We start from the raw sequence: 144,179 nt of genomic DNA, 5'->3' as shown, positions 1-144,179 counted from the left end.
TTTTTAATTATCGCTTGACAAACTCGAGTCTCGATCTAAAAGACTATGAAATGGTATAATATGGTAGTGATGATGATGATGATGATGATGAAGAATGTAATTTGCATAGTAGCATATGCTTTCTGTTCTTAAAACAACGCCGAAACTCCCAAACTTGTATCTATAAAGAATCAGGAATTCTCTCAGCACCTTCCGAACCACGGTATACCAGGTATATCTCGGTGCAAAATCTTACTTGTTGGTAGCATATGCTTAGAATACTTCTCACGAAACCGAAGTCACCATATGTTTCCCTATAAGTTTTGAGGAGTTCCCTCGATTACTTATGGATCCTTCATCAGATCACCACTTTTCTGAATATAATACCAAATTGGGATGATACCCTATATACCAAAAGAAAAATTTTGAAAATCGGTTAACAAACGGCGGAGTAATCGTTGAATATAAGAAAACGAACATAACACCTCCCCCATTTTGAAAGTCGGTTAAAATTGTAGCCTATATGTTATTTATTTAATATTTTAATCAGCACATGAATTGAATAACAAAATTTTTTTCAAATTAATCGTAGCATCATCTGTCAGGACAAACTAAAATTGAAATAGAATAATATTGAATGCGATGATAGCGCCGTCCGCCGGATCTAATGTAAAACATTCCAAAATCAACAACTCCTTATAAATAAGAAATTAATTGAAAAAACATTTTCCAGTAGACCAAACTGTAAATCTAAACCATTCTCGAATCTCCACGAACACACACAAAAAATTTCATCAAAATTGGTCCAGTCGTTTAGGAGGAGTTCAGTCACATACACACGCACACAAGAAATATATATATTAAGATATACTAAATCCCTGACTCAAGTTTAATAGTTTTCAAATGATTTGCATAAATCTGAGACAGATACACTTATAAAGTAAATTTAAGTTCTTACAACTTATTTTAAACTTTCTTGTGTAAGCATATTGTGGATTGTGGTATTCTTAAAACAAAACAGGAATTTGACAGTGATTACTAGTATTAATATAAGAAAGGATATTTCTAAATTGATATAATATAAGTAAATGCTGCGCAAAAATAAAGGAAAATATGAAAAAGTACATGTTACAAGGTTAATTATTCATTAATACATCATCCTCTTTACTCTGAGGTTAGTTAAAATTGTAAGAATTATAGCCAAATAAAGTTTTATTCGTTAAATAATAGATCAAACATACCTAGCTGTAAATACCTTGAGACCAATACAAGTGTAGCAAAATTTAGCTACAGGAATTCTAAATATTCTCCTTTCGCAGCACATCACAATAGTTCAATATAACTCCAACATTGAGTGCAAATAAAATGTATGCTTACAATTTTGACTCTATGATGCACGTCGACGAATTCTTTTCACCATTTTTCGTTCCGCCTGAATGGTTAGCATTCGATTCCATCACGCAGTGCCCAGATTTCATTCGGTACTTTTATTACCCCAACATATGCTAGTCTCTTTTATAACTCAAGTTTAATATCTATATCAAAATGGTATATTTCATTGTTCTATAAATTTTTGTTACATAAGGCACGACCAGGACCGGGTAAGCACAATATGTCAAAATATAATACAGCACAAGTTTCTGATTTTGGACGCCAGTAGGCAGCAATTCATTTGTACAAGAAAATGTTCATAAACTAATAATACAGTAAGTGATATTAAGTTTCGGGTTGGCGACACCAGTTCAACACACCTTCGTTACGCACTGTTATATCCCGCATCTGTACCCTATCATGCTCACCCTAGCTTTCCGACTTTGCTGATCCCGCATTTCTCCTATCGTCCTACGCTTCAGTCCAGACCCCTTCCGCACATTCCATCTCCGACTCCTGACCGCGACAGTTGTCTCAATTCTAATTCTTTGTTTAATTCAAGTACTATTTCAGTTTAATTATAATAAATCTTTTTTAAAAAGGGAAAATAGTAATCCCGTATAACAGCACGTTCCTATATTGTTTACAAAGCTTATCTTCCCTATGATGACCAAATAACTAAATTTCATTACAAAACAAAATACGTCTATCAAACTTTTGAAGCCGTTCAAAACAATAAATACCTAATTGGTATAATTACATTTGCAGTTGATTTGACTCTTAATTGTAGCCTCTTAGGTCGTAGCTAAGTTTAATTTACTTGGGCGGAACATGCTCGAATCTCGTAAAGACTCGCCCTCCCGCTTGTAGACTACAAATTATCTCGAAAACCTATCTGGAGGAAATTGCCAAAGCGAAAGATTCACTTGATCTAATATATTGTGAATCGTGTTAGGGAACAATCATGTCGAATTGCGTCGAATAACGCATTGCTTAGGTTGTTGTTAGATAGGGCCTGTTTCACCACTTCCTGATAAGTTCCGGATAGGCTGTCCACCGCTAGCCTTGAATTTGACAGATAGAATATGAAGAATCTGTCCAAAAGTGTTGTGGATAGCCTATCCGGCACTTTATTAGGAAGTGGTGAAACAGGTCCTAAGAATTTTAGTAGCAAAAATCACACTAATTAAGTTACTATAGAAGATATTGTTTGTATTTAAAACCTTCACTGCATACCATATAATACTGACGTCAAATTATTTTAACGTCCCCATAATTTCTCACAACGGAATTAATATTGACATCACAAAAGTACCGAGCCATTACCGTGTCAATATAATTTTTCACTCAAGTTTCATTTTCGTGCATTAAGCCTCAAAGCAATTTTAGCAAAACATTTATAGCGTTCAATTTAACTTATCAAACTTCCGAACTGCCAAAAAGTATTAATTTTATCGACATTTTGTGTTCCACTCGAATTCAATTAAGGTGAAATTCTAAATTTGTAACACCTTAAGTCGATGTTTAACAATAGAACCGGGGGGCGATTCTCGTGACTTTCGAGAGAAGCGATATTCGTATCGCATGGTATCGCTTCTATCGCAGGATGTCTCACTCACACGGCACACCTGGGTGAGACGGCCTGTTGTCGAAATAGCATTCGAGTCAAGAGAATCAAGCCCCAGCCTCGAAGTAAGCACAACCCCTGAATAACTAGTATAATGACTAGCTTCGAATCTCGATAGATAGCAGACGGTCACAACTTTAATTAATTTCAAGTTGATGGTCTAGCTGCTAGCTTGACTTTTCAAGTTTGAAAGTACACAAGGTGATTTACCGCTTACAATCAAAGTACTGTTATTTTATTTATTTAGTTGATATTAAATTGAAACAATCTATATATATAAAAATCAATTGCTGTTCGTTAGTCTCGCTAAAACTCGAGAACGGCTGAACGGATTTATCTTATCTTGGTCTTGAATTATTCGTGGAGGTCTAGGGAAGGTTTAAAAGGTGAGAAAAATTCGAATAATTGCCGGGAAAATCCTCAAAACAGCATTTTTCTATTTCCCATACAAACGTTTTCTAAATAAAATGGAGAGTCAATTTGTAATTTATTACCGCTGCATAAAGTTCAAATTCGCGTGCGCGTTGGAGGACCTAATATCGCGTTCTGAAACTCAACAAAAGTGAAAGTGAATCGCGAACGCGACAAAATTGCATAGTCTCAAAATACATAGTACATAAATAAACACAATTTTAGCTAACTTCAGTTGTTACTCTGTCCGATTATTTTTTTATTTTAGCTAACTTAAGTTGTTACTCTGTCCGATTATTTTTTTAATAAGTCTATATAGAAATCGAAAGATAAATCTATATATATAAAAATCAATTGCTGTTCGTTAGTCTCGCTAAAACTCGAGAACGGCTGAACGGATTTATCTTATCTTGGCCAATTTTGATGAAATTTTTTGTGTGTGTTCGTGGAGATTCGAGAATGGTTTAGATTTACAGTTTGGTCTACTGGAAAATGTTTTTTCAATTAATTTCTTATATATAAGGAGTTGTTGATTTTGGAATGTTTTACATTAGATCCGGCGGACGGCGCTATCATCGCATTCAATATTATTCTATTTCAATTTTAGTTTGTCCTGACAGATGGTGCTACGATTAATTTGAAAAAAATTTTGTTATTCAATTCATGTGCTGATTAAAATATTAAATAAATAACACATAGGCTACAATTTTAACCGACTTTCAAAATGGGGGAGGTGTTATGTTCGTTTTCTTTTAATCAACGATTACTCCGCCGTTGGTTAACCGATTTTCAAAATTTTTCTTTTGGTATATAGGGTATCATCCCAATTTGGTATTATATTCAGAAAAGTGATGATCTGATGAAGGATCCATAAGTAATCGAGGGAACTCCTCAAAACTTATAGGGAAACATATGGTGACTTCGGTTTCGTGAGAAGTATTCTAAGCATATGCTACCAACAAGTAAGATTTTGCACCGAGATATACCTGGTATACTGTGGTTCGGAAGGTGCTGAGAGAATTCCTGATTCTTTATAGATACAAGTTTGGGAGTTTCGGCGTTGTTTTAAGAACAGAAAGCATATGCTACTATGCAAATTACATTCTTCATCATCATCATCATCATCATCACTACCATATCATAGTCTTTTAGATCGAGACTCGAGTTTGTCAAGCGATAATTAAAAAAAATCTATATCTACCTAATATTATAAACCTGAAGAGTATGTTTGCTTGAACGCGTCAATCTCAGAAACTACAGGTCCGATTTAAAAACTTATCTCAGTGTTAGATAGATCATTTATCGAGTAAGACTCATCATTTATCGAGAAGGTTATATTATATTATTACTCTAAGACTAATACGACAGAAGAAACTCAGGAAAATGTGGGAAAAACGGGGGAAATATTTTTTATGGGAAAATGTACCTACGGATTCTGTAAAATTTCTAATTTACGCGGGCGAAGCCGCGCGGGACATCTAGTATTATTATAATTCACTAGCTATCCCGACAAACGTTGTTTTGCCATCAAATGATTTTTCCTGTTTTCCTCTTGAAGTTTTATAGACCTCACGGAGCCCGAGACCTTTCCAACGAATGCGAAACCGTGAAAATCGGTTCGTGCGTTCTGGAGTTATAGCGTCAGGAAGGAAAACCCGACTTATTTTTTATATATTAGATAGCAGATTTTATCGTAACGTGATAAAAAATATTATGTATTAGTAATGAATATTAAACATTCATTTTAATTTATAATGACGATATTTAAACATTGACGAAATTTATATTTATCCTCATTTGCCGGTATTACAAACTTTTCTTTTCTTTTTTTAGGGTATCCAAAAGGGTAAAAACGGGACCCTATTACAGAGACTTCGATGTCTGTCCATCTGTCTGTCCGTCTGTCTTTCTGTCTCCAGGCTGTATCTCAAGAACCGCTATAGCTAGTCTTCTGAAATTTTCACAGATTGTGTATTTCTGGTGCCGCTATGACAACATATACTAAAAACAAATTGAAGTTAATATTTTAGGGGGGGACAACCAACGTGATTTTTTTGGCTTTTTGGGCTCGTAATCCACAATGGCAACATGTAACCACTTGATATTTTCACACAGTCCTTTATAATATATATTTTTTAATATTTAATAATAAAATTTAAATATAATAAATAATAAAGGGGGGCTCCCATACAAAAACACTATTTTTTTCCTCATTTCGCTTTTAAACTGTACGGAACCATTCGTGCGCGAGTCTGACTCGCATTTGGCCGATTTTTTTTGCAAGCAATGCCGTGACCTATATGGAGCATAGCCAATTTCGTTAATTGAATTATTAAAATAATAGGATGAACATTGAATAGCCTCATCTAGTTTTTTAGGTATCCGTTAATTATTGTTTTTCAGAAAGAGAGAAATTTTCAGGCAATTGAAATATGATACAAAATATTGGGTATTTGCATTTCTCTCTAGATAATTTAATTAAATTCTATACAGGATAGTAGGAAAATATTATTAGGCCATCAATGTCACTACATTTTTCTATTGTACCTAATGCCTACTTGCTTTTTTTAAAGGACTCGTATATTTTATAGACACACTTTAGATGGACAGACGGACAGACAGACGGACAGACGGACGGATAGACCGAAACTATAAGGGTTCCTTGTTGACAAACAAATTACCACGAAATAAGCTAACAAAATTTTTATGTTTCATTAATATTTCTTAATAATATTCTATAAACTTTATGAATAAACTTAAAATTATGAACTGCAATAATTTTGAAATGGGTACAGCGAAAATATTTAAGTTTGGAACAATAATAGAAGTTTAATTTAAGAAGTCATTTTACACCGCTGCACTGTGAGTGAACAAGTAATTGCATACCAAGTTTTATACTTCAGCAGTGCCTTGAAATTCAGCGACAAACCGCCCAAGTCCTTTGTCTTAGATTATTCATTATGTTATTGCAGTGATCTATGACAATACAGTATAATAGGCAACGTGAGACTTCCATAATCAATGCCATGCATTTATAAATTATAGCCATTCAAAAATATGCTGGGCCTATATCATGAGCTCTTAAATCCATTCTTTTTACGTCCTTATCTGACTGTATAAGGACGTAAAGTGAATGGATTTAAGAGCTCATAATAGGGCCCCTGTATGTACAATTAATTTTAAGCGATTCTTCTGGAGACCGTACATCCAATTACGATTCGCTAATCTTAAGTATTTTATAGATAAAAGTAAATGGTATAACATTTCCTATAAAATATTACCAAAATCCATAACATTAAAATATTATTCGAGATAAATTTCGTTTCCGACTTCCTTATTGGCATCATACTCAATTCACATACTCGTTAATATAATCAGCTTATATTTTTCGTATAAGTACACCAAAATGAAACGTTAAATGTTAAATTTAATTAACTTAACATACTCATTGAAGCTTGTAAATAATTTAGCTTTATTAAATTTAAAAGTGGGTTTATTTTGCTTCGGTGAAAATCAAATCGTCGCTTGTATTTTGGACTTAATTAATAATTAATAGCTATCTGGTATAACCGATTAATGTTAAGTACAATATTATGTAAAACATAAGAGTTTCCTCAAATATAAAACATATTTGAGGATACTCTTTAATATGTTTTACTCGTGCAGTGACTGACCAAGGAAATTTAGATTTGTTTTTGTGTACCTAAGATAATCACATTACATTTTACTAATATTATAAAAGCAAAATTATGTTTAAGTAATACTTATTGTGACTGACAGAGGATAAAAGCTAAACATTTGTGTTTCATCGTCTTCTCTGTACGAAGATTATTTTGCAATTTATATTCAATTTATTTTTTATAATAACGAATATAATTGAAAAAAAAATCATACTTTATTAATACAAGACCATTAAGTAAAGTGGCCAATAGATTAAACTTTACAGAAACTTAAACCTTATCCTATCTTTGAGATAGTGTTGTAAGTTTTCTGTAACTTTACATTAAATGTTATAAGATGTAAAATATTACTGATTGTAACACAATTATTAAATAATATTAAATTACAGCGCGTATACTATTTTATATAATTGTTTATTTTTATAAAATCGTATAGGGTAAGTTTTAATCCGTACTTCCATACTAATATTATAAATGCGAAAGTGTGTCTGTCTGTCTGTCTGTTACCTCTTCACGCTCAAACCGCTGAACCGATTTTGCTGAAATTTGGCATGGAGATACTTTGAGACCCGGGAAAGGACATAGGATACTTTTCATCCCGGAAAAAATTAAGGTTCCCGCGCGATAAACGAATTTTGACGCAACAAAGTTGCGGGCGTCATCTAGTAATATATAAAAACACTAGTGTCGCGATTTTTGTTGCCTAACTCATCCGAAACGGCTGGACCGATTATGTTGAAATTTTCCTGTGTATTCTGTGGGTCTAAGAATCGCTCAACTATTTTTCACTCTAGAAATGTTAGAGTTTATAGTATTCCAAAGGCTGAGTTGAATCGTGCTTATCGAGTTTTCGGAGAATTCTGAGAACCGTACATTTTTCCGGGACAAAAAGTATCCTATGTCCTTTACCGGGGCTCAAAGTATCTAAATATATTTCAACGAAATCGATAAAGTGGTTTGGGCGTGAAGAGATAACAGACAGATAAACAGACAGACATACAGATAAAACAAGACTATGGAATTTAATAATGATGTCGTTATGACTAATTTTGTATACAAAAGTGTGTAAGCTTAGAATCGAAAGTACGTGTAACATCCTATACACAGCTGATGTGGACTGAATAACCCGTTTCCAATAATCCCTTGATCCTTATTTACTGGCTTTTCGCGGTATCGACTTCCTTTTTGCTTCGAAACATTTGCCAATACCTTATATATTTCTCAGCGTTTTATATCAACACAACATATTTTACGGTGACACGTTTTGTGGTAGTATTTTTTCAATTTAATGATCAGTAGGTGCGGTTATTGGTTCTTGTGATCATAGTACAATACTACAAAATTATAGTGTCTAATATTTATGTCGAAGTCGACTGGTTAAAAGAGCCATTCAATCACACGGCTATACGTGATACGTCGTTTAGCCGACTCGTTGACTGCAACGCTCAACACTACAGCTAGATGACGCTTAGCCAACTGGTTAAATGGAAAATGAACTATAAGGTGACCATTAGTTTAGTGCTATTATAACACAAACGTAACGATAATACGCAGATTAATTGTATTCCAACTTATTTTGAACACAATTGCAATAAATACCTTGGGTAAGCATTTCATGATCCCATAATTTCTCCATGAATATTAGTTTAAATTTTGATTCACTCGTATGTACCCCCATAATTTCTATCCCTTTAATAATACGTGTTACGTATGTTTACGAAAAATATCCTTATACAGCCAAAAAACACCGGATAGTTGACGCCATAATATTGTAAATAAAACGCACCTAGCGCCGCGGTGGTGAGCGTTGAATCAGCTGTAGTGTTGAACGTTATGAGCGACTGAAATATTCAGTTAAAAAGTTAGACGTGTTATTAAATAGCGTTGTTCAGTCAAAGGGCTAGCTGTTTGATTTAACGGCTACTTAAACTAGTTGGCTGCGACATTTTTTGTAATCAAGGTAATTTTAGTATATAAAGATGCTATTGAAGTCTGAGCAGCGCCACTAATAAAATATACGTGGAGCCCAATCGAATCCGGCGAACTGAATACAGTCTGACCTGAACGCCTAGACAAGCGGCAAGCGATTATCGTAAAAGCCAACGCCACAAAATGTATGCGATTTGACATTAGTATTCGCTAGCGAAGCGATGACTTATGTCAAATCGCATACATTTTGTTAGCGTTTACTATAATCGCTTGCCACTAATTGTCTACTAGGGCTGCCCTACCTAGACAAGTGGATAGCGATTATCATAAACGCTAACAAAATGTATGCGATTTGACATATTTAAGTCATCGCTTCGCTAGCGAATACTAATGTCAAGTCGCATACATTTTGTAGCGTTGACACTCGCCTCTAGGCCCTGACCAGACATAATATTTGTGCATTCCCGAATCCCGTGTCTTCACGAGTTCGTTTGAATCCGGCCACCGATGAGTCCGAAGTTAACGATTGGCCTTTCCAATACAAATATTGTATTTCATAAATAAGATTGTCAACTTCAATAAAAGAATATTGAAAAGTACAGGATAATAAAGGAACACAATATATTGCGAAAAATTCTTGAATAACGATAGAAAACTTGCCCTCTAAAACTTGGAGGAGCCTGGAATGCGCTATGCTCGGATAACATTGAAAATAACTTGAACCGTTAAAAGACTGAAGTTCAAAACTTGAAAAATTCCCATTAAATGGCAGTTGGTCAAATACTTTAGAAATTAGGTATTCTATCAATCAAGTAGAAGATTTGAGGAATTTTCATAATGGGTTAGATTGGTCAAAAAATTTGGAAAGAAATCTGGTTCCATCTTGCCAATTAAAGTCATTTTTTTCTAGATTAGTAAGGCTAGAATCTAAGTTCTGAAGGGCAAAGGATTTTAATAGTGAATATTATATAAAATTTGCTATGGACTTACACAAACATAAATCACGTACCTAATAAAATGTCTTGAAATTTTGTTATTTGCCCGAACAGCTCAATATAAATAAAAGCAAGTCAAAAGTGCTCGAGTCGATGTGGAATGTCAACCAATACTTTAACGGTCCTGCGAATTTTCTAGAAGCGATAGAAAACTTTGAGATGTGAACTTCGAATCTTCGAGTGACAGTGACAATTAATAATTACAAATAGTTATAGTGCCTTTACTGTTTTATTGGGAAAGTAAACGAAAATGAATATTGCAATTACTTCAATGATTTCAGTTTAAGTATTTCTTGAATGTTATTAAATTATGTGAAGATTGTAGTGAGAAGGGAAATATCAAAATTGGAATTATGCACCTAAAGCACCAAAAAATGTAATTACATTTATTATAATAGATACCCTACAGCCGTGATCCGCAAAGTCTATGTCGCGGTGTACCGTGGGCAGCAGTTTGTGTGTCTCGGAAAAGGTCATCGTACTAAATCGCCAAGTCATTGTTAGTGCTAAGTGCCAAAAAAGGAACATCTCAGGACGATCGACGGAGGGGTGGGAGATTAGAGTAAACACACACTGATTAATTTGTGGTGTAACTATATTTGTACTTTTCTAAAAAAATATAGAATGATGATTAACATTAACCTCCTTATTATTAAAAACATTAATTACACAGCTTTTAAACTTTTACAAGATCTTCTTGTCTTCGTCTAACACAAAATGTCGCAAGACTTAATTAGCATATCGTGCTCAAAGATTCAGATACATACATACAGCCCAAGCTAACAAAAGCGTGTTAAAAGTACACCGTCATCATCGTAACCACGGAAACCTAACACAATAATCACGAATCAATTCTATTAATCTAATGTAAACAATTCATTTGTTTTAACACATGAGCGTGCATGTCCATGTCCTCAGGGGAAGCAACTTGCATGGCTACTCCAACAAGCTCAGTAATTGTATTTTTTCTTCCCCCTGTATTTGTGTTTCCCTTCTGCTACAATTTGTTGACATTGGCATTTATAACGTCCGTTCTCTCACGTGCTTCATGTAATTGGATAGTGTGACTTGTTGCTACTGGCTACACATCGTTGCCCGTAATGATAAAAACATAATCAAAATATTTATCTCTCATGTGATGCTCACAATGCTAGGAGAAAAAAATCTTGAATAGTTATTCCATAGGTTATTCGTTGTGTAAATATATTATTAGTAAGGAAGATATATTATTATCAATAAACATAATAATATAAGCTATTAGGTACTTTTAACACATTTTAAGGGTTCCGTAGTCAACAAGGAACCCTATAATAGTTTCGGTCTGTCCGTCCGTATTATTTTTTAAATAAGGGGGCAAACGAGCAAACGTCACTTGATGGAAAGCAACTACCGTCGCCCATGGACACTCGCAACATCAGCGGAAGACTGCCACTGTGATGAGGATGGTATATTTTTCGCGTGGGACGGTGGCGAAAAGTTGCAGGTGGTATGATTTCGAACAATTCCTCAGAGCACTCCCCGTGATACAACCGATAGAGGATGCAGAGTGAACCTACGTCTCGGCGTAATTCCAACGGGTCCAAGCTGTTTGAAACACTATGGCAGTCAACAATCGAGTGGCCCTTCGTTGGATACGATCGAGAGGGAGCAGTTGGCATTTTAATGCAGCAGGGCAGGCCCAGAGATGAGAATAATATTCCATATTATGAGGTCGAACTTGCGCCTTGTATAGTTATTGGTACGCACATGTATTAATAATGCGGACAAAATGGTACATAAAATCTTAAAAAAATATTTTCTTATGGTACCTTCCCTACACATCAAGCGGTGATGATTTTTTTTTCGCGTCCATCCCATCGTGTGAGGTATCGTTGGATGGGTTTTTTTTTTAAATATTATAGGTATTCATGATCATTTTCCGATTTAGGGATCCGTTTGTGAAATATTAAGTATTAAAGTGGAAAAAAATCGTTAGAGTCCAGTGTCCTATAATTCACAGGAGTAGGAAATATGCTGAATTTAATTAAATTATTATTTTAAGTCATTATTTTGTGCTATAGCCTAAATATAAATATACTATCCAACTGCTGGGCAAAGGCTTTTCATAAGACTTTTGAATGATCTAAGGATGAATGGATTTTAAAATATTTTAAGAGCTTGTTTAGAAAATTCACTCTTTTATAGACTACCGATAGTAATAAATAAAGAAATTTCAAACAAAAATGTAATGTGAATGTGGCGTGAGAGTATACATATTGTCTTAAGACTACGGTTGTTCACACGCAACTCTGTGGTCGCTGGTTGCCGATGAAACATACACGAAAGTCGAAAGAAAATCATTTTATTGAAACTTTGCAAATGAAAACGTAATTGACTGTTTCGACTGAATAAAAAAAATATTCACGTGTGAAAATAATATACAAAGATATTTTCACAAGTGAATGTAATTTTCATTCGGATGCCGCTACGAAACAACTGTCATACAAAATGTCATTATAATATCTTATATCTTTAAACGAGCAATTCTTGTATATATATATAATTGTAATCTCGGAATCGGCTCCAACGATTTTCATGAAATTTAGTATACAGGGGGTTTCGGGGGCGATAAATCGATCTAGCTAGAAATCATTTTTAGAAAATGTCATTTTATTCCTGTTTTATCGAATACCGAGCAAAGCTCGATCAAATAGCTAGTTATAATAATTGAAGACGTAAGTGGCTAAAGTGGCTTAGTAATATTTTAAAACTTATGTGTTTGGCATAAAGGCTTTATGCCAAACACATAAGGAGCGGGAAAATTATTTGATCAAAAAGCTAGCCAGATGATGAAATAGGTTAATTATAAGGAGAGTTCAAATTATAAGAGAAAAATTAGTAATTACACTTAATAACATATTAAGTATAAATAACATGTTAAGTATATAATGTGTAAGTATAAAATATAAAATGTTTGTCCACTTTATTCATCCAAAATATGCAAAATTATGCCATCCAGGCAGCCTGCATAACATTGACCGGAGGACGTGCAAAAAAAGGAAATGAAAAACAATTAATGTCTCAATAATGTACATGTGTATGTAAAATGTAAATTTTAACAAAATAGCGGAATTAATTCTAATTTTGGTCACGCTTCCTTTTGGATGGTAACACTGCTTTAATTTTTATATTTTCATCGAATATAAATCGAATAAAGGCTTCCTCGAGTATAATAAGGCAACAAAGTTCAATATAAAAGAATTACGACTAAATCTTATATACGTCCAAGACATAAAATCACCTACAAATAAAGATTCCATACGGGGCGTCCTATCTCGCTGCGTCAAAAACAATAAATTGACCGTAAAATATTTTAAAAAACCAAACAAATGCGAGTTGGACTCTCGCACGAGGGATTCCGTACAATTGACTCGGTAAACAATATTTCAAGCAACCTGGTGGCCTTTTTAATATCGTTCAAAAAAAGGAAAAACATTGTCGAATGAAATGGATCCCTATACTTTAACTAAGTATTTTGTAATTTTAAAAAAATATTGATATCGAGTAAATAAAGATTTAGTTGTATGAGAGCCCCTTTTGAATACGTATAATATTAATATCTTATGTTTCTCGTTTGTGTAGTTATAACCCAAAAAATACAAAATTCGTATAGAATACGAAGTCTTAATAATAGGGTCCCGTTTTACCCTTCGGGTACAGAACCCTAAAAAGGAAAGTTATGTAACTAACTGCGGTACGGAATGCAGCAATCTATAAAACATTCGTGTACTGCATTGGATTGTAAAATGGGAACATAAGTGCTCTCTTACATGCCGGTTACCGGTGCCGTACTTATATTAATTTTGTCTCTACATCTCTAAGTGAAGTCATTAAAGATACATTAACACTGTGTAGTTTTAAGTTCGTGCTGTAGTGTATAATATATTTTGTGTATAATTATATACTTTATCTTCCTAACGGTCTTTATATATATCTACATAAATTAATCTAAATTAATAATATAAAGACCTTTAGGTAGATAAATAATTGTCATACTCAAAGTAATAATAGGGTCCCGTACTATACCTTCTCAATGCAAGCTTAGCCATAATATACGTAGAGGAAGTTTTTTCGAGTATAACAATTATTTTTAAATCATATAATACATATTAGTCTACTAGAATCAAAAACCGCAATGTCCAATAAAATCATTATTGGACATTGCGGTTTTTGATTCTAGTAGACTCATATTACCTATGGGTTTACAACTTTACACTCCACACTAAAGGAATATCCTAAGTCACTCGCTTAATCACTCAAATTAATGTTTTATTTTGTGTTTCATCGTTGAGTAGTTGATCTACTCTGTATTACGATGCGATGAAAGTGTTAAGTGTTACAATACAGCAGAGAAAGTAACAAAACAGAAAAAATACAAAGGTATAGTATAATCGATGTTCACTTAAACGACAGATGCTACAAACGAGTACCATCAATCTGCCCCCTCTTCCGATCTGCCCCCCCAACGGCCAAATTGTTATTCACGTTCCATTACCTCAATTTTTTAGAGCCAAGGTGTCTGAAAACGAACCCTTTTGCTTATTGTGTCTCGGCGCTTAATAGGCATTGGGCTCGTACTAAATTAAATTTGCTCGAAAATAATTAATTATTTTTTTTCATTCCCTTTATGTATTGTTTACTCGCTTTTCAATTTAAAATTTCAAAAAAATATTGCACAGTGAAGTATATTGTAGGATTTCGTGTTGAAAAAACTGTACTAATATCCTTTGGAACTGTTCAAAATCCATACTCAAATAATTTTTATAAAGAAGTTTTTGACTTTTTTACTTTATAGCGGAAAATATCTGGATCCATTTTAAAAAGCCTTGTTACGTTATAATATTATTCTACATATGTTTAAAAATAAAATGAAAAAAAAGAATTTTCAATTACCCGTAATTTCAGTGACGTCAAAGCTTGTACTCGTTAGCCAGGAACACATACGAAGCCGCTGCTTCGTCCGCATGAAATTAATGGTAAAAATTAGTATAGATCGATACACATACCGTAAGTAATTTTTTTTAACGGCCAATTGGCCCACCACCACTGTAACTCCTGTGTCATCAAGATATGATCTCAGGGGTGCCCGAGGGACAAGCTAAGTTTGTCTTGGGGCCCGCAACGAAATTAATCAGAAGAAATGTAGGTGGAGTAGGAGATATCCAGATAAGTAGAATTTCCTATGCATACTTAGGATGAAAAAAAATAATCGATTGAAAACACGCACGAGTGTGGCGACTCGATTCGGCAATCGATTATACCCGGCACATGTCCGGGCAAACATCGATGGCCCGATCACGGACAAAGTTCGCTCACGTACACGTCTATAATTCAATAAGACGCGATCCAAACTCCAAGTGGAATCGTTCAGTCCACCATTTATGTAATTGTAAACAAATACATTACAGGTGTAAAATAGAGGTATACCTAGCCTTTATAAAGGCTGAAGGGTGACCTTCGTTTTATATCTGGATCATCAGTGACAGTTTTTTTGAAATCAGACCACCTTCGTCACAGCTGTCGTACACGAATGTTAGGAGTAATTTTGGTCTAAATATAAAGGCACCAAATAGGACTGTTTCTTTTTTATGGGCCCGACACATGATTTTTTTATAATATTAGTCTAACTATAAAGGCACAAAATAGGACTCTTTCTTTTTTTACTAACCGACTTCCAAAAAACGAGGAGGTTATTTATGTTCGGCTGTGTATATATTTTTTTTTGTATGTTCAACGAATACTCCGCCGTTTGTGAACCGATTTTCGAAATTTTTATTTTGTTGTATTAGGTTTCACTCCAATTTGGTTCCATATTCACAAAAGTGGTGACCTGATGATAGGAACCATGAGTAATCGAGGGAACTCTTCGAAATTTATATAGAAACATATTATAGTAATTTTGGTTTTATGAGAAGCATCCTAAGCATATGCTACCAAAACGCAAGATTTTGCACCGATGTATACTATGGTTTCGAAGATACTAAGAGAACTCCTGATTCCTTATAGATACAAGTTTGGGGGTTTAGACGCTGTTTTGAGAACTGAAAGCATATGCTAATATGCAAATTACATTCATCATCATCATCATCATTACCACGACAGGGTCACCAATGTCACCAAAATTTAACATAACAAATTCAACCTTAACTCCAGTGCGTAAGGCACACATTTGACATTACTTCTGAGAAGTAAGTTGCTTCGATAATACAAGTAACATCGCCTGTCTCACTTCCAAACAAACGGCGCGAAATCGCCGGAATATTCACCTACTATTTTGGAAAACAACCTAATTTTAACCTTTTGCATTGCGTTTAGCGCTCATAGTACAATAACTGTCTGCTGTCTCGCTTCAATCTGCCAGGGCTGTCAAGCGCGCGGCGCGGCGCAGCGGCGCGGCGCGGGGCCGGGCAGCTTGCTTTTGTTTCGCGGAAGCATGCGCTGCGTGTGCGACAAGTCGAGCGAGTGCCAGCCTATTGAGTCTAGTCCGGTGACCGGACGCTTGCGTTTATCATACCTAAACTCTGGAGTGAAACTTCTGTACCGTGTGGTACCTACTAATTATATTCTGTGGCAACATGCAAATTGCAAGTGCACTGTCACAATTACTAATCGCGGCCACGAGCGACCACGAGCGGCCACGGGCGGCCGTAGACTTCTCAAGCGTTACTATGTATTGCATTAATGAAGATAAAGTTACAAAATCATATGATAATGAAAGTGCTCGCCTCGCCGCTGCTATTCCGGTTTGGCACGGCCCAATTGTTAAGCACGTCTTAACTTCGATTTTTTTTTTAATGTAAGTATTGTTTAAAATTATCTGCAGCTGATATTATATTTTGTAAGTGTGACTGTTAACAAATTGTAATAAGATATGTAGAATAATATTATGCAGGTGTGTTATTCTACGCAATGGTTTACTAGGTAAGTAACTAAAAAGAGTGAAATTATTATTTTTAACAAAAAATTAAAACCAACTTCCAAGGTAAAAACAATAATAACATCCATATTATATGAACTAAAAAGTATTAAATAATTTTTCCTATCTAATAGTGCCTTTTTCCGAATTCAGCTAAAAATCAACTACATATTTCTGTACTCAATCTTAATTTTGAAGTCGGTGCCAGTTCCAAAAGTTTCAAATATACTGGCAGACTGAAGATTCAGCTATATCTGGTACCGACTTCAAAATGATGAAGATTGGATGGGGAAGATTATTTAATACTTTTTAGTTCATATAATATGGATGTTATTATTGTTATACCTTGGAAGTCGTTTTTAATTTTTCTTTAATGGGCCCAACACATGAATTTTCTAAATCGGTCCAGGGCGTTTCAGAATTCAGAGGACTTGGACACGCGAATTTGATGGCCGCAACAGTTGCACCGAAATTCGTTTATCGCAGACACTGTACACTTTCCACAATAACATTTTAATCTAAATCGGTTCAGCTAAGCGCCAAGAGGTGACAGACGGACAGCCAAAACACTTTCGCATTTATAATATTAGAAAGGGTAAGATTAAGATTAGCCTTAGACCATAGACCAGACCAAGAGCTGCAATAACTTGACACGCTTTTCGGCATAAAACAATGCCGTCGCAGTCTGATTAGCGAAACAAAGGTTCATTATACGTTTAGCTCATTAAGTAAATTAATGATTTCGAGGAAAGGGTTTTTGGCACGCGCTGATGAGCCTCATCATATTGATGGCAGTTCAGCCCCGCTTTGTTTTCGCACAAAGTGAAAATCGTATGACTTTAACCCCCTGACATAAAAACCTTCTGCTCTTTTTCGTTTCTGTCTTATTCATACTTATATAGTTAAAGCGAAAGTGTGTCTCGCGTAGTTTCTGCCGTAAAATGTACGATTTTTGAGTGATAAAATGAAAATGCCCAGTAGGTAAAACAAATACTATAGGTATAATATTTTCAACAACAAAACCTTACACAAAAAAGTATGGATGTTAACGCTTTTTATCCACATACTAGCTGTTGCTCGCGACTTCGTCAGTGTGGACTTTAGTTTATATAGTTGTTCCCGTACATCGATTGAATAGTTTACGCGCAAATCATAAAAGTATATTGTGCAGTAACCGTATTTTTTTCCGGGACAAAATGTAACCTATGTTCTTTACCGGGACTCAAAGTATCTCTATACCAAATTTCAGCGAAATCAGTCCAGCCGTTGACGCTTGATGTCGTGACCTAGGGAAATATGGATTCATTTTTATATAGATAGATGCAATAGCTTTGCAACTTTGATCTTAGAAGAATGTCAATAATAAATAAACTAGATCACGTTTTTTTAAAACAAAAAAGCTAATACTGTTTCAATGTTAAAACTCTACCCACATTGTTCTTTTGATTGAACAAACACCCTGTAGATTTAACGAGTGGGTACATAAACCACGCACGATACAAATTAAATTCCAAACAAAGTTGTTAAGTAAAGTTTAATAGAAGTAACCGTTGGGGCACATCAAAAGTTGCTACCTACTGATATTTTCACTGTATAATGTATATACAGACACTTCGCATATAAACAGTCACGAACGTGCGCAATTAAAACTTAATAATGCTTGATGTGTTTCTACGTTGCAAATGTAGCAAAAATAGAGCAACGTACGTTTTATTTATTTATATTACTTTTAAAATTGTTTTGTTCTGCTAACATATAGCATATTTTCTCCATATAATAGCCTTGTCTCGTTTTGGTTCGGACCCTCAGGGACAAACATTTTTAAAGTTTCCGTGAAAATTTACGACTTTAACAAGTCTATCATTATCTTATCTTATATATTTAAACGAGCAATTCTTGTATATATATATATGGAATCTCGGAATCGGCTCCAACGATTTTCATGAAATTTAGTTTATAGGGGGTATCGAGGGCGATAAATCGATCTAGCTAAGAATCATTTTTATAAAATGTCTTTTTATTCGTGTTTTATCGATAATCGATAAATTGAAAAATATGACTCTTTCTGACGTCTATTGGCAAATAATAATACTATTTTGTGAGCAACTAATTGCTTTAACGACACAACAACAGCTAAAGCTATTCCAGCAGATGGCGTTGTTAAATAGCACGAAGAAATTAGTGTTTGCTATACCGAGCAAAGCTCGGTCATCCAGGTACTATGTATAAAATACGAAAATTACACCTCGTCCTTTCGACTACACTCAGCCCGCAATGTAAACGTAGAGCGCTATTTACCGCAAAAGAAACAAGTGAATTCCAGTAAAAAAATAATAAATGTTTTCAGTGAAGCCTGCATTAAACCGTCGTCGCACCTGCAACGAAATGTTGAGTAAGTTAAAAACCGTGTTCCCGTCCCGTTCGTAACGGAGAAATGGGGAGGGAAATAAGGAAATACTTCCGCTTTGTGTTAGAATCCACGTGTTCCTGTGTGTAGGCTCGAGATTTTCCAGTTAGAGCCTGTCAACAGGCACTTAGAGCACTGGATTTTTATGAATGGCATTTAAATTATGTATGATCACAGAAAAGGGAGTAGGAACTAGTAATACCTAGTAGTAAGGCTGATATTTCTAATTTTAGGACCAACACTATACGTAGAGCGTATTTTCCTAGTAGTTATAATAAATAAATAATTATAATAAGTAAGTGAATTTAGGTAAATTCTTATAAGAATAAATGTCTTAAAATCTAAACCTAGTTATAATGTATAATCTAACGTTTTGACTAAAAAATAATTGTCTTATTAAAATAGATCAAGCGTCTTATATCTTTTACTCTACAATTTAATAAATAATATTGTCAGTCTGCTATCTATGAAATATAAAATAATTGATTGCTGAAACAACTATTATAACAAGGGTACCAATTAACTAGTTAGATCACAAATTTCACCTCCAACAATATATATTTTATTTCTCAAATTACGTTTCACTTGACTGCCATAATATGTTAAATAACGATATATTATATTATTCATAACAAAGAAAGGAAAGAGATGTTTTTTCTAAAAAATACTGAAGAATAAAATTTCTCTTTCCAAGAATTTTTCTATGAACATAGAATATTTGCCAACCATTACCTCTCATGTCAATTATCGACTACGCTATTGGCATTGTGTCTTGTTTCCTTGATAAAAAGACCAAACATTTTATGAAATGAAGCTTTGTCAAGATTTTCTAATTAATGTATTTTATGGGTGTACTATGTAGTATACACACCTTGAAATTATTATGCTAAATAGAAATAATTATATTCTATTCTTAATATGATTAGCAACCTTCATGGGATCAAGAATCCAGTTTTAGTTCTAATGGTTGACCTAGCTGCATTATGCATAAATATTAAATTCCACACAAATCATATTGATGCTTACAAAATGTAGGTACTTACATTAATAGGCAATTCCTCGACAATCATAATTTCTCTATGAATATAATATGACCAAACCGATTTTCTATGAATCGAAAAACGACAACTCCCAAAAGACACAAGGAACATTGTTTTACCATACGTCACGTCCCCACTCGTGTCGACATCGTAATGTGATGTATGAAATTTTTATTGAATGATCACCCCAACATATTGATTGTTTCAATATCGAATTTTCTATATCGGATTGAATCTAATCGTTTTCGTACACCGCCACACGTCGGCCCGCCATTCCGACGGCGTACCATAAAATTAGGTTATCTCGCGCTGCCTGAGTACGTTCTAAAATTCCGAAATCCCGATCCAATTCCGAGGATCATTCTTGAGAATTCGACGTACAATTGACATTTCGCAATTCGGTACACTTTTAAATGCCGCGATGAAGTAATAGGTCGTATGTTTTTATTGGCGTGCCACTAAAACTGTTCTACCCTCGTATTTTTTACGTTGGCGTGCTAAGATGTCGTAAAGCGAATGCATAATAGCAGCGTTTTATTCATAGTTTCCGCTCATGCTATTTATTTACATAAATCGGTCGGCTATTGATTTAAGGCGATCGCATTATTACGGGGATATCGTTTAGAATAAATAGCTCAACGTTATGTTAGCGTAAGTAGTGCTCTACGTATGCTAGAAGATATATTCGAAACCATAGTTGAACTCAGCCGGAGAAAATATGTGTGGTGATACAATATTTATTCTCGACATTTTGGATCTTTTGTTCATATAATTTTCCTTCCACGAGTACGTGCTGTGCATTGTTATAATATTATATCGTTAAAATTGTATGTTTTTCGATCGCACAGCTTAATTTTTTTTAAAGAAGGTTCTTACACTTACACTCACACATAGGTTACAGCGTGGTCGCTGTACTGTTATTGTAAACTAGCTTTTGCCCGCGGCTTCGCTCGCGTGGAATTCGAAAATCGTGTACGATACGAATATTCTTGCAAATCTCCTTTAGAAACATGATGTTTTTCCAAGACCAAAAGTAGCCTATGTTACTCTCTATCCTTTCAACTAAGTCGATGCCAAAAATCAAGTCAATTGGTTGCTTCGTTAGGCTGTGAAGAAAGGACAAACAAACAAACAAACAAATACTCTTTTGCATTTATAATATTAGTATCGATAGCTGTTTCCCGCGACTTTACCATAGTATAATAACGGAAATGGATAATTCTCTCCTTTTTATGGTCCCTTACTCAAATGGTAAAAAACGGAACCCGATTACAAAGATATAATATTAGCCTGTCCATCTGTCCATATCCAAGCAAAGCCTTCCCTCATATTAATCAAATGACACTCGAAATCTGTATGTTTCACATGTTTCACTAGTAATTAATAACTTAAAACTCAACACTAACGACGCAACATGTTTTTGCTTGGCAACATTACCGGGGGGGGGGGGGGGGGGGGGGGGGGCAGCCCCCCCCCCCCCCCCAAGAGTACCGACAAAGCCTCCCGGCCAAGTGGGGGGGGGGGGGGGCAAAGCCTCCTACATATTAATCAAACGACACGCAAAATCTGCATGTTTAGTTTTGGTTAGATTAATTTCACTTTTAATAAATAACTTACTTTGATTCTAAAGAAGGAGGAGTAAAACTCAACACCCCCAAGTAAGGGCAGGGGCAAAGCCTCCCGCATATTAATCAAACGACACGCAAAATCTGCATGTTTAGTTTTGGTTAGATTAATTTCACTTTTAATAAATAACTTACTTTGATTCTAAAGAAGGAGAAGTAAAACTCAACACTACCAGGAGGGGGGGGGGGTTTGAGAGGCGCAGCCCCCCCAAGTAAGGGCAGGGGCAAAGCCTCCCGCATATTAATCAAACGACACGCAAAATCTGCATGTTTAGTTTTGGTTAGATTAATTCCACTTTTAATAAATAACTTACTTTGATTCTAAAGAAGGAGAAGTAAAACTCAACACTAACGACGCAACACCGTTTTGCTTAGCAACATAACCAGGAGGTGGGGGGGGGGGGGGGGATTGGGGCGGCACAGATGCTAAGTTTGAATAAGGCATATATATCTACAAAAACCGGATTCAAATCGGATCAGTAGTTTTCGTGTTAAAGAAAAAAGTTTTATACAAAATCTTGCCCCCTCTTTTGTCCCCTTAGAGGGGTGGGGGAAAATTTTTATATACCAGATGTTAAAATGGGAAAATACAGTTAATAATATGAAATTAGTCCATTGAAGAAAAAAGTTTGATACAAAATTTGACCCCCTCTTTGGTCCCCTTAGAGGGGGGAAAATTTATACACCAGATGTTAAGTTGGAAGTAGATAAATATATCTGCCAAAACCGTATTCAAATCGGATCAGTAGTTTTCGTGTTAAAGAAAAAAGTTTGGTTTCACCAATGGTCGTTTATCCTCGTTTCGAGGGCACATCTTTAACCATCTCCCCTAGCATTGAGATACTTGGCGTCAACATATCGAGCGAAGTCCAGTTCCGATATCATCTTGAGGGTAAGGCCAAATTAGCCTCGAAGAAGCTTGGCGTTCTTAACAGAGCGAGACAGTACTTCAGTCCGGACCAACGCCTACAACTCTACAAGGCGCAGGTTCGGCCTCATACGAGTATGGAATATTGTTCTCATCTCTGGGCAGGGGCGCCAAAATAAAAACTGTTCCCTCTGGATCGTATCCAACGAAGGGCTGCTCGAATTGTTGACTGCCATAGTGTTTCAAACTGCTTGGACCCCCTGGAATTACGCCGAGATGTTGCTTCACTCTGCATCCTCTATCGGTTGTATCACGGGGAGTGCTCTGAGGAATTGTTCGGAGTCATACCAACTGCACTTTTCGCTATCGTCCCACGCGAAAAACATACCATCTTCATCACCTTGATGAGTGGCAGTCTTCCACAGTGCGTTTTTCGCGAGCGTATACCCTCTTAAAAGGCCGGCAACGCGCCTGCGGCTCTTCTGATGTTGCGAGTGTCCATGGGCGACAGTAGTTGCTTGCCATCAGGTGACCCGTTTGCTCGTTTGCCCCCTTATTTAATAAAAAAAAAACTTACCCCCTCTTTTGACCCCTTGGAGAGGTGGGGGGAAAAATTTTTGTACACCAGATGTTAAGTTGGGAGAAGACAAATATATCTGCGAAAACCGCATTCAAATCGGATCAGTAGTTTTCGTGTGATGCAGGAACAAACATACAGACAGACAGACAGACAGACAGACAGACAAAAAACCAACCACAGTTTTGGCTTCTATAGCGATGTAGTAACAGCCCCCGCTTATTATTTTTTGGATATCTTTAATGTACAGAATTGTCATTTCTACAGTTTTATTATATGTATAGATGAGAGTATAATAGAGAATTAACAAGATAGGAGATCGACCTTTGTTAATAAAGCGAATCAAAGTAATCAAAAGCAGAACCCTAAATCATTAATCATCCCAGCATGACGTGTTTTAAATGCTATCTCGTTGACCGATCTCGCCTGCATGGCTACATACTCTAGATAGTCTTATCGGAAATGAAAAAAACATCGACAAAATACGCGTTAGAGCTTTGCCTTTGCTTTGGGATGCCTGAAAATGGGAAATTTGGGATGCCTGCAGAGTGTAGACATAATAATTAAGCTAAGTGATGATAATTATATTATGACGGTGTTACACGTTTTTCATCATATTATTATGCCCGGTAGCCGATAGTATTATCCATTTCAGTTATTGTAACATCACTTGACTTGTCTGAATTCGTAGAGAAATAATATTAACCTTCAAGGATAATAAAAGGGAAGAAAACGACGAAATTGTAAGAACCATTTTATAAAAATAAAATATAGTACCTTCAGGATCGTGAACTTTGAAAAAAAGAGGGGAGGCCTTTGCCCAGCAGTGGGATACTGTAGTCTGATAAACTAGGCCTTTACATCCGTTATGGATGATTTATACAGTATGTTTCAGAGCGAATTAACCACTCCTCAAATACTGTAGTGCCTGGGACAAGATTTTAAATGTCCGTATGGTTGCCCAAGCGCATACGGCATTCTCGCATCATAGTCGGCCTAGTCCAGAGGAAAGAACTAGTCAATACGTCTGGGACCAACTATGTGCGAGTTTCCTCACGATGTTTTCCTTCACCGTACGAGGCTGATAATAATAATAATAAATAGTAACTTCAAACTTTATTTTTAACAAAAATAAAACTATTAATCTACATAATGATCACGAGATATTTCGGTCTCGTAATAGAAACCGAAGTCGGTTTGACCTCAGTATTTCACCTGTAGCTGAATAATTTTCAGTAATTACAAAAGTTTGTTAATGTAAAGCCCCGACAAAGGAATGCCAGAACAAATCTGAACTGTTTTATTTTGATTGATTCGAATTAAACAGCCATGTTCTGTTTATGGACTTGCTTGTTTCGTTTTGTTTGTTTATAAAACACTTTTACGAGCTTTTGCACAACACAAATGTACCATCAGAGAAAATGTTTCATAGATGAATATGGCCTATTTGGTCGAATTATATCGAGTCAATGTGTCTGGGTTTCATATAACGCGACCAAGTAACGTAGGTATGTCTCTTTCTCGGATAGTACTATCAGAGAAGTTGATTCCTATGCAAATCGGGGGCCTAAGTAGTTTGGTTGCGTTACGTCAAACCCAGCTGACAGTTCACAATTAACATTGAATTGACATATTCGACCAAATAACGTTGGTCTGTCAATTGCATAGGAATCAACTTCCTCGATGGTACAATAACAAAACACATTCGTCTTCCTCTACTCAAGCTGGTTTCAGACTGCTCTGTAATATAATAGCTTAATATAATATATAATGTAGCTCATAGCACAAGAATATCGCGCACCATTGATTGTTATGGACACGTTCACACTTTACTGTACTAAACTGGGTGTTACGGTTAACACCGTTATCCTTAAAACCATCAAATGAGTGCGTCAAAAATGAACAACTTCTTCTATGAGAACAATGCTGGGAACTCAAAAAAATGCCGTCTTCATATCCATACAAATTGTTCATTTTGATGGGCTCATTTGATGGTTTTAAAGATACCGGTATTAACCCTAACTACCAGCATGTTATTGGTTTGCTATACGCTATGTATGGTGCGCAATATTCTTGTGTTATGAGCTATATGTATACTATATGCTATTATAATATATAATAGCGTAGTCTGAAATCAGCTTCACTCAATACATATACTTTTTTAGTTGCATCTGATGTGATACTGTATTTATTTGTCGCATGAAGTTATCTGGTACTGTACATCATTTATATTATAATTTTTACGATCTTAGTGTATTCAAAGCATGTGTTATTATGTTTTGTATTTTTTTCGTTCACTAAGCACGTGACGTGGACAAGAAAGTTACACTATTCCAAATTTAAATTAGATTAGTTTTTTAGTATAATAGCCGATATAGCATGCGCTAAATAGCTATCTAGGTCTAAGATGTTTTACTTTGTTACTTGTTTTTATAAATAATGAATGCATGTTTTATACCTCTACATACTCGACCTTTGCACCTTTTTGGGCTGAAAGTGTAGTTCAGAAGTACAAAAATTTCTTCTCAAATTTCGTCATCGTACCATATCGAAATACTAGGTTTTAGAAACTTTATATTTTAGCAACTATAAACTTGCCAAAATATAATTACTCCATTTAATTTCAAGTTGTCATATATACCTTTCCTTTTATACTGTAACCACGGAACCTCAGAACACACCAATCTCCTTTATGAATTGACTGACGAGCCTATTCAAAGGTATTCAATAGGCCCAAAGTCACGGCGAGTAATCTTAGAGCCAATTATTATGTGTACAAAGGAATTACCGTCAAAGGCCTTACTTACCTAAAGTTTAATCAAATTCTTTAAGAGCTTTCAGATTAAACAAGGTTCTGGATGAAATTCGCTATGCGCTATCAGGGAAATTGATTCTACAGAATAAATGAATTTACGTAATTTTGTTGGGTTATAGACTCAGCCTACACGACCGACATAATAATAATCATGGTAATAAATGGTTGCTTGTGTGATTCAAAGAACATAAAGTTCCTATTATAAATTATAGTGTTTCTTTCAAAAGTTTAAGTAAAACAAACAAAGTAATAGATTGACAAAAACACAACAGATTATGCAAATATATAGCTATGTTTATGAACTGTGACCGTCGGCCGTCGCTTAGAACCGCGCTCTTCTAAGATGATTATAATATTATAATAATATAATATTATATTATTTATCTTTATAAAATTCAGAATGATTCTGTACTTAATAATAATTACCACATGCGTTTTTATGAAATTAAGGTGCAAACGAGGATGTACACTCGCAATATTATAAAAGTTGCAAGTGTCTTGTCACTTGTCAGGATAAAATTAGGGGACAAACGAGCAACAGGTCACCTGATGGAAAGTAACTATCGTCGCCGAGTTGCCGGCTTTTTATAGAGAAAAGTTATCTTTCCCTTTTTAGAGTTCCGTACCCAAAGGGTAAAAACGGGACCCTATTACTAAAACTTAATCAATGTCTGTCCGTCTGTCTGTCTGTGTGTCTCCAAGCTGTAACTCAAGGACCGCATAGCTAGATTTCTGAAATTTTCACAGATTGTGTATATCTGTTGCCGCTATAACAACAAATATTAAAACCAAAATAAAATTAATATTTAACGGGGGCTCCCATACAAGAAACGTAATTTTCTTGCTATTTTTTGCTCGATATCAATAACTGCAACACATAGGCACTCGTAATATTGACGAAATACTCAGTTATATTTGTACTTTAATAATCAATAATAAAATTTAAATAAATTAAATAATTAAGGGGGGCCCATACAAAAAAATTTTTAGCCTATTTTTGCTCGATTGAGGTACTGAACCATTTGTGCGCGAGTTTAACTCTCACTTGGCCGATTTTTTATGAAATTGGGGGACAAACAAGCAGACGGGTCACCTGACGGAAAGCAACTGCCGTCGTCCATGCGATCCATGGACACTGTCACATTAGAAGAGTTGCAAGTACATTTTCGCCCTTTTAATGAAGGATATATAGGGATTAGGGAATAAGGTATAGTTCAGTTGGGCTTCCGGTCTCCGCTTAATTCGCTAGAAGAAACACAGCGCAAGCGCTGTTTTACACCGGTTTTCTGTGAGAGCGGTGTTTGACGCCGGTTTTCTGTGAGTCTGTGGTCTCACATGGCTAACACGTATTTTTTTGGCACAAGGAGTATATTTTATACTCTATTTTTAATTTTGTATCCAGAACAAGAAACGGGGGTATCCTATACTAACATCCCCCCTCTATATCAAGGGGACGGGATAGGTTAGGTTGGGTTTGATAATTTCTTTGTTGTTACTGTACTAATAGTATGCTACATACCAAATTTCAGCTTTCTCAGACTTCAGGAAGTACCCTAACAATTTTGATGATCGGTAAGTCAGTGCCAGAAATGTGGATTTTTGGACACCTATTAAATCTAAAGTATAATAGTAACAATATTCAAACTTTGCGCATTTAATTATTATACGCATGCAATTATATCCGCAAAATTTCAACTATCTGGCACTATCCAAACCAAAGTTACGAGGGTGCAAAAATACGACGAAACGTTTCGAGAAAAGGTAGGTAGTGCCCTTGCGCGCTTCGCTTGGCTCATCTTGGCGGGGGCACTCCCGTGCACCCAGATTAGCTCGATGCACTCCTTCACCATATAAGCTATAACTGTGCAAAATTTCATTCACCTACGTTTCCGCATTTTTCGTCAAAAGGGATAAATTTTCGCTTGCGTTGACCGTTCTGCAACGATTTTAAATGGGATAAAATATGACATTAAAAAAATAACACCCGATTTTTGTTTGGTAAAATGGACTCTCCTAATGATATCTTAGCCCTAGAAAAAAAATTGGCAGGAAGGTTTAATTGCACCCTGTATTATATTATATGGCGCACTAATTGCCGGGTAGGCGCGCTTTGCCACACTCACTATACGTCTTTTAATTATAAATGTACTATCTACAAATAATAAAAACTATGTACTATAATATACTCGCATCACGTCATCCATGTCCAGTCCATTGTCACCGTTCAATTAGTCAAAATTAGCGCTGGTCTTTGTGATGTTGACTTTGAAGCTATAACAATAGACCGGGGGAGATCTGTAATTCAATACCCAAAACAATGCTTTGAAGACCTCGCATCATCCGGCCAAATGAAGTTTGCAGTTATTATTCTCTGGTGTGCATTTTGTTTGATGTTCGCTGCAGATGTATGAATCAAACGGGCCTCGCCAAAATTGTTTTGTTTTTAAATAAAAAAAAAATTCACCTGTTCAATCGGAATTTGGTAAAAGCGATTTCGAACGGATTGGAGTATTCAAAATTAAATTTTGAAATCGAATATTTTACCAAATAAAAAAAGGAATATGGTCCTTGCCGTAGTCGTCTTTGTAGCTAACTTATTGTAATTTCATCAAAATAAGCGTAAACATCTTCGAATAATGGTAGGTAATATTTTTTCCCGTAGTCGCCTCTATAATATTATCATGGCAATACTATTATCTTTGTAATACTGGCAATACCCAATTAAACATACATACTTACTCTTAAGGCCGGCAATTTGTGACTTCTATCGGCACATCGCTTTCCATCAGATAATAAGCTTATCTTTAACATTTTATTAAGAAAACATAAAAAATACGACCTGAACCGCGTAACTCGTTTTTAGCAAAGTAAATATAGAAAGTTTTCCACGTGCAAGTATACAAAGAAGCCTTTAAAAGTATACTGATTAGTCCGGCAGATATAGAGCTTGTCTCAGAGCCCCGGGTACATCTCGGAAACACGTGATCTTTCGACCTTCAACACATTTTCCCCATTTTTATTCGCAATAACACTGATGTTTCCATTCTATCCCTGAAGGACGAATTCTATATGGACAAAATGATAGTTCCCCGCGCGGGTAAACTGAGAGATATATTTTGATCGATCTTTTTGTCCGAGTTGAGTTTTGTCTATTATTTGTAAAAATATGAGAGTAAAACTGTATTATTGATACTGTTTGTTATAGTGAAATAGGGATGAAAAATCTTACCACCACAATATCAGTACTTTTGTAGCAACATCCTTTTATTCGTCTTAATTTTTCATTCCATCACACATTAAACCAGTAATTTATTTGGTAATAGATATTATCATTTTTAGAGTTCCGTAGCCATATGGCAAAAAACGGAACCCTTATAGACCCTTATATACCCTGCACCCACTATCACTATTTTTTTTCAGTACTTATATTTTCTCTATCTCTTAGTTTTTATTTCGACTGTCATACGCATTTCACCCTAGTCTACCAAACCCTGCATAATATGGTGAAATTGTAGCTGAAATCACGTGGTGTTGGCAAGTTTAATACCTGGACTAATCAGTCTTCAGCCGTGTCGTGAGCTAACCAACGAGCTGGGCGTATGACGTCATTTGCATTTTATTGCGAAACTCCCTGCCCACAACGCATTATTTTTGTACGACACCCATCCATACTACCTAATATAATATTATAAATGCGAAAGTATGTCTATCTATCTGTTACATATCTACTCTCAAACTGCTCCACCGATTTTGATCAATATTGCCATGGAGATACTTTGAGTCCCGGGAAAGGACATAGGATACATTTTATCCTGCGAATAAGTACAGTTCGGGCGTCATATAGTTTACTAGTCAACTTGGGGAAGACCGGCATACTTTATTTGAAGTTGACTTTGAGCTGCCCCTATTTCTTCTGTAATGACTCTAGAAAGTCGGTGTTCACAGTAGATGACAAAGTAATCTTTTATAAACCTAATTCAGAAGTTAGATGTCCCTACGTATTAATTGTGTGGCAAATATAGTTGATATTTCAAAGCAACATCTTGTAGACGGACTTTCCCAGTCTTTGGGACAAGTCCATCTAAAGGCGATTTTCGACATCGTAGGTACGCTAAATACACTAAAAACCAGATAGTGACATCTGTAAGTAGGAGGTATTGAAAAAGAAACTAGTCTGTTATAATTTTAAGGCCTCATTTAGTGTTTATTGAGTAAAAAAGATAATTGAGGCAAGTCTGGCATGTGTTTGGGTTCAGGGCTATCAAACATTATTTTGAAATGGGTAACCCATAATTTGAAATAAAACAATGTTCTAAAAGAACATATTTACTCAAAAGTTATGAGCCCAAAATCATAATTTTCGGTGGTGGAGGATAGGTTTCGAGGGCACTTGCGAACCGCCTGGTTGTTTAAATTTTGTTGCTTCAAACTTATTAAATCATTTTTGCAAATAAATTAACATCTAGTAGATTTGTCATCTCTTCATGACATGTATAAATCTGAAACGAATAATTATGCCATTATGAAAAAGTTAAGTTTACAAGTTTTTTTTTTTTTATGATACAGGGGGTAGACGAGGATACGGATCCCCTGATAGTAAGTGAACTACCGTCGCCCTTGTAACTCCCCTTGTGTAACAGACACAAGGGGAGTTACAAGTGTGCTGTCGACTTTTTAAAAAGGAGTACGCTCTCTTCCTAGAATAAAATTTGAGCAATGCTGTCTAGTAGGTTTGATAAGGTTGACAATATCTGATTAGAGGCAAGACCGGCATATGACGGCCTTTCCTTATGCAAGCTAGACGGACTTCCCCACTATTACACTTTTAGGTAAGAAATATTTTGCAGGTAATCAAAAAACTCCAAAAACTCCTTCGTTTTGCCACTTTTTTTTAAATTTTTTGGCAGAGACTTACACTCCAAATGCGAGTACAAAACGGAAAAAAAAATTCGGATCGTTTTTTTTGTAACAGGTAATTAATAGCGACATGTCTGTTTCTTAGGTCAAACTAACTCTGCAAATACTGTTTTACCCACTGAGCCATTTGAAGCTAGTCGTTTAAATATGGAAGTTATTGCCGCTAGATGGACTTACACCCCAGACCGTCTTCCCCAAGTTGACCTAATCAAAATGACTAGACTGAACACAAAATGAGTTTCTTTGGACATTTTATATAAAGTCTTGTTTCTCGATACACCATTTGGACCTACCATCGATTTTATATATGAGTGTTAAGTAACGCCATTTCCACGAGCCCGTGGTATTTGAGTCACTCCATCCACGCTAAAGCATGAGCAAGTCCCACGTTTTACAACACTCGTTTTTATAGTAAAGTTATTCAAATGCACGGCATCATAAATTGGAAATATCCTGGTACGGCGAGCGCAAACTTTGTACGTTGTTAATAAAACTATACCTACATATTTGATATGATTTACGTTGGAGAAAAATATATTATGAAATGATATAGTATGTTTTCAAAATATTAATTAAGTTAAAGTGCCTGACATACATGTTGGCCCATACTGGACAAATACAAGACTAAGACGACGTTTAGCAATCATGGTTTTCAATCGTGTAGGTACGCATTCAGTATTCATCTCATCATTTATTTTTAATTTTAGTTGTTTGATATGTGATTTGATAAGCATTAACAAAAACTAAATAACGACTACAAAGACAAATATTCGTCAGAAAAGAAACATTTAAATGTTGGCAATGAAAATTCCTAACTTCATTCAAATCCCGCATACCGAAACATTAACAAAGATGTAACATTAAACAAAACGAAAGTGTATAAAGGGTGCCATTCAAGAAAATGAGAAAAGGGAACGAAAGGTTATAGCCAAATTAAATATTTGCACGGACAACCACTTCCGAGATAAGTGCTTAGTGTTTGGATCAATTGTGTCTGTTTATTGCGTTTTTGTAAGCTTTTTTAATTAAGCTTTTGTTTTTGACCTACTTTCAAAGTTGTAAAGTCTTCTCTACTATGTTAGAGGAGATAAAACTGCGATTTAATTTAGTGATTTACTTTCAAGATGTTTGGCAAAATCTTTTATAAAATTCTCGTGTCACAGTGTTTGTGCGCGAACTCCTCCAAAACGGCTCAAACTATTTTAATTAAATTTTGTATGTACTCGTTAGGCCTGAGAATAGTTTTTGTCTAATTTTTAACCGACTTCCAAAAAGGAGGAGGTTATATGGTCGGCTGTGGATATATATTTTATTTTTATTTGTGTATGTTATTGATACTAGAAATAATTTATATTATGGCAAAACAACGTTTGCTGGGTCAGCTAGTGTCACTATGAAAATATACGATATTTTATTACGTTAATAATATGTCTTAAGAGTTTCAATACTATTTCGTTGTTTCAGAACATCTGGACTCGATTGAAGCTTTAATACTCGTTCATATTAGCTAGTTTTAAAAATCAGGGCACATGCCTCTAATAATATAAAAGTAGCCGTTCTGAATGTAAATCAATTTGATACTGTTGCGAATTTCCCCGCCACCTGCGTCACGGGTGCTCGATCAAAACTTGACAAAGTACGCCTCGCCCTCAGTATTATAATTACCCATTTGAATTACATAATTGATTGCGTTTTAGAACAAAATGTTTAATACTTCCAGTCAAAAACGGTGAAAAGAATGATGACTGTGACTCATCTAAATTAACCCATCAAGCCCCATAAGCTCACCGGTGAGCGAGACACAATATAATAACAATGGATTTCCAAGAATCCACGATCGAGGGATTTAATTGTTTTCTGACGTGTAACTAACGATTCATGAACCTGATTATGACTTTGAATCCTAAAGGATTGTTCTTATTGCGGAAAAGTATATGGTTACCGCGTTGTTGGACATTAATGTAACAAAGTTACCGGCAATGGTATAACCGCAACTAACCCGCAATTAATTTTCATTACAAAATAACCAGTCTAGCTTTCTGAATGTCCATTTATAAATATTGGGAATTGGCAGGAATTTTTAACGTACCACGAACTTTCATATTGCTCCTAGTCTGCTATTGGTTCAGCAATGTTGAAAGTGTATACGGTAGTTTCAAAAGTTTAAAAGAGGCCAAGCTCTGTCAGTTGAAGCTGCTCGCAATTTGATACATTTAAATATAGGCGAACAAAAATATCCATTGAATTGAGATTACCTATTCGTTTTTAACTAAGTTTTTTTTTAATGAAATAAAGGGTCAAACGAGCAAACGGGTCACCTGATGAAAAGTCGCCCATAGACACTCGCAGCATCAGAAGAGCTGCAAGTGCGTTGCCGGCCTTTTAAGAGGGAATAAGGTAATAGGGGACGGTAGGGAAGGAATAGGGTAGGGGATTGGGCCTCCGGTAAACTCACTCACTCGGCGAAACGGCGAAACACAGCGCAAGCGCTGTTTCACGCCGGTTTTCTGTGAGAACGTGGTATTTCTCCGGTAGAGCCGGCCCATTCGTGCCGAAGCATGGCTCTCCCACGTATAAGTATTATACTATTTTACTATAATTTTATTGATAACCTTGCATTTACTTTAGTATTCTGTATTAAATATATCGACAATAGGTAAAAATTGAACTTTAGTACACTTTATAAAAGTCAAAACTTATCATTAAAATTACTTTAACCCATCTCGAAAAATCTGTTTACTTTTTCGAGTTTTAGTCACACGAAGAACGTAGGAAATTGATTTTACGTTTTAGATAATACCAATTTTATATTCCCAACTGTATTGAAAGTATACAAGGTGTAACAAAAATATGTGATAATACTTTAGGGGTGTGTATGTGTTCCTTATATAGAGTTCACTGTGAAAGTAGCAGCGCTGAAAGACCAATTTTTTTTTTCACTTTTGTATGGGGAAACTCGTGACGTTCGGGCGCTTGCCCATACAAAAGTGAAAAAAAAATGGTCTTTCAGCGCTGCTACTTTTACAGTGAACTCTCTATAAGGAACACATACACACCCTAAAGTACACTTATTTTTGTTTCACCCTGTATAATATATAGTTGATATTTATAAATTGAGCTGATTTCAATTACAATATAGATAGTTCACAGTAGCATGCAAAGACTTTTACAAATAAAAAGATACTCTATGTTTATAGAGACGTTATACTTTTGCCCTTTTCCAATATGGTAGAAAATAAGCCGTCTGCATACACTTTGTCAAATTTCTTATTATTAAAATGGTACAATTATAGACAATAAATATAAAATTTTATACTAAACGAACTACCAATAGACACTTGCGCCTTTGAGTTACAGCTTAAAGAAAATACCTTTATAAGCTACGAAGTGTTTAATAATGCTTTACGCTTAAAAATGTGAACTTTTTAACTAAGTATCGAAACTTTTTAAGAGAGTTTCACACAAATTATATGGTATATTCTTAGTGGGAGCATTACAATAGCTTTCCTTGAGAGTAAAGTAAATAAACATAAAATTTGTAAGAAGCAAAATGGTTTAGTAACAAAACATGCCTGATGCCAATACAAAAACTATTGTATTATACAGTATATTTTATTACGCTACATACTCACCATATTATTTGAAAACTTCATACGTACCTAGATCGTAAATCCCATTGTTATAAGTTTCATATGAAAACTGAAAGCTGAACTCGTATGGAAGTAATTTTGAAAATATCAATGTTTTGGTGTAATACCGAGCATATTTTAAACGCAATATTCGTTTAAAAGGCTCCACGCGATAAAGAATGATGAACTGAGCTCCAACGTAAAATATTCCCCTTCACGTAAAAGTTATTTATAAAATTTGTTAAATTCTAACTTTAAAATTTAACGTGTTGAAACTGCAATTAGAATTTCGCTAACATGGAGGATGGCAGGATATTATACACTTTTAAATTACTTTTACTTCATTTATTAAAATTCCGGCTATTTAAAATGTGTCTTATTATATTGTGTTACTTATAATTATTAAAAACTTAAATGATACAATTAAATATTTTCTAGTTTCATCATAATTTTATTGACTTTTTTTTCGTAGTTTACTAATAAAATAAGACTTAAGACATCGAAAAGTAATTATAAGAATATATAATAAGATTGGGTAAGTCATATTTTTATTTCGAAATGCGAAATAAAAATATGACTTACCCATTTACCAAATCCTATAATACAAAATTTTGCCCAAATTGAAGTTAAAGAGTTCGGTTGCTTCACAAATGTAGCGGAGGGATTTGATTATAATGAATTCAAACCCGCAGGGTAAAAAAGTTTTGCCTAATTACTGGAAGTATTCTAGTGGCGCTTTATTGATGAAATAAATAAATATATTACTTCTTAATTTATCATAGTAAGTTTTGCCTGATTATTTTCATATATAATCGGGACGTAGCCGTGATGCTTTCTACCATTTTGTGAGTCTCACCATATTGCCTTGAAGTTCAACTATTATAGTCTACTAGCTGAAATTCTCGGAAACCACACTAGGCGTAACTATATTGCACTCAGCGTAACGTGACAGCCGACACGACACGGCTAACTTTGTAAGAAATGATAATATTATAAGGTTAACCGCACTACGCGTCAGCCCAGGTACTCGTATTGTAGTTGTAAAAAATCTTAGACCCATATCGAAATATGAGATCGCAAATTTTCCGAGCTTAGGTCAATTAACGTTCTGTTGTTGATTTTACATTTACATTAAAGCGTATGAAATTAATATATGAGCTTAATTGCATTACGCGTCAGTGGAGATACGGCACGGCACTCCAGTACTAAGCTGATCGCCATTTGCGAGTTCCAACAGCACAAGTTCAGACCCGTACGCGTCGTACGCGTCCAACGCATCGCATACGGCATAGTACACGAAATGCAGCGCGTACGGTGCGGACGAATGTGCGAGGTTTACCATCATTTCATTATAACGAATTCTAAAATGTAGATGCATGTGTAGATGCATTTCTAAATTTGTTTTTTTTAAGGGGCAAACGAGCAAACGGGTCACCTGATGGAAGGGTTAGGAAGGGAATAGAGAAGGGTATTGGGCCTCCGGTAAACTTACTCACTCGACGAAACACAGCGCAAGCGCTGTTTCACGCCGATTTTCTGTGAGCCCGTGGTATTTATCCGGTCGAGCCGGCCCATTCGTGCCGAAGCATGGCTCTACCACGTAAATTGTATTGAATTGACAGATTTGCGTGACGTCTCACGCAATTTAAATCTTTCAAATCCATACAAATAAAAAAATGCACCTACGCGTCGCGTTGCGGTCTGAATTGACCCTTATGGGACGTCGAGTTTCGCATCCGCGGCTGCACTGGAGTTACGCTTAGTGCGGTCTCACCTTTACGAAACTACGTCTGCACCAAACCTAATCGTGTTATGTTTTCAAATGCATTTTCAGCTAAAAGTCAACATAATGTTCGCCCTGATTTTTTCGTCTCTGCAGTCACATCTCCCGAACTGACACTGCGCTTTTCGTCCATTTTCAGTAACATTTTAGTTCGCGAGCTGACGCTTCATTATGAGACTCGTATTTGATTATTCCAGACCTCTTACCGGCCAGAGTAGTTCATTTGCACGTTTCTCCACTTTCGCATTATGAATACCTTTTGCATATTTTGTTAAAAATGAAATACGTACGTCACTAACATAGTTAATGTCACGATCATCGGAAAGTATTGGTATGGTCTAACAAAAGTAGGTGATCATTTACTTTAGAATGTGTATGCATCTCTTGTGTAGAGTACACAGTAAAAGTAGCGGTGCTGAAAAAAAATTGTAATTTATATTGGCAAGTGCCACAGCATCAAGCGTTTACCGCTCCAAAAAAAAAAGTTACTCTTTCAGCGCTGCAACTTTCACAGTGAACTCTACGAACTACAGGGGACTCATTCGCAACCTCAAGTATTATGACTTAGTTCTGTTACACGTTGTATAAGAAGCAGAATAATAGTACTGCATGGTTTTGCATTGTATTAGAGAATTTGTGAGAAATTAATCTCAGATGCCTGATTTAGACATATTGTATAACTCTGAATCGGAACTATTAAGTAGTGTGCTTATCGTTTTCCGCTCTATCTTTTGTTTTGTTCAAAAATTTAATTTTTACAAAGAAACCAGAAGAAAGCTTGTAAAATATATAATAATAATAAAAAGCTGAAAAATATAATGGAAACTTACAAAGGGGCAACAATTCAAACATTATGAACAATAGCTTAATGAATAAATGAAATAATTCTTGATGTATTATGAAGGGAATACAGTTATCTAGCGGAGGGTATACAGAGCACTTCAGAAACAGAGAGATTGCCCGGAGCTTATTTTACTGAGCTAAAAGGTTGCCCTGTGGCGGTGACTCGTTTTTTTTAATGAAAGATAACATATAAAATTAGCTGTCTTTGTACTCGCAATTTAAATAATTTTGTTTGAAAAAATAATTAACCGTTATCATATTAGTGAACTAAAAGTTATTAGTCGTGTTTAGAGAAAAGCCACATTATTAATTAGGTTGAGTTTCTGTTTATACTTTATATGACTCAAGACAGAATTACGTACAAGCGGTGTAACTTCTTATTATTGCAACGAATAAGAATCACAACAAAAACAACGCTAATTTTTAATTTTACTGAAGGGGCAAGGGCACAAAGTTTTAAAGAAATCTTTATATTTAATATATAAAACTCAAAGGTGACTGACTGACATGGTGACTATCAACGCACAGCCTAAACCACTGGATCGATCGGGCTGAAATTTGGCATACAAGTAGATGTTATGACGTAGCCATCCGCTAAGAAAGGATTTTGATAAATTCTACCCCCAAGGGGTTAAAATAGGGGATGAAAGTTTGTATATAATAATACTTCTTAACGCGAGAGAAACCGCGGGCAAAAGCTCGTATCAAACAAAATATTAAAGAGAGGGTGAGCTCACACTGTGACGTAAGTCGGTGATCCGATTAGATAATTATCACCCTTTCAAAACTGAACGTTATTTATTAGTACAACATGTTAAAAAAGGTCGAGTACCAATGGCCACAAGGTTTGTACAAAAAACCACTAGGTTTGTACAATAATAATTAATTATTATACAATATTTCTCGCGATTTCTCGCAGCATCCTACGGTCCGCTACGAGGTTCTACGGTCAGCTACGAGGTTCTACGGTCAGCTACGAGGTGCTACGGGGCGGCTACGTGGCAGCTACGGGCGACTACGATAAGCGCAAACCGCTACGCACGACTAAACATTATGCCTACGATTGATTACGCGGCTCCACGGTAACGGCGCCATGTTTTAGACAGCGGAAAATTGCGGAAAAACCTTATCACATTTTAGGGTCCAAGCTGTAAATACTAACGCTATATATTATTAAAGAGGTACCAGCAACCATATTATTAATTATTATAGGTGTTCAGTTCAATTAGTCATAATACACTTAAATACTCTTAACTAACAACTTCTTATACAGGTATGTGGTAAGTAAAGCATTTGTTTTAAACACCTTTGATAATATATACTAGCTATTTGACCGAGCTTTGCTTGGTATTCGGTAAAACACGAATAATATGAAATTTTTTTAAAAATGATTCCGAGCTAGATCGATTTATCGCCCCCGAAACCCCCTATATACTAAATTTCATGAAAATCGTTGGAGCCGATTCCGAGATTCCAATTATATATTTATATATATACAAAAATTGCTCGTTTAAAGATATAAATATATGTAAATATCTCTTGCAGCTATATTTCTTAATATGTTAGTCATTATGTATTAAAAATATATTACACAATGCCTTAGAGTACCTTTTATCTATTGTAAGCCCATATTCGGCTAAGCCCTTAAAGGGAATCGGAAAATGGGCATTTGATAAAGTCAGGAAGATTTTCGTTTTTTCCCAGAAGGTGCGAAACATTATATCGAAGCCTTTGTTAGGGCGAGGGCCTTGATAAGGTTTAATGCGGTTCAACCGAAGGGCACCAGATTGACCGAATGATTAGCGGTATTAGTCGTATAAAGAGCGTTCGCAGCCTCGTGGGTGGCCTTCGATTCGAACTCGAGAGGGCACAGGTTCGATTCTAGGAGTTGGTGGTGTACCAATGAAACATTTTCGCCCTCATGCACAGGGTTGGTCACAGACGTATGGAAAAGTGACGACCTTTCCATACGTCTGTGACCAACGCTGTACATGAAGGCTAAAATGTTTTATGAAAATGTTTCATATTTTAAGGACCAACTTGAAGGATGCTTCAAGTTGGCCCTTAAATTAATATTATTTTTAGGGCTATATCAGAGACATGTCTTAGACAGTTGTAATTTTTTTTTGCAAATTTTTAAAGAGTTACTTCTACAAACTCTTTCACAAGTCACAACGGGTGCACAGGCCTTAATTTGGTGGTAATATATTTATGGCCACCATGAGGACATTCGTTTTTTCTATTGCCGCCATTACATAAATCGTTTGATGTTAAATTGCGGTCCGAACGTGAGAAAAATGTTTTTATTGAATGTTCCTGAATCTATCATGTTGACCAACACAGAAAGGTTGGCAATTTATTTTTTTATTATGAAATAAGGGGGCAAACGAGCAAACGGGTCACCTGATGGAAAGCAACTTCCGTCGCCCATGGGCACTCGCAGCATCAGCTGCATGTGCATTACCGACCTTTTAAGAGGGAATAGGGTAATAGGGGAGAGTAGGGATGGGAAGGGAAGGGAATAGGGGAGGGTAGGGATGGGAAGGGAAGGGAATAGGGGAGGGTAGGGAAGGGTAGGGAAGGGAATAGGATAGGGGATTGGGCATTCGGTAAACTCACTCACTCGGCGAAACACAGCGCAAGCGCTGTTTCACGCCGGTTTTCTGTGAGAACGTGGTATTTCTCCGGTCGAGCCGGCCCATTTTTATAAAGTGTTTACCGTAGCTAAGGATTATGACTAACAGCATACATAAAAGCCAAGAAGAATGGGGCTACTGTTTGGGGCCATTCTGACATTTTAAATAATTATATAAGAATATTTTTAAATAATTTTGTCGTTCATGAAACTAGATTTTCTTAAAAGTTTTTCTTTTCAATGCCACGTTAAATGGCATCTCAAATTTTGACTTTACACTTCACGAGTACACCAAAGACAGAGAAAGTTAGTTATTTTTTATAACATCTACGATATAGCTTAAAGATACATTAATTATATTATTTATGAACGTGAGTCAAAGTTGGAAACAAGGATTTGCGTTGAACAGGTAAGTCTGGTGTCAAAGTTCGGTGACCGCTAACTCCCAGGAAACTGGAGGTTATAACTGTCCAACTTATTACTTACCCACGTTCCTCCAGACCGATATACAATATTACCATATTGCATTTCCTGCTGGTACTTCTGAATACTTGGTAAGATTAATACAAAGTACATAAGGCAAAATGGAACCACATATTATAAAAGTAGATAAAAATAATAAAGAAACAATTGTATTATACTTTGTCCAGCCTATGTTAAAATATTTTGTTATTATTTATAAGTAAATTAATCTTAAATATATACAGTAATGTTTTAATGAATCAATGTTAATGATATTTGCACACTATGTAGAATATGCATAAGTCCAAACAGAAAAATTGTAACACCTTTTTGTACCATATTCTGAGCAAATAAATGAATTATGAATTATAAAGACAAGTAAAAAGATTGGTAAATAAATATACGAAATGGCCTAGGTCTACTCTAGGATGGTTCACATGACATTGTCATCTCATGCTAACAATATTATAAAATATCATGATAATATAATAATGCTGAGTGCAACAAAGATAGGCATAAAAAAGTTGGTTCTAAATTCGACTAAAAATCCTCGTAGGCTTGTCGTTAATTTTACTTAAAGTTTTTACTTTTATTTCCCTCTCACTTTCTTAATAAGTAAGAAAAGAAAAACAACACTTAGGGCTTGTTTCACCGCTTCCTGATAAGGCTATCCACCACTTAATTTGACAGATGGAGTATGGAAAATCTGTCAAATAACCCTATCGGGCACCTTATCAGGAAGCGGTGAAACAGGCCATAAATATTTATCAATAGAAAAACGATTCAATAATCTCTATGGAACCAAAAGGCTAAACCCTCAAATTGAATCCCTCAGATCATACGTAACATGATATAAAAGGAAAAATAGAACAACTTAGTCTATTGTGAGAAATGATTTCCCAGTGCGTCCAAAACATCCCTCCTCTAACTCTTGAATGGTGAAAAATAAAGCGGAGTAGAGTTTTGTAGCATTATCGAAGTAGATGCAAACTAGGGAGGCTTTGAAAGGTTCTCCCGAGGGAACCGAGCAAGGGTATTCCATCTTGCGAGTTCTAGTTCGTCTAAGTAAGGAATCGTATGAAACTTATATGTTTAGAGTTTTTGGTACAACGGTTTTTTTCGGATGTCTCACGGAACGGTTTTATTTTGAACATTAAGCCTTTAAAACTGTGCAGCGTGCACGATTTGATTTTGAGATCAGAAATAAGTTGAATATAATATTTATTACAGTGTGTATCCCTTACTTAAATACGTATTGCTTAATATATTAATTGGAAAGAAGTTCCTTATCACGCGTTGCGAAAGGGGGCTAGACGGAAAAAGTTGTAACGACACTTTTTTATTAGTACTTGCATAGTACGGGCAGAGGGCGTTGATAGGATTGCTGGGCATCAATTAGATGGCGTATCTACCGGACGTTTAAATAAAATTTATTACAATGCCACAAAGGTATCGTTGTTAGTATTCCTGGGCGTCGACTTAAGAGGTGTCAAGGGACACCTTAACACCTCTCAAGTTTTTTTTAACCAACTTTCCAAAATTATAAAAAACTTGAATTCAGGCAAACGGGTGAATGTACTATAATTATTCACGTGAAAGAGCTGCACGTACCTGCGACGTAGTGTAGATAAATAAACCAATTAGTTAAGCACAAGAGTGACCTACATACAGACGTATGAAAACGCTAACTAACTTATTCACGACATTTAGAATAACCTGCAAGATAATATTTCGGATATCGCTAGAATTAAGAATTAACAGAAAATTCGCAATTAACTCATGTTTTTTAATGTTAAAATGTGGCTACCCATTAGAATAAAATTAAGATAATAACTAGCTAAAAGCCGAGCTTTGCGAAGACTTGCGTCGTCACATCTTGACTGATGATAACACATCTACACATAAATAAAAATTACTATGTTAAAAACAAATCAATAGGCGTGATAGTTTTTCCGTAAACTGTACCTACCACAAAATGTTCAGATTGTGGGGTATACCAGGGCTCGCTTCACTCGCCCTGATACTATTTTGAAGATTCATTAACACTAAATAATTTTCCTTGGAACATAGTATTATATTCATTATTCCATATAATTCCTTATGACAAATCATAATATTGAAGACGAAGAGAAAGACGTAGAGTATAGCGTGTTATTTGTGATTATCAACATAATATATGTAGCGTGAATCTTAATTATATTATAACAAGGAAATAGTACGTCTCTCATACAAATGCTACCCATATAAGTAGTATAATTTCATATTCCTTTTAATTACGGCTGTGTTTCACGAATTTGTCGAATTTAAGTTCAAACAACTTGAACTAATTCTCATTTGACGCGCAAAATGAATTAATTTGCTTTACTCACATATTTATATATTCCCTTTTCTCACACATTCTCCTCGTACATACAATTTTTTCATCAACATATCGCGACAGTAATAATGGTGGTTCCTAAAAAGAAATACACTGTTTCTTATAGAGGATTATTGACAAGTAAAATAAGATACTGTTTATTCTTCCAAAAAGTAATAATAAAACCGTAGAAATTGAACATTGACTGATTTGTATTTATCGACAATATATTATGTAAATTTTATTATTTCTACTTCTAATCAGCTTGTTAGGGTTCCGTTTAAGAATTCAGTTGTCAACCAACTTTTGTTGATTAGAGAACCCTATAACGGAACCCTAGCGAGCAGATTTTTGTATACTTATACATTAAAAGTCATAATATAATTTAAGAGTAATATTGTCCTACAAATAAAAGAGTCCATATTTTAGGACCATCAATTCAAAGTATGAAATCCTTTCTATCTCTGTTAGCTACCACTTTCGAGATTTTTCGCAAATAAAAATGTTGTTCATCTTATTAAAATGAAGCTACTCACAAAAAATTTGCTTGATAGTAATAAAAAAAATGTTCTAGGGCTCCCGTACTATAGTAGCTATGTTGTATAGCTCTGAGGTAGAATTTTAAAATAGTAGTTGTTCATAATAATATCTAGGATGCAGAGTTAAAAGCACTATTCAATTGTAATCTAGAGCATATCATTACGGGCCAAAGTCATAAAAGATGAAAAATATACTCGCAGAACAACAATAAAACAACAACGATGCTAAAAAACAAAAGTTATTGAAATGTCAAATCCATAAACAAACTTCAACAATCTTCAACAAACTTCAAAAATGATTTACAAAACTGACTAGAATTAATGAATTCGCAAAACATATTGTTTAATATTTTCGACTTAATTAAAATACATAATAAACGTTACGATTGCAAAGTTTTTATAATCTAACTTTTAGCATTTCAAACCGAAATGGGGTATTTAAGTTTGAAACTAAATCCTCAAAATGGCGAGGCCCTTGAGGTATAGTTTCGGTAATAATACCCATGTGGTCATCCCTTGTCAATCAAATGAAGGACATCTGCGGTTCATCAGGGATATTGATTACGGCCCTGGACATGAAAAATGACGGTTTAAATTATTATTAATTGCTGGTTTATCCCATATGAATTGAGATATTTCTACGGGCTGTTAACTACGTGAAAATCCACTATATCAGCTGTTCAATTACAGTTGTTTGTTGACACATGTTTTTGATGATAGCTGTGAGAATACTTACTATTCTTTTCATCATTATTCATAAAGTTGTTTCCTCAAATAGTTTAACATGTGTATGACAATAACTCTAGATAGGAACTATAGCTATAGCCTGAATGAAAATTAACATGATCGCTAAAACTATACAATTTATACAACTGCAAAGTCAGTATTGTGCAAACGTCTCAAGTGCTCTAACACACGAACGGCGCTTATTGACGGCACGCGTCGACGGTAGTCGACAGCAGTTGGCGGCACGTGAAAAGTGTAAAACAAAGTCACAAGTTTTTAATACTAGTACATCGAGCATAAAACTTCCTCTGAAATGACTAAAAATACGTCGTTTTAGGGAACGTGACTTTGTTTTACAGTTAGTGACGTTTGTACAATACTGACGTCACAGTTGTACCAAACTCAATCTCGTAGACAATTCCAATAACAGTCATCTTGTTTCCAGGCACGATGCGGCCATTAGCGCCACTAGTGATCCGGCTGCTGGCCGTGTCACTGGTGGCGCTGGTCCTGGCCGAGCCCGGTCCCGGCACCGCCGTGGTCACGCAGCTGCCCGAGAGGACCACCATCCCGATCCGCGTGACGCCGCAACGCAAGCAGCAACGGCAACGCAACCGACGCCGGACGACGACGACGACAACCGTTGATCCGTACGAAGACGAGGATGATCATACCACACCTGTCACCACCACCACCGTGGATCCGAGGAGCTTCGATCATAGTAAGTACTTTGCTGTTGTTTTTAATTTGACTTTGTCCACAAACGGAATTTCACGAGAAATCTCGCGTTTTGAACGCAATAGACATCGACTCGTGCATAGGGAATTCCTAAGACAATTACGGCGAAGCCAGATGTTGCCCAATTTGTATGTTTAATCCTATATCAACTACTCATAATAATAGGCTTCCTAGCCTTAGTGTTATCCTTAACATGACTATATTATTCTAATGGTGCGGTCAAGTTGGTCATAAAATATTCCAAATATCACGATATGAAACATCTCAGCTAAAGTTAGTAAATAGCCATCCACACAACTTTATAAAGTTGTACCTGCGAGTTGTAAAATATAAGGACTCCAGGTAATTCCACTTATAAGATGGCCATCTGAACGCCGAGAGTCGAGAAAAGTTAGTAAAGGTATACGTTGCAAATTAATATTTACATTCATAAACTTTACTAAGTTCAGTTCAAACGAAACACGATTGCTAGTGCAAACATCTCGTATTTGACCGCCGTAAGTCCACCTAAAGAGCGAAGCTTTAATAATATCTGTAGTTTATGTTACCAAAGCAAAAGTTTCGTTAATCTGGATAAGTTATACCGTGTCTATAGAACGACTAAGAATAATTTGGCGTGTGAGCGGTATCAAAAGAATCGACATACTGACAGATTTTAGTGATAAAATGGCGGATTTCCTTTGTCAATCTGTCACTTTGTCTATTCTTTCGAAGAAATAAACCGCTTGCATGCTAGACCTACTGATAAAATTAATTTTCTTCGGCCACGTAAGATGATACCTACTTGTATGACATTGACAGAAGGATTTCTGGAAAATCAACTGTCTTCTATTATTTATGTAGTAATTTTAATTTCATGATTTTATTTTCAATTTTCAAGATGGCGGTTTCAGATACAATTGTCAGCCATGCGCCAAAACATACTTGTAGGGTTCAAAGTAATTTCTATTCAGTGTCGGATATGGCTTCGTTATTTAATTTTAACTTTTAATTACTTGCTTTTGTTTCCGGGGCTCGAAAGGTTCTTGGTCGATTTTACTTTTATAAGTTTTCTTGTGTACAAAAACAACCTAAAAATCTGTTATTTTCTTAATAATCTACGTTTTTAATAGGTACTCTAAAGACGTTATAACCCAGTCGCGAAGGCAAACGTTAAGTATTCATCTGTAAAGTAACAAAGATTATAATGTGGAACGAGAATTTATGCATTGGATCATAGTTACTATCATATTGTAATTCTTAGCACACGTTTTATAAGGGATCTGGCGTGATTTAGTACGTACCAACGCCACTGGCATTGAAACACGCGATAAAGAATTTAGTACAAAGTGATATTAAAGATTTGTATTATATTACATGAATGGAGTTGTTATCTTTACAGTAAAGTAACTAAGCTTAAAAATTTTATAACAAAGAATAGTCCTGAGATGTTAGTTTAGATATTATTTGGCCGGTTTGTCTGTCTGTCAACTTTTATATATCTTCCCTCTGCGTGCTGTATTCTGTTTTGTTTTTGTCTGTCTTCACGCTGAAACCACTGTACGTATTTAGTATGGTATGGAGATATTTTTGTCCCGAAAAAAAAACATAACATTTCTCGGGACTAAAAAATAAATGACAAGAAAATGCAATATCTAGTTTAAAAATCACACTCAATTCTCAAGTATAATAATTGAAAGTTCAGTCAACATTATTAAAGAATCCTTTCGCTATAAAAACTTTTTATTAGCATAGTTTTTGCGGATGTAACAAGCAAGCACTTGGAAGCGTTCATCGTAGTCGGTACCTTGGCAACTGTGGCACGGAGCCAAATATTCAGCGTTAGCATGCTGTAAATAAAATTTTACTAACTTTTTCAGAACTTGTTTTAAACTGCTGATCAATACTAGTGTAACTGTAATTGCCAATTATTTCTACTAAAGTCTTGTAAAGATTTCATGACGGAATGGGGCAGAAAACGTGCAGATGGATCACGTGGTAGAGCATTATGTCGCCGCTCACGAATACTCGCAATTATTCAACACACGACTAACAAGTAGCAACTGCTATTTTTTGTCATTGACGTTTTAACCGACTTCAAAAAAGGAGGTTATCAATTCCACCTGTATGTATGTAATATTTCCAGAACTGCCCAGTTTTCATATGAGTATGTTGGTTGGTTGGTTGGTTGTTGGTTTATCAGCGTCTGAACAAATGTGCCAAATTTCGAAATTGTATGTATGTATGTTTTTGGGGTTCCGTAGCCAAATGGCACAAATGTCTGTCTGTCCGTCCGTATGTCACAGCCACTTTTCTCCGCAACTATGAGAGCTATGCTATTGAAACTTGGTAAGTAGATATAGTCTATTAACCGCATTAAGATTTTGATACAAAAATAGAAAAATTATTAAAATTTTAGGTACAACTGAAACAAAAAAAATATTATCTAACCTATGCGTGTGGGGTATCTATGGATAGGTCTTCAAAAATCATATTGAGGTTTCTAGTATCATTTTTTTTATCTTAATAGTTTGCGAGAGAGACTCTACCAAAGTGGTAAAATGTTTGTCCTCCCCCCCCCCCCCCCCTTCTAATTTCTAAAGTAGGGGCATGATAATTCTAAAAAAATATATGATGTAAATTACTATAAAAACTACCAACAAAAATTGGTTTGAACGAGATCTAGCTAGTAGTTTTTTTAAACGTCATAAATGGTAAAACCTTAACTTTCATTAAATCAACTGAAATATAAAAATAAAGCAAAAACCTTTTATTTCATATAAATAAACATTATTGCTGCTGCGGAACCCTTCATAGGCGAGTCCAACTCGCACTTGGCCGGTTTTTTTATGTTTGTGACCGCATATCTTCGGAAGTACAAGTCCGATATTTAAAGTGATTCTTTTTTTGTACCAGTATAGTTCAACAGGGTCTACTGCAAGTTTCTTCAAAATCGGTTCAGTAGTTTTCGAGATAGGGAATTTTAATTCTCAGTTACGTACAATTTTCAAGTCGGTTTTATCTTTTTAAAATACTCTTATTAACTCCCCTTTTATGAAGTCGAGCCGACTCATTGGTGCCGAAACATTTATCTCTCATTTGTTATTTATACAGAGAAACTAATGTTATTTGGTTATTATGCTACCGAATTTACGCTCTGCAAAGTCATTAATTAACTATCTCATACGATATAATATATAACTTAGAAAGTATTGTTTAATTATTATTGGTGATTAAATAAAAATTTGTCCGTTTTCGGTGGTATTTTCGTACCGACGACCTACAAACCTTTTAAAAAAGGGAGCATAGCGTAGCATTAATATACTAGCAGCTCCGTCCATGGGTCACTTTCTATTCGTAAGTACGTTAATTTTTAGTCTCAAAAATAATCTCTCGCAATCTTACGATCAAGATCACGTGTCCTGGTGCGAGTTTAACATTTTTACCAATACTAAAAGTACATAGCGCCGCCAAACAAGCTTTCACTTAAAAAAATAAGATAATTTTATGACTACAGAATTTAAAGGTCTCATGCATCTTTATAATATGACACTTAAATACAGTATATCGCATCGCGTTTTGTTTTTGTAACATAAAGGTCCATACACCCCCATTTTCCTTACCATTATCTTCAAAAGTGCGTTTGAATAAATTTTACGAAAAAAAATACAGCCGGAGATACAATCAAAAGTTTCCCTTTGAATCTAAAAAGTCCTCTCTGAAATTGATTCGATAGCTTTTGTTAGAAATTTTATTTAATCATTGTATTATAAGGGGTGTGGTTTTTCCAAGGGGTGTTGTTTAACATGTCAGTCACGTAGGCGGGTTGTTTCTAGGTGTTCATATAAATTACCGACAATTCCAGCCTGATGTTTTTGTTTATTTCCTTTATGTGTGTCACATATGCGCTTAACATGCAATGAAAAAGTAATTTTATGTTTGCCCATTGCATTTGTAATTGCGATAAACAAACAATTGTATAGACGTTAGACATTAGTTTGCAAATCGATAAAAGTAATAGCTTTTAATGACATAACTATTTAACTAATATTATAAAGAGGTTCTCGAAAGTTTTTTTTTTGCTTTTTTGAGTACGTTCCCAAATTACTGGATCGATTTTGATTAAATCCAGCGTATATTACAGAGACAGATACTACGGAGAACGAGAATATTTTGATTATTATACGAAAAATAAACAGTGGAATTCCACTTTAAAGTATTCGATAAAATAAGAAACCGTTCACACAATACTTGATTAAAATATTTGTTACATTGTCTAAAGATAAAAGCGAGAGGCAAAATGAGAAATCGCTTTTTACTACAGCCCATCTATCTAATAAACCTAATATTGGTTCGATACGCGCTCAAGAGGCGTATAATAACCCTCGCCCCACCAAGGGGGAGAATTAGACCTCAGCTCGTATTTATGAGCCACCACACGGAGAGCTCTAAAAGAGTTTTTAGTAGACACGTTCATTATTATGACATTTCTATACGAGTCTTAGATAAAAAATAATGGATCTGTTTTAGGATCCTATATCAATAGTATTCCTTTGTTTGTTTTTCTTAAAGGTATACCAGGAAATTGTAAATAAACTAACCTTAGTAAAATACACGTGTGTTGTCTATGAAGCCTACTCTGCCCCAGACTCAAGAGACGTCTTCCAAGAACTAAACCGGTTTAATTACATCTTCGGAAACGGCTAGAATTCTCATTTCTCGGTAATGAAACAAGAAACGTGTAGAAATTTTCATAAAATATCTGCTAGTACCTGTAAATATTGTTAAATCAAAATATTTTTAAACAAAATAGGAATAGGTGTGCGCGACTAAAAGACACAATTAGTAGCAGATTTCTACGATCGTATAATAAATAATATTATAGTTAATCAGGGTAAGTTCGGACATATGGTCAAGTCCGTATAATTCAACTTATCACTTAATAAGTTAGTGTTTTTTTTTGCCTGGCGCTACAGTGCATATACGCCATACTGCACTGCAACCGCAAACTGAGGTACCAGGAGAACAAAGTATTTAATTTAGCGTTAACTTAAATTTTCCGGTCTTACAATGTATCCGAACTTACCCTGATTAACCTTATTACATTAGAATATTCAATGACCATATTAGACACAATGTAAGTATACAATACTTTCTCAAAAGACGATTAGTAAGAGTATTGCTTGAATAAACTCTCTCAAATTGCAAACGACGGTACAGCAAACAATTTATAGGTTCACGCTAACCCATTCCTTGAGAGGGTGAGGGAACTATGTCCTTAACTACTGCCCCGCTGGACTCAATTGTCCTTAAATTACATTTTCTTGCGAATGCTGAGACATCAGCGTTATTAGAATGTTGGATGCATTTAAACAAGTATTATCAAATTTTTGGCTGTAAATATTTACATCTGAATTGTAAACTATTGAGAATATTAACTTTGACAATTGTTGTAAGTTTTGCTTAAATGTAAAGTTTGCAAAAAAAACAAAAGGTAAGTATACAGTTCAGTTCAGTACAGGTCAGGTATGCAGTTTAATAACGTAGATCCGCCATCTGTTTATACATCAATTCCACTTACGGTATGTTCTAAAAGAACAAGCTGTTAACTGTAAAAGATATATAAAGTATGTTATGTCTCAGGCATGCCTATACACAATACTATATCTACAACTCCTACAACGTAAGCTCAGGTTGGTAAGTGCCAAGTGCGTACTAAGTACGTCTTGCCAGTTCTGAGTAGTTTGCGTAGTCTCGTTACTGCACAAAAGTTCATACTTGTCTCAGGTATCTACAGATTCAACAGTAGCCTAAATTGTCGTCCTACTATTTTTAACTTTTCACTAAGGAAAAAGTATCCTAGATCCTTATCCAAGACACATCCTTATCTAAGATAAGGCATACCCAATTTCATCAAAACCAGCGGTTGAATTTTAAGCTTAAAGTATGAGACTGTTACTAGACCTAAAATTTTTAAGAAAGCATGTAGGGAAATTTCTATAAATTGTGAAACAGATATAAGTATAAAACGTTTTTCAAATAATGGATAGCTACAAATTAATCCCGCATCTATAAAATGTTAACAATCTATAAATGCAGGCAGTGAGCTTACAAAGTATTTTAGTATTTATTACAGGAGGAATGAAAAAATTGAAAACATGACTGGATGAACCGGGTAAGTAACATTTTACAAGATAAACGCAATTACTCATTTTATTCCTTAACATTTGATCAAACCTTGTAACTTACCTACTTTATCATGTGGCTAATGTATCTACATTCTAGATATACATGGAATCCACGTTTTATAATAATTTTCCCCGTGCTAAGGCCACCATTTATGCAAATAATAGGCCAAGTGCGAGTCGGACTCGCGCACGAAAGGTTCCGCACCGTTAATAGAGCAAAAATAGTCCAAAAATTGAGTTTTTTGTATGGAATCCCCCGTTAATTTCTGATATTATTTTAATATTATTATTATTTATTACAGTACATATGTATTTAAAGATTTTTTGAAAATTTAATGTGTATATCTGTTGCCATTATTGGTATCGAGCAAAACAGGCCAAAAAAATTACGTTTGTTGTACGGGAGCCCCCCTTATATATTAATTTTATTTTGATTTTAGTATTTCTTGTTACAGCGGCATGAGAAACACACAATCTATGAAAATTTCAGAAGTCTACCTATAGCGGTTCTTGAGATACAGCCTGGAGACAGACAGACGGATAGACAACGAAGTCTTAGTAATAGGGTCCCGTTTTTACCCTATATAGGTACGGAATCCTAAAAACGACAGTTTCCAAATGTTACTTACCCACCTTATCCACTCATCTCTTCAATTATGTCGTTCTAACTTGTTTTATAGCTACGTGCAAAACATTGACGTCGAGCAAAAATTAAATTTTCGAAAACGAATCGATACAAATGAAATTATTTCGTCAGCCACGCTAAAGCAAAAACCATCGACCCCGCCGTAACGCGATTACTGTTAACTATATACTATGCAGTATACTTTACTTTAAACACTACAATTTTGTGCTGTGCAGTTTCAGTCTCATTAATGAAATTTTCATTACACGGCCAGTCTGAGATCAGCTGAGTCCCACAGACAAGAGTTGAAAAAAATATGATAAAGTCATTTTTTTTTTCAAATATAGGTAGTAGTCCTAATGTCGTTGAAACTAAGGTCGAATTTTGACCATTGGGCGATCTCTAGTAAATATTAAACGTTACTATTTTGAATTATGGAAAATTTTAAGAGTTAGGACAACTCAATAAAAAGCAATTAGATTGCAAATAAAAAGGGTATTGCTAGCCTATATAAACGTTACGAAAGACATGGTTAGATGGTGGTTAGATGCATCGAACAAAACTTATGATAAAGTGTAGACCAAATTTCTTAATTTAAGTGGACTGTATGTTTTTTAAATGTTAGATCCCTAACTTCTAAAATCTGTGGATCCCTACATGCATAAGGATGTAACAAAAATAAGTCTAAGTAAAAATAATACTTTAGGGTGTGTGCGTGTTCCTTGTAGAGAGTTCACTGTGAAAGCAGCAGCTCTGAAAGACCATTTTTTCACTTTTGTATGGGTAAACTCGTGACGCTCGGGCGTGAAAAAAAAATTGGTCTTTCAGCGCTGCTACTTTCACAGTGAACACGTATACACCCTTAAGTATTATCACTTATTTTTGTTACACGCTGTAAAGTGTTTACACTGCATATAAGTTCTGTATCATACCCCGATAATAATTATCAATCAAACTTTCCGAACAAACAATTAAAAGTTGTAAGCATTGTGTACCTAGCGAACTTTATACTTGTACCACTATTCTTGTATCTGACGGGTTATCAGGTAAACAAACACGCCTTTGAAACTTCACGCAAAAAGGATACTGTATAATATTTTCTAATTAATTTTCTAACATCCTCAGACATCTATTTATTAATACGTGAGCCAAAAACTTTGTATCCCTTTTGACGAAAAATGGGGAAACGTAGGTGAATGAAATTTTGCACAATTATAGTTTATATGGTGAAGGAGTGCATCGAGCTATTATTATTTTGAAATTATGCTTTTATCACACATTTTTTTAACAAATAAAACATTACACACACTACAATAATCCTATACATGATAGAAGCCTATACATACGAATTGTACTCTTTTATTTATGGTTGAAGTCTGTTGACAACTAGGTGACAAATTGAAAATGGATTATAGTTTTTTTTTATAGAATCTTAGATACTATTAGGCAATGCTAACACGGCCAGAGACAAGAGTTGAAAAAAATATGATAAAGTAAATATTTTTTTACAAAATATAGGTAGTAGTCCTAATGTCGTTGAAACTAAGGTCGAATTTCGACCATTGGGCGATCTCTAGTAATTATAAAATGAGCTTCGTTACAAAGTCAGTTTCATGTATTAATTAGCCTTAGGTATACGTCTTATATAAAATATACGATAGGTATCTGTCTTTGAACATTAATTAAACATTTACGGCCGTTCCCAATATTTGATCTATCTCTGGTTTTGCCCTACTAGAGATAGGAATAGCTCACATTAGACATTAGAGACATATATTTTATGTCAATTGTGAGCTATTCCTATCTCTAGTAGTGCAAAACCAGAGATAGATCAAATATTGGGAACGGCCGTTAGTGTAAAAACAACAAACGTCAAAACTAGGGAAATCATAAGCCCAAAACCGGTATTGCGAAATTCGCGATCCAGTTACAACTGGTCCAAACCGGTTCAACAAAGAGCTGAAATTAAATTTACGCTCCGCAAAGAAAAAACTAGTTACAAGAGGAAATTGGCGGAGACAGTGACAAATTGTATCCGCAAGAGCAAGGTATTCCAGCTCACTCTAACATACCTTTGATTGTATTTTTTATTTCAACTACAACGGTCGACGCGTTTTATTATTTTAAGAAATTTTAATTTAAAATATAAGTACTTATGACATTTAGCTAAATAAGACCCTAATGTTGCAATTTATTCTCGGGAATGGACTCGGGAGGATAATAGAAATAATAAATTGAGTCAATCATCGCTACGCTACATTATTTTAATTACGAAAAGAGAAAAACATTTAAGGTTTTTAGGCAATAATTAAATTTTTATAAATTAATAACATTACAACTCGCCATTTAACTTGATGTTTTAACTTTTATCTTTTATCGATATTAAATCTTTAATACTTTTTTTACCTAAAAATATAATTTATATAGATAAAATTCATTAAATACAATTACTTACACACAAAAGCGTTAATTGTACCGATATCTATAAACACTATCTCATAAAAGATTTAGATTGAAATAATTATATTACACTTGTATCAAGTTGAGCGAGCGAAACGAGCGCTCTTAATAAAGCGAAATAAATAATAATTTATGAATCAAATACCTTATTAATTCATAATGTTGATTTATATTTTTCTGTTTTAATTTTATTAAGTAACACGAAGTCAATGAGTGTTTGCTATACCGAGCAAAGCTCGGTCATCCAGGTATCTACTATTAACCTAAAAAGGCTAGTTCTCTAGTATTATTTGGATGCAGATCCATCTATCAATTACCCTTCTTTTAATCTTTACAATAAAAAGTAAAATAAAATCATTAATTCCGGTAAAACAGGAGTGAAATATTAATAACAATCAATTAAATTAACCCTAAAATGTGCTATGGCACGCGAATATAACGATAGTGTTAATACATTTACGTCGTTAATGTTAAAATTAATATGACACAACTAAAGTACATTTTAAAAGGTCATTACAGGTAAATGCGTAATTTAACATATTTTAACATACAAATACATTACGGGGGATTATATCCGCTACGCAGGGTGGAAATATTGCCGATTATTGAGAGATATAGATATATATTAGATATAGATATATATAGATATATATATATATATATATATATATATATATATATATATATATATATATATATATATATATATATATATATATATATATTATTTATTTTTTTATATATAGGGGGTTTCGGGGGCGATAAATCGATCTAGCTAGGAACCATTTTTAGAAAATGGCATTTTATTCGTGTTTTATCAAATACAGAGCGAAGCTCGGTCAAATAGCTAGTTACGTATTAAGTAATCAAAATATTTTCTCATATTACAGGTATCTCATTAAATCCAAAGTGTAATTGTAAAGAAAAGCAATAAAATAGCTCGTTAGTATGTTAGTGCGGCTCGTACGAGCAGTGGCCGGCAGACACTGGATAGATGTGGCACAAGACAGGGAGTGGTGGTCAAATTTGGAGGAGGCCTTTACCCAAACGGGGGTTCCAAACAAATAAATCACTATGTAACATAATAGATAATTATATTAGAAATATTAATTTAGACATTTGATTGTTATATTTTGTGACATTGCTAATGATAAAATTTTATAATTGCAAATACAAACAATAATTGTACTTTTAACATTAATAATTAAATATGCTATTAAATTGATGTAGAATATGATATCCATGGAATGTAGTAAACGAAATTTTTCATCATAATTGCAAATTTAAAATATTATGTAATTTAAATTAGTATTTGGAGCAAATAAAAAGGCTTTTTATTTATTTATTTATTATGTTAGTGCGGCAAATAAACGTAGCGCTGATGAACATTCACACTCGTTGGGTTCGTTGCTAGGGGGAAGATGTAATGAACTTCTGCACTTGTGACTGCCGCTGCCCGCTTCCCTATTACGTCATTAATTCCAGCGAACGTCACTGCCACTGCATGTGTTTTTAATACCTTGTATTATTACATGGGACAGAAAGACCCGAGGTAATCGTTTGTAAATTTTATTACAGTCGATATCGAGGGGTTTGGATTCCGAAATCATGTTGAAGACGTTGAGTTAGCCCGGCCGCACATTGTCCGAAATTTCTGATCAGAAACAGTTGAACGTCCGCGCTGTCTCTTACATTTTGTACTGAGCCGAGTGAGCTCGAACTCGCCGGAAGGATGTTTCGGATAGTGTGCGGGGTGGCGGTCCGTTCTTTCAACTGTTTCTGATCAGAATTCGGACAATGTGCGGCCGGGCTTATTGATAGATAACTGAAATCAAATAATAATATTATGATAGGCCCAAAAAAGAATAAACATATTATTATTTGTAATATTATGTATCTGTAATAGGCAACTTATATTAGTAATCAATATATTAATTTATTTTATAAACAGTTGGTACATATAAAATAATTCCACACCTAACATCGCATCTTTAATAAATAAACGTAAAGAAAGAGAAGCGCTATACGAATATAGTGGAATTCTTTCCTTTTACGTAACTAAGTAACGAATCTCTCTCATTTACGCTTAATCAGATAAGTTAAGGTTTTTCTAACAAACTAATTAATTGATGATAGAACTTAATCTCTCATTAAGCAGAGACGTTTTTCGACACAAAGTTTTTTTTTATTAACATCATCACACTATACTCTATATTTTGTAAATCAGGTTTTTTATTGCAGCAAGTATTTAAAGTAAATATACTTTGTAACGTTTTGAACTTAATTCCTTTATAAATTATAAGTGAAAATCAAATATAGCTTTAATATTAACGGAAACAGAGCTGCTACCGATACATTTTACTAATCCCAATAAAGCAGTTAGTTCCAAAATAGTTGGGGAACTAATCATAGCAGGTGCACGACTTAGGGCGGAGCCATATTGCTACTTTGCGTTGCGTTGCGTTGAGTTGACGCTGCGACGTTTTACAAAATTATATATTGTTTGTGTTGCCTACGGCACCCTACGGTGTGTGCAATAATATACTTGAACGCGTTATCATTCCAAACGTTATCATAGAGATATTGTTTAGAAAAAGTTTCGATAGCGCAATTCAGGACTGTGCGCCGTTTGGTATGCTATAAGTTATAACGTTACTTCGAGAATGTGAATAGGTGTTGGCCGATTCCCCGACAAAATTCCAACACATCGCTTCAACAATAATTAAAGGATGTTTTCTGAAATGCCACATTAGAAATTTGCGTCTTTGGAACTCAGTGAACTTTTATAGACGGAGAACTGAGAAGTAACGAAGCGGGAGAAAAGGTGTTTCGCTCTGATTAGTCTATGTTATGGCCGCAGATCCATTTCTGCCTTAATGTTTCTAACACTGCAGTTTGCAATAGATGGAGGATGCGGTTTTTCGTTGCGAGGATGCAACGCAACGAAGCAATGTGACCTCACCCTTAAAGCCTAGGAGAAATAAGTAATAACTTGCACGTTGCCTCGGATTATCCAACTTTATATGACGTCCACAGTTTATGTTGTCGCAATGTTTCGTGATCGTTAAATGAAATCAATCGAAAAGTTTTTTTTTTATTTGTAAGGTCATTAAATCTTGATTCAATAAAATAAAGCAATACAACCGTTTTATACAACATAAGTTGATGCTCACAATTCCGTTTTGCCAGAATTCTAGCGTGGGAACTGAACATTTTTGGGGTAAAATGTATCTTATCTTTTCTTCTGAAACTTAAAGTATCTCCATAGCGAATTTCAGGAAAATTAGTTGTGTGGTTTAGGCGTGTAGAGGTAAAAAACAGACAGACAGAAACTCATTCGCATTTAATATATTAGTATGGAGACTTAAAATATTTAATTCGTTTACACTGAGGCTGCTAAGTTATTAGACTGATTTAGTCGGGCATAAATTTAGTTAGATTTAGTTTAAGGCTTATTCCCAATCATTTTACACGTGCAGCCTTTGGACCAGCTATACGCAGAGGGCATACGCGTGCAATATAATGACGCGTTTAGGGTAGTGATGCGGCTGCCCAGGTTTTGTAGCGCATCCGGCATGTTTGCGGAGGCGCGCGTTGATGACTTTTATGCAAACGTTAGAAAAAGATGCGCATCGTTGATGAACAGGCTCCAGGCAAGCCCCAACACTATCCTAAGCGCGTTGGCATGCAGGTGGGACTCCCCACTGCTGCGGCATTGGATAGGCCTGCATGCGCCTCAAGCTAGGTGCAACTTATTATGAAATATGGAAACAACTAACCTTACTAACATAATTTTTAAGATAAAATATTGTAAGTAACAAAACTAACACTACCACTAACACTACTAACTTAGTCTAAGAAAAATTGTTACTAACTTAATAACTAATACTTATGGATGTGTTGTCCGAAATAAATGATTATTATTATTATTATTATTATTATAAATAGGTAATACTAGCTTACAGAGAGTTACTTTTAGCTGAACAAAATGTCAGTTAAGGTTACCGCAGTGTTTTGCGTGCCTACATAAAACCACAACCAAAATTCACATTAAATAAACAAAAAGTTATGACTTTGTATTTGTTCCAAATAAAAATATGTAAGTATTATGGGCAAAGTAAACTCCCTTGATAACGAGTTTGTGAGTCGTGTCAGTAAAATACAAGAGTTTATGTAAATTCCACACAAATTACACGTCGAAACTTCGCGACTCGATATATCCCTTATTTTGTACTGAATTTTTCCTTAGATGTCATCGAAATACCATGCTCATGCTCAAGTCTAATGTATCGGAGTTATCGTTCTATAGGATAGTATTTCGATGTCAGATATCAATCTATCCATTTATAATAAGGTACTGCCTTTTGTGGTTATTTGTGTTGCTGTTGCTATCACATTTTACGCACAAATAAATATAAAAAGCTTTCATTGAACGGAAAATAGATATGGAATACTTCTGTGATTTATTCTCAATTTCGTAGACCGTGTGAAAAATATATAAATCAGGATTTATTTATTAATCGTCTAATATAAATTCAATACGTGGGAGAGCCATGCTTCGGCACGAATGGGCCGGCTCGACCGGATAAATACCACGTTCTCACAGAAAACCGGCGTGAAACAGCGCTTGCGCTGTGTTTCGCCGAGTGAGTGAGTTTACCGGAGGCCCAATCCCCTAACCCCTACCCTATTCCCTTCCCTACCCTCAACTATTCCCTTCCCTTCCCTACCCTCCCCTATTACCCTATTCCCTCTTAAAAGGCCGGCAACGCACTTGCAGCTCTTCTGATGCTGCGAGTGTCCATGGGCGACGGAAGTTGCTTTCCATCAGGTGACCCGTTTGCTCGTTTGCCCCCTTATTTCATATTTAAAAAAATGGAGGATAAATGGAGTTTGAAGGAGGTATTTTGTGATAGAGAATTTAAGGAGTGTAAAGTAGGTTTTTTAGTAGCTTTTTCACACTAGGAGATTAATAACTATGATCATTGTCAAATATAAATGAACGTAATCGTTATATTTGTCCAGCATGGGAGATAGCCGCATTGAAATTAATTAGTAACTAACCTAATTACACGTTTTCAACAAAAAGCTTATCGAGTCCTCCAATTTAAATACGAACGAAAAATTAAAACGACGCCTTGTGAAATGACAAATGGCTATTGCAAACACTTTCATTAAACTCCATTGCTAAAGAGAGTAATTTCAACTTCTTTAATTCAGGCATAAATTATTACGGAACTCTATGTTTTAGCGCACCGTAATATAATAATTATTCAACAGTATGAATTATTAATTTCGTTAAAAATTAACGTGTTAGTTACTTTAGACTCATTGACTTATAAAGCTTTCGGAATCATCATAACAGTTATGATGATTCCGAAAGCGCATCGTCAGTTATAGAGTTATAGAGACGTACCATGTCAAAGAAGTTTGGGTCAGTCATACTGAAAGGAGACGAAACCTTAGAGTATACATTAGCAAGCTATAGAGCGCGCGCATCGCTCGTTCCCCGTTGTGCCGATCGTAAGCAGAAGTTCTATAGATACTTGTCAAACGTATAACGCAAGTCTAGTGATGTTCCATTCGCCATCGTTTGACGCTTATAGGAAAATATGTTCACACTCGTGCTTACAGTTCATACCTTGTTAGAAGCACTCTATAGCTTGCTATAATGTATACTCTATGAGACGAAACATTGCGTGACGCAGCTATGCATAAAACATAATATTATACAAAATTAAAATGTGAAATTGTGTCACGCTGCTTATAAATGTAATTATCTATTTTTATACGTGGGAGAGTCATGCTTTGGCACGAATGGGCCGGCTCGACCGGAGAAATACCACGTTCTCACAGAAAACCGGCGTGAAACAGCGCTTTACCGGAGGCCCAATCCCCTACCCTATTCCCTTCCCTGTCCTCCACTATTCCCTTCCCTTCCCTCCTCTATTACCCTATTCCCTCTTAAAAGGCTCTTCTGATGCTGCGAGTGTCCATGGGCGACGGATGTTGCTTTCCATCAGGTGACCCGTTTCCTCGTTTGTCCCCTTATTTCATTAAAAAAAAATTTGATTCACTATTATCGCAACGCATTTTTTCGCCTTGTCTCTTCTTAATAATTCTGATAAATCTTAGTGAAAACTAATGTAAAATACTCTTGGAGACAGAATTATGCTGAAGTAATACAGAATATTGTAAATGTCATTATACCGAGCTAATAAAAGTCGGAAAAATGATACACGAAATATTGGTGTCCCAAGACGCAGCCTTACGTGAAGAGCAAGCACATTAGCCTATGAAAATTCGTACCCGTAATCAAATAATGATGAGCAGGTCGGTTTACGAAGAAAAATATTTATTCCCCTCTTATAGACCTATGAATAAAGAAACATTAAAGAAATAAAAAACGTCAGGAGGGTTCATAAGTATTCTTCTATGTTCCTGTGTTCTAAGTTTCTTGGATTCCATTTATATATAGAGGGTTATCAAAATATTTTTGTCTTTCGTTTCGAATAATTCGACAACACCAATCAAGTCGTAATAATTGGCTTCGACACATATTAATAATATACCATCTTCTTTACAGAAGCTTAAAAGCTTATTAATAGCATACTAGTAAGTAATACAGAATGTTAACAATTTGCAAAAATATTTTCCTCTTACATTCGTACATATTACAAACATGCGGGGTATTAACAAAAATTTATTAGCGAAATAAAATCAGTAAAATGCGTATTCTTTTTTTACTAGATATCGCAATATGTAGCAATGAAGGTCGTTGTAACTACTGCGGTTTCGATGCGGCACGGCCACAAAATTTATGTACCATCGAGTCTGCAGACCCAGCTACCCGGAAACCATAACCGAGCGTAGTTTTTCTTCACTCCGCTTTTCACTGCCGGTGCTCCCTAAATGCGGCGAAATACACGCCGTATAAACTCAGCGAGGTATCGCGCGCCGCTCTACATACTCAACATTTATGAAATGATATCGGTCGGCTCTAAGTCCTCGGAGGGCTGGCCCCCGGTTAAATATTAAATTTTGTAAGAATTTTAAATTAGAACATTAGGCGCGGCATCTCAGCAGAATTTAATATTAATAACGCTATCAGAACGGACTCGGTAGGAGGCTGCAAACAATGAATTTTTAATAGTTACTTTGCGACGGGCAATTAATGTAATGAGGTAGCAAGTTTTAGTCCACCCCGGGGGCCGCTGCAAATTAGAGTTAATTCAACGCTAGATTCTCGGGTGATTATTCTGTTTGGAGCGAGCAATTAGTATCGATAAGTATCAAGAAAATTTCGGTTCGGTAATTCGTGATAAAATTTCCTAATGCTGGAAGGAAAATTATTTTCCCTCTTTAATGTTTGTACTTTGTTTCAAAGCCAACACGAATTACGTCTGGCCGCCGTGGGCGTGATCAATAAGTAGAATATTGTTGTGCAACATCACGTAGTGTTGATTGAGTATGAATAATGTTATTAACGGAAGCTCTATTATGACCTGACGGCTATTTCTACGCACGTCGCCGTAGTTTCCATACGTACTAGCCCATGTTTGTGTAGGACATAAAGGAAGTTAATGTATTTAAATATTCCACAGTCTTTGATCCCAGCCAGTAATTAGACGTATCAACGTATGTGTGCTCACGAGAGTTTACAATAATACACGGTAAGCTCCCGACTTATGAATAATTAATTGTAAAATACCGGCGTAGCTTAAGCTCGTCATAATTGGAATTACCTCGACAGACACTTTGTCTAAGTAACAAATTGTTTTTCTGTTTGGAGCGTTTCGCGCAATTTGCCCCCACCATATATCACACATGTCACGGGGGCGGTCTGGATTATACACGCATCGCTCAGGCTATATGATTAAGACGACTCAGATATCCTGACGAATAACCCGACCTTAAAAATGTTCAATTTCTCCATCAATTTCAACTTGGATCATCAAAGATCTAGCAATTTATAAGTTAGTTTAAAAATGGATCGTCTACGCCTGACCTACTGATAAGGACTAAGGTTTACTGTAGATCTTTTACACACGGTATTATAATAAAATCGGCGTAACGTAACCATTTAGCATAAGCTTGTTATCCATGTAGCTAATGTGACCTACCATCAGATTAACTCTCGATCGTTTACACCTATAAAATCTACAGAAACGCACCGACCATTGAAGAGGGTGATTCAGCATAATGTTACATTAATTTAAAAACCTTCCTTAGAGACACGTAATACGCGATTATAAAAGAGGGTACGCAACAAAAAGCTTAAACATGTTTAAATTTCGGTACCCTCTTTAAAGTAACAGTCTCCGGAAAGCGGGATTTGAATTTTTCCTTTGTATTTCACCGTCAACGTGGATCTATTGTATTTTGTTTTATTAAAAGGAAAATAAACAAAATTCGGGGCTTATGCTACATCGCCTCAAGCCGAGGTATGTTGCCGTACCTTTGAAATTCCCGTATAAACGGTTTAGGGATGGGCGCGTTATCCACGGATCGATTGTTACAACTTACAATCTCAACATTCTCGACACACCTCATAATACAATATTTTGGCTCTAGTGTACCTGTTATTTGAAAATATATATTTTTTTCTTACAAAGTAAGATTAAGACACGTTTGAGAGTGTTACAGACTGCTATAATAATAGCTATATATTCTACAACGTAACGTAATCCGACAGCAATTTTAAAATTTGATTTGATCTGAATAGGATTGTAATAGTATTTGATATGGCATTTAATCCCTGCTGAAAATTGACGCTAGTTCCCAAACACTAGGTTTCATATTACTCTATCCAATTAAATGCTCTGTAATCCACCCTCGCTGTAACTATTGACTAAACGAATGTGTATCTGTTTGTACCGGTCGAACTTTCGCAAAAATTTGTTACCTTAATTAGATGGTTTGTCCTTGTTTGATAGGTTGGAATGGCTTAATAGACAGAAACAAACCTCTTATATAATAATGTCTGTAACATCGAAATATAATACAGTAGTATTTATTATTCATGGGTCTGGACAACTTTATTATTAACAGAGATTAATAATTTATATAAGCGTTGCAGTGAAAATTATATTTTTCTTTGGTTTCAAGTAGCCATAAGATTCTCTAAAACTGTAACTAGTTGTGGGTACTTTAATAATAGTAGCTCTCAGTAGATCGAGGACAGATTCGAACCTGTGACGTGCGCATCACTAAACTGTGTACATGACTGAACCGCCTGGAGCGAATATGACTTAAATATACAGAAATACGCTGAGGGGTGCTTTGATTCAAAATGCTACTTGTATTAAAATCATTAGGAGAATGTTTTGTTGTACTTTCTGATATAATGGCTGTTCTTTCGAGAATCGTTATCTTCTTTTAACTTTTACCGTATTTTTTTAGTTTATAACATTAGCTAATTGAGAAAATATGCCACACATCATGACTAGGGAATACAATCTCGTTCTCGCGAGATCTCGGCCTTTTTTAGCGAGATTGATCTCGGACGAAAAAAAGGCGGGATCTCGCGAGTTTGACGAGATTGCACAAAAGCATAAAAACGTCTTATTTGAAGCGCGGACTGACACGGACGGGGTTGCGATCACGGAGTCAAAACAAAGAGGAGCTGGCCTAAGCAACTGTGTGTGATTGTCAACTAGGTCCTGAATTTTAACTTCTCGTTGTTTTGTTAGTTATAAAAGAACTATTTTATTACTAAAATATTTGTGTTTGATAGTGCGCTTTTATAATGCTGGACGTCACGTTATCGTGGACGCCGGCTTCTACGATAAAACGTTGGGTGTACGTTAAAATTAATGCCCTTTTGCTTTACGCACCGCGGACGTTTTGTGTGGTTCAGAAGTGTAAACGTTGTGATGTTCTCTGACATGCACGTTAAAAAGTTATCGTCGATGGAAATTTAAAAGCGTCTCCATATATTTCCATACATTTTACTTCCCTAGGTTATCGTTTTACCGCGGACGTCCACGATATTACCTCCACGTCCAAAATTATAAAAGCGCATTGGAAGAGAAGACTGGCTGATTCTTTCATTTGTTATTTGATAGATAGTAAATACGTATATCAAAGTTGACTACCTAAAAATTATAGACAGATACATCAAACAATGTTTGATACATAAAATTCTATTCAAAAAATCGTGAAAATGAATGTTAATCTTATAATACTTATAATATTTATAACTTTTTATCGTAATTTATTCAAATATTGTGATTATTTAAGGAAAGATAACCACCAAACTGCTAATCTCGCGAGATCTCGAAATTGGCGAGATCTCGCGGTATTGTATTCATAAACTCTCGGGATCTCGCTTGAACCCCAATCTCGCGAGATTTGCATTCCCTAATCATGACATTAAAGGATCGGACACTGGTGTCAGGGCACATAATTTTACTAACTTTGCGTAACATTACCTGCGTAATATTGTCTTTGTATGTTAAACTGGATTATTATTTATTGTTAATACTCTGAAGTCTAGTTGGGCCTGGTTTAAATTTGAAGTTATTTCTTTCATTCCGTATTTGTAACAAAGAAGGTATAATAATATGTCATTTTAACATAGATAATTTCAACTCGGAATTGCACGTGACAATATTTAAGCCAAAGATTAGCTTTAAACCTAAGCTTAAATGAACCAGAAGAACTATCAAAGGCATGAAAATTCTATTTGGCCATGTATAGTAAGTACAAGTTAGATAGCTTTGCATATCCCTGAAAACTTTGAGTATCAAACAAAGTACAATGTTTTCCCGCTGCAGGTCAGATGACATTGACAAATTCAAAATTAGTCTGGCCCGAACTGTTGTAAATCTTGGAGCTAAAGGTAACGTTCCGGTCAACGCGGTAACCGACCGCGACCGACAAAAATTCAAATAAAATGCCAATTTATGACTCAGGGTCTAGGCCTATACGTTTCATTTTCGCTCTACGCCACTACAAAGCGGCCGCGGCATGTGTCGCTAGACTAATGTCGGTAGAAAATGAAACCTATAGGCCTTGTCACAAAGTGGTATTTTATTTGATTTTTTGTTGATCGCAGTCGCTTGCAGGAGAAATCAGAAAGTCACCTTAACAGCGCAGTGGGCTTGAAAGATATTATTTTAGAACCTCCCCGTCTGCAGGCTTTTAGACATCGACTAAATTGACGGTTTTATTCCTATGTAAAGATTGTATGGTGCAAAGCATGAGGCCAGTCATAAAACTTAGACTTATGACTAGCCTCGTGCTAGTCATACAAATTTCTTAGACTCACCTCGTGAGTTGAACCATAGTTGTCTATATTCATAATATAAAGAAAAAAAGGTGTGTTTATTTGCATCGAATAGACAGCTAACTATTGGACCAATTTTGATAAAATTTTCTCCCGATAAAAGAAGAATATACTTACACGGAATTCTATCTTGAGTTTATAAAGTCGGGTCCACGGAAAATTAAATGTATAAAATAATATAAGTCCAATATTTTTCATTTTACATTTATTAACCGATGAATAATCATATTTCCAATAGATATCAATGACGAATTTACGAGTATATTTATAGAAATAACTTTGCTTTCAAAACTGTCGAGTGAAATCCAGTGAGTAACAAATAGGTAAATATTGAAAAAATCACTGATTGAACATTTACGTTGCGAAATATGAAATAAAATTTTCCCCTTTTATTTCGCAATAATGTTTATATAAAAATAATTTTCAATAATTTTTCCAGGTGAGTGCGTCAGGAGTGCGTAACGAAATCAATCCACTTAATACAATTTCACTTCCAAAGTATTAAATTTATTTGGACTGCAACAAAATATTTGATGCGAATTTATTTTGGAGTTAAATTGGATTTCTAGAATCAGCTTATTGGTATTCAATCCCGATATTTAAACCTAGGGTCAGTACACACCGAAACGCAATGAAATAAAGCGGGGCTTGGAATGCATAAAATCAGTACAACAAAATATATCAAAAAGCGTGACGCCGACAATTTCAATATTGTACGGTTATTGTGGCTTTTTGGAGTAGTTCGCGCACAAACACTGTGACACGAGAATTTTATATATTAGAAGACTTACTAATATTTCTACTGAGAAACAGCTACACAGAAACAAAAGCGTGATTAGTCAGCCAGATGTAAACCTAGTGCTTTGTAGCAAACAGTCTCCACGAGAATTCAATCATTTTTAATTCGCTGTGGGCAAAATGTTTATTTCTGAATTGCCACCAAACGGACCTCGAACGTTTCCGTGAACTAAGTTTAATCCTTTTCTATTTCGTCTTTGTGGACGTATGTTGCACTTGTAAGGGCGTTTGTGCACTACACGGAATTTTACCATCCGGCATTTATATGGCAAACGTGAAAGTTATGAACGCCGGACGGTAAAATTTCGTGTAGTGCACAAACGCCCTTACGTCGTCACTTTTAGGTATTGCACGCAATGAGTTGTCAAAAAATCCAGAAAAAAGAAAAATAAGTAATGTTTTGTTATATTATACGGAATGGTAAAATCAATAATATTACGGATAAATATTATATTACTTCCAATATTAGTACCAATATTAGTAATGATCAACTGTTTGTAAATAATATATTAATCAAAGGCAAACAAATATATTGTCATTCTCGAATTGGAATTCATCTATTGTTATATAATACTAGCTGTCCCGGCAAATGTTGTTTTGCCATAAAATGATTTTCCCTGTTTTTCTGCTTTTCTCTTGAAGTTTTTTTTTGGATTTTTTTTATATAGACCTCACGGAGCCCGAGACCTTTCCAACGAAAAAACCGTGGAAATCGGTTCGTACGTTCTATCTAACCCCGAATTATTTTTATATATTAGATTATTGTACTAGCGACAAATGTATATAGCCTATGTCACTCACTGAAAAAAATATAAAACTTTAAAATCGATTCAGTAGTTTTATTTAGAGATGTGCCGATCATGACTTTGGCCGACTAGCCGCCTGGCCGATTAGTCGGCTACAAAAAAAGCCGACTAACCGGCCGACTAGTCGGCCAAGCTGATCATGGTTTCGGAAGTTTCCGTAACGCTTTTTTACTGCCGTGTCTCGTCGCACACGCCGCCTGCAAACGTGTCGAATCGTGTTAAGTATGTTTACTTCACGTACGTTACTTTATTTTGTTTAGCTATGATACAGTTGATGGTTTTCATTAAATATTTCATGTACATGAAATCTCGATTTAATAATACATACTAAATTTGTTGTTAAAATTATATTTACAAAAATAATTTCTTTACTATCAAGTCATTTCAGAAACACTTCATTTAATTTTTAAAATGTGTAACACTGATTGAGTGTGATCTGAACACATTATAAATAATAATCAAGATTTTTCTTTAATATAATTTCAATAATAGCAAAAAAGTAAAAAGCCGATTAGTCGGCGCTTTTTGCCAACTATTCGCCGACTAATCGCGGACTACAAAAGTGGCCGGATAGTCGGCTTTACCGACTAGTCGGCGACTAGTCGGAACATCTCTAGTTTTATTATAGTCATTACTACTCGCCCGCCCGTGGCCCGCATTAATGGCCCGCAAAAATATTCGTTTAAACCATATGCTGTAAAGGGCCATATAGATCTACATTAAATCAACGATGTATTTAAGGAATTTTAATTGGTTAAGAATTAATGCTATTAAAATTGCTTCGAAAATTAGCCATGATTTGTCGTAAAAAGTAAATGACACAAAAATATTATTGTGGGATATCCATAAAAAATAGACATATACCATCGCGGAGTTTTCTGTAGACCTTTTCAATGTGTACAATACTTGGTAAGTACATTATTTTGATAAATCTCGTAGGGTTCAGCCTGCGTTTGCAATGTAAGCGGAAAAAATGTAATTATTTACGACATCACATTAGAAACCCCAACAATAACAGTATTTCTCCACTATTTAATGAACGTTATTATACCTATAAACCTTCCTCTTGAATCACTCTATCTATATAAAAAAACCGCATCAAATTCCGTTGCGTATTTTTAAAGATTAAAGGGAACAAAGGGACATGAGGGAAAAAAGCGACTTTGTTTTAATAATATTATGTTATGAAGTGATTACACAATATGTAACAATAGATATGAATTCCAATTCGAGAATGACAATATTTTTTTAAGTCATAATCACAGATTTTTTAATTTCCCTGTTCTGAGGTCATAATAAAGTATGTCTTATAAATATTCTATGTCATACCTATAGTTTGTAAACACATGGTAAACACAGTTGAATTAAAGTGACATCAGTCAGATACTATTACCACGTGGTAATAATTATATTACAACGTGGTAATAATATAGTAATTGACTTATACTTAATTCAACTGTGTTTACAAACTATGTGATATAGGGCTATGAATCAATTTCTTTTTTATATAAAATAAAGGGGCAAACGAGCAAACGGGTCACCTGATGGAAAGCAACTACCGTCGCCCATGGACACTCACAACATTAGAAGAGCTGCAGGTGCGTTGCCACTTGCCAGCCTTAGAAGAAGGACTACGCTCTCTTCTCGAGGGTTTGAGACTCGAGTCGTATGGGTCCGAAAATACTGCTGCTGACACTTAATTCCAGAGTTACACAGTGCGCGGCAGAACGAACAATATATTTGTCATCATTACAGTCATTACTTAAAGATATTAATATTGTTGTTTGTTTTCAGTCGACCTGGGCAGCTGTGAGGTACCGCTGGGCATGGAGAGCGGCATGATCTCCAACGAATCCCTCTCCGCCAGTTCCAGCTATGACATGAGCGTCTCTCCTTTGAGTGCCAGGTAAGCTATATCTCTCTTTAGGCTATGTTAGTAAAGATGCTAGGGAAGATTACTCCTAAAGTCTTAAGGGATAATACCCAAAAATAAGAGTTAAAACAATTTTATTGGTAGGAAAATGTAGGCATCTCAGATTTGAATTTGTCACTAACATTTTTGATTGAAACGAGAGCACCTAATTGATGTGCATTTGATTGATTTAATAATAATAGTCCTGAAACTTCACAAACACGCAATAACATAGATTACTGTACCTAACTACAATTAATTACGTTGCAAATTAACTGTTAAATGGACAGTTTAATTAATAATCTAAACACACGGTGCGCCTTTGATGTAAAGTAAATTGGCTAGCATCGATATACCGAATTTAACCGCCAATTGTCATACAGAGCGTTATGATACGGCAAAGTTGTTACAATAATTGTGAATACGGCAACCGCAAAACGCTCATACTTAGCTCAAACAATTAACAGGGGGTTTCACATTCGGTTGTAAGCCCGCATAAGCCCAACAAGAGACAATAGAGCGAAAACTCGACGCCCGTTTAAGCAATTCAGTAACAGAAAATTAAATTTTCATATGAATTTGCAGAGACTGTGATCCTACAAAGCCTTTAGGGCGTCGAACCGACAGATAACGAGATATAAGAAAGGAAGGATATACGTAGATTTTATCTTCGAGCCAATTGGGTCAAAAGTAATTAAGCAAACACTATTTTAATTCAGCGTTTAGGGGAGTTAACGTTGAGACGGAGATAAGATGTTATCACAGATATTCCAATTAGACTCAAAAGGGACCTCGCCGACGGACCTTTGATGATCGAATCCTTACTTTGTGCTGTGCTTCGTGTGTTTAGAATTCAATTATTTATAGATAAAGGCAGTTAGATTTTGTTATATGATAAAACATTTATCTTTTCAATGAGGGTTTTTGAAATTCTATCTGCCACCAGGTGCCGCGAACCATAAAGTTAATATACCTATATAATATATTAACTTTATGCAAATAAACATAATATTATCGTGATACATGATATATTATGACAGCAGTTTGACAAATGCGTTGCCGACCTTTTAAGAGGGAATAGGGTAATAGGGGAGGGTAGGGAAGGGAATAGAGTAGGGGTTAGGGGATTGGGCCTCCGGTAAACTCACTCACTCAGCGAAACACAGCGCAATCGCTGTTTCACGCCGTTTTTCTGTGAGAACGTGGTATTTATCCGGTCGAGCCGGCCCATTCGTGCCGAAGCATGGCTCTCCTACGTATAAGCAGGTAGACCTAACGGTCCACCGTGTCTACCACGGTAGGGGCTACATCGTGGCACCTGCTGGCAAATAGAATATTTGAACAACCCTTATTCATATCTTCCATCTCTTTTGGACTGCAGTTGACATCTTCATTTTGTCCCCAGGATTCGAACGGAGATACGCGGTGGGGCTTGGTGTCCGAACGGGCTGATCACGCCAGCCAGTCGTCAGTACCTCGAGGTAGACCTTCGGGACGAGTACCTGATCACGGGCACCGAGACACAGGGTCGGTTCGCGAACTCCGTCGGCGTTGAGTTCGTAGAGAGCTACTCTCTCGAATACTGGAGGAACTCTCTCAATAGATGGGTCAAATACAAGGATTTTAATGGGAGTCGAGTAAGTGCAATCATTTGTCTAAGAAAAAAAATCTATAAGGTATAATATATTTTGTAGATTGTATATTTGAATATATTTACTTAGGCCGAATTAATATTTTTCTGTATTACAATTATTTTATTACAAATTTATTTATTTTTTTTGTAAAAAGTGGGCCCCGTGTGAGTTTCTTGCCGGTGACTTCTCGCCGGGTTAGTTCTTGAAGCGGTGGTAGGCACTTGGTACCATGTAGACTTTCTGAAATATTTGTTTCAAATGAATACAGAAATAAAACAAGTTACTTATACTTTATTTTTTAACCGACTTCCAAAAAGGAGAAGGTTACTTATACTTTATTTTTTATCTATAAAGTTTTCTAAAAAAATACTTTAAGAAACAAAAAAAATCCACACACGTTCCCAGTAACGCTTTAGCAATTAGAAGTTGTACACAGTAAGAGCCCGTCTTGCTGCGTTTCTATGCAGTGGCTCTTAAGCTGTGTGATGTCTGCTTTTAAACGCAGATTGCCTCTGAAGCTACAAAGATTTGTGTGAGTGTTTGACGTCATTACAGCAGCTGAAACGTTCTGTTTAAGTTCTTGACACAGAAGTTTTGCTAGTTTTTTCTCTTCTGGTAATTAAATCGCACAAACTAACAGTATATTTCCTTGGTACAACCATTCAAAGGTTTTCAGAACACAAAAATATTATATTCGTATCGTTTTTCAGTGAAGATATTCATAAAAATTATGCCCGACAAATTTTATTACCATTTTTTTTGTGTTTAACTTTATGATTTGAAATCTAAGGGCCTGTTTCACCACTTTTGATAAAGTGCCTAATAGGCTATTTTTTGACAGATTCTCCATACTTGATCTGTCAAGTTAATTGGTGGATAGCCTTATCAGGAAGTGGTGAAACAGGCCCTAAATGTTGTCTAATTCGTACAAATAATGTCTTGCAATATGTTTTAGCTAATACCCGGTAACACAAACACGTATACACCAAGGAACAACACTCTGGAGGCACCGTTTGTAGCGTCGAAAGTGCGTTTTTTTCCGTACGCCGCACACCCGAGGACCGCGTGCATGCGGGTCGAGCTTTACGGCTGCCGTTGGAAACGTAGGTAGAAGGATGATGAGGTTCTGATAGCTGGTGGTGTCCCGGGACTGTATGCTGTGCGCCATGTGCTATCGCGACTTCATAATGTGCTGTGCGTTTTGGCGATTGCTCGATATTTATCGTGTTATTTCCAGCATTGAATCTTACTCAAAGTTATTCTTATTTGGGTATCGATCGCTTCGATCGCTTACTGTCTCCTGCTCGCGCCCTTTCTCGTGAGACAGCTAGCGATCGTGCTTCGATTGACAACAGATTGCGATCGGACATCATTGGAACTACGAGACTCCACATGGCGATAAATATCGAGCGAAGAACATGTATTGGGTGATAAAATGTTCATTTATTTACACAGAGGCGCTAGTCTCTTACTCGGCACCGCAAGGCGGGGATATGCAGACGATGACTGGTGGTGCGAAGTTCGAAGATCTGTCCTATGATGGGATACTCCGAGGCGGCAGGATGCTGAACGGTTTGGGACAGATCACCGACTCGTATCTGGGCCCTAATGATTTTGAGCTCCCCGATCCATTGGATACTCGAGGTTTGTACTGATGAATTTTGTTTGTATACCCGAGGAAATTGATTCCTAGGCAGTTGACAGACCTATGTCGTTTGGTCGGCTTATGTCAATTCAATGTTATAAGCTGTGATCAGTCGGATGAGTTTGACTTAACGTGACCAAATTACTTAGATCCACCATCTGCTTAGGAATCAACTTATCTGATAGTACCTGTTATTACACTGGCAATTTGTGTTATTTGTTCTGTGCCTCTGAGTAGTGAGTTAATATGACATGCGGGCCTAGACTTTGGAGCGCTTTTATTAACAGCTATCATCTTCGTTGGAGGTTTTTATCATAATGATTGTAACAAACTCATATTATTTAGATATTTTAGTTATCGTTTTTTTCTGTTAATGTCTTATTTTTAAATCTTTTAATAGGTACGTAGCTCGTTGTGTCTGTTTTATGACTTCTCTACTCTTACGGTAAGCACCCTACTTTTTTATACTCCATAATCTTTATCCCTGAATAACACACTTTCAACTCTAGGAACTCGCTGGGTGGGCTGGAACAAGTCAATGCTGGTGGAGGACGAGGTCAAGCTAACGTTCAACTTCACGGACACACGCCTGTTTTTTCACGTCAATATACACACCAACAATATGTTTACCAAGGACGTGCAGGTACCTCAATCTATTTTTTATTAACATCGCTATGATATACAAAAAAGTTTCAAGTTATAGTCCGTACACAATTTTAAGATCGTTGGAGGAATATTGTAGATTGTTCCATATCTAGAGGGTTAGCTATGGGGGCAAGAAGTGAGAACGATCACAGATTGTGATTAAGTTGACGATCAGTCATAAGTTATGGCAGCTAATGTACGTTATTGGTAGATTGTGCATACCTGATTGTCCCCTCCAGTTTCTTCGAACGATTCTAAAATTGCGCGCGACCTATCCCAAAAAAAAAGTCATTTAACACAAATTACAGCTTTCAAACAGTTCTCGCATGTTTTAAAACGATTTCAGCTTTTCAAGGAAGCCGAAATATATTTTTCGCTGGAAGGCGAAAGATGGCAGGAGGATTATATTTCATATGAGCCGAAACAGGATAAAGTGTCAGAGCACGCCCGCAACGTACACATTGATTTAGAGAACCGCACAGCCAAGTACATCACCATTAAATTCAAGTTCCAACACGAGTGGATATTGATCAGCGAAGTCACCTTTAAATCAGGTAAGTGCGTTACTATTACAAATATTAAAAAATTACATAATCCCAACGGGCTTAACAAATAATTTTTCAAGACATGTTTCTCAAAATTATTGTCATACAGTTACGCGTTTTCTGTTGTAGCGTTTGGGAAACCACGCGAGCTGTCCGCGCACTTCTGAACGTGTCCTTAGGGTATTTAACTTTAAATAAAAAGACAATCTTGAAATATCTTATTGAAAGAGGAGTTACACCTACAGTTTTAGCATACTCTTTTATATTGTCACTATCGCAGTCACGACTCTCGACTAATTTGGAAACAATTTGTAAAGGCTTTTATATAAGCTCTTTTCAATAGCGTTGTTGATTGAGTTAACGTCAAAACATCAAACAATTGATAACGCTAATGAAAAGATAAACTCCTTTCAAAAAAACTTAGAAATCAGGCACTAGTTGTGTTTTATCTTTAGCAAACACTCCGGTTTCACTTTTATCCTTCTGTAAGTAATTCAGTGTTGGGCTCTAAGTGATAAATCAGAGGCCGCTAAATTAAACGGAGTCGAACCTTAAGGCCCAATTCCACCAACATCTGTTTACACTTGACATTTAGTAATTTTAATTAAGAAAACTTAAATGTACGAATAACTGTTAGTAGATTTTGCAAGTATATCCCTAACAAACTATATACTGAAATAATGTTAATACTTATTTGATTACCAAAATATCACTCCGCCTCTTTCATTAAAACAAAAACGAGAGAGGCTTCCATCACTGACACTAACCCAGGTTAATACAAAACCATGTATCGAAAAAAAATAGTCGTTGCATTTCCTGAGTTTCATCGCTAACCTTTTACAAATCTTTTTAAAAATCAAACCCTAACTTCGATCCCATCACCGTTAAACGAGACGCCTCTAAATCAGCGTGTACATCTAGACGATATGTAAACTTGGCCCGGACTCAAATTTACAGCTTTGCACACGTCTGGCACGTACGCCGGCCCGTTTTTTAATCTCCTAATGCCCTTTAATAATTAAATAAAACGTCTACGGCACTAGGAATTCCCTTTGTACCCGTTTTAATCTAGGATCAAGTTGCGTAATGTATTTTTATCTAACTTTACTGCTTTGGATGCACGTGCGTGGGTTAATGCGTGAGGATAATAATTAAAAATTGTAATAATTCATCATTAAACTAGAAATACATGAATGTCTAATATTATAACATTGAAGCTATATCTCTTGTTGTATAGTCTGTAACCATCCTCTATATCCTTTTGATGTACAGCTGTAGCTAACGAACCTCGCTTGCTTAACTCTAAAGCACATATAGTTGTTACAGGTATTCTGAATAGACCAGATATAATGTAGAATCTGCAATCAAAATACGTATCTACGTATGGTTCGAAGCCAATAAATTTAATAATGAATTAAATATAAAAAAATAACTCTTATTACACCAACAAGGAATATTATCTATCACTAGCTGTTGCCCGCGACTTCGTCCGCGTGGACTTTATAGTTGTTCCCGTACTATTGAGTTGTTTACGCGCAAATCAGAAAAGTATATTGTGTGGGAATCGCACATTTTTCCGGGACAAAAAAAAATCCTTGTCCCAGATTCAAATTAGTATCTCCAATCTCCATGACAAATTTAATCAAAATAGATTAAATAGTTTTGGCGAGAATCATGAAAGTTTATTGTGCGGGAAACGTATATTTTTCGGGATAAAAAGTATCTTTTGTCCTTTCCCGAGACTGAAAGTATTGCCATACCAAATTTCATCAAAATAAATTGAATAATTTAGGCTTTAGGCGATAATCACAAAATTAGTATTCCTTGTCCTTTCTCGAGACTCAAAGTATATCCATACCAAATTCCATCAAAATAGATTGAATAGTTGTAACATTTCGTAATTATAATGGAAAAGTAAAAGTTTGTTTATCACAACAGACATAAGTTAAGTATATAAATTCCTGATGTATACGAATACTTTAGTATTTATTACAATTTACAAATTATAACTAACTTTATGTTAAATTTATAACTATAAGTAATAATTGAATAGTTTACAGGCAAATCATAAAAGTATATTGTGTTGTAAACAGTAATTTTTCCTGGACAAAATGTATCCTATGTTTTTTTTTCGGGACTCAAAGTATCTTTATACCAAATTTCAGCAAAATGGATTAAGTAGCTTACGCGTGATGTCGTGACCACACGAAATATAACGTTCCACGAAGCTTCGCTCGCGTAAATTAGATATTTCACAGACAAATTAGTCCACAAAAAATAGCCTATGATCCTTCACGTGGTCTACTTCTTACCTGTGCCAAATAACAGAAAAATTCCTCCAGTAGTTCGTGAGATAAGCCCTTTCAAATAATTTGCCCCGTTTGTTTCCACATTCTTCTCTATTTCTTCGCTCCTATTAGTTTTAGCGTGATAAAATATAGCCTATAGCCTTTCTCGATAAATGGGCTATCTAACACTGAAAGAAATTTTCAAATCGGACCAGTAGTTCCTGAGATTAACGCGTTCAAATAAGCCCTTTCAAATAATTTCCTCAATTTTTTCCATATTTTTCTCTATTTTTTCGCTCTCATTAATCTTAGCGTGATAAAATATAGCCTATAGCCTTTCCTGATAAATGGGCTATCTAACACTGAAAGAACTTTTCAAATCAGACCAGTAGTTCCTGAGATTAGCGCGTTCTAATAAGCCATTTCAAATAATTTCTCCCGTTTTTTACACACTTTCCTCTATTTCTTCTCTCCTATTAGCTTTAGCGCAACAAAATATAACCTATAGCCTTTGTCGATAAATAGGCTATCTAACACTGAAATAATTTTTCAAATCGAACCAGTAGTTCCTGAGATTAGAGCGTTCAAATAAGCCCTTTCAAATAATTTCCCCCTGTTTTTTCCACACTTTCCTCTATTTCTTCGCTCCTATTAGTATTAGCGTGATAAAATATAGCCTATAGCTTTCCTCGATAAATGGGCTATCTAACACTGAAAGAATTTTTCAAATCGGACCAGTAGTTTCTGAGATTAGCGCGTTCAAACAAACAAACTAACAAACTCTTCCGCTTTATAATATTAGTATAGATTACTATTAACAATTAAAACTTCTCTTACTGTTTAAAATATGTATTTGCTTGTAAATCTATAGGTGAGTTGAGAGCAGGTATAATTAGCGCATAGCTTGTATTTTCCCTCGTTTTAGCCGCCCAACAAATTTTGCGCTACAAAAATAATTAGACCTATAAAATTTTAAATTCAACCTCCCCATTGTTTATGAAGTCCCAAATTGCTTATGTGAAATATTCTCGGTGGAATTTATTGGGAATAAAAAGTGTCGCAGTAAATAACTTTTATTACTTAGGTTTGCTTGCGTTGTTTCAAGAGATTAATCACGAGCTTTTACTGTTTTTCTTTTCTGAGTGAGCTCGATAACGCCGTCATTGTGTGAAAGGAATCCGATTATGGCCACAACAAATACAGCTTTTTATGCCGTTACGTTTGTTACGCTGCTGTTTAGTTTGCGCAATGGGAATGAAACTTATGAAAGCAATTCACTTTATTTAAATGAGTTCGGCTGCTGTTCATAAGTATTTTTAACCGACTTAAAAGGAGGTTATCAATTCGAACCGTATGAATTATTTCTAGAACTGACCAGTTTCATATAAGTAATATGATAAAAATCTTTATCAGAGTCTGAACAAAATATGTGCCAACATTCAAAAGTTATGTACATGTATGTTTTTATGTTTGTTTTCACATATCTCCGGAACTATAATTACGATTTAAGTAATTCTTTTTTTGTTCTTCTAGGTATTGTTCAATTTAAGGAATACTGCAAGCTTAATAAAATTGAGATAAGAGATTTTGATTCTCAGTAACGTGCAATTTTAAAGTTTTGTTTTAAATATTATTATACTTTTTATTACCTGAATATTACTCAAGTAAATGTTTTATGTGTTCTAATTCGGATAAGCCCCCAACACCTGACAACGCCCCGAGGTAGGCGAAAAATCAGCCATGCGCATGTTACGATAGTAAGATCCTTCACCTCAACCTTAGGGCTAGCTTTAACGAAGCAAATGAATACTTTATGCGATGCAGGGTCAGCATGATGTATAAAGATATATATATTCATAATATAGTTTCTTATGTCAATGTATTCATCTTATTTGCTTCAAAAGAGATGGTATATTTTGTAAAAGTGTGCGTATCAGTACCGTAGATTTGTAGATAATTTTATCCTCATGTCACGAGTTACGACATTAACCTCCTAAATTAATATTATTACCAGAACTTCTATGCTCCGGTTGCAGTCACATCTCATCTGTATTCACCTCAATATTTTCTACTCTATGATATAAGTCAACAGAATAATATATCTATTGAAGTTGTCAAATAGCTGCACTTTAAAATTTTAATGATTATACGCTACCAAGTTTTCAAACGGGCATCGAGATCATCATGATGCTCTACCCTCATATCCTATTTAATTTAACCATCGTTAAGATTATACCTCCTTTATTTTCCCGTTTTTGGTACTCTTTTATATACAGAATAAATATTTATGAGGGTACTTTGTTTTAGAGAGCTATTTATAAAGATTTCAGCATGATTCCTTGTGTCGGTAATGTTCTGCAGCTTAGCGGGTAAAGAACTTTTCTCATAAGATATAGATGTAACGAGAAAAAAAAATTGTTTATCCGATCTTTACAAAATATAGCAAATATTATTATAAAAGTTTTTATCGTGCAATTTCTTGGGAGTTTCTTGCACTAGCTGATCTGCAAATAATTGGCATGGTGGCAAAATAATTAGGAATTAGCACAGTACCTAACTCTTGGCAGCTAACTACTATTCTACTGGCACAAAGCCATTTCTACCTACGTTCAGGATTAGACCCAGTTTTCATAATTTCCCACTGCATCTAATGAACTCACTTTTAGTGCACTTTGTAAATTTTTGTAGCATTAAACGTACTTGCATTTCTACGACACGAGCGCCGAAAGAGGCTTCTTTCTCATTATTCATTAATTTGCAATACATGTCACAGATATGCGAGACTCCATCTATTGTTTATTCATGCTTATCAGCGGAACCCAAATTGATATTTGGTATAGAGATATTTTAAGTCGCGTATAAGAACTACAGGACAGTTTTTATCCTGGAAAATTGCAAAGATCCCACGTGATAAACGGTTTTTAGCAGAACGACGTTACGTGAAATATCCAGTAACTAGTTTATTCTGGAAATGTTTTTGCTCATTAACATTGTATTTATAAATAGCCATCAAAATGAAATAATACAATCATCATGGATTCATGTATGCGTAATCCAGGGGAGGTCAACGTTTGTTCATCTATATTTTTATAAAACACAAAGGTGACTGACTGACTGATTGACATAGTGATCTATCAACGCACAGCCCAAAACACTGGACGGATCGGGCTGAAATTTGGCATGCAGGTAGATGTTATGACGTAGGCATCTGTTAAGAAAGGATTTTGATAAATTCCAACCCCAAGGGGTTCAAATAGGGGATGAAAGTTTGTATAAAATAATACTTCTTAAGAGGAGTCCACACCGCCCTTTTTTCCATACAAACGCTGTCCCCTGTTTCCTCCCTGGATAATGCTAGTAAAGTTATAATTCTTTTCCTGAATATCTACGGCCACTAATACAATGTCCCTATGTTTTCTTTTTTTTCATAATTTAATTATTAAATAAGATATGAACGTTCAAAAACCCCAAAAAAATGGCCAAATTTTCCGCTGTGTTCAAACGTCCAGAAAAAAGATTTGGCTAGATTATACAAAAAAAGCAAAACATAGGAACACAGCTCAAGCCTTTCTTTAATCTTAAGTGAAAAAAGTTCTTAAATCGGTTAAGTTTTGGAGAAGGAATCAGGGGACAACGAATCGTTGATTTTCTGCAGTTGTCTCTATCGTTTTCTGCGGTATAGGCTTGAGGTAAGGGAGACAGCTATAGATATTACACGTACTTTTTTTTCATTTCTCTAGCCCCTGGTGTATGCTCTTAACGCGAGCGAAGCCGCGGGCAAAAGGTCGTTGAATATAAAGTTGGGCACAATTCACACAACGCACAATACCTCCGGTTCAAACTGGGGCCAAACCAAATATTTACGTCACCGTACAAATGCAAAAAGAGTGATAAATGACTGCCAACACAAATTCTTTCTCTTTTTAGGGTTCCGCAGTAAAAAAGAGTTTTAGTTTCGCCATTCGTCTAGCTGAAGCATTTTTCATGGCACAAAATCGCAACACGTAAAGTTCCCGATTGTTATTCTCCTCTCGTCTCACTTTTCACTGCATCGATTAGAAGGTACCATCGCAGAAATTAGTTCATAAGGCAGATGGTGGATCTACGTAACTTAGGTGGAATGATGTCAAACCTAGCCGACACGACATTATCACAAGAGACATAACGACATTATTTTGACATAACCCAGCGTAATGAAGGCAGGTGGAAAGCGGCATCTGCCTACGAATGAATATATTTGATAGTACATTTTCTCACATTAACTCATATTTTTCCGGCTATCAGGTTGGCACAAACTCAACACAGAACTTAGTTTCCGTTCCTTTGTAGTGGTACAATTAGCCCCTGCGCCCGACACCCATTCATTCCGTTTCATTGTCTTAGCCTAAGACCGCCTCTGTTTGCCTTCATTCAATGCTCTGAGATATAACGCCACCTTCTCAGCTCGAATTCAAAGAGATCGTGACTCGTGAGTGCTCTATTAATTCTTTTTTATTAAGACGTGAATAACTTTGTTGAGAAATTTGTAACAATAATACACGTGCCTCTTATTTAGACTGATAAAATAAAGGAAAACGTGAATGTAGCTTTAAGTGACTTATACATGATAAAAAAGTGTACTAACCTAATGCTTTATAAGCTTTGTTTAGCACGTGTAGCCAACAATAGAAATTGCGTTTCGTGGATCAGATTTCATATATATATATATATATATATATATATATATATATATATATATATATATATATATATATATATATATATATATATATATATATATATATTTGGAATCTCGGAATCGGCTCCAACGATTTTCATGAAATTTAGTATAGAGGGGGTTTCGGGGGCGATAAATCGATCTAGCTAGGAATCATTTTTAGAAAATGTCATTTTATTCGCGTTTTATCGAATACCGAGCAAAGCTCGGTCGAAACAGGTTGGAATGCTTGCAGGTCGACCTAATCAGACTCACCAACCGGATTAGATTGGCCTCCCGTATATGAGGGCCTAAACGATGCCAGGTTGGCTAATTTAAAGTATGTTGCAGCACCAACCGTGGTCAATTCATCAGCTGAGTTCATCGAGGAGTATTATCGCACTGACACCACTCCATCATCGAGGAAGAAGCGGAACTCATCTTTACGGGTTTCCGTTGGCTTGGCATGCGGGGCGTTGGTCGGAGGAGGTGCTTTTATAGCTGCTGCAGCTGTGCTCTTCACGAAACGGTCCAGACGCCGCATTCCGAATATGCTCAAAAAGCCTTTCTGTCCGTCCCTCAGACATAACTCCAGCTCGAGGAACAACAGAAGAGCGCCAAGATTAGCTCTTGCCCTCGCGAATTGCCCGCCGATTCATATGCTCAGGTAAGTGAATTCTAAAGCCCAGTTTTTTTAAGTTTTTTTTTTTGGAATTTATCTTTTCAAAAGCGTCCTAGATTGGTAATCGTTGAAGTTAGCCAATCAAAAATGCTAGTATAGATAAACTCTTGCCATAAACCTCAGAAATCGGGATTAGGTTACCGTAATAAAATATGTAGGTATATTTACTGCAAAAGCAAAGTTTCTGTGAAAGCTGACACCATTTATATTTGGTTATTTTCCTTTATGTTTTATAAACATTAATCTTCAATTTCTTCTCAAATAGACCAGCAATCGTGGATGAAGACTACCGCGAGCCCTACAACATCTGGCGGGAGACGCTAGGCCGGCGCGAAAAACGTGAAAACCCCGATCAAAACGAGTATAACGGTAAGTTATTATATTTTAACCAATAAAAACCAGAATTAAAAAATTTGTATTTGGAATTTTACCATCAAATAAATTGTACGGCAAAAGTACGTCATTTTATCAGATTCGATCGTCACCCGCGATAATACTTGATATATCGTGTCAATATTATTCCTAATCTGTCAGCTAATAACCCGACTAAATTACGTAGGTCCGTCAACAGCTTTTGCATCAATATTTCCGAACGTAACAAGCCAGGACTTATTTATGTTTATCTAGACCAAAACAACCCATTCATTTAGTACATATTACAAATAAAGGGGTTGCACCCACAATAAAGCCAACTGTGCTTTGATGCATACGCCCATTGATCTTTTTTGCAATTAACCTACCGGCTGATGGTTCTTATTGACATCCTGTAGGCTATTTCAATTAGGGGGCCTTCCCTTTTAACAAACAGTTCATAAAAACATTGTAACATGGTAAGCCCAGTCTTTTGCAGGGAACTCCGTGGGGGAGATTTTAATTAGGTTTTTTAGTACTTTCGTCCAGACACACATTATGTTGAAATTAATGACTGCGAAGTATGCAGATGTGGAAATGTGTGCTTTGTATTCGTAGCTTCTTCTGTAGCGATGTTTTTTAATCCATTTGAGTACACCGGATACATAAGTTAATGTAAATAGCAGTTAATATCAGTTTGTGCTGAAACGAAACAAGATGACGCGGCATATCATAGAGATATAACATTACCAGCGTCATGCTTGCACTTTAACTTAATGAAGATTCTGACAATGTCTGCACATTTAATTGTTCAATATCTTCATTAAATTAAAGTTAAGTTACTCTAATGTATTTATTGTAATCGATATTTAAATTGTATCTATACGAAACAGAAACAGAGTATTTAGTAAAATTGCATTCATTAGTTTGGCTCAAAGTTAGATATATTAATATATAAAAAATGGCCATACAATTTTTATATCTCTTGACAAAACTTGCCGTCTTAACGTAGGTCGGTTTATTATACATTTTGACATCTATGAGTAACTTAGTTATTGAGCGACAGTTATGTCTATTGTGGTAATAGGATATATTTCTGCAATGTTTGCTAACTGCAAACTTTGTGTAATTATTCCCGATTCATTTTAAGCAAGCAGGTATATTGACATCTAATTTACGAACAGCAATTAACTTCACTTTCCCCCAGCATACCTGGGCCTTTGTACTGATTACTGTATCTCCAGCTGTAGTTAGCCTCGCCGGCTCTCTACGAGCCTCTCCACTGCACTCGTTAGCTCTCGAGCACACTTACCCCTACTTGTTACTTTCCTTGCCGGCTGTAGCTATTTAAATTGTGTTCGCAATAACCCAATAATATAATTAGTAAGTATATTTCTTGGGATAGCACTGTTCGAAATTTGTTTGAATGTTTTGTTCGGTTGGATGTACTAACAGAGCTGAAGTTCATAAGCAGATGGCGGACTACCGTTATTTTGTAGGTTTGGCAAGTCAATGTTAGTGATGATCAGTCAGTTAGGTTTGACAAAACCCGACCAAATTACGTAGGTCCACCACAATATGCCTGTGAATAAATGTCTCTTATAAAACAAGTAGGAAATATCACAATTAAAATACTGTCTGATGTAAAATATAATTCCACTGAGAAATTAAAATAAAGTTCGAAATTTTTTACAGCAATTATGAAATACGCGAAAATTGAACTCTTCATTTTTAATGTAAACGACGTCAGCACTTTATAATGGGCAAAACTGTATCCTCGTAATGTATTTAATTATTTGCGAACCATGTTACTCGTATAACGTATTATATATAAATATTTTCGAATATACTCGCACATAATATTATATACTCTTTGGGAATATACTCGCACATAACGTTATCACATTTTTTTAATTCGAGTCGTTCAAACTAGATAGGTATTGGACATAGCTCAAACTACTTAGGCTCAATTTACACCGCCGCGGAATGGAACGGAATGGAAGCGTCATTTTCAACTCGCGAGGGAATTGGCACCGGAGAATTCTCGAGAATTCCGCGGAAGACACGCGTCCATTTTTGGGTCGTATTTAATTTGTTGTGTTATACTGTTGACCAAAGTTCATTGTTCTGTGTACAGTTTCGTTGCAAAAAATCGCTTCCACTCCATTCCGCGCCGGTATAAATTGAGCATAAGACGGTTTGCATTCATTAATTTGGACAGTGAAATTAAAACTCAAAAATATAATATGGCTTAAAAAAAACATGGCGCTTGCGATGACGTAATAGAAATTATTGGATGCAAGTCAGTTAAGTACCCTAAAGACGATAAACAACATTCAATATGTAGTGTTGCTTATAATGTAAATAAACTTAAGTAACAAAATTATTTTCTAAAATTGTAAAGGGATACAAAGAAAATTGAACGAGAGGGTGTGCTCGTTACGGCGGCCGGACGTCCGGTCGGATAGGCGGCCATTGTTCAACCGCCATATTGAAAAGATGACGCGCCATACTACACGATAATGGTATACCGATTTTGCCGAAACGATGGCAAAATATCGAGTACCGATAATTTTATGTTAAATTGGGATCAAGTTCTTTGGGTTCTTTTATATTTGTAGTGTACTCTTCAAATATGCTGTTTCTACGTACATGTCGAAGCTTAATCTAATTGTATTATACTTTCTTGTATGTCTGGTCTCTGCTTCTTACATACATACATAGCCGGCAACGCACCTGCAGATGTTGCGAGTATCCATGGGCAACAGTAGTTGCTTTCCATTAGGTGCCCCTTTTGCTTGTTTGCCCCCTTATTTTATATACTCAAAAATCTATGACAAATAATCATGAATCTATGAAGTAAGCAAGTAGCAAAGGGAGAATTTTTGTATGAAGCCCGTAAACTACTGTAGCATTCACGATCACGGTATACATTAACCCTCTTACTAATAAACGCTGTATAAGCTTTGAATAGTTATACAGTGTTTTGTCTTTTTCAATCCAATTAGAATGTCACTTGTATGACAGGAACAAAACACTGTATAACTATTCAAAGCTTATACAACGTTTATTAGTAAGGGGTTATATATTCAATGAAATGGCTTAAAAAGCTGAACACATTATTTTATAACGATAATATAATTAAACTATCGGAAAAGAAAAGTTAATGAGGATAAAAAGTAAAAAAATAACCAATAAAATCACCCTGTTTTTTTTTGCGCCATTACGGTTCGATATATATAGAGGGTTTATTAATGATGAAAGGTTGTAAACCAGGATATATTAAAATTATTTTTTACCAAAAATAATGAAACTAAATCTCACCCATTAACGCGGTCCATTCGCTTAACTATCCCCATTCCCCCATCGTCGTTACGTTAAGGTGGGTACTGACCAACGTTACAAGGCCAGTTATCTCGGCCTGTTTTATAAGGCTGGTACCGCCGAGATTTTGTTGTGTGCCGTACGTGGCGACGCGACGCATTGATACTATGGCGCACACATACAAGCCGCGCGCGGTGCCTTTGTATGAAGATAACTTACTTCCCCTCCTTTTACTATGTCAGTACCCACTTTTACGCATACGGTCGGTCAACTCAGGCTCAGGACAGGCTCAGCCTAGTGCAGACATCAAAGAAACTCGGCAGTAAAACGTCTGTAATCTTAAAATAATATAATGAACCTGTAAAAATATTTTGTAACAGATGTATTATTGTTTTCAATAAATTATTATTATCATATAATAATAATAATAATAACAATAATACTTATTAATACGCGAACGAAAAACTTTTTAACCCTTTTTACGAAAAATGGGGAAACGTAGGTGCATGAAACTTTGCACACTTATAGTTTATATGGTGAAGTAGTGCATAGAACTAATATTATTTTGAAATTATGCTTTTATCATACATTTTTTTTAACAAATAAAACATTACACACACTACAACACACACACATCGGAAAGATGACAGATCAAGCCTATACATACGAATTATACTCTTTTATTTATGGTTGAAGTCTGTTGACAACAAGTTGACAAATTAAAAAGGATTATAATTTTTTTATTGAATATTAGATACTTAGATAATGCTTACACAGCCAGCTAGTGAGATCAGCTGAGTCCCAGAGACAAGAGTTGAAAAAAAAATTTAAAGTCAATTTTTTTTTTCAAATATAGGTAATAGTCCTAATGTAGTTGAACCTAAGGTCGAATTTCGACCGTTGGGCGATCTCTAGTTATTATTATTAACTAAATATATTTTTTTCTCCATCAGAAATCTGCGAGGATACCGACTTCCCCCGACCCTACATGATGAAACGACCCGACCCGCACGAAAGTTTCTACGCTGCCACCGACATTATACACCATGTAAGTAAACTTTATTGCCGACCGCATTGTGGAGTTCGAATTTATTTTTTTAAATTTTCATACGTTGGACACCGGATCGTTTATTACAGAAACAGGAATTGTTTATGAGTTACCACGGTTTTTGTGAATTCCGTGTTTTATCGAAATTAAATTTTTGGGAGATTAAACTACTTACCAAAAATCATAAATAAGTAGCTGAAGTTGAAATGCTCAAAACTCATTTTCTGTAGCATTTTAATAGCGAACATGGATAGTTTTGTGAGCAAAACATCTTTAGCGGTTAGTTTAAAACGCGTCACCGAACCTAACCTAAAATTCGTAAGACGAATAATTAAGGGTGCAACAATGGTACGGCGTAAGAGAAGCGGACATTACTCCCCCTCTCTTTTTTGCAGTATTTTGTCGGTATAATATAGAAACAAACAAAACCTGGAAGGCATATGTTAAACATAATCCACGTGTTTGGGTGTTCAAATATTTATGGGTATATCTAAGCCTCACCGCCATGGAGGCTGCCTCATCAATTTACCAAATTCCAACTAAAATCATAATTATTCGCATCACCGAAAATCCATCATATTGGTTGCAGTATACTTACAATATAAATTATATACAGTAGACCATGTTCATACTAAAGACCGGACTCACATTTAAATTATGATCGAATTAATTGCTATAGACGCAAAAGTGTATCTATCTATCTGTTTTTCTGACTATTTGCTTGTGTGTCTGTAGTTATCTCATCACACTTTAAAACTATAAACCGATTTTGATGAAATTTTGTATGTAAAATTGAAGATACTCTGAAACGCGTGAAAGAGATTTTTTACCTCAGAATGGAGTATTTATCCCTAAAAAATGTACTTTGTACGTAGCCTAACAAATTAATAGCAGTATTTTCGGATCAATACGACCTGCAAACCTTCAACAATAGAGCGTATTCCATTTTAAAAAGCCGGCAATGCACCTGCAACTCTTCTGATGCTACTAGTGTCCATGGGCGACGGTAGTTGCGTTCCATCCCGTTTGCTCGTTTATTTTATATAAAAAAGTAAAAATGTCACAATTACAAATATCTGTGTTGAGTAAGTTTTGTTCCAAGGACTTACTGTACTATACGATATTTATATTGTCGTATGTAATTATATAGGTCGCTTCTAACGGTTGGGTATATATCTAATAACTTTAGCCCAGCGTTAGTGGGTCGGCTTGATGACAGAAAGCCATATGGGGGCCATTATAACGTCATATCTCTCCCATATGTTTGCTGTTCGGATAGAGAAATTCTACCCTTCAGAGCATAGCCCATTTAGTCTGAAATTTAATAACATTTGTAAAATAATGGTTCATTAAATAAGATTGTTCTTTTTAATAAAGCTTTTGTCTACTAAAACAAATTCTCTGAATAGGTTTTTAAAAATATTTTTTAAATGCTACGGTTTGAGCCAGAGAAAGTCTACTACACATTATAATAATACTAGACACCCACACCAGCACCTCAAAAATTCGAGTATCGCGCGGGAACCGCATATTTTTCGGGATAATAGTGTTCTATTTCTTTTCCCGAGACTCAAAGTACATAATTATTATCCATACCAAATTCGGCAAAATCGGTTCAGCGGCTTAGGCAGACAGACACACTTTCACATTTATAATATTATTGTACTTTGGGTTGGTGTAGTCGTTTTTATGTTAGTTCGACAATCAAATTTTAATACGAGATTTTGATATAAATATTCGATATAAAATAACATATCCCGCAATATTTTAAAAGAAACAACTGGGCAAGGCTAATGAAAATATCTAGGAAATTATTTCATACTCCAATTTGAACAAAAATCACCAGAATATTATGTATTTTTAAGACTTAAAATAATTTTATTTTATTTATTTTATTTTTATTTTATTCAGAAAACTTACAGCTTTTCAAAAATTTCACTATGAGTACAATTATTATAGAAACATAAAGCCATTTATAAAGTTTTCACATATAAGTAACAAAAAAAAGAAAAAATAAGCATTAATATTATGTAACATGCAACAGTTGTAACTCGAAAATGAGAATAAGCAAAATAAGCAACAACACTCAATAGTCATTAACGACAAATAACATTGCTAATAATATTTGCAGTAGAACCATAATTTTAATCTAAAGTGAATAAATAACATTGTACGTACTTTTTTCTAAAATAATATTTTATCTAGATGTAGAACATAGGTACTAAATAATACAAATCCGTTCGGCTATTTAATTATTGTGAAGAGGTACTCGTAATAGACAGACCGACGGACACACTCTATTCACTCTTATAATACTAATATGGTTGCGTGAGTCAAACGGCATTCAAATAATTATCTACTAATAAAATACATCCATGATCCAACCTCGTACGATGCAGTACGATAACAAAATTTATAACACCCCTCTGTTTTCGTCGGGCTTTTAAACCTACTAACATAATATTTTAAATGGTTTCATAGTATAAAGTGTAAATAGTATAACGACGTGCTCACGTAAAGTATTGTATTCTAATGTGCCGCCCGACGTGATTTCCCGTAGGATTCCGCCCGCCCTCCACCGCCCAGAGCCGCCCGCGCCGCCCATGCCAAACAGCCAATTGCCCGTTAATTCATAATGAACCGCATTGTTGGTCTCTCGACTTATAAAACGTGGTGCCGCGAAAATATTGAATTTCACTTTTGCAAGCGATTTTTATAAGCTTCACACCAGCCATCTTTAGCAAACGTAATAATTATTATCCTCTTTTGCGCAATCAGCAATGGTAGACAAAAAGTGATCTTCATTTGTATTAGAGTGTGGTGATATGTGCGGAGGCCACAAAGGAAGATCTTCCGACCGAGGGAAGTGGTATGCTCGGTCAGGCCGACGCCCACGTGATACACTTCAGCTGTCGTATATATATACCGACGCGGACGCGCTCAGAAAACGTCGGTAGTGCGATGCAGGAATGTTAGGCGAATTGTGGATAACGCCACAAGAGAAATTGAAAAATCATTTGGTTGGATCTTTTGTCCCACTAAATTATTGTTAGTTGTCCCACTAAATTAAGTTATACGTAGGTTTACAGCTTTACTCCGAATTAATATCTCTGATATTGCATTTTATGTAATTAATTTGTATATCTTTGTTACATTCAGAGGCACCAAACAAGCCAAATCTGATTTATACTCAGAACAGGAAATCTGTGGATTTATATGATTCTATCAGGCGCTGACAAGCGGCACATCACAATACCAAAAACAAACTTCATATTATTACTCGAAATAGCAACAGTAACGGACCTTGTTAACCAAAGGATCGAGTTTCGCGATGAATGCCATTAAAACAAAACTAATGCCAAACTTTCTTCGTAGTTGTCGCAAACGTCAAGACTCACAATGAACAGTTTCTACTTCTCTATCTCCCCTTCTCTCTCTCTGACATTATTTCCCTCTCATCTTGTGAATGTGGAAACTACGAAAAAAGGAGAAATCATGTAAGTTATGCTAAAAATCACGGACCTAAAAACATAACCATCTCTACATTATCAAAACATCAAAGCAAAAGCTAAGAAGATAATGGAGTCATTGCTTTTTGTAAGGTTTTTATTCTTCTTAATTAAACTACTATTGCTAGTAACTTTAAGGTACTTAAGTTATTTGTCAAGCAATGAAACCTTAATTCCAACATCCTAGAATTTGACTCGGTCTATTTACTTAAAGACACAAAATCAAAGTAATTTTATTTTAAATTGGTTTCATATTAATTTCTGGATGTCTTCAATGATGCTTAACCATCGCTTTACTGGTTTAGGAATTTGTTAAGTACCAAGACAACACAAGAGGTTTTAGTACTTTGTTTATGATACACTGAAGTCTCTCTCATTTTTTCTATCTCAGTTCGACTCTATTTGACAAATCAATGTAAACAAACATACTTGAAAGAAATAACTTGTGGAGCTGTTGAGGCGGAAATTGCCTTGTCAATAGTCTGATTTGGGACTGATTAGAGATGAAATTATCAACTACGTTTACCGTTTACCTTATTGAAAAAATATACAAAAAAAGACCTCGCCGTCAACAAAACATTCGAAGATTTCAAGAAAACATTCGAAGATTTTAAAGGTTTTGCGTGTACCGTTCATTACTTTACGTACCAAAAAAGTGTTTATTCTAAAACAAATATCATCTTTTAACCCCACCGATTCTCATAACTATGATTGTTTTTAAGTAAGACTGCTTAAAACGCTAATACTAAAAAAATATATTATAACAATGATTTGGTTTGAAAAGACTTTGAGTCCTGGGCAAAGACTGATACTTACAATTGCAGAAATATGTGCCGTTGCCACGCGATCAACAATCGCAATCGAAGTTGTGGTTATGCTATTTTCCATAAAACTACCAGAGTGAGACTCAGAAGAGGTCTCGGAATACTTTAGACGTAGTATTTCTATCGGCCGGCGCGCGCTGTACTAATAGTAGGGGAGGTGAGGGTGCTGTTTGTGTAGTCACTCGAGCGTCATAGAGACCTAGTAGGTTTTTCACATTAAGTAAAGCAGATAAAAAAATAATAAGAGCGTTTTTTATTTTAGCGCTGGGTTCAGAAACTGCAGCCATTTTAAAGTTTTGAAAAAAAAATATATTCAGAGAATTGTTTATTTTTGTAAATTATAAATTATATTTTAGACAACAAGGACTAAATCATTTAGTTTAGCGCAAAATAAAATATCTGCCAAGCTTAGTTAGGAAAATATAAAGCTTTATTTTTTTATACTTATTTTAAAATGTCCTACCTGACCTTTGAATCGTCAGTACTTTATATGGAATCTTCTTTGGAGTTTGGGGTATACTAATTATCCCACATCTTAATCTGACAGATCCGATAACATTTTAATATTTAAAAAAAATTAACCCACCATGTGAGCAATCTGATTTCTATACCATGATAACTAGACACATGTCGGAAGCCTATACAAGCTCTGACGCGCTCGAGCTTGTCCTGAAATCCCAACTTCCCCTCCCCAACTATTATGCGTTACTAAGCATTGTAAAACATGTTGAAAGTGATATTAGCGCCCAAATCGCGTATATTTGCCCGTTTGTTTGAAGTCGAGGTACTCCTTAGTTATGACTACTCTGGAACAACTTTTAAAACTTACTATATAATAATATTATTATGTTTTATACACATTGTTCAATAACACTTATAGAGTTAGTTCTGGTTTATTTTTGATACGGATATCGCATTATCTTCGAGCGGCAGGTACTTGAGGGAGTTGATAATACTCGCCGTAAGTAGGTTGTTACCGCTGCAGCCTGATAAGTTTCCTGTTATTTCAAGGAAATCGAATTCCCAACTGTATAAAATAAATTAATGTTTATTCTCCTTATTTTTGTGTTTTCGATATTTTTTTAAATAGCCGAGAAAGGTTTGTAACACTTCTTCTGTTAATCTCACTAATTTCTCTGAAAAGAAGTAATAATATAATACTTTTGCCATGCTAATAGTTGGGGAGGGGAAGAGGGAATTACGGGAGTAGCTCGAGCGTGTCAGATTAAGCTTGCATACTTGCATAGGCTTCCGACGTGTGTCTACTTATCATGGTATAGGAATCAGATTTCTCACGTGGTGGGTAATTTTCTTTTTTTATATTGAAATGTCGTTGGATCTGTCAGATTAAGATAGGGGATATTTAGTATACCCCAAAGAAGCTTCCATATAAAGCACTGACGATTCAAAGGTTATTTAAGCCAATATTTATAATTTACCTAAATAAGCAATTTTCTGAATATATTTTCTTTTTCAAAACTTTAAAATCTCTGCAGTTTCTGAACCCACCGCTAAAATAAAAAACGCTCTTATTATTTTTTATCAGCTTTACCTAATGTACAATAATGTACAAAACCTACTAGGTTTTGTACGTGGGAGGCACGAATGGGCCGGCTCGACCGGAGAAATACCACGTCCTCACAGAAAACCGGCGTGAAACAGCGCTTGCGCTGTGTTTCGCCGAGTGACTGAGTTTACCGGAGGCCCAATCCCCTACCCTATTCCCTTCCCTACCCTCCCCTATTCCCTTCCCCTTACCTATTAACCTATTCCCTCTTAAAAGGCCGGCAACGCACCTGCAGCTCTTCTGATGCTGCGAGTGTCCATGGGCGACGGAAGTTGCTTTCCATCAGGTGACCCGTTTGCTCGTTTGCCCCCTTATTTCATAAAAATAAAAAAATAAAAAAAATAGGTCTCCGTGACGCTCGAGTGACTACAAAAATAGCACCCTCCCCTCCTCTACTAGAATAATGTGTAATGAATAATGATCATATTCGATCATCGCGAGTAACATGTCAAATCCCATAATAATAATATCTTGTGACGGTACCCATTAGCGCCAAAATCCCTTTGTGCTATCGAAGTTTTTGAGCACGGCAAGATAATATTTAGACTAGCACGAGTCGGCGCATGAGTACCGAAAACTATTCCATCTCAATTTTTTTATGCAATCCTCTTCAAATTGCCCTCCTGATGATATAAATGCATGTTGCCAGGGCGCAACCCGGTGCCATATTGTTTAAACAAACATTGTTTAAACAATTGCAAGGAATTGTTATTTTTCAACCGAACAATTTTTTTTATATTCTTTATTGAAATACCAATAAAAAAGGTCCCATTACTTTTTACGATAAAGTTAATATTTTTAAAGATATGAATTTTTAAAGGTTCGAAAAACCTCAAATTTGGGTACTTTCGACCGATGAAAAATATATTTAAAAAGTAATAATGTCAAAGTAATATATTTTTTTTAATTCTATATACAATAGTTAATAATATTGTTAATAGCATAGACTTAATATATACTGTCGTAGAGATTTCAAAAAAATTCATTGTTTATGTCTTTTTTTATCGCAAAAGTAAAGTGGCCTTCGACCTGACTTACGTCAGCTGGGTGATGTTACCAGGTGACAAATTCTCCCAAATAACTTCCACCATCTTGTTATGAATCAGTTTCGTTGATGTCTGGTAGGTACCTTAAGGTTACATTATTTTAGCAGCACCATGAGCATCTGACGTCACTTATAACAAATCAATTAGGGAATTGGTGGCTAATTGAATTATTCGGATAGTGCGAACGTCACAGCAATTGCAGCCGATGCGGCTAAACAGATTAGGAAACCACATCACTGTTTCAAATTGCGATAGAGTTGGGAATTACGGGTACACTCGGTGACGAACACTCTTTGTTGTTTACCTTTGTCACGCTTTCTTCCGTCATGTTGAGAGATAGAATTTGGAAGTAACACACCGAAAGTTAACGAACAACTATAATAGGTCTACCAGAATCTAATGGCAAATTTTGACGGCAGATTTTCAAAAAATATCCTTGATCATTGGATAATTTTTTTTTGCAATTTGCATGTATCACTCACAGAATAAGCCGCTATAAGAAAAAAAAAGGTTCAAAATGTTTTATTCCAACTACCCCGGCATTGCTAGAGTCAATTTAACTTCTCACTTTTTTCCACTAGATTCTGGTAGACCGAATGATATTCTACTTATACAAATATGTTACGTCCATACTATTTTCCGGCTTAAATCTCTTCCGAACAATTTTCAAATTGAAAATTGCAAACATTGACAAATGAAACAAAAGATACGAAAAACCATTTACATAAAAGAGGCAGTTCTATTTTTAAACGTCGAATTGTATCGCTTTCTTCGCCTGAGCTATGACGAAAATTCGATTTTTTCCAGATTGTTCGAAAAAATAATTGAAAATGTAAATAATCGATGTATTTATTGCAATCAAGACATGTAGTAAAAGATTCCATGTGTTTTGTTTACTTTCGAGTCATAATTGGTACATTTTCGATACACGCACGACGTCATTTTCAATTTATTTAGGTAAGACAAGCCGCAGCACGTTCGTTACTGCGCTCGATGCAGACTAAACAACAGACGGCCCAATTGGGCCGTATTTGAATCTTCACAACGCGCGCGGTAGTAACATATCTGCTTTGAGTTTTTCATCATTGGGTAGACCTATATTTAGTCTAGCGTTCATAAGTCAGTTAACCATTTACATTATACCCCAAGTCTCGCTAGTAATTTCTTAAAGAGTTTAGCTAGTGCTTCGTCCATGTAAACCTTACTTCTAACTCGCGGAAGCTTAAAAACGACCAAATATAAAAAATATATAGTGTAACAATAAAATAACACGAAGACAAAATACCGATCCCAGTTTTTAAAGTGTTAAATTAGTCATACGAAGTTTACAAAACCATACGCGGGCCGGCGATATATATTATTTTGTGTTAAAATATACCATCAATTATTTTATAAAATTTCTACCGTATTTTAAAACAAAGATCTATTTTCATATACAATATTTTCGATGCGCGAATAAATGAACGAAACAATTTAATGGAAGTTTTATATTATTCAATATTCAGGGCATACATGCAAGTTGAAATATTTTATACAATTAGTAGCAGACAATTTTCATTTAACAAATTGTATATCAAAGTTTACTGAGGCGGATATTTTTAAGCGCTGATTATTCACGTAATGAAAACAAATTATATTAAAGTGTGTTATGTATTCATTTCAATGACGTTAATTATCGCATACTTGTTTTAATGACAAGTTCATTTGGTTTTGTTCTGGTGCTACCGGGGAATATGAACATGGTGATCATTAACACTAATATGGGCTTCTTATGTGTGTACTTTGGACAGTACGTAATGATTAAAACGAATCTTCGTAAACAAGTTTATGATAATTATTAATTAGAAATATGTTGCTGTTATTTACCCACATTTTATGTCCACTTGTCCGTTTGTCTGTCAAAGCATTTCAAATAAACAAAGGTATTTTAAGAACACAACCGTAGGCATGCTACAGCAGCTAAGCTGTAAATAGTGTATTTTGATTTTATGCACGTGGTTGCAAATAATGTTTTGAGTTTTGAAAATCAAACTTGTTCACTAACGTAAATAGTCGGTTTTGAGTCAATATGAAAACTGAATTATATTTTTAACTAACATCAGTAAATAAATACCTGACTGAGGCTGGCCTCACACAGCCGGAATTTCATAATCGGAAATTCATATTCTTACAGATCGATCTATGAAATTCATAATCTGAAAAAATCAGAATGTGTGTGGAGCGAACTCGCGCACGTTTGGTTCCGTATCATTATTATTTATTAGGCTGTCCTCACACAGCCGGAATTTCATAATCGGAAATTCATATTATTAATTCAGAAAGACCGGAATACCATACAATATCAGTATGTTCCACACACATTCAGATTTTTTCATATTATGAATTTCTCAGATCGATCTGTAAGAATGATACTGACGATACCGACGACGATAAAGGATGAACCCAGTATTTGCGTTTGCATTTCTTGTTTTTATTATATAGAGCCAAAAGCAATGCGATAAGTATTAATTCTTCTTCCATAAAGACGTTTATATGTGGTTTACAAGGAAATAGTTTGTGAAATAACACAAAGACCTACTGCAATCAAAAGATTGTACGAAATGCTCCTAAGATAGGTTCCTAAGAAGTACATAGTAAGTCCTCATGTATTTTAAATTTTAATTTAATATAAAACTAATACTTATTATTATTATTGAGGTACAAAAGTATTTTTGGTAAAACCTAATAATATATGTTCCTATGATAATATTATGTTTTATGAACAATAAGTTTATATGTGCGGGGAATCACGAGACTACTGATCAATCTGAATTTTTAAGATATTATGTGTGAGGCAAAGTGCCGAAATTCAAATTATGAATTTCCGATTATTAATTCAGAGAGATATTCCGGCTGTGTGAGGCCAGCTTGCCTCAGCTTTAACCTTTTAAACCTTAAGTATTTTTTGCGATCATTTAAAGCCGCTGAATAATCATGCACGATGACCGTATTTCACAATACAAAAATTAATTGAAACGAAAAGCCTTCGGTGAAATATTGGAGAAATAAATTCTTATTATTTCAAGTTTTCGCTTGGACGGAGTAGTAATTTCGGTAGTAGTTTATTTTGTCGACTGTACCAAGTCAGCCCATCCATATCACTATGCACGGATGGCTATCCAAACAGGGGTGACATGCTTTCGAATATTTCAATACGTGGTTACTGAGAGAAGCGCGACGAAAATGTACAGTTGATTGAGGACTTAATTAATAGGCAATTATGATTATTACGTACAAAAAAGAAATAAAACATTGTTGCAATAATATATAATTTTTTATTTGTAAGTACATAATAAAGAGCTCACATATTGTGTACTCTTTACTCTGTATTACTAGGAACTCAATTGAGGTAGGTATTGTATGATACAGTCTTTTCGATAATGTAATACGTCTAAATAATATCAATGTTCCTGTCACATTATGGCACACAATATCCGGGCCACCAAATTAGTTATCAAACTAGTGCATGCATAACGCTAAGTTAGTTTAACTGCCTTACACTATACAAACTATTACACTAACTCACTGAACGGTCAGTTTCTGTTACTAGTAATAGTTAGAACTTATGTCAAAAATATACACGAGAATTTCATAACTGAAGCCGCTGAAGTTTCGACTTCAGTAACCTGAAGTCGAAACTTCAGCGGCGTTCTTAATTTTTTCGGGATTATTAAACAATGCCTAACTCCTGTCAGGACATTATCAGGATGCATGAGTCCTGAACCAAAATTCCTAAGATGGAGGAAGAGTCAAGAGTATCCGCCGGCGCAGCTTAGGAGAAGAAGCAGGCATTAATGGATGCTGTTGCATTTGCATCCCACAGAAAATTACGTATTGCGTTATGAATGCAGTCATGTTCTTTAGAACATTCAGAACAAGACTGCATTCATAACTCAACAAAAAAATGTTTTGTGGGTTAGTACACAAATGCTTAACAGTGAATAGCGACTACATAGACTTATCACAGACTCGTATCGCTAATTATTTTCGTACAAAATAATAGCCCAGCCAAATGTCAAAACTCAAACTGAAGTGCAAATACGCCATCACCGGTACATGGACAATTGATTCGGCAGCCAATTAGGGACACATCACTATTAATTCAATGGAGATCATAAGCTATTGCAAGCTATAGAGAAGGCCTCAATTGAAATTCCTATATTAAGTTTGTAAGCCCTATACAATCAGGTAACATACCGTTTACCAATTTAGTAATCTATACAGGGTTGTTATTTCAGCACTTTGTGTGAATGTGATATGCAAAACAATATTGTCACCGTCCGGTGTGTTAACCTACATGCATAATATTATAGAAAACTAGCCAGCTACGATCGTTCTGTGATATTATTTCGACGCCTCAGAAAACGTTTTAAACATTCGTCAAGTTTTTTAAGAAGTTATTTTTTCGTGGAGTATTTATTTTGATTGTACCATCGAAAAAATTGATTCCTAGACAGTTGACAGACCAACGTCATTTGGTCGGATCATGTCAATTCACTGTTAATAATTGTGATCTATCGGCTGGGTTTGACGTAACGCGATTAAAGTACGTAGGTCTCCCATCTGCCTAGGAATCAACTTCTCTATTAGTACATCAGAGAAATTGATTCTAGGTCATACAGTCAAGACTTCTAACATAATATTATAAGACCAGGGTAAGATGTTGTATAATAATTATAACGTCTTAGATATACCATAAAGTTAATTTATACCTAGCGGAATAGAGAAACAAAGGCCTGAGCAAGCGTGATGTCACTATCAGTAACACTTCGTGGTAAAAAGAGACGTGTCATACATGACAGCAGAACCAAATTTTTTCATCTGTTTCACGTCCAGTCGGCACTTATCGGAACGTTGGCAATTATGTAATCTAGTAAGATGCTTGTGTAAGTGTAAACGTAAACAAATTTTCAGACGTAAATCAATTTCGGTTTCGTTTGACAGCTCGAGGTTGTTGCTCTATTCCGCTAGGTATATTAACTTTATGCTATATACCTGCACCGTGTAGATCCATACTAATATTATAAATGCGAAAGTGTGTCTGTCCGATACTTCTTCACGCCCAAATCTAACTCGATTTTGCTGAAATTTGTTATGGAGATACTTCGAGTCCTGGGAAAGGACATAATATTATAGGTTACTTTTTATCCCGGAAAAATTTACGGTTTAATCGCGGGTTAATCGAATTTTTGCGCAACGGAGTTGCGGATATCGACTAATTTTCTATAAGTAAGTGGATATTATACAGCTGTAGATAAGTATGTAATTATTTTTTTCATTTTGGGAAGATTCAAGCCCTGTCGCCACATTATTTATTATGATCCCTTTGTGTATTTACAGTATCCCCTGCCCATGTTGGTCGTAAATTGAACAACACTTTTGGGGTTGGCTCCTTTCCGCTATTGAGAAATTACTTGCCAGGTAACGGCTATTTTGATTCATGGCAGCGATACTATTATAGTATAGTGGTTCTCAATTTTTTGGTAGCGGAACCCTTTTGGGAAGTGACACTTTTGACGAACCCCCCAAAAAAATAATGTTTTGTCTTTGAATTGTCTCCAGGATGGCGTCTGATGTCAATATTTCTAATAACAATTTACGTGTCGCCCGTGGAGCCCCTACGATTGGCTTTTGGGGCTCCCCCAAGGCTCCGCGGTAGCACACTTTGAGAATGGTCAAATCATAGTCTCAGTCAAATCATAGTCTCAGTCAAATCATATTGACAACAAATATCTTTCGATCGAATAACGCATCACATAAACACAAGATATTGTATAACTGTAACTGTGTCTGCCATATTTTAATACTTATAAAATAATACGCGAACGAAAAACTTTGTAACCCTTTTTACGAAAAATGGGGAAACGTAGGTGCATGAAATTTTGCACAGTTATAGTTTATATGGTGAAGGAGTACATCGAGCTAATATTATTTTGAAATTATGTTTTTTAACAAATAAAACATTACACACACTACAACACACACACATGAGAAATGACAGATTTTTGAGTGACAAGCCTATACATACGAATTATACTCGTTTATTTATGGTTGAAGTATGTTGACAACAAGTTGACTGAAGTTGACAAATTGAAAATGGATTATAGTTTTTTTTTTTATTGAATCTAAGATACTATTAGACAATGCTTACACGGCCAGTCTGAGATCAGCTAAGTCCCAGAGACAAGAGTTGAAAAAAAAAAAGTCAATATCTTTTACAAAATATAGGTAGTGGTCCTAATGTCGTTGAAACTAAGGTTGAATTTCGACCATTGGGCGATCTTTAGTACTTATAAAATACTATAGGCGGCGCTCGCAACTCCGTAGGGCCAAAATTCGTTTATCGAGCGGGAAGCCGCACATTTTACCGGAATAAAAAGTATCCGATGTCCTTTGCCGGGACATAAAGTATTCTCATAGGCACCCAACTTAATCGCTTCAGAGGTTTGGGCGTAAAGAGGTAACAGACAGACAAACAGACATACTTTCGCATTTATAATATTAGTATGAATAGGTATTTTAATCACAAACATAGCAAAGCTTACGCATTATGATTTTCAAATGCTATTTATAGAACAGGAATCCATTTGAACAATTGATATGGACAATATCAAAATCCATTTAAATCAACGTCCGCGTGGGCAATGGACATATAATATGACGCCAGGAGAATTGTCCGAAAACATTTATTTTTAGTTACCGTGTCCGGATGATATATTTTAACAATTGCGCCTTTGACTGATAAAACACTAGTTGGAATCTCATATCAAAATAGTTACAGCTATTTAACCTGAAAATATAAATTCATTGATACTAGTTGTTGTCCCCAACTTCTTCGCGCAGCATAATAGGCTATCGCATGAGAACCGTTCGTGGAGACAAAAATGTACCGAATTGCGACAGAATCAGCGCAGTCGTTTAATGGTAAATATAGAACGTAGCATTACAAATAATTATAAATTATTCATACTCATCATTTTGCTGATTGATTTTAAGAAAATAGCAAGCTTTATACATTAAGCTCTTTCTTTATTTCTAATAAAATATATACAATTTTACAAGTAATTACACACAATGCAAGTTTTAAAAATATTCAAAAATACCAACGAAATACAAAAAACACAATATGCAGTCAACAATACGCTCTCATGAGGGTAATTTGCCGAACACACAAAACATCCACGTCCATTAAATGTTATAGTTAACAAAGCATATACCAACAATTGCTTTGACGGTAAGCACTGGCTTGGAAGACGAGTTACTTGACTTAGCATACCTAATTTGATATCTTTGAATATGTTCCAAATTATCTAAGCGTCTCGTTTGCTTATGTTTCAACATGATCTAAATCCAGCTTGTGTAATTAATTATTCGGTCTTGATTCTACTCGCGGGAAGCTTACATGATTCATGGGTTCTGTTGGCACTCGATTTGGCCTGAAATATTTTGGCCTGAAACTGCTCAATGATAATATATTTATGTATTGTATTTTTTACGAAACAATCTGGTACCATCCATCTATCTATCTATCTATCTGTATAATATATAAAACTCAAAGGTTGACATGGTGATCTATCAACGCACAGCCCAAACCACTGGACCGATCGGGCTGAAATTTTGCATGCTGGTAGATATTATGACGTAGGCATCCGCTAAGAAAGGAGGGGTTAAAATACGAGAGGAAAGTTTGTTTATAATAATAGTTCTTAACGCGATCGAAGCCGCGGGCAAAAGCTCATATATTATAATACGTAATAATTTTCTCGGAAATTGCATTATTGACATAAAATGGTTGGTTTTGGAGAGAAAAAAATAACTCACCCCGAAAGCGCGAATTTTTCAAACCAAGAAAACTATAAGAATCTGAGTAAAATTACCAGGTATTTATGTATGATCTGTAATGAATTTCGGTTGCATTTTATGCAACTAAGTGTTATTATTTAAATGAACTATATGTGCATAGAGTGAAATAATCAAATCAATCATTAATTCAAACTATAATTAATTATTATTAATAGTAGCTGACCACTGAAATTGATGAACGAACTAGAATTCAATAAAATACTGCACGTTAATTGGCATGGAATTAATTGACTCGGAATTCTAGAGGGAGCAATGCGTGGTGTGTGGTTGCCCACCAACCGCAGTAGGTTTGGACAATTATTGCTCAATGTTATGGCCAAAAAATTTTTCCAACGACTGAACTATTGATAACTGACTACTCAGATAAGTCTATTACAATCTTCAGATTGTAATGGAATGTTCTAAAGAGATAGTGAAAATTGTAAAACGGAAAATAATAAACAGTCTGTCAAGGTGAAATCTTTTACCACAATTTAACAGTAGCGAGTACTTAATAAGGACGAATAATGATACATTTTCTTTCTTTTGTAAAAACAATTTCACAAAAGAGACGGAAAAAGGATATTTGCGCAAATCATCGACAACTTAGCAGGTAGGTTACTTATTAAAATAAAATAAAGACTCAACATAATGCTTTGCTGCGTGGATACTTTTGTCATGGGTTTTGAATGGGGTGGTATCCTCGTAGGTTTGTATTCTTATCTTTTTTTAGCTTTACTATTTTACAAAATAAGTTGCTTAGATTTTCGTGGGAAAATATACACCTGTATATTTGAGCTCCTTCCAAGTGTGACCAAAGATGTTAACGCTACCTCGTTTCTTGAAAAGAGTGAAGGATTTACATTCACTATTCAGAATCCCGAAGTGTCCTTAAGAAGTTTTAAGTTTGAATATCTTCCAATGGTATTCTTAGTATATCATGTATGTTTTTGTAAAAACTCAAGTGTATTTAGGTAAACTATCAAGGGGTGTTTTGATGAATTTAAAGCATTAATTTTATATTCGGCTATTTGACTATCATCGATGGCAGATAGTATCGATGATCTAATTCATCGTATTTATTGGGTTGAACATTTGAGATAGAGTTTTATTCGACTGCAACTCAATCACGGAGAGCTGCAATATTCACCGTAAAAGAATATTTTAAACGAAAACCAAAAAAAAAAGATTGAAATAGAGTTGTACAAACAAATATTCCATATACCGACAGCGAAAAAAAGATTGCGATACGGCTCCGGATAGGAGATTTATGATGAAAAAAGTGTGAAACGTTGGAAGTATTTTTCAATATAGGAAGCGGAGGTATCATAATGGAAACATGTTATGTTCAGTTCGTAGACAATAAAACAAATATGTCCGCCGGTGGGAATGATCATAGTAATTAACAGGGACCTCGGCAGGCGCTCGTTTCGAATACCAGGTGTTACTTTTTTCGTGTTCCGGCAATACGATGTTTTATGATTTCGACGATTCACGAATAATTACTCGGCAATTTAAAAGGGGTGTGCACACTAATTACTGTCGCCATGCTCGTCTCTCGTTAAGGTTTTCGGAAATTGTACCCTAGCATTTACCGTAATATTGTACGCAGCAGCGCAGAATTGCTTACATTTCGTTTATTTCCTTCTCTATTCTCGTTATATTAAATGTCTTTTTTATTTCGTACCAAAATTAATGAATTGAAACTCGTAATCAAAATACGGAATCTTCGATTCGCTCAATCAAAACTTTAACTTTCTGTAAAATAACTTTGAATATTTCGCGAGATTTTAGATATCGAATATTGAATTTAGTCGGGCCCAATAAAATCGATGTTCGTTACGAAGTTATTAAGGGCCCCCAGCCGAGAGCCTCAGTCGGGCTTTGTTAATGTGATTATCGATTAATGCAATAATGCAATTCCATTAAGGCATATCAGAAATACAATCGTCCGTCCACCGCATGCACTTACCACACTGCCCGGATTTACTCTGGGGCTATTTCGGCACATAACTAGGCGTCAATTTCCTAGAAAATCCACCCAACATGATTTGACTTACATTTCAAAATAGGTTAGTGCTTATGAAATTGCAGTTGTATTAACTATGTAAAGTTCTTGTTAATAAAATGTTAAAGCAAACTAAAATATTAAAGAATTCTTATTGGTTATTTTTTATGAGCTTCTTAACAACTGACCTTAAAGAATGATCAATTATTTACTATCACAATAATTTAATTTTTTCTTGTATGTATCCATACTTATATTAAGTAACATTATAATATTATGATGATGTTGCGTGTACAACACGTTTTCGTAAAATTTGATGCTAATTGAATCACGGTGCGGTAGGTGCGCCATGTAAGGGCTTCCCGAAATTAATTGAGAACCAGCGCCAAATTTACAATACAAGTAACTTTATAATTTATGGCTCATAGCAACATTTTGGATAAATAGTTCATTTTGAACCCTAATAAATAGTTGTTAAAGCTTAAAGTCTTTTAAATTTGGGATTCTATTCGGTTTTGTCGGCGTGTGAAGTCTGTTGTCGTCTTTAATATGAAACATATTAAAGACGTTAACAGACTTCACACGCCTAAAACAGATAATAATTTTTAAATGTTTGGTCTATCGTATCCGATGAAATCAGATCGTCTTTTTGAAACTGCTGCATAAGTTTTGTGTACTTTAAGTCTCGGGAAAAAGATTTCATCTCGAAAGACTGTCATCAATTTCAGTATTACATAATTGCAGGCAGCATTTACTATCATAAAAGGAATTGACACAAGTTTGACGAAACAATTACTCAAATTAAAAGCGTGTTTTAAAAACGTATTCAGTAAAATTCAATGGAGCGAGAGCTTCGAGTGAAAAAAGTAAAACAACAATGACGTAGCAGTTGTTAGAGCGTCCCAGGTGTCTCTCCGCGGCCCTCTATTTCTCAAAGTGAATTCATGATGTAGCTTGTCTTATAACCGAGCGCCATGCGGTGCCCACTCAAGGATTATATTTGGGCCATGTTTATTGATCATCGTTCTTGTACGTTACTTGTAGGATTACGTCTTAGTATATTCGGTTGAATTTTATACAGAAGGATTTTTATATATACGTGTCTTTTAACACGAAATATAATGTCTATAATAGAAAAGTTAAATCAATATGAACTCTCTCCTTATTCGAGATACATTATAATTGGTATTTTAGATCGTTTCAAAGGACGCATAATTCATATCCGAGTACGAAGATTCCATCAGATATTTTTGCTCGCTTTATAAAAAACTTTTGCAGCTTAGTTGCGTACAAAGTTGACGTCGTGTATCATGTTTTTGAATGCGGGCAACTGTCTAAATTCCTCATAAATATTCCGGGGAACTTTTGTACTATATCATGCGGGGGATTTGGAATAGACAACATTTTTAACGATATTGAATTATAAAGCGTTCAGGTAAGATACTGAATTTTTGTCAAACAGAATATTTATTCCTTAAAATACTGGCACTGTGTTATATTATTACTATGCTTCAGTTTATTATTTATTCTATTCCGAGACTTAATACAATAAAAGTTACTCCTGAATTCCACGTGTTAATGATTTTAAAGTTCCCAGTATTGTAGAAACTGGGAACTTAGTACCTATTTCGCATCACATAACACACATCTTTATGCTTTAAATTGGTTTCGATAAATTCTAATACTAGAGGTCGTTAATTATTATGCTTATATGCCAGAAATACAGCAAAGTAGAAAAATAAACTAGTATTATAATGCAACCAATGTATGAAAACTTAGTACGTAGACGTAGTACAAAGTGAGACGTAGTAGTCAACGAAATTCGCCCATGAACTTTTTAATCATGCACTTTAGTATGTAATTAAAAAATAAGTCGCTCCCAGGTGTTCCGCGGCAAAGTGCAGTAATTAAGGGGAGACTAACAATGTACTACAGCTAGTTACTGCGTGCGCCGATATAGACCTTGACCTCTTTAGCTATTCATTAAAAAGTGTATACTTTGTCACCTAAAGTCGCACAGAAATGTGCATTATTTTGTTGACTGTTCGAGCGCTAGGAAGTGTTAAATGTATTATCAATAATCATTCATCAATTGAGTCAATGACCAACTAGCGTCGACGTGCCTCTTTATAAAAGGGAAAAACAGGTAGATTAAAAAAAGTTCCTGAACACACACGGGTATGAAAATGCAACTCGCCTCTAATACGTTGAAATATAAAAATGATATCAAAAGAAACCCAGTCCAGATTATGAGACTGGAAAATAAATCTATACAATGATACAATATATCAACTAGCTAGAACTACCATAACGTAGCAATATCGCAGCAATAAGTTATCTAGCCGTCCTTTTCGCACGTCATATAAAATATTCAGCTGCGAGCTGAGAGGGAGTATTACAAACTATTTCACGACTTTTCTCTTTGTTCCCCCCGGGATCTACTTATGTGTATTACCTAATGCATTGTTTATTGTAAACACAACTCGTGTTAATATATAGAAAGGTTAAAACTACTTTCGGCATATGATTCTCACGTGTCCTTTCTTGCTGTTTTAGATTTTGATGTAAAGTGGTTATTTCGTTTATTTATTTAAGCGAACCAATCACAACAATATCTAATTTAGAGTGTACTATAAAACTTCAAGGTTGGTGTTAGCAACTATAACGATTCATACTATATAATATACAGATGACAGATGTTACTATTGTACAGTGTTTGGTTGCTGTCCGATACGTAAGAAGCGACTTGAAGTGGCGCTAAAACTCTAAGAGTATGGATATTTTTAATGTTTATCAGCGAGAGCGCTAATGTTCTTTTTTATTATGAGTTTAATTAACAAACAGATAAAATTTACTTTTAGACATAGTTATTACCCTATCTCACAAGATCTATTGTTCCCCCCCCCCGCTCCCAACTTCACTAATTTAAAGTACAATAATAATAAAAAGTGTAATATAAAACTCGCGAAAAACAAATACCCTCGGAAACCCCGAGATTACTCGGCTTCATTAATATGGAAATAAATAAAATTATTATAGAACAAACCATTTTTATTTCGACGTTATTACGTTTACGGAACCACTCCGCGGGGAGCCTCGAAATGAAATACTTTTGTAATCATTGTTGGCCGTGTAAATGGAAGTGCACTAAGGGTTCGTACGCACTAGTCAACCGAAAAACGCAACCAAAATATCTTCTGACCGCAAAAATCCACAAATCAATGTTTCATTTCATTCACAATCAATGTTATTGATTGTTAACTCACAACATTCTTATTCAGAATGCATTTAATACAAAATATTTCAGAAACCAATCAGGTGAGAAGAACCGAAATAAAAACTACCAAACTGTCTTCGTCACACACAATCAACGTGATTCGTGAGAAATCGTATACTAATATACGTTTGTACTACGAATAATGAAAACGATTGATTATTCGTAGCGTTTGTATGAGCTATAATGCTACGCTGCGTAGCGTTATACGAAACGTAGCGGTTCTAAGACGCCCTACGACGCGCTACGTTTGCGGAAGATTTCAAAAGTCAGATTTCATAGAAATTGTATGTCTATATTCTTATTTAATACGAGCTTTTGCCCGCGGCTTCACTCGCGTTAAGAAGTATTATTATATACAATCTTTCATTCCCTATTTGAACCCCTTGGGGTTCGTCATAACATCTACCTGCATGCCAAATTTCAGCCCGATCCATCCAGTGGTTTGGGCTGTGCGTTGATATATCACTATGTCAATCAGTCAGTCACCTTTGAGTTTTATATATATAGATGAAGGTACTTAAAAAAATATAAAAGGTACAAAAGTCATATTTAAACACTGTTTCTTGTGAAACCCCTCCGATATGGTTGGACCGATTTTCGGGGTCTGTTTATATAAGAAAAAGTCACGTCAAATTCAATCCTTAAATCTCTATTATATATAAATAATTTTACAGCATCCGCAGTTAATTACTCAAATTTAAAAATAGTGCCGAGTCGCCAAGTGCACCAGCGCCCTAAGTGAAACCCGTCGGGAAAAACTTCCTTGAATAATGGGAATTTTCACCTTACTGCTACTGAAATCTTCATAAGTGTAATTAATTTTCAAACTTAAGGCGAACTTGAGAGACACTTTTAGAACGCACTTAGTTTTGTACGTGTTCTGTCTTCGACGTCGTTAATTTTACGAACTTTGTAAAAATTTTGTTCATTCATGTAACTGATATAGACAGAACTATAAGAAGTGGGACTTGTTTGTGTGATTATGTATTTTTCTGGCTCGTTCTAAAGTTAATTCTTAAGGTTATTTTTAATTTTACAATAATCAATTACCTGTTATAATTTTGTAAAAGATACGTCAAAAGTTTAAGTAGAAAATAACATTGAGATTTGCGTTTTCTTAAGGACAATGTTCCTAACGTTGTTGAAAAACTAATTGCAGACGTTGCCCAGAAACCGATTATATACGAAACGAGCTTTTGCCCGCGACTTCGCTCGCGTTAAGAAGTAATACAAACTTTCATCCCCTATTTTAACCCCTTGGAGGTGGAAATGATCAAAATCCTTTCTTAGCGAATGCCTACGTCATAATATTATCTACCTGCATGCCAAATTTCAGCCCGATCGGTCCATGGTTTGGGCTGTGCGTTGATAGATCACCATGTCAGTCAATCACCTTTGAGTTTTATATATATAGATATAAGATTAATTGTCGCTTGAACTGTCACAGGGAACTAATAAACGTACAATCAATCCAAACACACAACACTGGTGACAAGTGGAATTCAGTTATGAAATTCCCAGAACTCCTATGGGTACCTAAGTACGAACCCCCGGGATGCAAGACGCCACTCCCGCCATTTGCAACTATAATATGCAAACTACGACGCGCTAATGTCAGAAAGCGTACGCCAATGTGTATTTCAAACTGTGATTCGGATATGGAAAGCTAAAAACTGAAGCGAGAATGCTAAGGAAATATGTCGTTTTAATATTCAGGTAAGTATTTCGAAAGACTGTTCCAAAGTAACTTAGACAAACAAAAGTAATACTTAATTAATAATGTTAACCTTATTTTGTTTTTTACAGTAAAAAGATCGACTACTTTTACTGGGTAAAAAAACACAGTAATTTATATATTACCTTTACTAGCTATGCCCCGCGGTGTTACATACATCCATACATACATCAATACTTTCGTCATTTAATAATAATAGGATTTTACGTTAAATAATATTTTCTACTTTAACTTAGAAATTTAATTTCACAGCTTCAGAGCTCCGTAGACATATTACTTTTTAGACATATATAACAGTTTTAATTTCAAGTTATTATCTAGGGGCGTTCCTGTAACAAAGGTCATCTGAAGCCGGACGTCGAATAGGCGCACAGACAGACTGACAGCCACTAATATAATCATATTAGTGTTCTCTTTTTCCTGTAAAGGAACTTTACTAGGGGAGAGGGGGGCTAGTTCTAACAGATTTTAAATATTGTCATTTATCTTCTAAAGGGCATTGGGTAACTTTGTATGGACCTGTGGCGTCATTTTTTTTCCAGCGGCCAGGGATGAAACCATAACTATTTTGTAGCACTACATTAGAGAAACATTTATCAGTAATAAAAATTGTTTTAAGTAATATCGGAGCTGAGCTACGATTATTTTAGTATATTTATTTTTGCATCTTATGATCACAAAATCAATAGTAATTAACATTCCTTTATGGAGCTATCCTTAACAAACAGGCGTAGAAAGGGTATATTTATCTGTTGGATATATATTTCTCACTAACTATTGCCCACGACTTCGTCCGCGTCTTTGTGTTATTTTCACAATGGGTTTAACTCTCGTCCGACTAAAATATAGCCAGACTTGAGACTATATTTCATTAGACAGTGGTTTTCAAAGGGCCGGATGCAATATTAGGCAATTATAATTATTGTTCTTGTGTATTAATGTGTTGTGGGTAAAATGACTCTAGGGTGTTGTTCCCATAATATAATGTTGATTATTTCCACTATTTAGGGAATTTTGCAGTATGCAAAGTAGTATGATGTCCGACGCCACCAGCTTTCGGCAGAATTTTCAGTCCAGCTTTTAATCTACTTTCCGACTCATTATAGAAGTACAGCTGCAGGAATGTTTTATAGAATACTAGCTATCCCGGTGAACTTCGTGTCATTTTAACCCTTCCTGGACTTCTACGAATATTTTAAGACTAAAATCAGCCCAATCCGTTCAGCCGTTTTCGTGTTTTAGCGCGACTAACACATTTGAAAATCCATTTTTATTTTGTATAATATATACTTAGAAGATTAACTATTTACTTAAGTACCTACACAAAAAATATGAAAAAATCAAAACGGCCACTTTAAGAAATTCGAGATAAAATGGATTAGCATTTTTTGCAAAAGCTAAATAAATAGTTAGAAAACTCATTAAATGACGGTGCGGCGCGTAGATTGTATCTTCTCTAAAATGTACGAATACAACTAAAATTAAAAATAAATGATGAGATGAATAATTAATTGTTCTTGTATCTATATCTACAGGCTGTAACATAAGTGATAATACTTTAGTTAGGGTATACGTTATGTGTCTTTTGTATAAAGTTCACTCTGAAAAGAGCAGGGCTGAAAGACTAAAAAAAATGTTTTTGTGAATTGCGCGCCCTGGCGTACAAAGAGTTTCCCCATACCAAAGTGAAAAAAAAAATCTCTTTCAGCGCTACTACTTTCACAGTAAACTTTAATACACGGGACTCATACACAGTACACACCCTAAAGTATTATCACTTAGTATTGTTATACCCTGTATACTAATATTATTAAGTTGAAGTGTTTGTGTGTTTGAAAATGCTAATCTCAGGAACTGCTTGTTCGATTTGAAAAAATATTTTTGTGTTGGATAGGCCATTTATCGAGGAAGGCTTTAAGCTAATAAATAACGCCGTTTTATTATATTTTCCAGAATATTCATGTTATGATTGAATTTACGTTTAGTTGAAATTACGAACTTAAAATGCCTAATATCTCGGCTCCGATATAGTTTAGCTATATGTCCCCCATAATAAAGTTTACTCCCCTTGATATGTTCTTTCATAATATGCCGGTTTGGTGAGTGGCCGCGAGATTTGAAAATGACGCCAATATTACCCAAACCCCTGTTGTTATTTTTATACTAGAGTATCGGAAATTTATATGACTTGCATATACTAAGCTAAAAATCTATCTAAATTACTTGGATTTGGCGGGAGACGCATTTTTTTTTTAAAGTCAGCGGTTAAAACTTACCCCGTACTGTTATATTACAAGGTGCGCATTGTAATGCTCGGTTTTGTATAATTACAAGATGCGCATTGTAATTTGTAATGCTCGACACTGTAACGTTGCGTCACAAGTGAATGCTCCCAGTGACAGAGCACCTTTAAGTAAAAATCATTTGCCGAAAAAAAAACAATTTCCAGACCCATGTGTTACGCTAGCACGATGTAAACGGCGAAGCAATTGGCCGACTAAGTAATCGTCGCACTAACGGCGCCATGCCAACATTAAATTTAATTAACATTTAAGATTCGATCACACTTCACCTGCAGCAGATTCTGAGGAAGCCGATTCGCCTGCAAATTGCTAGATTTGGATACAAAGCGGCAGATTTAAGCAAATAGTTTTAAGATTAAAAATCACTAGTACATAAAACAAGTTATGACTCAATAAGCCTATAAGAGTTTGGTAAAACAATAGGTAGAGCGGCGTTGTTCGCCTTTTTGGGATGGCTAAAAATGTTAAACTCGCGTCAGAACATACGGCGAACTCGCGTCAGAACATACGGCGTGGCATAGGAGAGGAAATAATATGACACTCTCTACCGAGCGGCAAATATGCGAGCTCCTGCTGTTTTTTTATTCCGGCCGGTTCGGCATTCCTGGATTGCACGTGGGCTGCACACACTTTCTGCACAACGGTTATCATCCAAGTGCCACAAGAACCTTGGAAGTGTGGCATGAGTCATGACTCATAACGCATCGTGATTCGTGACAGTGCGGGAAAACGCGTATTTTCAGCACGCCGCCATCTTTCGCCGTTCTCAATTACGGGTTATTATGCTGTTACCGCACTGTATCCGATGTAAGTACCCCCGAGAGGCACGTGAATATGTCACTTCCACTAAATTAGGACTCCCACGTATTGTCTTATAATTAAACTAACTTTTCCCGCGTACGGTAATGGGTTAAAATAGCGAATTTAAAGTAGAAAAAGGTTTGTAACTCTGGTCTATATACTAACACAACAATAATTTGAATATCAATGTTGTAAAGCCGTAGCTTTATGTTTTATTTTTTCGCGTAGATACTACTGAACGGATTCTAAACGATATGTTGGTAGTGTAGACTGGTTTATATTTACGCCTAGACTTTTTATCCAGATAAAGTGCAATGTTTTCATGGGATACTGAAATTGGTTGTATGGTTCATGATACCGGAATAAAGGCTAGTTAAAAATAAATCATGACCTTATTACACAAGTAGTCAAGAACTCAAGACATTATTATAGAAGCAATAGCGTCACAATTCTGTTAGAAAACTCTCTAATGCATTATATATAGTGTTATAATATGAAAGAAGATTTTGTAGATATCCGCTAACCCTAACCTAATCGTACGATAATCGACTCATCTCGTATACCCTAGATATTATGTCATAAAAGGGCAATTTCCTAACCCTAATATGACACTAAATATAACGGGTCCGCCATTATGAAGATAAATTGCCATTTACATGTGTGTAACAGCCTAAGATGGCACTATCTATCACTATCGCCTATAAGGCTATAATACAGGGTCCACGTGGAAGAGGCGATTTAAATCTCAAAGTGAAGTACCTCGTGATTCCCTTTGATAGTTACTTATGCGATCATAAGGCCTCTCACTGGCGTATGATGGATTATGCCCCCCTATAATAAATCATTCATTTTAAAAGGCTTTGTTTAGAGTACGTCAAGTATCAATATCGCTTTTCACCCCAATTTCGTGCATTATAATCTTGATAAAGCTTCTGACCGTTGTGCCTAAAGATTATGATTTTGTAAGATATGAGATATTAGAGGTACGCTAAGCTTAGCTTAAGCTTTGCTTGTTAATACTTAATACTTCATTGGAGGGTTTAGTTCTGCATAAAATCAGGCATATTTTAAATAAATTATAATATTTAGTGTTTCAAATATTACGTTTTGTATCTATATGCAAATAATGTTTCCTATATACAATTAATTGAGACTAAAATAACAACCAATTACCTGACAAATATAACCATTACAATATTATGAATCAATTTGTAAAATCACCTACAATTACTAAAACCGTCGTTAATTATAATTCACATATACATGTATGAAGTAATAAATATTACAAATATTGTGTACTCCCTTTTCGGTGTAAGTCGGCTTTAAGGTAAGCATAGTAAAGGCACATTGCCGTTAAGCTATGTGCTCACTGGAAAGTTGTTACCGTTACACTTTTGTTGTAAATAAAGGAACTTTTACGTTGTTGCATAAAATGGTGTAGAACTTATTACTAAGTAGAAACTGCAGATGAACCTATACGATGCACATGTTTTTGACTAGGATATCGTCGGCATGTGAACAGTAAAAAATATAAAAACAAAAATATATTTGACCATATCAGCGTTTTATATCTTTTACTATACTTTAGAAAACATTATTATGACATGTAATATATTATAACGACTGTTTTACTGGTCACAATGTCATACAGTTTGGAACGGGAAATCACTTATGTTTGTACCTACACTACCGTCTTGATTAAAATTCTTTATTATACTCATACAATAACACTCATTGATTGATTGTGAACCTAATAGGAATGACAAATATCCTCAAGTTCTTTTTTATTTATATTTGTCAAAGTATTTATATTAAGGTAGCCTTTCGAAGCGACCGTCTATAGCGTCAGTCAAGGGCGTCGCCAAGGGGGGGCAGGGAGGGGCAGCTGCCCCCCCCCCCTAGAGATTCTAAAAAAGTTGCCAAATATAATGCAAACAACGACTACTATAATTTTAAAATCTGGTACTTAATTAAAAAAAATATGCTGTACGCTGTACACTTATTCAATATGAAACTTATTTTATTCTATTTTTCTAATACATGTTATTATAACTTATTTATTTACAAGTTTTTATTGCATAGTCAAGAGCTCGTGCTCGTGTAGCTTTACACATTGGACTCTGTACTGTTTTCTCATTAATAGAAAAGGAGAAAACTGAAAAGTATGAATTGTAGTAGATAAAGTCAACTTGCCCTCCCCTGCGCCATCGGCTGGCGACGCCCTTGGCGTCAGTGACGCCGCGACTGTAAAAAATGTATGATTTGGCGTAAGTAAGTGACGTCACAAACGCGTTAATGTCGCTGTGCTCGACTCCAAACCTCTCCAAACCATACAATTTTCATTGTCGTGGTGTCACTGACGCTATAGACGCTCGCTTCGAAAGGCTACCTTTATAAATAAGCCGACATTTAACAATAGGTCGTAATTAGGCGCACTAAACTGCAATACAGATATAATTGGCAACAGTCCGTTTGTAACAGTTACACACACGTGAGTAATCGCCTTTAGTGAACGTGAGCTCCAGTGCGTAATGTTACGGTTAAACTCGTTTATCATTTCGCAAACAGCCCCATAATCCCTAATGAGTAAAATCCAAGCATACCTTAGGCAATACCATTAATATTAAAAGCCCGCCCTTTCCCCTTCAGACTATATACAATAGTTACATAACAGCTTTGAAGTTTTGCGCCGATGGTTTCGGTTTAGTGTTATAAATCTACGTTTCGAATTGAATTCTGAACTCGAAACGTTTGTGAAATTACGAAAATTGAGAAAAGTTGATTTCGAACTTTCAACAATATGATGAAAAAAATTTAAACATTTATGTACTTTAATAATATAGCATGTTTCAAAGCTTTAATTTTTATATTGCGTGTATAAAGCAGTTCTAAAAGTTATAGAAGATAAGCATGAAACTTTAGTAGAGAAATCGGAACCGAAATAAAATTCCTTATTTCTAGCAAAAGAGACCTATTTTCTTTAGGAATAGGAAGAAGCAAAATCAGCCAAGTGCGAGTCGCACTTGCGCACGAAGGGTTGCGTACCATTAAAGAGCGGAAGTGAGCGAAAAATTCTGTTTTTTGTATGGGAGCGCCCCTTAAATATTTATTTTTATGAATTATGAAAGTACAAATATATTTAAGGATTTTGGAATATTTCAACCTTCATAATGTGCCTGCCTGCCAACCTGTGCCATTATTGATTACGAGCAAAAAAGGCCAAAATAAATCACGTTTGCTGTATGAGAAACTGAATATAAATAATAAGGGGGGCTCCCTTAAATATTAATTATATTCAGTTTTTGCTATTTGTATCAAAAAGCGGCAACAGAAATACACAATCTGTAAAAATTTCAGAAGTCTAGCCATAGCGGTTCTTGAGATACAGCCTGGAGACAGACAGACGCTTAGCACTTCGTTTAATTAGTAATTGAATACTGATTAGCGGTGGCGTGTTGCTGATGAATAACCGAAATATATTATAAATGCTTTAATTAATACGAATTTGATGTGAATATTATCGAGGCCGAATAAATTTTAACGAGAATTGTGGTTGATAGGAATGGTATAATATGTATTTTCAGTTCATTTACAAATAAAGGAATTCAGTTTCTGGCTAATTTACTTCTCTTGTTACAATTATATGTTTAACTAGCTGTTGCCCGCGACTTCGTCCGCGTTAACATAGTATAATAACAAAGATGGATAGTCCGCTGACAAATATGAAAAAAGTATAATATAACCTCCTCCTTTTTGGAAGTCGGTTAAAAAGTAGCCTAAGTTACACCTTACTACATCAGCTATCTACAAAAATAATTCCCGGCAAAATAGCTCCAGCCGTTTCAGAGATTAGCTGGAACAAACAGACAGACAGACATACAGACAAAAATTGTTAAAAATGTCGTTTTGGTGTATGTATCGTATATAGATTCATATGCATGTAGTAAAAACCGGTTCTTTAATATTACAAACAGACACTCCAATTTTATTTATATGTAGATGTATAGATGTATAGATTAAAATCAGAAAAATGATTGGATCAAATTAGCTTAACAATTTCAGTCTTATTTTTAATCCGCAATGTTCTCTTGTGTTTCATACAGGGCTCGGAACCGGTTTGAAAATACCGGTTTATTTCGGTTAAAAACCGGTAAATATATCGTTCTTTTATTTACCGGTTAAACAAGCGAACGGTTTTTACGTAACCCAAATGGTAAAGGTTACCGGTTACTAACACACAAACGATTTTGAAAACCCAAATCCCCATTTTGAAAGTCGGTTAAAATTGTAGCCTATATGTTATTCTGATGTATAAGCTAAAGTAAAGTTGTAAAGTTTCATTAAAATCTGTTCAGTAGTTTTTGCGTGAAAGAGTAACAAACATCCATACATCCAAACAAACTTTCGCCTTTATAATATTAGTAGAAAGTAGGATGTTTAAGGGCTCCACGAAGTGAAAAATTTTTACGAAAATTATTTAAACATTTTTTTTATGTACAATGAGGACGGAAGTTCAAAAAAATTTCGTTAGTTAGCATTTGTTGAAAAATTAACTTTAAGTTAAATTTCCAACGGGAGCAAATTCTTTAAAGTGTTCGGAATACACTAAAAGTTTTTAAAATTTTTAAATTAATATTTACAATATTTCGCGGTCCGAAATTCGACCTTTCGCGGTCCGCACACGGACCGCGGTCCGCCTGTTGCCTGCCGCTGACTTAGACTATAAAACAAATACACTTTTTAAATCGAGTAAAATAAAAAATAAACACTACTTACATTTTTTAACTGATAGTTGTTAAATACCTAATAGAAAACTAATTACCTATTAAAATCTGTATAATCATTTTGTAAAAATAAAAATTGTCTGAAACGAGATGGTTGCCGATAACAGGCATAAATCATATAATTGTATAATATAATATCATAATCATAATATTCATCCTACAGAACACATACATACTACATAGTAATTACAATGTCCATTACTATTACTGAATTCTGATGAATATAATTTGCACATTAACATATACTTTCCGTTCTTAAAACAACGCTGAAACCCCCAAACTTGTATCTATAAGGAATCAGTTCCGTCAGCACCTTCTCAACCATGGTATGTACCTTGATGCAAAATCTTACTTTAGGCTTGCGCACGGGGTGGCAACGTCGCGCGCGGCTAATTACCGGTTAATTTTCAATACCAAAACCGAAATTAAAGAAAAACCGGTATTCTGGTTTTTACCGGTAAAGTGCAACCTTTAACCGAAACCGGTTTGGGGTCAATGACCGAAACCGGTTTTGTTCTGCAACCGGTTTCCGAGCCCTGGTTTCATATTTACTAATTTAGATCGCTTTTAATTTTTAAGTCATTGAAGTTTTTTCATTTTTTAGGGTTCCGTAGTCAACAAGGAACCCTTATAGTTTCAGTCTGCCTGTCCGTCGGTCTGTTCACGGTTTTGCTCAGAGACTATAGGACCTACAAAGATGTTATTTGGTATAAATGCACAATGCACATATTAATGATGCCGACAAAATGGTACATGAAATCTTTAAAAAATATCGTATCGTATTCGTGTCCACTCCATCGTGTGGGGTGTCGTTGGATAGGTTTTTTTTTTTAAATATTATGAGTATTTATAGATCATTTTCAGATTCAGGGATTCGTTTGTGTAATATTAAGTTTTAAAGTGGAAAAAATCGTTAGAGTCCAGTTTCCCCCCTTTTCTACCAGCTAAACGGTTGCTTCTGGAAATGTGGAGAAATTCACGGGAGTAGTAAATATGCTTAATTTAAAAGGAAAACTATCACGGCTAAGAAGACTTCAAAAGTTTTTGAGTTATAGTCGACCAACTAAAAAAAATATATTCGCCGAAGTATAAAGGAACTTTTTGTTCAAATTCCTTTGAACGTAACTGAGATGATCTTGTTAGTAGTGTAAAACACGTTATAAATGTTCATTCATTGACCATACAAAAATTATCGAAACTAGCGGTACTACGGAACCCTATATTGCGCGTGGCCCGACATTCACTTGGCCGGTTTTTAACTATGAGCAAAGAATTACTCCCAGGTATAAATTTACAGTTATAAGTAAAAACTTTTCATTTAAACATACCATCCGTAAGATTATTTCAAACTGAAGCACTCCAATTGTTTTTCCATCTCCATCTCTACATTTAAAAAATTCTCAGGTGCTATAAAAAATAAAAAGCGGAATGGAAGACGTCGCGATTCACTTAGATATGCGATTGCTTACCCGCGCTCAGTGTGGCAATTACGTAAATACCTCCCCAGCGGTCGGCAACGTGAAAGAAACGACCTAGTTGCTGGCAGATCAATCGTATTGAGGTTTATTGAGGAAAGATTGTGCCAAGCAGTAAACAAACGACTGTTGCCGATCGATTAAAAAATTGCCGAGTTTTTTAAACGAACCAATTGTTTTAAATCGGCTTAAGTGACCTACGGTTTAATTTACATAACAGAATTAAAATCAGCCAATATTTTATGATTTTTATTTTGAATTGCATGTAAAAATTGCTAAAACAGTTTTATTTTGATCACAAACATCTTTTAAGTTTCTAAGTAACAACTCCGAAAACCTGAACAAACTCAAGTTACATTTCTAAGAAATATTTCAGTTTAAGTAAAACTAGAATTTGTTCAATATGAACAGCAGTAGACGTTATTAAATTATATAATTAGAAACAGCAGGTGTGTTACAGAAAGCGCTAAATGGCCACCATCAGGTGTTTCGAGAGAGAAATTTCTGCAAATCTTTACTTTCTTTGATCGCAATTTCTCAGCAAATTTTGATTTCTATTTCAGGAATCATTGGAAAGGTTTAAATAAAAAATTGTATAGCTTTTGCAGTAAACGCGACAAACTATGTTTTTAATAATTTCGTTATTGAATCATCAAAGAAAATATGACTGATGACGCTTAGGCCGCGTATTTAATCCATCGCCCCGGCGGCCCGCAGGCATATAATTATATTGGACCGGATGCATACATTTTCACATATCTCTAGTAACTGTAGTGATAGCGAAAAAATTATATTGATCTCTAGCCAAGACCTACAAAAACACAAGAATTTCAAGTATGTTGCCAGCCTATAAAGTAAACCGTGCAGAATACTCGTGAGGAAGGCTCTTGGGATTTCTGTTCCATCTCACACAGTATAACGCAACGCTAGCCTTACACTGGCTTTCCATGAATCCATTATTGGGTATTTCACCAATTTCCTTGATTTGGAGATGTTGGTTTACTTTGTTTGGCTACTATGTTACTGTTGCCAAAAGCAGCGACTAGGTTTCTTGCGTACCTGTTTCTTTGGACTTATTAGTCTCTTCAATTACCATCTTGTGACATTGGTACACAAGCACCAGTGTCACAACATTGAATTGTTTGACTCATTTAATTCTCTAATGTCAAAACTACAAGTTGTCTAATGATAGCAGCCGGGCACTGGACTAAGTAATTATTCTATCTACATTCTACTGGATACCATACTGAATGGCAGCATAATTACAAAGATACACGCTGGGCATGTTAACATCCCGAGCTATAAGAAAAAACCGGTACTCGCTATTGAATATCTGCATCCTCTATCGGTTGTATCACGGGAAGTGCTCTGAGGAATTGTTCGGAATGATACCACCTGCAAATTTTCGCCATCGTCCCACGCGAAAAACATACCATCCTCATCACCTTGATGAGTGGCAGTCTTCCACAGTGCGTGTTTCGCGTAACTTTCTGCCGCGCACTGTAAAACTCTGGAACGAACTGTCACCAGCAGTATGTCCGGACCTATACGACCTGCAAACCTTCAAGAAAAGAGCGTATTCCCTCTTAAAAGGCCGGCAACGCACCTGCAGCTCTTCTGATGTTGCGAGTGTCCATGGGCGATGGTAGTTGCTAACCTTCAGGTGACCCGTTTGCTCGTTTGCCCCCTTATTTAATAAAAAAAAATACTGGATCAAAATATCATGTTGCCATAAGTAGGACGCTGGACATATTGTTAACAGTTGCTAATCTGGGATCCTCTCCTAGTGCACGCTTCTATGCAGTATGCATTAGTAATGTCAGCACTTATATTGTAGAAGTATCTGCAATACCAAGCTCTCCCCAGTCTAATCCTGCATTTCTACCTGAGCTAAGCTGCGTTGCAATTTGTTTTTTAAGAACCAACAGAATCGTTATATTGCGCCCTGGTCTCGTTAAGCGTGGCGATTCTATTGGATCGTAAACAACCCTGCAACCAGCTTAGCTCAGCTTCAGTGGCAACGCAGCCTGATACTGGAAAGGGTATTGCTTGTTGCTGATACGCCTGCTCCCATGGTATTTTATTCCCCGCTTAAGACAGAGCTGTGGGTACGATAGAACCTACCACAAACGTGACTACTAGCCAAGTGACGCTGTCTGTATCCCTAAAATGTACCGTAATAGCAATAGCTAGGCTATTACGGTAGGTTCTAGAGATATAATAATAGCCTAGTGTCGTGCTGCTGTGTAACTATTTTCCTTCTTTCAGACGTACCCGGAAGAGCGCTCCTGCCGGCGCGAGCGGCCGCCCCCAGGGCTGTTCACGTCCATCAAACTACCCGAGGCCGAGCCCCCAAACGGGGTGGCGCCCCTGCTGGATTTCCCGCGGGGGCGCATGCGACCAGTTACTTTTCTGGGAGAGGGACCTCATGGAACTGTAAGTATTTAGAAGCAGCAGCGTACAGTAGATTACCACAGAACAAAACAACGCATACTGCAGCGAATAATATGAAGTAGCAAAACAATGTAGTATTACATCAAACGCGCGTAAACCTTAGCTTTTCTATCAACTCTGAGAGTTTAATAATTATGTATGATCTATAACTAGAAAAGTCATATTATAGTGAACTCACGGTAATTTTTAATTAACAAGTATAAGGGACGTTGAATGGTTTAATTAATACAACATCGTTTAACTCCGATCAACCTTGCAGCCAATCAGCGCTCGATAGTGTGTACGGGGCTTAAGGCCACAATGGGAAGCTTGCAAAGCGTTGTAAAACTTATAATGAGTAAATACGACCAGCGTTAAAAGTTTAAAAATAACTGTCGTCTCGCAACTTCCATTCTTATCGAGCAATTATAAAATGGATATTAAACTTGAGAATAATATCTTTGGATACAAGTTGACTTACGGCGAAGTTTAGAGTTTCGACTATTAGGGTGTCTGACTTCTACAGACGACTGTCTGGAAACATATTATTCTTGTTATATTCATATGTTTTGGATGCATTAACTATCTCAGTTTGTACGTACTATAGCTGATGTAGAAATAATTTAAAATGTATTTAATATAAGTACACCAAAATTCAATTCGCCGGGTAGAGAGAAATTTTGAATAAGGCCTATCGCTATATTTTGTCTCTTTTACACACAACAACATTGCTTTCTCGGACTTTACGTTGATTTCTAGAATAGGATAGCTGTTAAAGTAGCGTTGGACTTTTTCAAAATTCCTATATCCAGCGATCTGACTCATAAAAATATATCCAAAATACTACCCAAACACGGAGCAAAATTCGAATTTTCCGTACAAAAGATGTAGAATTCCGTTTGTATCCACATCACAAATTTGTAGGTAAGTAGTAATTTTGGACAAAGCCGCTCCGTTGGACCGAAAAGGAACAATAACCTCACCTTGGCTCCACTTTGATTTTACGCTTTTGGCCAGACCCTCGCAGCTTTACAACTATGAAACTTGCTACAGAGAATATTAAAATAGAGTTTGACGTCGATATTATCAGAATATTCTATGTAATAATGAAAGGGTCCTCCGTAATTAAGAAGAGGCTTTTGTTGATATGTTTCGATTCCATGGTATTCTACCTACCTACTCACAATTAGCTATAGGGTTCGTTTACACCTAACCAGACGAGGCGTGACGTTATAAATTACTAGATGACGCCCGCAACTCCGTTGCGCCAAAATCCGTTTATCGCGCGGGAACCGTACATTTTATCCTATGTCCTTTCTCGGGACTCAAAGTATCTCCATACCAAATTCCAGCTAAATCGGTTCAGCGATTTGGGCGTGAAGTGGTAATGGACAAACAGACAGACAGACACACTTTCGCTTTCATAATATTAATATGGAAGTATGGATAGCTATAAAAAAATAAAACGTCGGCATTACGCTATTCGATACTTCAATTTATTCTAGTTTCAAATGAATTATATTATTTTATGCATCGCCAAGTTGCGTCTGGCTTTTTAACCGACTTCCAAAAAGGAGCAGCGCTGAAAGACTAAAATATTATTTTTTCACTTTTGTACATGGCGAGCGCCCCAGCGTCACGAGATTCTCCATACAAATGTGAAAAAAATGGTCTTTCAGCGCTGCTACTTTCACAGTGAACTCTCTACAAGGAGCACATACACATCCTCACTTAGTTTTGTTACATACGCGTTTCATACGGCCAAAAAGACCAGAAGCTTTGATATTTACGATTTTGAGTCTAAGCACTGGTCTCGAGTAACATATAGCTACGTCGTTAAGGGGTATCATTTACGAGTAAGCTTACCACATCAAAGGGAGCGAAACAAGCGGGGAGCGCAGGTGGGTCGTGGCTCACTAATTCACAATGTTTGTTCTTTTATAATGAAAACACAACATTGCCACTCGCATGTTCGCTCGCGTCGCAGCCAGGGGCGCCACTTTCGCGCCCCGGCTTATGATTGGATTGAAAAAGACGCGCGCCACTTATATTAAATTTGCAGCTCGATTGCATTCGCCTCCCTAGACGTGACGTGTTAGTTAGTACCCTATCGAGGTTTTGTTTCTATTCCACGGCGCTCAGTGGCGGATTTACAAATTTTGCCGCCCCTATAACTGACCTTTGAAATTCAATACGTTAGTTTAGTTCACAATCATATCCCACCAAAAACATTGTTTGAAAATTTTTGCTGAGACGACCACACAAGGTTTCACCCTGTGCGGTAGCGAAACGGCAAAACCTTACATATTTACTGCAGGGCAATCGCGATAATTTTTTTCAACTGAAGCGCAAATAAAACTCGGACGTTGATAGACTTTTGGTACTCGGATTCGGTATCCCGCTAACGTTTTGACAGCTAGTTGAGACGTTACTGAACCTCAGCCCAAGCGCAAACGCTGTCAAAACAAAAAGTTGATACAATGCTACTTCTACTCGCACGTTTATGAAACGTTTCTTATTTTGGTGTGTTAAATTGACAAAAATGAATGGAAAAATATAACGCTATAATCAAATTATAATATAGGCTTATATTTTACTTCAAAGCTGTAAAATAACACTACGGACTATTTGAGTTTGTTAAAAAGTGAATTGAATTTTAACATTACTTCTTTACGTAAGTAAATGTTTTCCGCGCAACAAAAAACTTTTGTCACACACTCACAAGTCACTATTAAACACTTAAGTATGGCATTTGTAAAATATAGTAAAACAATATTATGAATTTATCTACGTAAATTAAAAACTCCAAGTAACATTCATATTTCATAACTAGGTACCAAAACAACTTCACTCGTGTCATGTTCATCCATATGTAAATAAATAATTTGTCAATTGACCAATTAACGCATCGGAAAAAATTTGTTCATATTTAAGCCAATCAAAATTAAATCAGAAGGGCGCTGATTGGTCCGCTGCAATGTCTGTCTAAAGGTCAAACGTTGTGCTTCGTTCGAGTTCCATCTAAGGTTGAGTTACGGTTGGAACGTTAGCACGATACTGAAATTTGTTCAGACGCAGCGGAACCAAACCGTAACTGAACCACAACCAAAGCAAATGTGAACCTGAATTGTTTAAAAATAACGTGATTGCCCTGCTGGTATATAGAATTTGTTTAAGTTAGGGTCAGTAGAGTTAGGCCGTGTAAATTCAGAAGAATTGGCTCTACATGAGATATCATATCTTTTTCACAGGGTAAACCATATTAGTGGTCGTCTCGGCAATATTTTGCAAGAAATGTTTTTGGTGGGATTTTTTATTTCTGTAAGATAAAAAAATGGGGTTAAATTTGCTGCCCCTCTAAATCTGCCGCCCTAGGCTCCAGCCTACTTAGCCTATTGGTAAATCCGCCACTGACGGCGCTCCAACTTCGGCAATCAACGGTGGAACAGCCTTAAAACCCATCAAGCAACGGAAAGTTTAAGTAGCCATTAAAACAACATTTCCAATAAACCAAACGGCTACTTGTTTATCTTTTCTATAGGTGCCGTATTTAAAAAACAATATGTATAGGTCCATTACGATCCGGTGCCCGGTGGACGCGGTTAATTCGCCGCAGTCACGCCACCACCTCGGCCCGTCAGGACACCCTGAAACAACATTTTTTATTCACCCCACAATGGGCATGAAAAATGACAGTTAAAACAAAGGAACGTCGAACTTCCAACATTTTACAGAGAATATTTGTCCATAATCATGAAACTGACGTGCAGATAGATGATAGAATTATCGGACGGACGACACGCCATCAAAAAAGTAATATGTTTGGAATTTTCATCGTGCGAGCCGTGCGAAATTTATTGAATTAAATTCCAGAGTAATTATCGTGGGGGCGACTTAATTCTCGCGCCGTGTCGCTAGGGCAAAGTTTGCGCGTCGTCCTTAAAGAGGGGCGAAACGAGCACTGGACTACGAAAATACTCATAAAAATTGATTACTGGCCGTAGCAAGAAAATGCAATCTGCTCCCACATAACCCCCCGCCCGCCTCCACGCTTAATAGCCACCTACATTTATTTTATACTTTTATCACGATATTTACGACACATCTGATATTTGTTTTGAACATTTCAAATATTAATTGCGTTTAACTGAAACTAACGTTTCTATTGATTGAGATTTCGTGCAATTTGATTTATGAGTTTAAGAAGCGATTAAGTAAATGATGTAATTTATTTACATTAGACTCATTAATATATCTATTTATTCAGAAATAAAATGATGAACAACTAATATTAATAGTTAGTATTTTCTTCCAAAGGCCCAATATAAATTGGTTAATTAACGTACAATAAATAATAGTAATATTTTTAACGACTATTCAACTTGTAGCCAACGGGTTTTAACAACACATTAGACTGTACTTACATGGGTTGGGTCGCGTTCGGTAAAATACGAATTGCCGTAACCGATACGGACCGCAGACACAAATTAATTAACCAATTAGTCTCGAAACTGTCATTAACATATACAACAATTATTAACTGATAGCCGAATTAACGATCTTTGTACATGCCATGATTTTCCCCCAAAATGTTGACTTTTTTAACGGTGACGGTACGCTAATCGTGTTCGTGCTGTTCTCAAGCAAAATGTAAAAAATACTACATATTTTTTGTATGATGTGTGTATATGGGTGTTACTTTCATTATATTTACACATTTCTTTTAAAGTTACAAAAAAAATTGCGTCTCTAGTGCGCTCTAAGTGAGAAAAAATATTGTGACTTCAATTACGCCAGACGTCATGCAAGTTACTTTGAAATCTGTCAATTCCAAACATAATTTAGGCTATGTAGTTACATAGTAAGTTTACTTAGGTTGTATCCCACGAATAATAAAAACTAAGGAAAAGTAACTCCTTCAAAAACATGTTCTACAATACTTGTCCAAAAGTACCTATAGGTACACATTTTCAATACAGTTGCGGTCTGAATTGACCCTTACACCGTACACGTGCTTGTTATATATAAGTTCATATATATATATATATATATATATATATATATATATATATATATATATATATATATATATATATATATATATATATATATATATATATATATATATATATATATATATATATATATATATATATATATATATATATATATATATATAATTTTAACCTCGGAATCGGCTCCAACGATTTTCAATTTAAGTAGGTATATAGGGGGTTTCGCGGGTGATAAATCGATCTAGCTAGGAATCTTTTTTAGAAAATGTCATTTTATTCGCGTTTTATCGAATACCGAGCAAAGCTCGGTCAAATAGCTAGTTATATTTAAAGGACCAATTCTTGTATAATATAAGTATATAATTGGAATCTCGGAATCGGTTCCAACGATTTTCATGAAATTTAGTATATAGGGGGTTTCGGGAGCGATAAATCGATCTAGCTACGAATCATTTTTAGAAAATGTCATTTTATTCGTGTTTTATCGAATACCGAGCAAAGCTCGGTCAAATAGCTAGTTAATTATTAAGATACGCATACAATTGAGGCTTTTGTTAAAATTTCATGTGCTTAACTATTGCCATTATGGATATGGAGCAAAAAAGATTAAAAAATCACATTTACTGTATGGGAGCCCCTCTCAAATATTAATTTTATTTTTAAAATTTGTTATTACAGCGGCAATATGAATAAATTTCGGAAGTCTCGCTATAGCGGTTCAGCCTGCCTGCCTAGCATACGCCAACGAGATATCTCACTCTCGAGATAATTAAAAATTACTCGTCTCATAATGTCAAAATCTCGACATTATCTCGACGAAACTCTATAAAAATGTGTTATTTCGATGATAGATCTACGCGAGAAAAAATGTCAATAGAGATGAAGATACAAACCATCAAACATCGAGAAAATATGTAGAGTGAGATATCTCGATGGCGTATGCTAGGCAGGAGACAGACGGATAGACAGACAACGAAGTCTTAGTAAAAGGGTCCCGTTTTTACCCTTTAGGTACTGAACTCTCTGATATAGGGGTATAAGTGCAAAAAATCTTTTTCGTTTTTAAAATTTCAAGGCAAAGTCCGCGCTTTGGCGTTTGCTAAAGAAATTACGGAATTCGTAAACTGAACGACAGCAAAGGTGAAGGACTTAACACTCTGTCGTCAAAACGAACGGCCTCTGAAAATACTTTTCATTTTTCACGTGCGCAATTCAATAGCTCTTGCAGTGACTTTTCGCCCACACTACTTTTCCATGGCCATTTTGAGAGACCTATTACTTCGTTTTCCAATTATTTTAAGTTATTAGAAATTGGGATTCGTCTTCCACCCGAACCAGAGTTATTCTGATAACAAATACTTGCCAAATCATTTTCTATATAAAACGGTTGTACAGAGTTTAAAAGTCGATCTAAAATTAACTTAATTGGCTTACAAATAGATCTTCTGCGACATTCATCAATTGATTTTTAGAAGAAACTTGCTGACCCGGCAAACGTTGTTTTGCCATATAAATTATTTCTAGTATCAATATTTTGCGCTGTGTTTCGCCGAGTGAGTGAGTTTACCGGAGGCCCAATCCCCTACCCTATTCCCTTTCCTACCCTCCCCTATTCCCTTCCCTTCCCTACCATCCCCTATTACCCTATTCCCTCTCAAAAAGCCGGCAACGCACATGCAGCTCTTCTGATGCTGCGAGTGTCCATGGGCGACGGAAGTTGCTTTCCATCAGGTGACCCGTTTGCTCGTTTGCCCCCTTATTTCATAAAAAAAAGTAGATAAAAACCTATTCTCAGGCCTAACGAATGAACATAAGATTTCATTAAAGTCGGTTGAGCCGTTTTGGAGGAGTTCGCGCACAAACACTTTTATGTATTAGAAGAAGAAGATGGAAGAAAAGTTTAAGTGTACAATCGAAAGTGAATTCATCCAGGTAATTGTTACAAGTCAGTACCCACCCCAACCTTTTACTCAAACCTTTAAAACACTGATTCAATAATCACATATGAACCCACTCGGCACCCTTACGCGAGGTGAATCATAACTACCCTATTCTTTTTATCTTGACGCCCTTCTATTATGTTACTTAGGGATAAAAGGTGCAGGCCAAAGTGGGAGACCTACTTAATCGGGTGCTTTACTTTATATTTCAACTAAATTGTTCTTTTCAAAAATGTCTAGAGAATATTACATTTTTTCGGCTTCTTTGTTTTTTCAACAGTGGAGAAATGGAGTCATTTTTAAAGAAGCTTTGCGTTGTGTTTATTTAGCTATGTATTATTAGTAATTGTAGTAATAATTGAATGTATTAGCCGGTATGAGTAATTGTACTATCAGAGAAGTTGATTCCTAGGGAGTTACCTACGTAGAGGAGGGACCTACGTAGTTTGGTCGCGTTACGTCAAACCCAGCCGACAGATCGCAATTAACATTGACTATTGACATGATCCGACCCAATGACGTTGGTCTCTCAACTGCCTAGGAATCAATTTCCTCGATGGTACATAGTAAAATAAAGTCGGTCTGCTATCCGTTCGCTTAGAATATGATCTTCTTAAATACCCACCACATTTTAATGGAGTTTTCAATAAAGTGATTACTGATTCAAGGGAAAGTTTTCTGATATTTTGTAATAAGAATAACTATTTGTATTAGGCAACGTTGCACGAGTCGATCCTGTGAGTGATTTTATTTAGATTCAAAACTGGAACTTAAGATGAAAGACTTTCATAAAGGCCATTCCAAACAAAAGCAATATACAGGCGCCTTCCTCCCGCATAAAAGTTTCACATTCGCGAATGAAAATCACCTTTTATTTCAGGTAAGAAACAACGAATGCACCTTGATTTTAAATGAATTCAAGGTCTGTAAGTCCGTTAGACGCAAACCCATTATCTACGCTCGCTAAACTTACAAACTGGGCCAAAGTAGGCTTTTGCAAAATATACAGGAAAATCTCTGCCTTCCCAGTATTTACGTGCTTAAGAACTATTTCCTCGGAAACTCCTCCACGTGCTGTGGAATAAAAATGTAAATTCACAAATCCTTTCTATTTAATTTTTAAGCGCACATTTTACGCTGTCCCAGAGAATGCGAATGCTTTTCTTTGACTGCAACTTCTTCTGTTTTAAGAATGTATCTAAATAAAGTTAAAGTTACGGAAAAGTGTTTTAGTTATCTCAATACTTACTGGTATATTAAATGATGATATCCTCTCTTAATGTTCTCAAAATGATATTTCATATTAAGTACCTACAACATAAATGGATTTTGGCAAAGAAATGAGGACTGATCTCATAAAATCGGCTTGCTGCCATTATTATTGCAATCATTAATCGACATAATCGAAGAATCATAGCCAATAAGCGATCCGATATCTAACTAGTAACTACTAGTCGGCCTCGTGCCCTCAATGCAATGATTAACTTTTATGCTACATTTTTTTCTTTTTGAACATACTAACATAAAGGCGAAAGTGTACTTATACTGTGATACTTCGTCACGTAAAAACATGGAATTTTATTAAAGTTATAACAGTTTAGTCTCTGGACTAACGTATAATATATATAACGTATATTATGCTACTTATCGTACTGAAAATGCGATTGAGGCCTCGAGCAACAACTCTTAATAAGTGTAGGTAAAGGCTGCCTTTCTACCAGAGATGTATTGCGAGGAATGTGATTTTAAGATCCATTAGAATCGCTACGTTGAGCGATGTCATGGCAAGCTCACGTCAATGAAGCGATTCTATTGGTTCTTAAAAACACATTCCTCGCAACACATATCTGTGGTGGAAACGCAGCCATATTCTCTAAAGTCTTATTTATTTATTCTCCAACAGCTCCAGATCTGCGAGACGGATGGAATCGAAGAACTGAGCGACGAAGAGTCCCCGAGTGGAGATCGCCGCCGCCTTGTTGTCGTCAAGACACTGTGGCGCGGATGCCATAACGATATCAAGTAAGTTCATGATGCCTCTTTTTACATGGGGAAATATTTTGAACATCCCCGGCGGATTGGGGACATCAGCCGGGGATGCCCACTAAAACCCCATGGTGCTCCACTCCCCGCTTAGGCACAATTACGGGCACGATCAACCCACCGCAAGAAGTTGATGATGCCTAGGACGATGAAGCAAGGGTCAAGGTTGAAAGGACAATGACTTTCGCAGTCTTGTAGACACGAGTCTTAGCTGTATAAACAAATAATGTCATTTAAGGACGCTATCACATTTTTTCAGAAATATCAGCGATTTTCCGGTACCATTTTAAAGAATACTAATAAAACACTATTTTTCGTGCACTTTTTCCACTATATTCAGAAATACTTATAAATTTTAACAAATTACACGACCGGTTTCGAAATAAATCATCTTCAGGTGTCAGGTTATTTCGAAACCAGTCGTGTAATTTGTTAAAATTTATAATTATTTCTGAATATAGTGGAAAAAGTGCACGAAAAATAGTGTTTTATTAGTATTCAACATGAATTTCCACCAAAAACCAACAGTACAATCAATTACCATTTTAAAGAATTAGGAGTCACACTGCGAGGATATTTTGGTTTCAAATGAAAGACAATATATTCATCTCCACTTCTATACCATAAAAATATTATAGCCGCATACAAAATTTTCACATAAAATACGTTTTAACCATCACGATAATCGCAAAATATATAAAAAAATGGGGTCTGGTTAGGAACCAGTATAGCTAAATACAAGGAACTAAGGAAAATAAATATACAAAAAAAATATTGCTTATTTAGTCCCCTATACTAATAGCTAAATATTAATTTATATAAAAATAAATAAATTTTCCATTTATAAGAAAAATAAGAAACTTTCTCAAATTTTTTCATACATTTTCGCCATATCAAGAACGTGGCGGGCGTCGTAACCGCCACTGTACAAGGCGCGCTGATATATTGAATGTTATTTTAATGTCCTTAACGTCGATATTAGTACTAACAGACATCCGACCTGCTAATTTTTCTATTATAGCGTTTGCAAAAAAATCACCAAGTTCATTCCTTTCAGAGAAACATTCAGAAAATTTGAGAATATTTGTATTCACCATCAGATGTAATTTCTAAATATCTTAGTCGTGAACCAATAAAGATCCTTCAATCTCCAATCTCCATAAATTGTCCCGAGGTAGAATGAAGTTGGCAAGACAAAAGTGTTCGCATTCTCCCGAGGCCGGTTAGCGCTGATGACATAAGTCCTGAAGTTGAGGACAACTTTGTATACCTCGGCCGTAATATATTGCAGTTGGGCCGAAACAACTTAGGCAAAATCGATGGGATGCTCCGAAGTTTCTTGAGGTCTCAAGTTCACATTGAACACAATGAGAAAGACACCTTTTGGTTTTCGGTGGAACTGAGGTGAACACTGAACACAGATCTTTTTAAAATGCCAGGGGGGCTTAAATGGTCACATTTAGCAATTCCTCTCAATCAATTAGCAAATGAATTGTCAAAACTGTCAAACTAACAAAGTATGTCAAATCATTACAAAAATACAAAAATGAATTGCAAGCAGAGTTGCATTTTGAAATTTTAGAAAAATGAATCATATTATGATTCATATCATGATTCTTCAATGCGACCATTTTAGCTCCGCAGGAATTTTGGATAATACATTATATAATATGTTTAGAATTTCATATAGTCAAAAATTTTGAAAAGGTCCGCGTACGTGCAAGCTGTCTACTCTCTCCACCACTGTCTTAATCACTTCAAAAAACTCGCATGGAATGATGCATTCTCGGCGGGAAAAGCCGCTAACGGCGACATTTTAAAAGCTTAAGAGGATTCCACACCGCCATTTTTTCCATACAAACGTTGTCCCCTGTTTCCTCCCTGGATAATGCTAGTAGAGTTATAATTTTTTTCCTGAATATCTACGGCCACTAATACAATGTCCCTATGTTTTCTTTTTTTTCATAATTTAATTATTAAATAAGATATGAACGTTCAAAAACCCAAAAAAATGGCCAGATTTTCCACTGTGTTCAAACGTCCAGAAAACAGATTTGGATAGATTATACAAAAAAAGCAAAACATAGGAACACAGCTCAAGCCTTTTTTTAATCTTTAATGAAAAAAGTACTTAAATCGGTTAAGTTTTGGAGAAGGAATCAGGGGACAACGAATCGTTGATTTTCTGGATTTTCTGCAGTTGTCTCTATCGCGTTCTGCGGTATAGGCTTGAGGTAAGGGAGACAGCTATAGATATTACACGTACTTTTTTTTCATTTCTCTAGCCGCTGTGGTATCCTCTTAACGCAAGAAATGTTCGCAAAGTGCAAAAACTTTTAATAGAAATAACTGTCGCCACGTCTATTACGAACGCCACGTGCAGTTTTACGTAATAGGGAACATGCAAATATAATATTTATGAAAATTTTGCTATTAAAATGTTAAAGAAATATAAAAGAAGCACTGCAGGGTTAATATTTTATAAAATATTGTTTTCTTTAACAAAAATTACGAATTAAAAATAACTTGAAACGGAACGTATTTTCACGACCTCTGCAGTGGCTCAGTGGGTGGGCTGTCGGTAGCTCAAGAGGGGGGTCGCGGGTCTGAATCCCGCCGACGGGAAAGTTTTCAAAGTTCCTGGGTCATGGGTGTGTATCATAATATAATAAAAATGTTAAATATATGTATACTGTAGTATAGTATAAAAGTATTAAATATATTTCCGTTGTCTGGTACACGCGTAACACAAGTCCTTCAGGTACTTAGCACGGGACCAGCCTGACGTGGTGTGAAGCGTCCATAGGTATTATATTATATTATTATAAAACACAATCACTGTTCAGTGACGTCACACATGCTAAATGGAACGCGGGGTTCCAATGAAGTAAAGAAAGTCGTAAAGTTAATTAATTCAATACTCTCAAATAATTTCAAATCAAAATCGACATCTCGTTGTTAGTTACGAGTTGAACCACTGCACCGCCTGTGTAGTTTTCACGACGAGAGTACCATGAACTACGGACAGTAAATTGATTTGATTCTCGATTGTGTTACATGTACCATCAAAGAAATTGATTCATAGGCCGACAACTGCCTACTACCTACGTTATTTGGTCGGATTATGTCAACTTAATGCAAGTCGGCTGGGTTTGGGTCGACCATCTGCCGATGAATCTGATCTGATAGTACTTGGCTATGCCCAATCTTCATCCTAAGCCCAAGCGTCTGTTCCCAGAGCGGCGTTTGCCCGCGAAGCTACATGGGGTGCCGGGCTGAAACATCCTCAGCTCGCGCGGGTTCTTGGACTGAGCCTGCTAGAGCCCCCATGCGCGGCACTCGACCGCGGAGATGCTGTTCCCCTGCCTACGATATTGAAAACGGAACGCAGATTGAAGTAAGTATCCAGCCAACAGGAAGCATTATCATTAAGCCTTAATTGTTAATAATAATGAGCTTTACACACTGACAAAAAGAAAATTTATTAATCACAACAGACTTTGCTTTTAGAAAATTTTATGCTCTTTAACACTGGGCAAAAGTTGAAGCGAACTATCAAATTTTAAGATGCAGCATCCGATATTTCGTTTATTGATAACTGTAGGCAGATAAGAATAGTAAATTACAAAGCTAGAATTAGCTAGAATATTTCTAAAAGAGAGTTTTAACGCCATGTGCAAAACGTGCAATCTGTAACCAAACATCGTAGCTCAGCTTTTGGTTTAATCGCCGATGGTGCTTTTAATGTTTCAGTTACTCGAGTTTGATTCACATATGCTGTCAAATTGCCAACGGCATGAAATATCTGGAATCGTTCGAGTTAGTACATCGGGATTTGGCGGCCAGGTACGTTCTTGTTTTTTAGGAAGAGACTATCTTTTTCTCACAGCTTTCAATCGCGTAAACTAGTGTTTCTTTCTTAATCGATGTCTGAAGACTGAAGATGCCTTTTAGAAGAACGTTTTTGAAAGTTTCTAGCTCTAAGAGTTTAGCCCAACTGGCCAGTCGGAAATCTATGTGAAGTTCATGATGACCTTGACAATTTCGTGATACCTCTTCTATATCGTTATTGAATGAATGAATGAATATGCTTTATTGTGCTCAAAATATACAAATGAAATAAAGGAAATTCACATGAACTCAGCATGAGCACAAAGGCGGCTTTATCGCTATAAAGTTATTTTTACAGAAACGTGACAGTCAGCGAAGATCTCCACATTAAAGTATCTGATTATGCCATGTTCTGCGAGGAGTTCACAGGCGAATACCACATAATGGCCAACGGCGCCAAAATACCATTGCGCTGGATGGCCTGGGAGAGCTTGCTCATGGTAGGAAACCTTTATACTGGAAAATGATTAAGCTGTTTTTCGTATTTAAAGTTCAAACGGCAACAAGTGGCATAAAACTTCACAAAAATAATAAAATTTCGTTTAGTGGGCCTCTAGACGAGCAATTTTATTGCGCAATGTCACTTATTGCGTAATGTAATTATTGACCGTCTAGGGTTGATATTGAACGCGCGCCCTCAATCTAATTGTCAAAAGAATTCTTTAATAAAATTGAAGTGTGATAAATTGCACAATGCAATTCATCGTCTAGACTCTAGGGGCCGGCCTAAATAATTATGAATAACAGATTTGCTTACCAACATCATTTAATTTGTAGGGTCACTGTTCACCGGCTAGCGACGTGTGGTCTTTCGGTGTGACGGTCTGGGAGGTGTTGACGTACTGCATGGCCAAGCCCTTTGAAGAGATGAGCGACGACCAGGTATGATCCCGTGTTGTAGTTATAGACCAGCGTCTCTGTATTTGTGTTGTAAGTCAGCAAATTAAAGGTTGAAGCGTCAAGTTCTGAAGTATTTGTGTTGTAGTCAGCAAATTAAAGGTTGAAGCTTCATCAAAACAATAAAGCAAATATACTTACATATTTAGTTTTAGAAAATACCTGCTCAGTTTAGTAGATGCTAAGAAAGTCTCGTTCACATTCTTCAATGTTTGCAGGTTGTAGCTAACGCCACGGAATGGCGAAACGGCGGTCGTAACGCGAGAGTCCCCGCTGCCCCACCTCCCAGATGCCGTCGGGAGCTATACGACCTCATGCACGAGTGCTGGCGACGGGAACCCATGCAGAGGCCGCGCTTCCACGACCTCCATCGGTTCCTAGACCGAATGACCCACGGATACAAACCCCCCAACCGTTAAGACATAATCTTAGACTACATTTTTAATTAAGACGATTCGGCTACTTCACCTAACGAACTACGTTTCGTATGAGCTTCTAGCGTTCAGTAGATATACACTAGGTTAGGAACTGTATCGCCCGAGGGTAATGAAAAGTGAACAGACTGCAAATTGTGATAGGACGGTCGGGCAGTATTAATACAGTATTACAAACTATAAGCACTTAGAGATAAAGCGTGTAGAAAACGCGCAGCTTCGTATACTTATGTGTATTTCTGAACGTTTACTTGTAGGAAATATACAGAAGTGCTTCAAGATTGTGAGGACTAGTCACGACTCACGATCTTATAAAACATCGATATCCGACACGTCGGGTATTGATATTTTACAGCGCGCAGCGGGCCTCGAGGTAGGTTGTTATTTGTAGTCCGATTCCATAATTCGGTTAGGTTAAGTGATGTGATTGAAACTTAGAGGTCCGCTCGCGTGATGTTATCGATGTTTCTTACTCGAAATCGATGAATATATTCAACACGTCAGGAATATCGATAATACGATAATATGGTACACGCCTTTCCCCAGCGCCCTTCGCCTAGCGCTCCCACGATCTTCCATTATCACCGCCTCTACGGCGAACCCTTTAGTAGAATACACCAGTAAAGTGAACGGACACATCGCCTGTAGCGGCAGTGCCTTACCGTACATTTACTGGTGCAACCCGCTCTATCGTCGGCTCGATGGTGAACCTATACTTTAATATTGTAAGTATCGCTGCGACATAGATGAATTTACCCTGACGCTTATTTAGGAGGGCTAGATTCATCACCGAGTTCGACATTTGTCTATAGTATATCCAAATCTAACTCCTATTTTTTTAACCTGTTTTAAATGTTAAGGTTATTATATTCGAGAGGATTTATGGTCCTCTAGGGCGCAACCGCCCCCTGTGCTTCTTGTTTTCTTCAATAGACTTAGCAACTTTTGTAAATATGAATTTTACGGATTTTTCTTCTAAATAACATGTTGCACGATTGTCATTCGTCGATTGATATTTACAAAAGTATAACATAGGGTAAGTTACTTCGATGTAAATCGAACATCATATATATACCTTTAAATAAATATCTGTTCTTATAATCTCAAAATAAATAGTATTAGGATACATTATATCATTACATTGTATGTCCACTCATATTTACTAAATGTTGTCATATACATGACCCAATCCCTCGATGTTAGCTCCGGTTCATCTGTCAGTAAGTTGTATTGACTATTGAGAAAGCATAAAAGATTGATATTAAATAAAGATTTAAACAGTTCGAACGTTACGACGAAACGGAGTAACTGTTGCTAAACAGTATCGCGTGAATTTAAATGTGTCCTCTTTATATCATACTCAATGTTTCGAGCTAAGCGAGTGACTAGAGATATTATAATAAATGTCATTCATTGTGTACCCTAAGGTTGCCAGAGTACAATTCCATTCGATAATTTCGACAGCGTAGTAAGATATGAAAAAAATCGGACAAGAGCGAGTCGGACTCGCGCACGAAGGGCTTCGTACCATAACGTTATAGAGCAAAAATATGCCAAACATTGTGTTTTTTGTATGGGAAAACACTTTATTTTTTATTTAAACATTTATTTTAATTCTAATATAAACTAGATAACGCCCGCAACTCCGTTGCGCCAGAATTTGTTTATCGCATGGGAACCGTTCATTTTTTCAGGATAAACAGCCTAGATGGGGCTGAAAAGTATCTCCATACCAAATTTCAGCAAAATCGGTTCAGCGGTTTGGGCGTTAAAAGGTTATAGACAGACAGACACACTTCCGCATTTATAATCTTAGTATGGATTATTAACTTGGAAAAATTCAAGTCCCTGCCTGATGACATTATTAATACGAGTATCAAGCAAAAATCGGCCAAGTGCGAGTTCGACTCGCGCACTAAGGGTTTCGTACTATTATACAGCAAAAATAGGCAAAAAAAATTGGCAAAAAGTTACATTAGTTGTATGGGAATTAATTTTGTTTTTAGTATTTGTTGCTATGTCGCCAACAGATTTACACAATACGTGAAATAAAGTGAATCGTTGTAGCGTGTGGCGGCCACCGGCGTCAAAAAATGTATGAAACTACAGGAAATATGCCGGTAGCGGCGTTTTGTGGTTGTGGACGGTGGCCCGTATGCGGGAGCCCTTAGATACAGCCTGGAGACAGACAGACGGACAGACGACATACGGACTTACAGACAACGAAGTCTTAGTGATAGGGTCCCGTTTTAACTCTTTGGGTACGGAACCCTTAAAATTATTTGACGTTGAATCGCAAGTGTCTCGTCACAGAAACAGTCAAATGCCATACATTTTTGATGTCTAATTTCGCTGTCTAAACTATCGAATGCAATCAAAAAAGTACTCTGGTATCGAGTATCGATAAGGTTATCATCGACTGTGTCCCATCCCTAACGTGTAAGTTCATGTCCAACTTCATGCTTTTAACGCTTTGTATGTGCATTAGTTATTCGACATGTTTTAGTTTTTGTGCTGTTTTCAATGTTTAGTTATAGTGAGGTGCAGAGTCGGGCATGTTAATACGTGCTATTCCGTTTTAAAGCAATACGTTATTAGTTGTATCTATTTTCAATGTTTAAATACGGATTCTGATACAGTAATATACCTTTGTATATTGCAGACTTCTACTGTGTTAATAAAGAGATAGCACCCATTGGTGACAGGGTAAGGGTAAGGCGTAACAAAATTAAAATTTAGTCTAAGCAAATGATTTTGTAATCAAACGTTACTATATTATTATCAGCTATCGTTATTTTTAACTCTGTTTTATCAGCTATAGCACAGAATATATATTAGTAGGCTATAGTCCAAAACACGAGGTGAGTTTCAAAACTCAAAAGCTTCGTGATTTGGATCATACAAAACAAACGTATAAAAAAGTCAATAATAGCTTAAAATGTAAATTGAAAATATTCTAATTTTTATGTCTTTATGAATAACATAATTCAAGTTAATCATCAGGGGCGTAGCTAGCGCCGTATCAATAATACGGGGGCCACGAAGCCTCGGGCCCAAAGTGTGCAAACGAACATTATTTATAACTTTCCAAAAATTTTTTTACTATCTAATTGCAACAGTAAAAAGTCTATCAAAATATAACAATTAAATAATCAATTCTTTTAATTTGATGCAATTTTGCGAAAAGTCTTTAACCTTTATAAGGGCCCTCAAAATAATTTATATGACGGGGCCAAGGCACGCTACGCTTCTGAGTTTAATAATGTTGTTTTAGTAGATGGAAACATTTATATCCAGAATTTCGTTGCACTATTTCAAAGAAGACAATCCTCGATTCTACTGCCTAGAAGATGGATTTCGGAACGAAGTCTGCAGAATATAAAAAAGTGTAACGATTGGACTTTGTATATAAGGTTGCAGTTGAGCAAAGATACTCCTGCTTCTCAAAATTCTATATTACTGTATTTTTTGAAGTGTTTACCCTAGTTTGTATTCGACACTTCGAGTCGTAGAACTGATACTGATGAGAGTTTTTTCGTGAAGAGTCCAGTCGACTTTCAGCGTATTTTATTCCGAAATTTTATATCACTTAACATAAGGTTAATAACCTCGGCGCTTTAGAGGAGTAAAGTATGAGATTGTAGAGTTTTTTGCCTAGACATAGGTCAGTATATAATAATAACAAAAAAAATATATTATTTTGTCAAATATAGTGTGCAATAGATAATAATTAGGCACATAATATTTTGTGAAGACGCTCATTTTAAGACTAAAATCACGCGTATGATTTATGTTCATCTTTTATTAGACTTATACGAAAAAAAATCGATTTTTTTAACAAATTATAGCATTGTCATTGGCCCTCAATACCCATGCAAAGTTTCGAATTAATTAGACTACTCCAGTAGTATAATTATAAAAATAATAATCTAGGTAAAAACCGTGCTCAAAGATTCCGATACGTACAGCCCAAGCTTACAAAAGCGTATTAAAAAGGACTCTCATCAGGAAATCACATTTATACGACCATGGTCCAATGGATAAACGATTGCATTATTGCTGACGATCAATAATAATAGTTCTAAGGATAGTTTAAATATTTTAATGTCATAATTTTTAAAAATATGATAATAACATTGTTTGTGTTAAGTAATTATTTTAAACTAGTGGACTGTTTATTTTGTTAGATGCTAGATGTAAAATATAAGATAAAAATAAGGTTAATTACTTTTATAAAAGAATAGATGTTGCGTCCATTGCAAAGGGACGAATAATCTTTTCTTTTATAAAAGTAATTAACCTTATCTTTATCTTATATTTTACACCTAACATCTAATACAGTTCAAAAGTTTAAAGTAATAACACAAATTATATCTAGAAATAACCCTTAAAATAAGTTATAGGTTAATGATACAGATTTTATAGTTCATAATATTATGTACAGTCTAAACCACGAGGCGATTCACAAATCCCCTTTATATATAGCGCCCTTCTATTGAATAATATTTACTCAATCCAGTTAACAACTATCGTCATCTGTTAGAATCGTTTGGAGCGAATAGATAATTGTTTCTATCAAATATTTTTATTACTATCAATTTGTATTTTTATTTAAATGTTATATTAATTAAGTACTTTTAATTTGCAATGAAATCATAGATATTGTGACTATGAATAATTAAGATGTAAGCTATATCCTATCTAAGTTGAATCAAATTGCATAAATTATTTTTTAGTTTTTTTATTTTATTATTAGGTATTTATTAATTTAAATCGGTTCAGTAATTTAGGAGTCCTTCGCGGACAAACAACGTGACACGTCATTTTTAACCGACTTCCAAAAAGCAGGAGGTTATAATTTATATGTTTGGCTGTGGATATACATATATATATATATATATATACCTATATATCCACAGCCGAACATATTATTATAAAAAATATATTTTTTTTTATATTAATTTATAAAGATGGTTTGGGCTTTACATAACTGCCTAATATTTAAGACATGACGTTGGCAATAAGACAATATTGTCTAAGGCCGGCCATAGACGGACCGCATCTTGCAGTCGAAACCGACCTCCGACTGCAAAATGCAGTCGCCGAACGACGATCTAGAGTTTTCATACTAAATTCATATTATATATATATATATTCATACACGGACCGCTCGAGCAGATCTTGAGCAGTCGGTATAAAATTCCAACGTGATCGCTCTGGAGCACACGGTCCCGTCGGTCGACTAGGGTGGCGCAACTTTGAGGAGACGAATAGAACAATACGCTTGGGCTGGGCTGCATTTGGGAAGCTCTTAATGAGGGCTACCCAAGATCGGGATGGATGGCGCTCATTGGGGGAGGCCTACGTTTAGCAGTGGACGGCAATAGGCTGATGATGATGAGTCGGTCCCGACTGCAACTTGCGGTCCATCTATGGCAAGTCTAATTGGGCCATGGACACCACAGAGAAGTAGAATAAACATTAATTATTATTATTGCGCATAAATAATTAGATTTAAGTAATTTTCTACGTTAAAATTTTGGTTTCAGACCAAAATTTAAGTAGGGATTTGTCATCCCAAGTAATAGGATATATGAAAAATCTGCAATACAAAATTATATAATCCAGATAGGTAGTTCATGGCTTATAATTTTGGATCAGATTTAACGTTAGCATTAGTAGGTACTTACAGCAAAACTGTTGATATAGTTACCTATGTTAACATAAGCCTAGTTGTAGTTTAGTTTAGTTGTATAAATAATTTAGTAAGTTACATAATAGTCTGTGGTGGTCTCGAAGTGTATTTTATTCAATAGTCATCATTATGATTATAAGTATTTTGCTTATACGATAGTTTCGCAGAAAAATCATCAAAATTGTTAAAACACAGTTTGCTTTGTTTAATGTTAATTTGTATGCTTAAAAAAGCTTTGTAAGTGGTCCAAACCAAGAGATGAGGCACAATATTTATTACGTTTGACTTCGCAAAAAAAAATCGGTCAAGTGCGAGTCGCACTCGCGCACGAAGGGTGCGGTACCGTTATAGAGTAAAAATGAGCCAATTTTTTTGTTTTTAGTATGGGAGGCTCTCCTTAATATTTATTTTATTTTAATTTTAGCTGTTATAATTTATAAAAGTACACATAACTGAGGATTTTGTGAAAATTTCCTGTGTCTACCTGTTGCCATTATTGATATCGAGCAAAAATCACGTTTGTTGTATGGGAGCCCTTAAATATTAATTTTCTTTTGTTTTTAGTATTTGTTGTTATAGCGGCAACATAAATACACAATCTGCGAAAATTTCAGATGTCTAGCTATAGCGGTTCTTAAGATACAGCCTGGAGACAGACAGACAGACAACAAATCTTAGTAAAAGGGTCCCGTTTTCACCCTTTGGGTACGGAGCTTTAAAAATCAAAGTCACAAAATAAATAAAAAGTCTTGTGTCCTGGTTTGGGTCATGTAAATATTTATTTACTTATAAATCAGTCACATGAGATATATAATATAATGTATCTACTTGTAGTGTTCAGAAATCAGTTGATTTATTTGTAATAGCTGGTAGGTACTATATTTATCCTTTTCAAAATTATTATTTTTCGGCTTAGCAATAAAGTCTTGATTTCTTCAATAATATTATGTTTCACATAAATAAATAAAACTAGGTAGTTAATAATACATTTCCATATTTATAAATATTTACATTTCATTCACTAGGATACTTGTTGATGACCTGTACATGAGGTAATTATATTTTAATCCGAGAGCTACGAGCCAATTTGAGTAAGTGTTTTAAGTAAGCTAATACCAGAGTAGACAGAATTAAAACTTTGCCCTTTGTATAGGACCTGTAATCCAACCTACACACTTCTATCATAACCTACTGCAGACCAGTTTTTAAATGCAATTAAAAAGTTAAAACATCAACATTTTGACATTTCACCCTATGTGTTTAAAAAAGTTTGAACATCAAAATTCTGACCATTACAACTTTTTGGTCATAATTCTGACGTCCAACTTCATGTCTATGATTTTTTTTATTACATCGCCAGTGCTTTATACATAATTAGTATAAGAAGCTTGCTTCAAACACCTGCTCTGGACCTAGCTCTACACTTTGTTTGTAGGATATCGCTAGATATATTATTTTGTGTATACGAGATAGAATAATAAGTTGTTAGAGTATCAGTACGCTTCCGTAGAAAGCGAATGGTTTAATTAAGTTTTAAGCTAAGTGATTATACAATTATTATTGTAATAAATTCAATGAATGTCTACTCATAAGATGTTTATTGAAATTTTTTATATCCATAAAAATAAATGGATCCATGATAATATTAACAGGATATGTTTATTGTTTATGTGTTTGATTATGTTTAATAAACATGGAAATTACGTCCTATATTTATTAAACATATCTATGACTAAGATTATTAGATAGCGAGTGTTATTATTTGCATCGCAATGTTATTTAAGCATCGCTTATCCATCCATCATTTTGTAAAGATAGACACATACATGCGGGCACAGCCTGTAAAATCTATCATAAGGTATTGTGGTCATCATTACATGTCGTACATGAATATAACATTAGTACTATCTTATTAAAGCTTGGGTATATTTTCATACAAGAAGTCTCAATAAGGTTACAGCAAACAGGCAAAACTGAGAAAAATAAAGCAGCCTGCGTTATCATATTATAAGATAATTCAGTTTCATATCGTTGTAGGAATGCTTAAGAATGAAAATATACCTGAGCTTTTACTCCACCATAGGTACTTTAAAATCTCTATGTCACCGCTAGCTCGATTATTATACGATATATGTTAAAAGAAAACAGGTAAGCTAAGGCTCTAGCATAAGTACGCCCTGCAAGAATGTATTTCATTTCATAGAGTATTAAAGTTTTAGTATAATAATGTAATTAACAAGAAGTGGGTTGCGTACAACGAACGTTACTGGTGTCACTATGTCGAATGTCGTTGCTATGTCAACATAATATGTGTAACTCTCAAACTGGATCAAAGCTAATTCTATTGAATTGCAATGTATAATATTTTATTGTAGAGAGCAAAAGTGACCTAAAGTTTAAGTCATAAGAGTCAGAAAGCGACGCTGCATTTTAAGGTAGCGATTCAAAACTTTACGTAAGATACACGCATCACTGCTGTGCTGCGTTGCATTTGTGTTCTGACCCTTACTCTTAATTTTCCGGTACCTACATAAGTAATAGAATCTAAACTAAATAAGTGTGTAATAATAGCTCTAAAACTCGATGTTTTATTTAAAGCAGTTTCTGGTTAGCTTTAGGTCAATTCTACTCTAAACCCAGTTCTGTGTTGTTAACGCAAATGTCAGTGTTAAAGGATTATATTCGCTCTATCGACCATATCTTTTGGATCTTCTATTTTAAATATTAATCATTGATGTTTTTTTCTAACAAAATGTATATTAAAACCCAAAAAAAATAATAGGTAGTAATTCGCTTCTTATATGGGTGTCGAGCTCTGTTTCTTAAATCAACAGTCGTTATCATGATATCATATCATCCAAAGTTATAAGTACTTGATAAACATCTTTGATATAGGAAATATTTACAAGTGGTCTATGTCGGTGGTATGTTGTGAGGCAAAAAATTGGCCGATTGCAACAGTGCCATCCTGCTATTTTAAATCACCATTTAATACAGCTTTAATGCATCCTTGTTATAATAAAAACACAAAACAGTATTCTCGTAATATTATGTAAAACAAAATGTCAGAGTTCTTATTGGTTACAACTCGAAAAACCAGTACCTATTTTAATGTTTGTTTCACATGAGAAAACTATTTTAAATTATTTGATGGTATTCGGACTAGACCAAAGCTGTATTAATGTCGAATTAAAATAGCGGGTTTAGGGTATAGTTTTGCCGCCTCTATTCTATGAGTTGGGACCAATTCGGACAAAGGCAAGAGCCACGATTAACCTGCTTCTGGAACACTAACAAAATTGGCAAAATGACTTTAAATTAATCAAAAATTAAAAAGCGAGGGATTCGTCCTCATTTTTTTCATGTTTTCTAGTCAAATAATTTCTAGTCAAATACTCGTTCATGTTAAGAAAATATAGCCTAATTATTGTCACTCGATTTGGCTTTTTAATCAAGGAAAAGTTTGCACCAAGACGTAACGCGACGATGGTTTCAGTCATAAAATCTCATGCAAAATTTTGTGACTCGTCTTGTGCTCACATATTCTTACATGAATGAGCTAAAGTCATATTGTGTTTGTAATACTTCCTTACTATAACGTTCTAAGCCCATGGGAAGCCCATTGTTTTCAGTGTAATATTAGTAATTTAAGACATATCGTGTGTAATGGTTTCATTTCATCCATTATCATAATCACACATCATGTATTTATGGTCCATACTTAGTATACTGTATAGTTGGATACTGTGTATCGAAACCAGCACGAATTGTGTGCTCATAACTTGAATGTTAAAAACTTTAAGAACGTCTTTCTACTATTATTGTTTTCTTGCCTGTTTTACTTACTTTCAACATTAAAACAAAATTAGATAATTCATTTGTAAAATACTTTGCAAAGTTTCGAAAAAATTTACTATTAATTTCTACGTATAACTAAACATGCTATTTTTAAAGATGTGATAAATTTATGAAAAACAATAATTATTATTGGCATGGAGCACGCTACTTCACTAAAGATGGCATGTTTTCTTAAAAATATTTGTCGCTCTATAAATGAAATCAATTCTGTAGGCACATAATAAATATAATCAAAGACTTTTAGGCAAAAGCCTACTTTTTATGTAATTTTAAATGTTAATATAAATGTTGAATAACATATCAAAACCATTGTTTTATTCCAAAGAACCCAACCTAAGGTTCAATTTACACCGCTGCAAAATGGAATGGAAGCGACTTTTTGCAACTAAACTGTACATAGCATAATGAACTTTATATCAACACTAGCTGTTGCCCGCATCTTCATCCGCGTGGACTTCAGTTTATAGCGCACGGTGTCAACAAAATTGTTGTCAAATTTAAAAGCTTTTTAAAACTCTAGTACCCCTTAAATCAAAGTACCCAAAAACAGCTGTGCAGTGTGCACATAATATTTCATTATTTTAAACTAGCTGTTGCCCGCGACTTCGTCTGCGTGGACTTTAGTTTATAGCGCGCGGTGTCAACAAAATTTGTCAGATTTAAAAACTTTTTAAAACCCTGGCAAGTGGTACCCCTCTTAGGGCCGCTCTACACCGGAATGGCAGCGCTGAAAGTGCTCGCCTCGCCGCTGCTATTCCGGTGTAGCGCGGCCCTTAATTAATCAAAATACCCAAAAACAGCTGTGCAGTGTGCACATAATCTATACTAATATTATAAATGCGAACGTATCTCTGTCTGTCTGTCTGTCAGTCTCGCTTTCACGCCAAACGCCAAAACTTCCGAACCGATTGTAATGAAATTTTGTATACAGATAGTCTAA

General features: G+C 35.5%; 1 protein-coding gene and 1 long non-coding RNA gene across 2 annotated transcripts; one reads left to right on the top strand and one right to left on the bottom strand.

Annotated features, from left to right (window-relative positions):
- The first annotated feature begins 44,618 nt into the window (after window positions 1-44,618).
- LOC121739184 (epithelial discoidin domain-containing receptor 1-like) lies at window positions 44,619-134,947 on the top strand. Its single transcript, XM_042131533.1, has 17 exons — window positions 44,619-44,890; window positions 68,848-68,959; window positions 70,371-70,602; window positions 71,555-71,702; window positions 72,055-72,243; window positions 72,754-72,887; window positions 73,236-73,443; window positions 80,770-81,085; window positions 81,366-81,469; window positions 85,729-85,823; window positions 119,302-119,469; window positions 128,325-128,443; window positions 131,703-131,861; window positions 132,218-132,310; window positions 132,654-132,795; window positions 133,133-133,237; window positions 133,471-134,947. The coding sequence occupies exons 1-17, from the start codon at window positions 44,620-44,622 to the stop codon at window positions 133,669-133,671; spliced, it is 2,796 nt and encodes a 931-aa protein (XP_041987467.1). The 5' UTR covers window position 44,619; the 3' UTR covers window positions 133,672-134,947.
- LOC121739185 lies at window positions 67,735-76,570 on the bottom strand. Its single transcript, XR_006037406.1, has 3 exons — window positions 76,560-76,570; window positions 72,192-72,197; window positions 67,735-67,820 (listed from the first exon to the last, which is right to left on the bottom strand). It is a non-coding gene; the product is annotated as an uncharacterized LOC121739185 (long non-coding RNA).
- Window positions 134,948-144,179: the final 9,232 nt, after the last annotated feature.

Source organism: Aricia agestis, chromosome Z (assembly GCF_905147365.1).
Source record: "Aricia agestis chromosome Z, ilAriAges1.1, whole genome shotgun sequence".
Classification (NCBI taxonomy): domain Eukaryota; kingdom Metazoa; phylum Arthropoda; class Insecta; order Lepidoptera; family Lycaenidae; genus Aricia; species Aricia agestis.
This window is presented reverse-complemented; position numbering and strand designations above follow the sequence as displayed.

Bases quoted from the DNA above. Each gene is read 5' to 3' on its own strand.
- LOC121739184 (XM_042131533.1), top strand. From the start codon at position 44,620: ATGCGGCCATTAGCGCCACTAGTGATCCGGCTGCTGGCCGTGTCACTG. The intron at 131,862-132,217 runs GTAAGTATCCAG...TTAATGTTTCAG, and splicing joins AAAACGGAACGCAGATTGAA to TTACTCGAGTTTGATTCACA. The intron at 132,311-132,653 runs GTACGTTCTTGT...TTATTTTTACAG, and splicing joins CATCGGGATTTGGCGGCCAG to AAACGTGACAGTCAGCGAAG.